Here is a 144,179-nt window from a genome sequence, read left to right as displayed (position 1 = left end):
CAGAAGAACTGCAGATGCTGTAAATCAGGAGCAAAAATGGAAGCCGCTGGAGAAGCTCAGCACATCTGGCAGCATCTGTGAAGGAAAAAAATCAGAGTTAATGTTTCGGGTCTGGTGACCCTTCCTCAGAACCCATGCCTTTGGGAAATGTAGGGTTTTGTGGTGGGATACTCTTCAGAGGGTTGGTGGGGACTAAATGGGCTGAATAACTCGCTTCCATGCTGTAGGGATTCTATGATTGAAGACTTCAATATCTTGTACCCACACTTTCTCCATAACTCTTCGCCATGGTTATCGAAAATCTATCAAACTCTACTTTAAATACACTTAAAGGCCGAGCTTCCACAGTCCTCTGGGATGGATAATTCCAGAGGTTGACCACTCTCTGTGTCAAATCATTTTCCTCATCTCAGTTCCATATGTCATCTCCTTTATTCTCCCCAACCAGGGAAGAATCTGAGACAAAAGCAGAAATCACAAGAGAAATTCAGCAGGCCAGAACTTTCAAGGCACTCCCTCAATGGCAATATATCTTTCCTGAGACTTTTTTTTAAATTTTGAAAATATATTTTATACATAAAAATATCTTTATATACATACATAGTCACGAAAGTAGCTTGGTTCTTTACAGCAGCAGATGAGGGAACAAGCAAACTTTGGTGTTTGACTCTGAAGTTGTTGACTTGCTCACCGATCTGGCTTGTTTATCAGTGGAGCCTCCAACGAAGGCCATCAGTTTAACTGGGACAAGGTAACCAAAGTAGCCGAAGCCAAACATAGACACACACGGGAATTCCTAGAGGCATGGTTCTCTGCCTGTAATGCAATCATCAAACACATAGAATTGGACCCAATATACAAAGCCATACAGATCAAAACAGGAAATGACACTACTCAGTATAATGGACCAGACAGTATAAATTCCAAGTGGAGTAGAATACCATTACTTCATTAAGGGAAACAACCTCACCCACGACCCAAGCTATGGATGTTTACCAAAGCTTTAAACACCTACAGTCTGATTCTACCCAACAAACAAACCCAAAGCATTTCTTCCCTGTACAAGATTATATTTACATATGTTTGAGGTATCAGGAGGGTCTGATAACTGAACAGACTACCATTTAACTTTGGCAGAAAGACCTCAGACAGCGGTCTTTCCCCACTACAACTTGTTGGCAGCTGCTGCAAGCTTTAGCGCGTCTCTCAGCAGGTAGTCTTGGACCTTGGAATGTGCCTATCTGTCATACCAAGTCAAGATCAACTCCTTATTCGGTAAGACCAGCAAGTTTTAGGCAAACCAAAGATGACCCTTCATCAAGTTGATGGTTCTCCAGGCACAGTCGATGTTTGTCTCAGTGTGCATCTGGGGAACAGATTGTAGAGCACAGAGTCCAACTGTACACGGTATTCGGGCATGGACTAACCAAACTCCTGTACAATTGAAATAAGACTTTACCACTCTGGTACTCAAAATCTCTGTGATAAAGGCTAACATTCCATTAGCCTTTCTAATCGCTTGCTGCTCCTGCATGCTAGCCTTCAGTGAATGTTTGACAAGGTTAGGTCCCATTGCCCATCGACATTTTCCAACCTCTCACCACTTAAGCGATACTATATACACATCTGAACAGGGTGATTAAAAATAACTATGCTGGGGAAAAGGATTTTCTGAAATCTGCCTTGCATATTTTATATCTACAAGTGCAGTGAGAGCTGGAACTGAGAAGTGACACCACAGAGGCCTTTAAAGTTGCAAAGATGTTGCCAAAGATGGACAAAATGGGTCTATTTGTGGAAGCAAAACCAGAGATCACTAATTTATCCAAAACAAAATTCGCAAGCAACTTGTTTACCTAGGATGTGGAATGTGAGATGACAAGGAATTCTTGGGGTGATTACCGTGTGGCCCTCAAAAGGATATTAGACAACTATTTGAAGAGAAAACCATTAGTGGCTACAAGTTAAAGGCAAAGGAGTGAGACTGGTTGAATAGGTCTTACAGGACACTGGCACAACTATGACAAACTGAATGACTTTCTCTGCCATGACTATCATTCCATCAGATGCATTTAACGGGAAGATAGACAAACACTGGAGAGGGGAAGGAGGAGAAGGCATGTTAAAGGGTTCAGATGAAGTGGGGGAAACAAGAACACTGAATAGCCTGTGTATGTTTTGTAAATGATATATAAAAATAGCTACAACTCCAGAGCTCTTGATAGGAGAGGGATGGAATTATGAAAATTCTTGTCCCCTTCATTGGGTTAGAAGCTCCAACAAAAGTGCAACACATTGGACCCACTTCAGCTCCAACAGTTACTCTAATCCCGAATACCTGCCCTTTCTATTCACGTTCTTTCTTTCCAACTGATTATTTATTCCTCTTTTAAATATTCCTCTCGCTGCTTCACATTTGGCATGTAGGAAAATGTTCTTATAATCGTCTGTCAAAGAAGTCTGAAGTTCCTCTTTGCTCATGTTTAGCATCAGAGGGAAGGTTTCTCCTGAGTGTTCTGTGTAGCAAAATGTGTGTTGGTTGCTCCAGGTACAGTGTGAACCAATCTGATCCTGTGTGTAGAATGTGAGGCTGGATGAACACAGCAGGCCAAGCAGCATCTCAGGAGCACAAAAGCTGACGTTTCGGGCCTAGACCCTTCATCAGAGAGGGGGATGGGGGGAGGGAACGGGAATAAATAGGGAGAGAGGGGGAGGCGGACCGAAGATGGAGAGTAAAGAAGATAGGTGGAGAGAGTGTAGGTGGGGAGGTAGGGAGGGGATAGGTCAGTCCAGGGAAGACGGACAGGTCAAGGAGGTGGGATGAGGTTAGTAGGTAGCTGGGGGTGCGGCTTGGGGTGGGAGGAAGGGATGGGTGAGAGGAAGAACCGGTTAGGGAGGCAGAGACAGGTTGGACTGGTTTTGGGATGCAGTGGGTGGGGGGGAAGAGCTGGGCTGGTTGTGTGGTGCAGTGGGGGGAGGGGACGAACTGGGCTGGTTTAGGGATGCAGTAGGGGAAGGGGAGATTTTGAAACTGGTGAAGTCCACATTGATACCATATGGCTGCAGGGTTCCCAGGCGGAATATGAGTTGCTGTTCCTGCAACCTTCGGGTGGCATCATTGTGGCAGTGCAGGAGGCCCATGATGGACATGTCATCTAGAGAATGGGAGGGGGAGTGGAAATGGTTTGCGACTGGGAGGTGCAGTTGTTTGTTGCGAACTGAGCGGAGGTGTTCTGCAAAGCGGTCCCCAAGCCTCCGCTTGGTTTCCCCAATGTAGAGGAAGCCGCACCGGGTACAGTGGATGCAGTATACCACATTGGCAGATGTGCAGGTGAACCTCTGCTTGATGTGGAATGTCATCTTGGGGCCTGGGATGGGGGTGAGGGAGGAGGTGTGGGGACAAGTGTAGCATTTCCTGCGGTTGCAGGGGAAGGTGCCGGGTGTGGTGGGGTTGGAGGGCAGTGTGGAGCGAACAAGGGAGTCACGGAGAGAGTGGTCTCTCCGGAAAGCAGACAGGGGAGGGGATGGAAAAATGTCTTGGGTGGTGGGGTCGGATTGTAAATGGCGGAAGTGTCGGAGGATAATGCGTTGTATCCGGAGGTTGGTAGGGTGGTGTGTGAGAACGAGGGGGATCCTCTTGGGGCGGTTGTGGCGGGGGCGGGGTGTGAGGGATGTGTCGCGGGAAATGCGGGAGACGCGGTCAAGGGCGTTCTCGATCACCGTGGGGGGAAAGTTGCGGTCCTTAAAGAACTTGGACATCTGGGATGTGCGGGAGTGGAATGTCTTATCGTGGGAGCAGATGCAGATGTCTGCTCTACATTGGGGAAACCAAGCGGAGGCTTGGGGACCGCTTTGCAGAACACCTCCGCTCAGTTCGCAACAAACAACTGCACCTCCCAGTCGCAAACCATTTCCACTCCCCCTCCCATTCTCTTGATGACATGTCCATCATGGGCCTCCTGCACTGCCACAATGATGCCACCCGAAGGTTGCAGGAACAGCAACTCATATTCCGCCTGGGAACCCTGCAGCCATATGGTATCAATGTGGACTTCACCAGTTTCAAAATCTCCCCTTCCCCTACTGCATCCCTAAACCAGCCCAGTTCATCCCCTCCCCCCACTGCACCACACAACCAGCCCAGCTCTTCCCCCCCACCCACTGCATCCCAAAACCAGTCCAACCTGTCTCTGCCTCCCTAACCGGTTCTTCCTCTCACCCATCCCTTCCTCCCACCCCAAGCCGCACCCCCAGCTACCTACTAACCTCATCCCACCTCCTTGACCTGTCCGTCTTCCCTGGACTGACCTATCCCCTCCCTACCTCCCCACCTACACTCTCTCCACCTATCTTCTTTACTCTCCATCTTCGGTCCGCCTCCCCCTCTCTCCCTATTTATTCCAGTTCCCTCCCCCCATCCCCCTCTCTGATGAAGGGTCTAGGCCCGAAACGTCAGCTTTTGTGCTCCTGAGATGCTGCTTGGCCTGCTGTGTTCATCCAGCCTCACATTTTATTATCTTGGAATCTCCAGCATCTGCAGTTCCCATTATCTCTGATCCTGTGTGTATACTGTTACAAGTGAGATATACAAGGCAAGCTGTAATTTTAAAATTCAGATCGGCTGACTCACCCTCCACGTAAGATAATCTTTCTAGCTCTGTCTTAATCATGTCAACCACAATAAACCAAGAGAATCATAGAACCACTATAGCCTGGAAGCAGGACATTCACCTTACCAAGTCCACATCAATACTCTGAAGAGCATCCTGTCCAGACCCACCACCCTATTATACATTTCCCATAGCTAATCCACCTAGCTGCACATCCGTGAACACTCTGGGTAATTTAGCATGGCCAATCCACCTGTCCTGCATGTTTTTGGACTCTGGGAGGAAACCAGAGCACTGGGAGGAAACTCACACAGATATGTTGAGAATGTGGAAACCCACACAGACACATGGAGAATGTACAAACTCCACATAGACTCAAGGGTGGAATCGAACCCAGTGCCTGGTTGTTGTGAGGCAGCAATGCTAACCACTGAGCCACCGTGCTGCCCATTATGTTCATAATGAGGCTGAGTCATCAGCAGCATAGGTTTTGAAATTCTTAGACTCTTACTGCATGGAAAAAGACCTTTCAGCTTACAATGCTTGTGCCAGCTCTTAAAAAAAAAACTGTCCAGTTTAGTTCCACTCTACTGGAAATTCATCTTTTTAGAGTATAGGCTCAGAAACCTATGGGTGGGTGGACACGTTTCTTAGATTTTATGATTTGATGACACTGGGATGCCGCTGAATCTGTTAATAAGTTTCTAAGTCAAGACATATGAGAGAGAAAGAGTGATTTTACCTCGAACTGAAGGTCTTCAGTAGATTCAATTAAGAGGAAGTCTTGCTTTCCCCTTGCTACTCTTGTTCAATGAATGATTTATTTGAACATCAATTTTTATGAGGTAATGCTTTGTGTTGGAGGAGAAGCAACATTTTGAGCTTCTTCAACATCTTTGTTTTCTTCAGCTTGTTTTCATTTCCAATTGTTTTTCTTCTACTTGAAAGCTTAATGAAACCTCTTGAAATGAGTTCACATTCCTTCACAGCACCTCAACTGCAAATGTGATTGTTACTTAGATGCTGTAAACAGTTGGTTGTTACACTGTTCAGTTACAACTGACTCACAAAGTGACAAGAAAGTGTGGGATGGGGTTGGAATTGTCAAGAATGTTGGCACAAGGATATTCCGTAGAATTAGCAACCATCCAAAGATGGAATTCGATCCAGGTTTAATATTTTCTGCGTCAGAGCCAAGACAACAATCCTATGTTTAGCTTCTAGAAGTTTGACTTCGAACCAGAATGGCTCTGTGTTGCCAGAGATCATGGGAACTGCAGATGCTGGAGAAACCGAGATAAAGTGTGTAGCTGGATGAACACAGCAGGCCAAGCAGCATCTTAGGAGCACAAAAACTGACGTTTCGAGCCGAGACCCTTCATCAGAAAAGGGGGAGGAGGAGAAGATTCGGAAATAAATAGGGAGAGAGGGGGAGGCGGATCGAAGATGGATCAAGAGAGTTGCAGTGGGAGTTTGTCCGGAAGGAGGAGGGTAACTTCTTTAGGTTAGGCATCCTTAGAAGAGGCTTCGCAGTGAGGTTAAAATTGTATCAGAGATAATAGGAACTGCAGATGCTGGAGAATCTGAGATAACAAAGTGTAGAGCTGGCCTGCTGCGTTCATCCAGCTCTAAGTGGAAAGTTTGTGGGAGATATGCGTGGAAAGTTCTTTACACAGAGGGTGGTGGATGCATGGAACATGTTGCCAGTGGAGGTGGTAGACAGAGACACGATAGTGTCTTTTAAGATGTATCTGGACAGGTACATGGATGGGCAGGGAGCAAAGGGATACCGATCCTTAGAAAATAGGAGACAGGTTTAGACAGAGGATCTCGATCGGCGCAGGCTTAGAGGGCCGAAGGGCCTGTTCCTGCACTGTAATTTTCCTTGTTCTTTGTTCTACACTTTGTTGGCTCTATATTGCCAGTTTGTTCATCCAGTTACTAACAGTGTATAACCATGTATTTTAATGACGATGAAACTGGTGAGCTATCTTTCATTTTGTCAAAGTGAAGGTCAATTTAAGAAGGTAGTGTGCCTCAAATCACGATTGTAATGCCAACTATCAGCTGTTTACAGCTATAACCTGTGTACCGATTTGTATCGGTTTATCACTTGACAAACATGTACTATTGAGGTTGCAATTGTTATTTCTTCACGTATCAAAGACAATATAGGAAAAATGAGATGGAACTTTGCAATGAATGTATTTTTCAACATATACACAGAAGCTCCACTGTAAGATCCATCTTGTGTTTAGTTGATTACTATAAACACAGTTGTGCTATTGGAGTTATTTTGCAAACTCAAACCCTTTGAACAGAAAAGCATCTTGTATTTATTTCCAACTATGTCTTATTCTTCTTTGGTTTAAATGAGGAATTAATCATGAGTAGAATGTCACCCACACTAACACGGCAAATATTTCACATAAAATGTGGAGTGCAGCTTGTAATGGAATGGGGATTTTGGCATCAGCTATACTTTTAGCATTGACTCACATTTTCCATAGTTAACTGATCAGAGTGCCTTTAGCTAACCAGTGCCTGAAATGTCAATCCAGAGGCAGATGGTCAAAAATGAACTGAATTGCAACTTTTTGTAGATTTCTTTTAATGCGAAACACTTGTGCCACAAAAAGAGTGAAGTAGCTCTTACTGCCGCTTCCACACGTGGAGTCCTTTGTGAACTGCAACTTTTCAGTGGAGGGTTTGTTGGTAGCAGCTTTTTAGAAATGCAGCAGATAGAAAGTGAAGCCAAAGACTGAGCCATTGTGAGTGAACCTAACCAGTAAAGACCCAATCTTTTCAGGTATTAGTTGAACAGCATTGTCTATGCTGCTCCCAATTCAGCTATTTGTACCAAAATTACCTGCAACCTTTCCTTCCCATTATATCTTCCTTAGTTGCGATGCTCTTTCAATTCCTAAAGTACAATGAAGCTGGTGTCCCAAAGCCAACCATTTTCTATTGCGCCCAGATCTATCACAATAGGCTTACGAGACTTTTTTCTAATCTTTAGCAGCGGCACGTGATTATTTGAGAAATCTAGATGGTTTCCCAAGTTTTCTGAGGGTTTTTTAATATTATGGCATTCACATACACACACCAAGTACTTCCGCTCTGTGTAGTATTGTTGAATTTGAGATACTTTGTAAGATACAGTTGCCCAACCTTTTGGCATGAAGACCTCATTTCAAGTTTCTCTCAACTTGATCAGGCTAAGAGCAAACTTCAGAAAGGTGCGGTTCCCAAAAGAATAATCATGAATTTCAGGGAAGAAGAACAATTTCGAATCAATAATGTGATAACTTCATCAATTATAAACAAAAATGTCCATTAGAAATTGCCAAGTAGCAAAACAGAGGGGAGTTGAATTTGTTCTGGTAATGTCACTGGAGTTACTCACTCACTCACCCAACTGCTCACTCATCCATTCATTCACCCAACAACTCACTCACTCACTCACCCAACTGCTCACTCATCCATTCATTCACCCAACAACTCACTCACTCACTCACTCACCCAACTGCTCACTCATCCATTCATTCACCCAACAACTCACTCACTCACTCACTCACTCACCCAACTGCTCACTCATCCATTCATTCACCCAACAACTCACTCACTCACTCACTTAACTCACTCACCCACCCACTCTGACTCACTCACACTCTCAGTCACTCACCCATTCACTCACTCACCCACTCACTCACTTACCCACTCACTCACTTACCCACTCTGACTCACTCACACTCTGACTCACTCACCCACCCACTCACTCACCCACCCACTCTGACTCACTCACCCACTCACTCACTCACCCAATAACACACTCAACCACTCTGACTCACTCACACTCTCACTCATTCACCCACTCACTAACTCACTCACCCACTCACCCACTCACTCACTGACCCACCCACTATGATTCACTCACACTCTCACCCACTCAACTCACTCACCCACCCACTCTGACTCACTCACACTCTCACTCACTCACTCACCCACCCACTCTGACTCACTCACATTCACAATCTCTGTTCCAAGCTGTGCTGTTGCTGTAATTGCTGCTCCTATGACTTTCTGGTCCACTGCTGCTCATCAAAAGGCTAGCTTTCCCACTCTCCAGACCCATCTTTGAATTAAAAAAATTTTCTATGCTGTTACAATTGGCTGATCTTCCCCAGTGGAAGATCGATAAGCCAATGGCATGGAGAAGTTACCCTTATTGGGCCCTTAGAATGTCTGAATTGACTTTCTTGCACTGGGAAGCATGACTGAATTCCTTCAATCAGTATTACAAAATTCTGCCCATCACTCAATGCCTTGCTTATGGATGGGATTGGACACACAAGTATCCCTGAAGCATCTGCTGATGTTGCTTTGCTAAAGAACAGGGATAACTTTTATTCCAAATACCTTTCCTCCATCCTGGTGGCCTAGCCCCTGTTGCCTTATTCCACAAGCCACTGTCCCCCAGTCCCCATCCCACAGAGTGAACCCCACCGCTTCAGGTCTTAGGCTCCACTTGCATTGTTGTTAGACAAGCCTGTCGTATGAGATCAATGCCTGATCACATATTAACCATTCAGGATCCGTTCAAGCCTTACTCAAGATGTTTCTGAGAGATGGTGGAATACAGGGATGATCTCTTGGTGTGGCAATGGGTCGTGGTTAATGTCCTTTAAACAGATCACTATCCTGCAGAAACAGATTCACACTGCCACATGCTGAATGAAAAATTTTGGTCTGCCCAGTGTATTTTGTAAAAAAAAGATTGTGTGATGTGGTGGTCACATTAACTGCCTAATCCTTCTTGAAATGAGGTCCTTTCAGAAGGCAGTGAAGAATCAACAACACTGAATCTCCAGATCTGAAGTCACACATGAACCAGATCAGGTTCCTTCCAATTTGCGAACCAGATAGTATTTTACACAAATCAGTAATTAGTTTTGTGATCTGAAGATCAGCTTTCAATTCCAAACATTTGCTTAATTTGAATTTTAACTCCACCAGCTGCAATAGGATTTGAACCCAGTGACCTGGGCATCAGACTAGGCCCCTGCATTACCAGGTCAGTGACTATAACCAGCTCCTCACAGATTTCCATTACATGGCCAACTGCAATATTTCTCAAGGATAGAAAGGTTGGGTCCTGTTTTGTAATGTTTGGTTCAGTTCTACTCATAGTATTACAGTGCAGAAATGTATGATTTCAAGAGTTCAGTGTTTAGTTGGTATGTTCAAAAGAATTACAGAAGTTGTGTTTCTGTGAGTGATTTAACTTTTTGCGATGTCACAAAAAGTGGTTTAGAATAATTATAGTGGCTCCTTGTGTTTGTTAAAATACCTCTAACAACAGCAGACTGAACGATAATTGCAGCCTACTCCTTCATGTATTATTTTAAGTTAAAATGTGACATAGTCAGTACTACATTATAAATCAATGCTCTACCCCAGTCTGTATAACCATTATACTTAACCATTATAAAATGAAATATATGTAGATGTTGTTACAAGGGGAGGTGATGGCCAATTGGTACTCTTGCTAGACTGTTGATTCAGAAACACAACTCATGTTCTGGGGACCCGAGTTCAAATCCTGCCATCGCAGTTGGCGGCACTTAAATTCAATAAAATGTATCTGGAATTAAAGACTGATGACCATAAAATCATTGCTACTTGTCAGGAAAAATCCAAATGAATCACTAATGCCCTTCAGGGAAGGAAATCTGCCATCAACGTCCACCGCCAGGAGTGTCTCAGCAGCAGCATTACTGATCGAGCTGGTCGGGTCCGAAAGGACATAGCTGCTAGACTGGGTCTGCAGCAGGTGGTGAGGGAACCAACAAGAGGGAAAAACATACTTGACCTCATCCTTCCCAATCTGCCTGCTGTGGATGCATCTGTCCATGATAGTATCAGAGTGATCGCCACACAGTCCTTGTGAAGTCCCACCTTCACAATGAGAACATCCTCCATAGTGTTGTTTCGTATTATCACCGTGCTAAATGGGACAGACTTCAAACAGATCATGCAACTCAAGACTGGGTGTCCATGAGATGTTGTGAACCACCAACAGCAGCAGAATTGTACTCCAGAACAAACTGTAACCGCATGGCCCAACATATCCCCCACTCAACTAGTACTATCAAGCAAGGGGATCAACCTTGGTTCAATGGAGAGTGTAGGAGGTCATGACAGGAGCAGCACTGGGCAAGCCAGCAGACTGCTTGTGTGCCAAACAACATAAACAATGATAGAGCAAAGTGATCCACCAATGAATCAGATCTAAGCTCTGCAGCCCTGCCACATCCAGTCATGAAAGGTGGTGGTCAACTAAACAACTCACTGGAGAAGGAGTCTCCATAAATATCCCCATCCTCAGTGATGGAAGAGCCCAAGAGCCCAACACATAACTGCAGAAGACAAGGCTGAAGTATTTGAGCAATCTTCAGCCAGAAATGCCAAGTAGACGATCCACTTCAGATTCCTCTAGTGATCCCCAGCATCACAGACACCAGTCTTAAGCCAATTTGATTCACTCCATGCGCTACCAAGAAATGTTTAGAGGCACTAGATACTCCAATGTCTATGGGACTGACAACATTCTGACAATAGTAATGAAGACTCACTGTCCAGAACTTGCCACTCCCCCAGTTAAGCTGTTCCAGTGCAGTGTAACACAGGCATCTACCCAAAATGTGGAAAATTTCCCAGGTATGTCCTGTGCACAAAAAGCAGGACAAATCCAACCCAACTAATTATTTCCCCATCAATCTACTCTCAATCATCAGTAAAGTGATAGAAAGTGTCATCAACAGTGCTATCATACAGCGCCTGCTCAGCAATAATCTGCTCAGCAATTACCAGCGGAACAATGCTCAGTGTGGGCTCTGCCAGAGTCTTCCAGCTTCTGACCTCATGACAGCCTTGGTTCGAACGTGGACAAAAAGGCTGAATTACAGCTGAGAGCAACAGCCCTTGACATCAAGGCCATATTCAACCCAGTCTGACATTCAAGGAGTCCGAGTAAAACTGGAATCAGTAGAATCAATGGAACTCTTTGCTGGTTGGAGTCATGCCTAGTCCACTGGAAGATGGTTGTGGCTTTTGGAAGTCAATCATCTCAGCTCCAGGACATCTCTGCAGGAGTTTTTTCAGTGGAGTGTCCTGGGCCCAACCATCTTCAGCTGCTTCATTAATGACCTCCCCTCCATCATAAGATCAGAGGCAGGAATGTTCACTGATGATTGTGCAATGTTCAGCACCATTTACAAATTCTCAGAGACTGAAGCAGTCCATGTCCAGATGCAACAACATCTGGACAATGCCCAGGCTTGGGCTGACAAGTGGCAAGTAACATACACCGCACAGAAATGCCAGTCAGTGGCCATCTCCAATAAGAGACAACCTAACCACCGCCCCTTGACACCCAATTGTGTTATCATCACTGAAGCCCCCACTATCAATATCCATGGGTTTGCCATTTAACCAGAAACTCAACTGGACATGTGTCATAAACACAATGGCTACAAGATTTGCTCAGAGTCAAAGAATACTGCAGTGAGGAACTCTCCTGCTGATTCCCCAAAGTCCATCCACCATCTACAAGGCACAAGTCAGAAATGTGATTGAGTGCTCCCCACTCACATGGAAGAGTGCAGCCTCAATCAAGAAGCTTGACACCATCCAACACAAAGGAACCTGCTTGATTGGCATCACATCCACAAACATCCATTCCTGTCACTAAGTGACAACGGTATGTACCATCTACAAGATGCACCATAGAAATTCACCAAAGATCCCCTGACAGTACCTTCCAAACCCATGACCACTTCCACCTTGATGGACAAGGGCAGCAAATACATGGGAACACCACCACCTGCAAGTTCCGCTCCAAGTCACTCATCATCCTGATTTGGAAATAGATCATCGTTCCTTCACTGCCGCTGGGTCAAAATCCTGGAATTCCCTCGCTATCGGCATGGTGGGCCAATCTACAGCAGGTGGACTGCAACGGTTCAAAAAGGCAACTTACCTTCTCAAGGGCACTGAGGATGGACAATAAGCACTGGTCAGCCAATGGCACTCCAGCCCCATTCGTGAAGAGAAACAAAGGAAATATTATAGCATTTTTTTGCCTTCGGGGTCTAAGTAGCAATGCAAACTGATAGTGTAAGTGTCATCTAGAACGAGCGCTCCAATGCTTTCTGCTGCTTGGTTTTGGGAACTCATTCAGGTCAGTAAGTCACCAGCAGAGGGTAGTACTGAGTAGAGGCAGTGCCTCCATCAGACAGAGGGAATTATAAATGCGTGCTCTAGTTTGATACATGTAGTTGCTCTAACATAATGATCATTCCATCCTCTTGAAATGAATAATTTAGGACAATCAATAATCTCCTTTGTCAGGAATGAATTTTTATTGACAACTGGCAGTCAAAATGCCACCTTTTCTTTTACAAAGCAATGGTATCTTTTACATGGCAAAGTCATCCTGCACAGTTTTCTAAGATAATAAAATGTGAGGCTGGACGAACACAGCAGGCCAAGCAGCATCTCAGGAGCACAAAAGCTGACGTTTCGGGCCTAGACCCTTCATCAGAGAGGGGGATGGGGGGAGGGAACTGGAATAAATAGGGAGAGAGGGGGAGGCGGACCGAAGATGGAGAGTAAAGAAGATAGGTGGAGAGAGTGTAGGTGGGGAGGTAGGGAGGGGATAGGTCAGTCCAGGGAAGACGGACAGGTCAAGGAGGTGGGATGAGGTTAGTAGGTAGCGGGGGGTGCGGCTTGGGGTGGGAGGAAGGGATGGGTGAGAGGAAGAACCGGTTAGGGAGGCAGAGGCAGGTTGGACCGGTTTTGGGATGCAGTGGGTGGGGGGGAAGAGCTGGGCTGGTTGTGTGGTGCAGTGGGGGGAGGGGACGAACTGGGCTGGTTGAGGGATGCAGTAGGGGAAGGGGAGATTTTGAAACTGGTGAAGTCCACATTGATACCATATGGCTGCAGGGTTCCCAGGCGGAATATGAGTTGCTGTTCCTGCAACCTTCGGGTGGCATCATTGTGGCAGTGCAGGAGGCCCATGATGGACATGTCATCAAGAGAATGGGAGGGGGAGTGGAAATGGTTTGCGACTGGGAGGTGCAGTTGTTTTTTGCGAACTGAGCGGAGGTGTTCTGCAAAGCGGTCCCCAAGCCTCCGCTTGGTTTCCCCAATGTAGAGGAAGCCGCACCGGGTACAGTGGATGCAGTATACCACATTGGCAGATGTGCAGGTGAACCTCTGCTTGATGTGGAATGTCATCTTGGGGCCTGGGATGGGGGTGAGGGAGGAGGTGTGGGGACAAGTTGTCCGCTCCACACTGCCCTCCAACCCCACCACACCCGGCACCTTCCCCTGCAACCGCAGGAAATGCTACACTTGTCCCCACACCTCCTCCCTCACCCCCATCCCAGGCCCCAAGATGACATTCCACATCAAGCAGAGGTTCACCTGCACATCTGCCAATGTGGTATACTGCATCCACTGTACCTGGTGCGGCTTCCTCTACATTGGGGAAACCAAGCGGAGGCTTGGGGACCGCTTTGCAGAACACCTCCGCTCAGTTCGCAAAAAACAACTGCACCTCCCAGTCGCAAACCATTTCCACTCCCCCTCCCATTCTCTTGATGACATGTCCATCATGGGCCTCCTGCACTGCCACAATGTTGCCACCCGAAGGTTGCAGGAACAGCAACTCATATTCCGCCTGGGAACCCTGCAGCCATATGGTATCAATGTGGACTTCACCAGTTTCAAAATCTCCCCTCCCCCCACTGCACCACACAACCAGCCCAGCTCTTCCCCCCCACCCACTGCATCCCAAAACCAGTCCAACCTGTCTCTGCCTCCCTAACCGGTTCTTCCTCTCACCCATCCCTTCCTCCCACCCCAAGCCGCACCCCCCGCTACCTACTAACCTCATCCCACCTCCTTGACCTGTCCGTCTTCCCTGGACTGACCTATCCCCTCCCTACCTCCCCACCTACACTCTCTCCACCTATCTTCTTTACTCTCCATCTTCGGTCCGCCTCCCCCTCTCTCCCTATTTATTCCAGTTCCCTCCCCCAATCCCCCTCTCTGATGAAGGGTCTAGGCCCGAAACGTCAGCTTTTGTGCTCCTGAGATGCTGCTTGGCCTGCTGTGTTCATCCAGCCTCACATTTTATTATCTTGGAATCTCCAGCATCTGCAGTTCCCATTATCTCTGCATAGTTTTCTCTCAGAGTTGGTCATCTAAAACATTTAGTCTCTGAAGGAGGAATCTATGGCTATAGAACTATTGCTAGGATGTTAAGGGTGACAAAAGGGCAATTGCTTGGTTAAGTGCTGCAGCTGTAAAACAATCTTTAATGTTTTTAAACACAATTTAAAAAATATTCATGCATTGCAAAAAGTCATGAAGTAGGTAATGACCTCTATAGCTTTTCAAGAATGTTTACTGTTTCTTCTATTTTAACATTGAGGAAGACATGACATCAGCACAGCTCTGAAGGGATCCAATACAGTTGGTTTCAAATTATTCATTTTATGGCGTTAGCGCTTTTGAAATTTAATATCAATTTAATTTCAATATCATTTTAAAATGCACTTTAAACCAAATATGACCCTGGTATACTTCTATAGCTTTTTAGATAGCTATCTTTCCAATGTTATAAAACATTTAATCAATTAATGCATGTTGATAAACATTAAATATTTTAAAATATTTGGGAGATAATTTAAAGAGGCCCTAGATATAAAGGAAATTGAAATGTACCATTAAGTTACACATAAAAAGACACAAAGAATGTAAACTACTTGATGGGATAATGGCGGCAAGGCTTAACAGTTGAATTCATTGGTATTTTATAGATTAATTGGATGTACTGAAAGATAGTGTACACCACAGACAACTGTCCTGCAGTCTATTTTTTTTCGGTTCTTGTAAATCATTTGGATGAAGGAATAACAGCAGTACCAGATTCCATCCCAGTTATTCTATCCTTATTCACACAAGCCCAAGAGATACAAATTTGTGTGTGTTTGATATGCAACTGACTTAGCTACTGATTATTATCTGACTTGACCACGTCATGCTTTATTTGGCCTCCTGTTTCTCTATGAAATTGCCCCGATACTTTCCGGTCATTTGTAACAGCCAGCTCGAGAGGGGTGAATTCATTTCTTTTTAACTTCCTTTGTTGGTCACAACAAGTATTTTTACATTATTTTTAGCACACAGCAATATTATACTTCAATTTAAACATTGTAGTTATCACAATTAAGGAGCCAATAATAATATTTATTTGAGTGCAGGAAAGAGAATTTTCTTTTTACTTACTAACCCAATATATAATAAAATGTACCATCAGACATGCACAAACACAGGTATTAAGTTTAAAAAGGGAATTGTGCCTAGTAGAATAAGACATTAAAAAATATGCAGTTTAAAATATTCTTAGAGTCTTTGATTTGTTGTGGTTGAAGTTGAGACCACAGTTCTTTACTTGATAATATTGTTTTATCACTGGTGTTGGCTTTTGAAATGACGGTGAGGGGCAGGGAGAAAGACACGTTTCCAGTCCCGTAAAAATCCACTTTACTTTTTTTCTCCACTGCTCTGACAAGTACTCACTGGAATATGGCTCATTTGAATATTCTGACTGTGCTTGCAAATTCTTGAGTGTGCTGGAAAATTATAGACAATCCTTTCATGTCCAAAATGTATTGTTTCTCATTTAAAAAAAGTAAATTAAAACAGCAGATTCAGGCTGAGTTGACTGGTTTGCATACCTTTAGAACACATGGTCATTTGGGTTTGGATGATTGGATTTTTTTTCACATTGGTTTCCTAAACTTGCCTCAGTCTGTGGTTATGTGATCATTGCAACAGCTTTAAAGTCAATGTTTGTTTGGTTTTTAAATCATTTTTCTCTATGAAGACTTTCTACACTAAAATCAGATAATGGAAGTTGAAAATCAATAGTCCATAATTTCCTCACTTTTGTGACAAATTCTCAAAGGCAAAGACAAATTCAAGGTTCATTTCTTGTACTACTAATCACCTCCTCCCATGTCCCCTATACACTCACTGTAACAATAAGTACCAGAAGGTCATGAATATTTTTTCTCCTATGAAACCATCTGTTCAACTGTCTCTGCTATTTAAGTCCCTTCACTTTTCTTACTAACGCAAACATCCTTCAGTCTCTATTTCCATCCAATTGTGACTGAACAACAATATCTTCAGGTGACCATCAGGAAGACCAAACCCATTGGTCAAGATATTCTGAGATAACAAGGTGTACAGCTGGATGAGCACAGCAGGCCAAGCAGCATCAGAGGAGCAGGAAGGCTGACGTTTCAGGACTAGACCCTTCTTCAGGATATTCTGCTCAGTTTTGGATATCCTATTTCCAACACTGAATGGGCTACAAATGATCAATTACCTTTGATAACTTCTGCACTGGAGTTCCTTGAACAGAGGCGTCTTGTGACAAACCTGTTCAAGGATCTCAAATCCAGCAGTAAAGAAGATGATTGTAGAAGCCATGTCCCCTTTCGCAACACCAAGTGCAACACTGACAAACAGATATATTGAAATCTGTTAGGAAAGTGTAAATATGTAAGGTGAGTGAAACGTAGGTGGGTGAGGGGGTGTGAAGTGCCAAATCTGGAAAATAGAGAGGGTGCCAGGTGAGTATAGTGCCAGGTGGGGAGGTGACAAAGTGGAGAAGATGGGTAAGGTACTAGCCTTAGGTAGGTAGGGTGTCAGGTGGGTGGAGTGCCAGGAATTCCAGGTGAGTGAATGTACTTAGGTTAGATTAGGGTATTGGGTTGGGTGTGGCGATGTTGGATCAAATTGGGAGAGGGAATGGATGGGGGTGTTCGGTTGGGGCGAATGGTTGTGTGTTGGATGCAATGGGGAAAGCTTGCATCAGGCTGGGGCGGGTATGTTGGGTGTCAAATATTCCATGTGTATGTATGGCTCTGCACATGTGTGTGTGAGTATATGTGCGTGTGTGTGTTTGTGTGTATGTGTGAGAGAGAGAGAGAGACAGATCAGTTTAGCCTATTGGGTTGTGGTGGGTGGGTGTTATCAGATCTCATGAGCTGCTGTTGGATTGGGGCCGGGGAGGGTTATCACGTAGGAGTGAGTTTGTCAGGCTGGAAGATTAAGGGTGTCAGGTTGGTTTGGGTCAGTGTTGTTGGGATGTTCTGTGGTGACTCAGGTATTAAATTTAATAGATGTCCAGATGACAGAGTTTGTTTTTAATCCTCTAATTTCTCCTGCGCAACTATTAAGCGTAAGTGTGTCAGATTCCTCTGAAGTATCTGACTTTAAATGGCTGTTTTGGAGGGCTTCAGATGAATTTTCAGTTGGAGGCTTCAATTTCCTGGGCATTTCCCTCAGAGTTTGGAGCATTGGGAATTCCATGTGGCCCTGCAATTCTAGTCAACCAGCTCTAACAAACCCAGAACCAGTGGTCAAAGGGGTCACTGTCTAAAGCTATAGGATAGGCCACTTAGGACTGAGATGAGGAGAATTTTCTTCATTCAGAGATTGCTGAGCCTTTGGAATTCTCAATCACAGTAAGCGGCAGAGGCAAGATCATTGAATGTTTTCGAGAAGGAGTTAGATATAGTTCTTAAAATCCTGAAAGGATCAAAAAGTACGGGGGATGAGAACAGGAACATGGTACTTTAAGGATGATCAGCCATGATCATATTGAATGGTGAAGCAGGCTTGAAGGGTCCTATTTTCTATGTTGCTAAGATTTTTACGACTATCTAGCAATGGGAATATCTGGGTCATTGTCTTCAATTTCAGCCACACACTTTAAATCCTTGCCAGTATCTTTATTTTTCTCCCTAGCCACTAGCTCAGGCCAGACCAGACTATTTGTAAATTTGAAGTCCTTTCATATCTCAGTTGAACATCTAACTTTGTATTCTCTTAATCCCAGAGACACTCCTGATTTTACCTCTGCAGAAAAAAATACACCCTGTACCTATGGCTGTATCTTAACATACTAATTTGAATAAACAAATCATTCTGTTCGATATTTTGAATGCATAATTGTATCTTTGCCAATGAATAATAGAATTATAAAATAATACAGCATGAATGGAAGCTATTCAGCCCATTGTGCCTGTACTAACGCTTTGAAAGAGCTTTGCAACTAATTTTCCATTGCATTTTCCCCTAGTCTTGCAAATAGCCCGTTTCAAATGTTTCACCAATTCCCTTGGATTTGAGGGGAATTTGTAGATGGTCCTGTTCCCCAGGCCTTTGTCCTTCCAGATGGTACTGGTTGTGGTTTTGGAAGGCGTTCTCTAAGGAGCCTTGGTGAATTTCAGCAGTGCATCTTGTAGAAGGTGCACAGAACTGCTACTAAGCATCAGTGTCGGAGCAAGCGAATGTTTGTGAGTGTAGTGCCAATAAAGAGGACTGCTTTGTCCTGATGGTGTGAAGCTTCTTGCGTATTGTTCGAGGCTCACTTATCCAGCCAACTGGGGAACGTTCTATCTTACACCTGACTTCTATCTTGCAGATGGTAGACAGGCTTTGGAGAGCCAAAAGGTGAGTTACTCACTGTAAGATTCTTAGGGTCCTTCCTGCTCTTATAGCCATAGTATTAATGTGGCTAATGTAGTTCAGTTTCTGGTCATTAGTAACCCCCAGGATGTCAATAATGGGGGATTCGGTGTTGGTAATGTCCTTGACATCAAGGTAAGTCACTCTCATGCCGCCTCTGGAATTCAGCTCTTTAGTCCTCTTTTGAATCAAGTCTGCTGAGCTGAGTGACCCTGACAAATCCAAACTGGACGTCACAGAGCAGTTTCTGGCTAAAAAGGTATTGCTTGATAGCACTGTGATGACATCTTCCAGCAGTATGCTAATGAGCAAGAGTAGACTGATGAGTCGGTAATGGGTCAGGTTGAATTTGTCCTGCTTTTTCTGTTCAGTGCATACCTGGGTAATTGACCACATTGCCGGGCAGATGCCAGTGTTGTAGCTGTACTGAACACTTTGGCCAAGGCTGTGGCAAGTTCTGGAGCACAAGTCTTCAGTGCTATTGCTAGAATGTGTGCGGGTCCATGGCCTTTGTGGTATCCAGTGCCTCCAGCCATTCCTTCATATCACGTGGAATGTGAGGAATTGGCTGAATATTGCCATCTGTGATACTGGGGACCTCTGGAAGAGGCTAAGATGGATCATCCACTTCTGATTGAATAATGTTGCAAATGCTTCAGTTTTACCTTTTGCACTGATGCACTGGGCTCCCTTATTATTGATATTGGGGGTATTTGTGGAACCTCCTCCTCCAGTGAGTGTTGAATTGCCTGACATAATTTATGGTTAGATGTGGTAGTACTGCAGAACATAGATCTGATCCATTGGTCGTGGAAACATTTAGCTCTGTCTATTACTTGCTGCTTATATTGTTTGAGTCACATTTCTCTCTTGCTGAGGATAGTTAACTAAAAATGATAAGGGTTCACTTATGCATCTCTTTTGCATAGATTTTAATACAGGGAATAAAACTTCCATTAACTAGGATCGAACTTTGCTTGACAGTGAATGGCAAATTCTGGTGTAAAGCATTTGTTTTCAAAGCCTGTGTTCTGTAGTTTTAAAAGCAGCATAATTTATTAAAAGTTGAATAATTTCCAACGGTACAATTAAATCCCATTTGATTCCTATGATATGAAAACTTTGCACGATCCTATTACCATATATCTATTTACTATAACAGCTATTGTTTTATGTATTCAATGTCAATAATACTTGACATTTGATTGTTGTGATGCAGGAAAGAGAAAAATTGCAAATTTTAATATTTGGCGTCAGCCTTGCTTATTTCCAAATAAGTTATGGTCACAACACTATTTAATATGCTGGATCTGGAACAATACTGTGCACAGGAACCCTAAAATCTAAACATGTAAGGAATTACAACGTAGGGAAATACAATACCAAGTAAGGATGGACTTCACTCATGACTCACATAGTTGTTCAGCTATAGCTCGCCCAAGGGCAGCTTGAATTGTTATGATTACAACATGTGTTTACCCAACTTAATGAAACTAAAAAACTACTATTACCAACACACTTCCAAAATGACCGCACACAAAGAGTATATAACCCTCTGGCATTTCTACCAATGCATTTTCCAACCTCTTCTTTTTATTCATTAATGGTATGAGGGCATCACTGGCTAGGCGGCATTTATTGCCCATCCCTAATTGCCCAGAGGGCAGTTCAGCGTGAACGATATTACTGTCGGTCTGGACTCACATATAGGCCAGAGCAGGTGAGAATGGCGGTTTCCTTCCCTAAAGGGCAGTAGTGAACCTAGTGGGTTTTTCTTGACAATGAGGTCACGGTCATCATCAGATTCTCAACTCCAGATATTTTATTGAATTCAAATTCCACCACCTGCTGTTGCAGGACTCGAACCCGGGCCACTGGAAAGTTATCCAGGTCTCTGGATGAAGAGTCCAATGATAATAGCACTAGGACATTGCTTCCCCTTCCACCGCCGTCAGAACTCCAAAGGGACTAGGCCCGAAATGTCAGCTTTTGTGCTCCTGAGATGCTGCTTGGCCTGCTGTGTTCATCCAGCCTCACACTTAGTTATCTTGGATTCTCCAGCATCTGCAGTTCCCATTATCTCTCTCCAAAGGGATCATTCTGCTGTGACATTCCTGAAAGTGCCTGTCTTTCCATGCAAGCACAGGAATTTCAACACCAGCCCTTTTAATTCCTCCCTTTTCACTGGCCAGGGTCCAAACCAGCCTTTCTGAGGAAAGGAGTGATTTACTTGTACTTCCTTCAATTTAATACATTTTATTTGCTATTTATGGTGTAGTGTCCATTACATCAGGGAGACCAAACACAGATTGAGTGACCACTTTGCAGAATACTTCTACTCAGCCTGCAAACATGACCAAAAGAGATAGTAAGGACTGCAGATGCTGGAAGTCAGAGTCAATAAAATGTGGAGTGGAGAAGTACAGCAGGTGCCCAACACCATCAGAGGGGCAGTAAGATCAACGTTTTGGATCTGGACCCTTCATCAGGACTGGGGAGGGGGAAGGGAGCTAGAAACAAGTAGAAGGAGGGGTGGGGCGGGGGGAAAGGTAATATGTGGGATGGTGATAGGTGGATGCAGGTATGGGTTTGTACAGAGTGGTCAGTGGGAAGGGTGAAGCAGCTAGGTGAGAAGGAAGCTGGACAGGTTGCGTCAGGTAAAGGAGGCGGGAATGAGAGGGAGAGCTGGACATGGCATGGGGCCAGGGTTGGGGAGATTCCGAAGCTGGCAAACTTTATGTTGAGGCCATTGGGCTGTAAGATCCCGAGGTGGAATATTAGGTTACGGTTCCTCCAGTTTACATGTGGCCTCATTTTGATAGTAGGGGAGGCTCAGGATGGACATGTCGCCAACGAGGTGAGAAGGGGAGTTGAAATGGCTGCCAACCGGAAGGTGGTGTTGGTTAGAGCGTACAGAGCACAGATACTCAGCAAATCAGTCACCAAGCCTGTGGTTGGTCTCTCCGATATAGAGGAGACCACATCACATTGGGAGCAATGGATGCAATAGGCCAGGTTAGAAGACGTACAGATGAATCTCTGCCGGATTTGGAATGATTGTTTGGGGCCTTGGATGGAGGTGAGGGGGCAGGTGTAGCACTTCCTGCAGTTGCAGGGAAAGGTGTCGGAGGTGCTGGAAAGATTGGTCGGCAGTGGGGAACTCCTTAGGGAGTTGCAGAGTAAGCGGCCCCCAGAAAGCAGGTAGGGGTTGGGGAAGGAAATGTCTGTTGGTTGAGTCCAATTGCAGGTGGTGAAAATGGCAGAGGATGAAGAATTGGATGGGAGATTGATGGGGTGGTATGTGAGGACCAGGGTTTCTCTATCCTTATTGCTGTTTTGGAGAGTGAGTTTGAGGACAGAAGTGCGGGAAACGCAGGAGATGTGGTTGAGGGCATTATGATTCATAGGAGAGGGGAAATTATTGTCTTTGAAGAAGGAGGACATCTGGGATGTCCAGGAGTGGAATATTTCATCCTGGGAGTCAATGCAGTGGAGTCAGAGGAATTGGGAGCAGAAGATCATAAGGCTTAAGAGCAGAAATTAGGCCATTTGGCCCATTGAGTGTTCTCCGCCCTTCAATCATGGCTGATAAGTTCTCCTGCTTTCTCCCCGTAACCCTTGATCCCCTTGATAATCAAGAACCTATCTATCTGAGTCTTAAAGATACTCAATGACCTGGCCTCGACTGCCTTCTGTGGCAGTGAATTCCACAGATTCACCACTCTCTGGCTGAAAAGGTTTCTCCTTATCTCCATTCTAAAAGGTCTTCCCTTTACTCTAAGGCTGTGCCCTTGAGTCCTAGACTCTCCTATAAATTGAAGCATCTTCCCAACATCCACTTCGTTATACTCCATCTGCCACTTCTTTGCCCACTCTCCTAAGTTGTCCAAATCCTTCTGCAGCCTTGTCACCTCCTTAATACTACTTTGTCCCTCCATCTATCTTTGTATCGTCTGAAAACTTAGTCAGAATACCCTCAGTTCCTTCATCTAGATCATTAATGTACAAAGTGAATAGTTGTGGTCGCATCACTGACCCCTGTGGAACATCACTTGTCACAGGCTGCCATCCTGAGAAAGACCCTTTTATCTCCACTCTCTGCTTTCTGCCAGACAGCCAATTTTCTATCCATGCTAGCACCTTGCCTCGAACACCAGAGGCCCTTATCTTACTCAGCAGCCTCCTGTGTGGCACCTTATCAAAGGCCTTCTTGAAGTCCAGTTAGATAACGCTCATTGGCTCTCCTTGGTCTGCCCTGCTCCTTACTTCCTCAAAGAATTATAGCAGATTTGTCAGGCATGACCTCCCCTTGATGAAACCATGCTGAATTTGTCTTATTTTACTATATGCTTCCAAATATGTAGAAACCTTATCCTTTACAATGGACTCCAAAATCTTGCCCACAACCGAGGTTCGGCTAATCAGCCTGTAATTTTCCCTCTTTGTCCACCTTCAGGCTAATCAGTTTTACTAGCCCCTTCTCCTCGGTGATGCCACCATACTCAGCTCTGCCACCTGACTCACTTGAATTTTTTGGATATTACTTGCATCTTCCACCATGAAGACTGACATGAACTAATTATTTAGTTCCTCAGCCATTTCCTTGTTCCCCACTACTGTTGCTCCACCATCATTTTCCAGTGGCCCAATAGCCACTAAAGAAATTCTTACAATCTTCCTTTATATTGCTGGCTAGCTTAGCCTCATACTTAATCTTCTCCCTCCTTATTTCTTTTTCTGGTTGCCCTCTGTTGGTCTTTGTAATCTTCCCAGTCCCCTGGTTTCCCAATGCCCTTCATTACATTATATGCTTTCTCTTTTGCTTTTATGCTATCTCTGACTTCCTTAGTCAGCCATGGTTGTCTCATCCTCCCTATACCATGCTTCTTTTTCCCAGGGATAAATTTTGCTGTGTCTCCTGAATTACTCCCAGAAACTCCTGCCATTGCTGTTGCACTGTCTTTCCTGCTAGGCTCCTCTCTCACTCAATTCTGCCCAGCTCCCCCTTCATACCTCTATAGTCGCCGTTATTCAGCTGTATTACCGTTACCTCTGATTCTATCTTCTCCCTCTCAAACTGCAGAGTAAATTCTATCATCTTATGATCACTGCCTCCTAAGGGTTCCTTTACCTTAAGTTCCCTTATCAAGTCTGCCTCATTGCACAACGCTAAATTCAGTATTGCCTGTTCTCCTGTGGGCTCCACCAATGAGCTCCTCCAAAAAGACATCTCATAGATATTCCACAAACTCCTTTTCTTGGAATCCACCACCAGCCTGATTTTCCCAGCCCACCTGCATATTGAAATCCCCCATGATCACTGTAACCTTGCCTTTCTTACATGCTTTTTCTATCACCTGGTGTACCTTACACCCCAGCTCCTGACTACTGTTTGGAGGCCTGTACACAACCCCAACAATGGTTTTTTTCACCTTTGCGGTTCCTCAATTCTACTCACACAGATTCTACACCATCTGACCTTACTTTGTTTCTTACTATTGATTTCATTTCATTTCTCACTAATAAGGCGCCCACCCCACTCAAGCCACCTGCCTATCTTTTTGATAGGATGCATATCCTTGGACATTCAGTTCCCAAACCTGATCCCCTTGCAGCCATGCCTCCGTGATGCCCACCACGTCGTACCTGCCAGTTGCGATCTGTGCCACAAGCTCATTTACCTTATTCCTTATACTGCGTGCATTCAGATACAACATCTTCAGTCCTGTATTAACCCTCCCTCTTCTCATTGTCACTCATTTATCCAGTGTTTGCCTGCTAGCCTTTTCCAAACACTCTGTCCTGTCTGTCTGTGCTGGAGACTTTAATAAGCTCTCCTGAATTTTCCTTCCCTGTCATTCCTGCCGTATTTTTCCACTCGGTTGAATCCACCACTACAGATGTTAACTTGCTGTTTTATTTCCCACCAGGGCAAGTTGTACCATTCCCTTCCCCACCACTTTCTAGTTTAAAGCCCTGCTGCTCAGCCTGTATACTCGTTTCGCTAGAACATCAGTCCCAGCTCGGTTCAGGTGGACATCGCCCCAGCAGTACAGATCCCTCCTGTTCCAATACTGATGCCAGTGCCCCATGAAAAGGAACCCCTCTTTCCCACACCACACTTTTAGCCTCGTGTTTACTTCCTTTATTCTCATGTCTCTATGCCAATTAGCACATGGCTCGGGCAGTAATCCAGGGATTATAACCCTTGAGGACCTGTTCTTTAATTTGGTTCCTAGATCCTGATAATCCCAGAATAAGTCCTCTTTCCTAGTCTTCCCTATGTTGTTTGTTCCAACATGGACCACAACAACTGGATCCTCCCCCTCCCGCTCCAATATCCTTTCAAGACGGTCAGAGATGTCCCTCACCCTGGCACTGGGCGGGCAACACACCATGCGGGACTCTTGATCCTGCTTACAAAGGATACTATCTATTCCCCTAATTATAGAATCCCCTACAACCACTACCTGTCCTTTTGCTCCCCCCTCTTGAATGGCATCCCCTTCCACAGTGCAGTGGTCAGCTGGCTCATCCTCCCTGCAGCCCTTTTCCTCATCCACACAGGGAGCAAGTACCTCATACCTGTTGTACAAGGCCAAGAGCTGAGGCTCCTCTGTTTTTGACGGCAGGATCCCTCTACCTGCCTCGCTTACAGTCACACCCTGCTGTCCCTGGTCACTGACCAAATTTGAATTACTTAATCTATCAGGTGTGACTGCGTCCCGAAACAAATTGTCCAGGTATTTCTCCCACTCCCAGATGGGCCACAGTGTTTGAAGCTCCGAATCCAGACCATCAATTCTGAGCCAAAGTTCCTCGAGCAACCAACACTTGATGCTGATGTGGTCACTGCAGTTCGCAATGGGATCAGCCAGCTCCCACATCATACAGCTACAACACATCGGCTATCCAGCTATTTCTACTTAGTTAATGACTTTATTAATGAATATAATTCATTATAATGAGTTAATCAAATTTGTTAATATTTTCCTTCCTCTGACAGCTTCCCTCTACTGTAGATTGCCAAAAGAATAAAAAAAGCCTTACTTTACTGACTCTCCACACAGTCATTTTTTTTGGATCGAGGAGGAGGATGGGTGGGAGATACTACATGTCTAGTGCTTTGGGTTTGGAAAATGGCTGAATATAATATTTTACTTATTTCATTTCCCATTTCAATTACCCCCTCCGCCACTCCTCAGATGACATGTCCATCCTGGCCTCCTGCATTGCCACAATGATGCAACCCGAAAGATGCAGGAACAGCATCTCATATTTCGCTGGGGAACTCTGCAGTCCAAAGGTATCAATGTGGATTTCACAAGCTTCACAATCTCCCCTCCCTCGACCACATGTCAAAACCAGCCCAGCTTGTCCCCGCCTCCCTAACCATTCCTGCCACCTCAAGCCTCACCCCCATCCCCTACCCACTAACTTCATCCTGCACCCACCCCCCCGACCTGTCCGTCCTCCCTGGACTGACCTATCCCCCCCAATTCCCCAACCACATTCACCTTCACTGGCTCTAATCCTGCCTCTTTGGCCTGTCTGTCTCCTCTCAACCTATCTTCTCCTTTATCCATCTTTTATCTGCCTCCCCCGTCTCTGTATTTATCTCAGACTCCCCTACCCCTCCCACGTTTCTGAAGAAGGGTCCCGCCCTGAAACGTCAAGCTTTCCTGCTCCTCTCATGCTGCTTGGCCTGCTGTGTTCATTCAGCTTCACACCGTGTTATCTCAGATTCTCCAGCATCGGCAGTTCCTACTATCTCTGGCCGGATATAATAGTTCACTTTCTGGCTTGTGCTCTCAGCCCTCCCGCCGCTCAAATCAATTATGGGATCGCATTTTTGCAGGAGAGTGTTTGAAAGGGGGTGTAATTGAGGTAGCTGTGGGGATCAGTGGGTTTGAAATGAATGTCGATGCTACGTCAGTTGCCCGAGGTGGAGACGGAGAGGTCTAGTTAGGGAGGTGTCAGAGATGGTCCAGGTGAATTTGAGGTCAGGGTGAAAGGTGTTGGTGAAGTGGATGGACTGTTTGAGCTCCTCATGGAAGGAGTGAGGACTGGTTCCACCAAGTGAATAAGAGTGTCAGTGGAGGGGAACTTGGGTCCCCCATGTGGATGGCCTAAAAGCCCTCTGTTTCTTCCTCTCCCACAGGCCCAACCAGTCCCCCTCCACTGACACTCCACTGGAACTTGTCCTCACACTCAACAATTTTTCCTTTGGCTCCTTCCACTTCCTACAAACCAAAGGGGTGGCTATGGGCATCTGCATGGTCCCAAGCTATGCCTGCCTCTTCGCAGGACTTGTGGAACAGTCCCTCTTCCACAGCTACACTGGCACGATCCGTGGCACCTCTTCCTCTGCTACATCCATGACTGTTTCAATGCTGTCTCGTGCTCCCAGAAGATCTCAAAGAGCTCATCCACTTCACCAACAACTTTCACCCTGACCTCAAATTCACCTGGACTATGTCTGACACTTCCCTCCCCTTCCTACACCTGCCCATCTCCATCTCTGACAAACCACTTCACACCAACATCCATTTCAAACCCATTGACTCCCACTGCTACCTCAACTACTCCTCCTCTCACCCTCCCTCCTGTAAAAATGTGATCCCATACTCCCAATTCCTCTACATCCGCCACAGCTGTTCCCAGGATGAATCATTCCACTCCTGGGCAACCCAGATGTCCTCCTACTTCAAGGACTGTAATTTCCCCTCTCCTGTGAATCAAAATGCCCTCAACCGCATTTCCTGCATTTCCCGCACTCTCGCCCTCAAACACACTCTTCGAAACAACAATATGGAAAATGTCCCCCTGGTTCCCATGTACCATCCCATCAATCTCCAAACCCAATGCTTCATCGTCTGCCATTTTCCCCACCTGCAATCGGACCCCACCAACCAAAAAGATATTTCCTTCCCCACCCCCGTATCTGCTTTCTGTAGGGACCGCTTACTCTGCAACTCCCTTGGCAGTTCCACACCGCCCACCAATCTTTCCAACACCCCCGACACCTTCCCTACAACCACAGGAAATGCTACACCTCCCCCTATACCTCCCCTCTCTCCTCTATCCAAGGCCCCAAACAATCATTCCAAATCCGGCAGAGATTCATCTGTACGTCTTCTAACCTGGCCTATTGCATCCATTGCTCCCAATGTGATGTGGTCTCCTCTACATCGGAGAGGCCGGCTGCAGGCTCGGTGACTGATTTGCTGAGTATCTGTGCTCTGTACGCTCCAACTAACACCACCTGCTGGTTGCCAGCCTTTATTCAACTCCCCCTCCCACCCCGTTGGTGACATGTCCATCCCAGGCCTCCCCCACTGTCAAAATGAGGCCACATGTAAACTGGAGGAACTGCAACTTTATATTCCACCTCGGGGTCTTACAGCTTCAACATCGAGTTCACCAGCTTCAAAATCTCCCCTCCCCCAGCCTCATCCCATGTCCTGCCCTTCCTCTCATCCCCGCCTTCTTGACCCTACACAACCTGTCCATCTTCCTTCTCAGCTATCCACTCCACCCTGGCCACTGACCAATCTCCACAACCCCTCCTACTTGAATCACCAATCACCATCCCACCTAACTTTCTCTCAGCCCCAACACCCTCCTCTATTTATTTCTAGCTCCCTTCCCTCTCCCCATTCCTGACGAGGGGTCTGGGCCCAAAATGTTGACTTGCCCGCTGTCCCGATGCTGTCTGACCTGCGGTGTTCCCCAGCTGCTCATTTTATCAAAAAATGACCCTAAGATTCCTTTCACTTTGACATACCAATTCTCTGCCCTACTCCCACTCTGAACTTCCTGTCATTGGCCTGCCAAAATATTCCAATAAAGCTCAATTCAAGTTTGTCAAACAGTGCCTCATCCTTTGAATTGGTGTTCTACAGCCTTCTGGGCTGAACATTCAGAAAATACAATTTTAGATTGCAACTTGTCCATATTTTGCTTTGTTTTTCTTTCTGATGCTTTTTTCTTTATTCTACATTCCTTTGGAATTGTTGTAGAAAGCAATGAGCTGTTGAAGTCTTTTGTCTCGAAATCATCAGGATGGTCACAAGAATGGCATATTTCAAAGGGAGCGACAATTTATACTGTATGAGAAAAAGATACTGATTGATTCACAACTCACCTACATGTTTGGTGGCATCGGAAATTGTATTGCGGAAACACTTTTGATTAAGTGATGTCACAGAGTGGCTGCTTTTCAATTAGGTTCTCCTTATGGTGTGTTCCTCTATTGAGGCAATGTAACGGAACAAATGGATTAGGACATAAAGGAAATAAACTGTGCACCTCAGACCTTTTGTAATGTAGGACACAGTGTAGATTATCAGCTAATCTCACAATGTGGCTCACCTGTGATTGCTGGAAGCTATACATATTCATATGAAGGCCCTCTTCCAGAAGACAGAACTTGTCCCAGTATTGCATTTTTTGTTTTGAATTAAAAGCATGTGGTGTTATATTTCCCTGAGGCATTTCCAATTGCAAGGCTTCAACCAGAGTTACTTACATATCTTTTTCTTATTCAATATAAATTGTTGCCCCCAGTGAAATTTGACATTCTTGCATCTGTGCTGATGAATCCAAGGCAAAAACTTTGATCAGGATGTCTCTTTTCTCAATAACATTCAGGTTCTGTACTACCAAGTGCGCTTTTATTCCTTACTTTGTGTACAGGCAGCTGATTGAGCCACAGCTTTTGTTTCTTTACACATTACCACTCACTTTGGCTTTTGCATCATGAAATTGTTTGTCGTTTAATTGCTCCAGCCCTCTACCCCATTCCCATGTTCTCAGCACCACCGCTCCCACTTCTCACTTTGCTCCAAACCTGTTAAATTTCTATCTTTCCTCAATTCTACTGAAGGGTCAACTTGAGATGTTAACTCTGTTTTTCCCCTGAGATGTAGCCAGTATTTGTATCACGTTGAATACTAAATTAAAACTGAAAGAACTGCGGATGCTGTAAATCAGGAACAAAAACAAAAGTTGCTGGAAAGGCTCAGCAGGTCTGGCAGCATCTGTGAAGGAAAAAATCAGAGTTAACATTTCAGGTCTGGTTCGGAGGAAGGGTCACAGGACCCGAAACGTTGCGTGCTGCAAGACCAAAGGGGGTCCATTTTGGTGGTGGGGTATAAACTCAGTCCTCAGCCGAGAACTTCGATCTCACCTGGTCGAAGGGTGTTGACGATGGGTTTTCCCTGTGGGCAATACTGTTTTCGACTGTGGTACCGGGTTGCGGGGAGGTGGGGGGGCTTGGTTATTGCTTTTGGTAATGCCAAGTTTCTCCAGCTTCTGGCTCTTGGTGTGTATCTAGGTGGTGCAGTTCCGTTACCTCATCTGTTTGGCAGTGTCTTGTAATGGTACTGCTGTATCTTGAGCACAAGTTGAGTATATGGACTCTGTCGCGATTCAAGCTTACGGTGCTTGCTATAGAGTTGTTGTACGAGATGATTGAGGAGTTTGCGAGAGGTACGATGGCAAAGTCTCTCAGCGTAATCATTGTAGGTCGACTTGAGTGGGTTTGTGATCTGTAACCATTTCAGGATGTTTTGTGCTTCCTTGCAATTCTGTAGAAACTTGATGTCTGTGTCAATATGTGCAATCCTTTTGGAGATCCTCTCCACTTTGAGCCAGCAGTTGGAGGAGTCAATGGTGTGTGTGTCTCTCTCTCACACTTGCGCACACACACACACACACACACACACACACACACACACACACACACACACACACACACACACGTGAATCTATGGGGTGAATTTGTATTTGTATTCGCTAATACATTCTATTTTGTTCAAAAAGCACACAATTTATAGATTAGTCAAAATAGCATCTTATAAATTCCTACATTAGAGATACAACAGAGTGACTCCAAACCAAAACACAAACAGATTCTGAACAAGGCCTCACCCCTAATATGATAACACAGTGAAGAAGGGTCCTGACCCGAAAGGTCAGCTTTCCTGCTCCTCTGATACTGCCTGGCCTTCTGTGTTCCTCCAGCTCCACACCATGTTATCTCTGACTCCAGCATGCATTGTTTGACATAAAATGTCACCTCTTCTTTACACTGATAAAGTTCTCTCAGGACAGTGAATTCAAATGAATTTGGGGATTTATATATACATATTAATCAATTCAATACCTTCTAACTGATTAAAGATTTAACAGCATCTTAGGTTTGTTTAATACATCCTCATCAGTAGTGTGACCCTTTGATCTATTACTTATAAATTCTGTGTCTGATACTATCTCTCTCACAAACACCTGAAGATGAAGCAAGACAAAAAGGTTGTGGTTTGAAATGGACTATAACCTGTTGTCGTGTGATATCTGACCCTGCAAAGAAGGTGCACAAAGACCGAGATGAAGATTAAATTTACATTTGAGAGGTCCATTCAGAAGTCTATTGATAGCAGGTAAGGAGCTGTCCTTGAATTTATTGGCATGGGTGTTTAAGCTTTTGTATCTTCTGCCCAAAGGAAGATGTTGGAAGAGATTACGAGTATATTGAATGTTGCCAGAACTGTCTGCTTGAGATTTCTAGCATCAGCAGTATTTTCTATTGGTATTGAAGTCATTTAGCTCAATTTAAAGTCCAGAGACTTTTAAGCGACTTTTGGACAGGTACATGGAGGACAGTAGAATGTAAGGTATGCAGGCAGAATTGATCTTAGTTAGATAATTGGTCGGCACAACATCACGGGCTGTTCTGTGATAACAAGGTGTAGAATTGGATGAACACAGCAGGCCAAGCAGCATCAAAGCAGCAGGAAAGCTGACATTTCGACCCGAGACCCTTCTTCAGAAATGGGGGGAGGGTTTAGGCTCAAAACGTCGGCTTTCCTGCCCCTCTGATGCTGCTTGGCCAGCTGTGTTCATCCAGTTCTACACCTTGTTATCTCAGATTCTCCAGCATCATCAGTTCCTACTATCTCTGTGCTGTTCTATGTTCTTCTATGTTCTACACACTTGTCCAATGTGAAATACAATGTTTTATACAAATATTGTTGACACTTAGGCAGACCAGCTGTAACAGTCACTATACAGGGTCCCCCAAGATTTGTTTAAAACTTCTTAAATTTCACCTCAAACTGTAATTTTCCCAAGTAACTATAACTTGTGCAACTAATAAGCAGGTGTTTAAATCACATTGCCACTACTTGTGGTGAAACACCAAATCCTGACTCCTTAATAATATGCTAAGATTCCTCACCAGGAATCCTGTATTTTAATTACAATGAAAAAGATGGAGAATACAATCTTATTCAGTCCTGAAGTAATCATCCTTAAGTAAACACATTATTTTACTGAACTTAATGATTTCAGTCTGTCTCTTTAAGAAAAGTCCAAATATTTCTACTTATGACCCTGTATATTAAAAATATTCAACAACATAAAGCCGGCATAAAATACACTGAGATAACAAAGTGTAGAGTTGGATGAACGCAGCAGGCCAAAGAGCATCTTAGGAGCACATACGTTGACGTTTCCGCCGAGACCCTTCAGCAGAAATGGGGGAGGGGGAGCGGGTTCTGAAATAAATAGGCAGAGAGGGGGAGGTGGATCAAAGATGGATAGAGGAGAAGATAGGTGGAGAGGAGACAGACAAGGTAAAGGGGTGGGGACGGAGCCAGTTGAGGTGAGTGTAGGTGAGGAGGTAGGGAGGGGATAGGTCAGTCCAGGGAGGACGGACAGGTCAAGGGGGCGGGATGAGGTTAGTGGGAAGGATATAGGGGTGCGGCTTGAGGTGGGAGGAGGGGATAGGTGAGAGGAAGAACAGGTTAGGAAGGCGGGAACGAGCTGGGCTGGCTTTGGGATGCAGTGGGGGGAGGGGAGATTTTGAAACTTGTGAAATCCACATTGATACCGTTGGGCCGCAGGGTTCCCAAGCAGAATATGAGTTGCTGTTCCTGCAACCTTCGGGTGGCATCATTGTGGCACTGCAGGAGTCCCAGGATGGGCATGTTGTCTAAGGAATGGGAGGGGGAGTTGAAATGGTTCACGACTGGGAGGTGCAGTTGTTTATTGCAAACCAAGTGCAGGTGTTCTGTAAAGCGGCCCCCAAGCCTCTGCTTGGCTTCAATGTAGAGGAGGTCACAACGGATACAGCGGATGCAGTATACCACATTGGCAGATGTGCAGGTGAACATCTGCTTGATGTGGAAAGTCTTCTTGAGGCCTGCAGTGGGGGTGAGGGAGGAGGTGTGGGGGCAGGTGAAGCACTTCCTGTGGTTGCAGGGGAAAGTGCTGGGCGTGGTGGGGTTGGAGGGGAGTGTGGAGCAGACAAGGGAGTCACAGAGAGCGTGGTCCCTCCAGAAAGCAGGCAAGGGTTGGGGGGTGGGGGGAAATGTCTTTGGTGGTGGGGTTGGATTGCAGATGGCGGAAAATTCCAAGGATGATGTGTTGGATCCAGAGGTTGGTGGGGTGGTATGTGAGGACGAGGGGGATTCTCTTTTGGTTGTTGTTGCAGGGACGGGGTGTGACGGATGAGTTGTAGGAAATGTGGGAGACACGTTTGAGGGCATTCTCGACCACTGCTAGGGGGAAGTTGCGGTCCTTGAAAAATGAGGACATCTGAGATGTATGGGAGTGGAATGCCTCATCCAGGGAGCAGATGTGGCAGAGGCAAGGGAATTGGGAATAGGGGATGGCATTTTTGCAGGAAGGTGGGTGGGAGGAGGTGTACTCTAGGTAGCTGTGGGAGTTTGTTGGCTTGAAATGGACATCAGTTTCTGGGTGGTTGCCTGAGACGGAGACAGAAAGGTCCAGGAATGTAAGGGATGTGTTAGAGATAGTCCAGGTGAACTTGAGGTTGGGATGGAAGGTGTTGGTGAAGTGGATGAACTGTTCGAGCTCCTTGTGGAAGCATGAAGCAGCGAGCATCAATGTAATGGAGGAAGAGGTGGGGTTTAGGGCCAGTGGAGGTACAGAAGAGGGAGTGTTCCACGTAACCTACAAAGAGGCAGGCATAGCTTGGGCCCATGCGGGTACCCATGGCCACCCCCTTTGCCTGTAGGAAGTGGGAGGAATCGAAAGAGAAGTTGTTGAGGGTGAGGACGAGTTCGGCTAGGCGGATGAGGGTATCAGTGGAGGGGGACTTGTCAGGCCTGTGGGACAGGAAGAAGCGGAGGGCCTTGAGGCCATCTGCATGAGGAATACAGGTGTATAGGAACTGGACGTCCATGGTGAAAATGAGGTGTTGGGGACCGGGGAATTGGAAGTTCTGGAGGAGGTGGAGGGCATGTGTAGTGTCGCAGATGTAGGTAGGGAGTTCCTGGACCAAGGGGGAGAAAATGAAGTCGAGATAGGTGGAGATGAATTTGGTGGGGCAGGAGCAGGTGGAGACAATGGGTCAACCAGGGCAGGTGGGGTTGTGGATTTGGGTAGGAGATAGAAACGGGCAGTGTGGGGCTGGGGAACAATGAGGTTGGAGGCCGTGGGTGGGAGGTCACCTGAGATGATGAGGTTCCCATTATCTCTTATCTATGATGAGATTGTGGATGGTTTGGGAGATGAAGGTTTGGTGCTCTGGGGTGGGGTCCTGATCCAGGGGGCGTTTGTAGGAGGTGTCGGAGAGTTGGTGTCTGGCCTCAGTGATGTAGATGTCAGAGCGCCATACTACGACTGCGCCTCCCTTGTCCGCGGGTTTTATGGTGATGTTGGGTTTGGTGGGGCGGAGTGGAGGGCTGCACGTTCTGCGGAGGAGAGGTTGGAGTGGGTGAGAGGGGTGGAGAAGTTGAGGCAATTGATGTCTCAATGGCAGTTGGAGATGAAGAGGTCAAGGGAGGGTAGGAGGCCTTGGGGTGGTGTCCAGGAGGAGGACTTGTGTTGGACGCAGGAGAAGGGGTCAGTAGAGGGACGGTTGGGGTCACGGTTAGAGAAGTAAGCGTGGAGGCGAAGGTGTTGGAAAAACTGCTCAATGTCCAAACGTTGCTGGTACTTGTTGCTGTGTGGGTGGAGGGAGTAAAATACATGGATGCTGCTCAAGTTTGCGAATAGGCACCTCTGTACGTGAATAATATGTATTCGTAACCACCTGCAAGTCCTACCACTTTTAACAACCAATGTGTTTTTTTCTCAGCCGTTTTAACCGAGAAAAAAGAACTTGGGAAATTTTGTGTTGTTGCTGTTGGGAAATGTTGGTTTGGTGCTAAATATAGTTGACTCGTGAGAGGTTTCTGCTTGTGGCTGCAGAGTGCGAATGCAGTTATGCAGCATCGAGGGTTCCTTGTCCTTTTAAGATCCCTCCCGCTGAGTCCAAGCCTGGAATGCGGGCGGCTCTGTTCGCAGCGCTCGGCTCCACTCACGTTCCTTCGGCAGCGCTCGGGCTCCGTATACTTTCCTTCGGCAGCGCTCGGCTCCACCCACGTTCCTTCGGCAGCGCTCGGCTCCACCCACATTCCTTCGGCAGCGCTCGGCTCCGTACACGTTCCTTCGGCAGCGCTCGGCTCCACCCACGTTCCTTCGGCAGCGCTCGGCTCCACCCACGTCCCTTCGGCAGCGCTCGGCTCCGTACACTTTCCTTCGGCAGCGCTCGGCTCCACCCACGTTCCTTCGGCAGCGCTCGGCTCCACCCACGTCCCTTCGGCAGTGCTCGGCTCCGTACACTTTCCATCGGCAGCGCTCGACTCCTCTCGGCTCCCTTTCCTTCGGCAGCACTCGGCTCCACCGCCTTCCGTTTGGCTCGATGGCCGCCGACAGGAGACTTAGAGGAGGAGGAAGTGCCGGTTTGACAGCTCCCTCTTTCCCTCTCGTATAATGAATGAAACGAGGTTTGAGCCGCCGGCCATGCACTGAACGAGCGGCGCCACAATTCCCGCATAGTCCCCGAACATGTCATTTTTTAGGCGAAAAGGTAAGGAGGGTTTGGTGAGAGGGAGGCGGAGACACCAGGCCCTGCTACTGGGGACAGGCCTCCCGCAACCGGCTCCTGCTTTATCGGCAACACCCTCTCTCCTTCCCATACAGTCTCTAGCCTGAGCAGGCTTCATTCTCTTTTGGTCTGCTTCTTATTAATGTTCTGTACATTCGAGTGCAAAAAGACACCAACGAATGCCCTTGCTCTAATTTTAACGCAGTGAATTCAACAGTTCAAGCAGAAGAATCTTAAATTCAACCCGAGAGTATGGAGAGAAACCACAAACTTTCACGTCTCTACTGTATTTTGAAACGGGGGAGTGTTATGCAATTTAGGCGACTGCGTTCAATCACAGCTGCATAGCGTGGTGGTCTTGTGTCACCTTGGCGTTGTGTTGCGTTTAAAAAGAACTAATGGCGATTTGGGGTGGGGAAGATTACTAAGTGAGTGCAGCGGGATTGACGATATAGAGGTTTCGAACTCTTGTGAAGTCAACTCAGTCACAGGATGGAAGTGACACAAGGTCATTCGATACTTCGTCTCTGTGCTATCCCTTCAAAGGAGAAATTTGTCTTGTGCCACTTCACTCTTTTTCTCTTCGTGGCCTTGCACGCTCTTATTTTTTGGATAATTATTCAATTTCCTCTTAAATGGGTCAATTGAATCTGCCTCCGTCACACCCTATTGTAGTGCATTCCAGACACCTTTGGGTGAAAATGTTTTTACCTCATGATTACAAGTTTTACCAAATGCCTTAAAACTGTGTCTAACTCTGTCACTTTAACCTTTGGGAACAATTTTTTCCCTACCTATTGTCAAGACCCCTTGTGATCTGAGCACCTGTATCAACTCTTTTTTTCAAAGAATACAGTCTCAACTTCCCCAATTTGCCTACATCACCAAAGTTCTGCATCACTGAAGTCATTCTTGTGAATCTTTTACGAACTCTGTAGGCCTTTCACATCCAACTGTAATGTTCAATTGTATAAATATAAATTGAAATTTTTAATGCAGGTTACTTGTTTCAGTAACTACCTGAATTTTATAGGATAAAAATGAGATATATGATTTGTGGCTTCTTTGTTTTTTGAATGTTTACAGTAAAGAACAAGTTATGATGTGGAAGTCAATTAGCTGTAAATTTCAGTTAATGATGTATTTGTTTCCTCTTCCTGGCATTGCTTGTTAGAATTTGATCAAACTAATGGAGAGGATAACTATTTCATTCAATATTAGACCTTTAAAATAAATTACAACATTGTTCCTAGAAAAACATTAAATGTTGAAACATGCTATCATGAGTAGTTACTTAGGAAGGCAATAGATGCTCAAGACACCCTGATTGTAGTTGTGTCCTCTCTGTCAATTCCAGTAGCACTCTTGTCTGTTGCCAATCTTCCATTCAGATTAGTCTGCAAACATGACAATTGATGTGCTTTAGAATTGAGAATGAGAGGCGCTTTGGACTATTTATAAAAGGGTGTGTGAATTTGGCATTTATCATATCTTGTGTATATTCCTCCTAACTTGGCTTGCTGGTAACATTCTCACTTGCGTGTCAATAGGCCATGGTTCAAGCCACTCCAGTCTTCAATCTAAGCTAACCAATCAGTGTAATTGTAAACAGATACTCCACTGCTAGAGGTGCCATCTTTTGTATAAGATAGTTAATTAAAATCCTTAAAATTAAATTAGGCATTTCCAAAAGATCCTATACACTACTTGAAAAACAGGAAATTTCTTCCAGTTTCTTGTTAGCAGTTATCATTTAAACTGATTCCATTCAAAGTGCATCTAGTCATTTATCTGATTCCAGTTATGAGACCTTACTACACACAGCAAGTTTCCAAATTCAGCACACCAGAAGTACTTCAAGCTAGGAACGATAAATTGGTATTGGTTTCTTGTTCATAGTTTTGGCATTGTACTTAACACTGAAATTCTGATCACACATCCATTCCTTCAGCTCTGCTGCATGCTTCCTTTTTTAATATTGCCCATTTCTGTGCCTTATCTATGCCTTTCTTGTTGAAGACTTGTATGTTCCACCATTCTCCTTGCCAGCTTCCATCCCTGAAAATTTGAGCTCATCCTAAGCTTTACTAACAGTATCCTGTCTTATGCTAAGTCCCATTCACTCAGCACCATTGTGCCATGTTGCCTTCTGATAGGGCAGTATCTCCGTATAAAAGTGTTGTCCATGTTTTCAAATCCCTCTATTGTCTTGCCTCTCCATATCGCTTTAAGCTGCAGGTGCACAATTCTCTGCTATCTTTGCACTTCTCCACTTTTGGCTCTTGTGCATTCCTGGTTTTAACCGCTCCTGTATTGATGTTTGTTTCTTCAGCTGCCTAGTTCATAGGCTCTGGAACACATGTATACAGACACACAAACTTTTCTCTTTGCTTCATTAAGATCCTCCTGATATCCTAGCTGTTTGACCAAGCATTGAATCATCTGTTTCCAGATTTTCTTAGTGGCCCACAGACCTATTTGCTAACAGCCCTGTGAAGATTTTCTACTACATGTATTGCAGTATAAATGCAAGTAGTCCTTGCCTGTCATCTAAGCTTTCTCATAAGGTCTTTCCAAACTGGGACCTAATCCTTCAGATACAAATGTATTGTCAACTGCAATCATCTTCATTGAATATACACACTTGTCCGTAAAGATTTATGTAACTATATATAGTTTTAATCTATAAGATAACTTAGCACTGAACCTTTACAAGTTCTTAAAAATGTGCAGACCCTATGTACTCTGTAAAGCATCAGTTGCTTTTTACAACTCTAGTATTGGAATATTAGTGGACACTTCACTGTCTATGGAAAAGCTCAGTAGGTCTCTCAGCATCAGTGAAGAAGAATCAGAGTTAATGTTCAGGTCTGGTGACCCTTCCGCAGAACTGTTCTGAGGAAGGGTCACTGGACCCGAAACATTAACTCTGATTTTTGTTTCTTCACAGATGTTGTCAGATCTGCTGAGCTCTTCCAGCAACTTCTGTTTTTGTTCCTGATTTATAGCATCCACAGTTCTTTTGATTTTTACTTCAGTGTCTATGCTCATTTAATAATTTTGAAGGCCTCTTTCAGCAAGCAACTTGGTATTGCCAGAAGTAAAGGTTTGTGAATGTTTGAATTGCTATAGACGACAGGTTAGCTTCACAGTAACATCAGCATTGTTAATATATGTGAAAATAGTAAGCCTCTCACCCCACACAAGTCGCACCTCCTGTCAGCTAAATGCTAAGGGTTGTTGAAATCTGTTGCTTATTCATCCACCCTCGCAGCTGCAAATGTGCTTTACAGGTTTCCAGAAAAGTACTAACTTCTGTACAGTTGATTAAATTATAACAAGTTTTTATGGTGTGTGGTGGAGGAGAACAAAGTGTTCATTTGTGACCACTAGTAATATCCTCGTCATCAAACATTGCTTTACTAAACCTAGAGATTGATTTTTTTTTAAAAAATTACTTTTGTGGCAAAATATATTTCTGATGAGAGAGTATTGTTCATAAAATTCTGAGGTTGTTTCACATTTAATGTGAATGTTTGTGTATCTTTTAGTTTTACTTTAGTTTCTACTATATTTGACACAAGGAAAGCAGTGTCAATCCTTTAAAATAACCACAAATGTACTAATTAAGCTGCCGTCAACATGGAAGCAGAGACAACTAATAATAAAAGATAAAGCAGTAGTGCAAGGATTGCAAAGCAACAGTGAGAAATTTGGAAGAAGCCTCAGAATTACTGAAATACTTGAGAATTGAAGTTGTTGAGGTGGAAGTGTTCTTCCAGCACAGTATTCATCCAGGGTTCTTCATTGGGCAATTCACATTATTTATTTTAAAGTTTCTGTAGATAACAGAAAGGAAACAAACCAAACTAGTGAACAGTTTGTGATATGTTCTAAATGGTTTCACTAGTTGCATTTCCTAACCATTCAGAATTCCAAAATGGTCAGCAAAAGTGAAGATGAAGAGTGGTAGTCTTTAGGAAGTGTTATATCACGATTCAAGTTCAAAAGGTAGTTCTGGTGATATCTATAGTGTCATAAATATTTGAGCAGAATCTTTCATTAACACCAACTATTTTTGAAATAATACATTCTGTAGACATTTTTGACCTGCAGTATAAAAGTCATAAATGGTGAAGAGCTGAAATCTCATTACTGATCAATCTATGAATACTTCTGTATGGTGATACAAGTGAACAAAATTGTGGACTAGCAATGTGTAAGGAACATGCTATTTCTTCAGAAACTAGTCAGGGGAAAAGACACTTCGTTATTACTTGCAGGTCTTTTTTACAATTTTCTGTGCAAATAGAGGTAACATGCTTCCTTATCAGTAATTGTCAAAATGTAAATAATCAGTACACACAGTTTTTGCTTTCATTCCCAGTTTGATTCTTGGGCTGAGGGGATTGTCCGTTGTAGAGATTGAGGAATATCCTAAGGGTTACTGTGAAATAGTGCTTGTACAGCAATAACCTAATCTGCTGGAATAATCTTAGAAGAGAGCATTCCTGCTGGAGAAGGTTTTTTTTTCATTGAAAACTTTAACAAACAAATCTGTAGATAACTTTAATCAAACTATTCTTACATATTATGGTATGCCTCTGGAGCAGGAGTCAAATGCAACATTTTAATTTCGAGGTAGGGGCACTGCCATGTGCCGTAAGACTCTTATGTTGCCAGAGTTTAATCAACCTGATCAGACGTGGTACGTCACATATCTGGGGCAGATAGAACTTGAATCTGGGCCTTTTGGCCCAAAGGTAGGAATGCTATCACTGTGCCACAAGAACCCATATTCTGTTGGTCGGCTAAAGGCCCATGTTGTGTAGTGATGGTAGATACTTGTAATCATCCTATTCAGATGTGCTTATGGACACGCCTTTGAAACAGGTAAGCACTCAGGTAGGGATGCAACCACTATGTCACAAGAGCCTAATAGGATTCTGTAGATTGTAGTTTTTATTTTGAGAGGCTTGGAAATGCTTTGATTAGATTCCCCATGAAAGACTGTAAATGTAATACAGTGCTACAAAAGGCCAGGGCAAGAGTGAGAAAATAAAAATAGTTTGTTTTAAAATAGAATTGGAAAATGAATACTTGTGGAATCAAATTGGGTGAAATGGAGAATCCCAAAGATGGTTTTAGTTTTGAGGAAAGACTAGAGAAACTTTTCCCTTACGATTTGTTAAATCATGATCTGATAGAGCTGGTTTGCTCAGTTAAATTGGCCTATTTCTGTTGGTCAAAGAGTTAGTAACTTAAAGGGCATATAATTAATCTCTTTGAAGGTTTCAGGAGTTGCAGTGCTCTGCCAGAAATAGTGGTGAAAGTAGGATTCTTGGAAGCATTGAAAATAGTCGATGAATATTTTAACTGTGTACCAGTCAGAGGAGTGAAGAATGGGATTAAACGCATTGCAGTACAGCAGGTACATTAAATAGATTTCTTTTTATAGACAATAGGTGCAGGAGTAGGCCATTCGGCCCTTCGAGCCAGGACCACCATTCATTATGATCATGGCTGATCATCCACAATCAGTATCCTGTTCCTGCCTTATCCCCATAACCCTTGATTCCACTATCTTTAAGAGCTCTATCTATCTCTTTCTTGAAAGCATCCAGAGAGTTGGCCTCCACTGCCTTCTGTGGCAGAGCATTCCATATGTCCACCACTCTCTGGATGAAGAAGTTTCTCCTCAACTCTGTTCTAAATGGCCTACCTCTTATTTTTAAACTGTGTCCTCTGGTTCTGGACTCCCCCATGAACGGAAATATACTTCCTGCTTCCAGATTGTCCAATCCCTTAATAATCTTATACGTATCAATCAGATCCCCTCTCATCCTCCTAAACTCAAGTGTATGCAAGCCCAGTCGCTCCAATATTTCAACATATGATAGTCCTGCCATTCTGGGAATTGACCTCGTGAACCCTCGCTGCACTGCCTCAATAGCCTGAATGTCCTTCCTCAAATTGGGAGACCAGAACTGCAACAATACTCCAGGTGCGTTCTCACCAGGCCCCTGTACAGCTGCAGGAGGACCTTTTTGCTCCTGTACTCAATTCCTCTTGTTATGAAGGCCAGCATGCTATTAGCTTTCTTCACTGCCTGCTGTACCTGCATGCTTGCTTTCATTGACTGATGTACAAGAACACCCAGATCTCGTTGAACTTCCCCTTTACCTAATTGACTCCATTCAGATAGTAATCTGCCTTCCTGTTCTTGCCACCAAAGTGGATAACCACACATTTACCCACGTTAAACTGCATCTGTCATGCATCCGTCCACTCACCTAGCCTGTCCAAGTCACCCTGTATTCTCATAACATCTTCCTCACATTTCACCCAACCACCATGCTGTGAACATTTGTAGAGCTCAATTATATCGAACATTTATGGAGAGGAGAGAGACCAAATGGTCTGTTCCATTCAGTTATGGTACAGCCTCCTTCTGCAATCCACCCACCCCTGTTAATAGAACTTCTTGGGAGAAATTTTTGAAAAATTCAGCCAGTTTAGGAACATACTTCTGGGAAATCCATTGCTGCAGAAGGCCTTTTTGTGTCCTTGACTTTTCCTTATGCTTCTAGAACCCAGTAAATTGATTATATTGTGTCACACTACAGAATGTGTTTGTACACCTGATGCATGGTGAAAGTATAAAGCTGTACTGCTCAAGGCATTTGCTTCACACTGTCATACTGAATGACTTTGGAGCAAAGTCTGTAACCTGTGTACTTATGTTAAGTGATCCTGGATTTTGGAGGGGTTAATTTATTGAGCTATTTTCTGTTTTCTCATTTCCAATTTTCTCCTTTACAGTATACGAGAGAGGTTCATGTATCCCCCACACTTGTCTCCTCAAGTGAGTTGTCAACCACCTTGCTGAGGTTTTTGGAATGTGCCTTGTCATGGCATACGGTCTTTTTATTTGCTTTTTCTTCCTTTCATCTCCTCCACTTCATGATTTAGGGCAATGTGATTGATCTCTTTATATCTGAAGACATAAATGGAATTTGCTTTGTGTGCAGTAATGGGCACAAAGCTGTATTCCTGTATTGTCATAATACACTGGGTTTGATGTATTGCAACACTGCGTGGGGATTAGATTGTTTACATGGAAAATCTGATTGACCTAGTTAGAGTTCTGCTGCTTGGAGGGAAAAGTTGTTTTCTAGGGGAGCTGTGATGAGTGGTGAAGAGCTAAACAACACCTACTCAGATTAGCATAAACAATAAAAAGCTATTGTGCTCCTGAGATGCTGCTTGGCCTGCTGTGTTCATCCAGCTCCACACTTTGTTATCTCGGATTCTCCAGCATCTGCAGTTCCTATTATCTCTAGACTAAAAGTTCCTAATGTTATGATAGGTTGCAATGAAAATTAACAGAAAACCTTTGTTTGTAACATTAAATATCATGTTCTTGAGTACAATCACATGACTATTTATAAATATTTTTACATCCACTATTGTTGACACAAAAGGACAAATCAATTAAATTTGAGATAGTGGGAACTGCAGATGCTGGAGAATCTGACATAACAAGGTGTAGAGCTGGATGAACACAGCAGGCCAAGCAGCATCAGAGGAGCAGGAAAGCTGATGTTTTGGGCCAAGACCCATCTTTCTGAAGATGTGTGTTCATCCAGCTCTACACCTTGTTATCTCAAGTGAATTTAAGTTTGGTTTGTTATTGATCTCTCTTTGGACCCATGTAGCTCAGTCTTCCAAAGGAACTCAAGATTTCCCTCACTTCCTCCATTTCTCCATCCAATCATATTGCAATCCCATGAGTAAGTCCATAACTTCTTCCAGTTTATCAAATAGCCATTCCAGCTTTTTTCACTCTTCGTCCTAACATAACCTTGATCGTCCTTGGGCCTTCTTGTGGTGCAGTGGTATTGTCCCTGTCCCTGGACCAGGAGGTCAGGTTCAAGACCCACCTGCTCCAGAGAGATGTGTAATAACATCTCTGAACAGATGATTAGAAAAATAGGTTAAATTTTTTTAAAAACCCTGATTGTCCTGCTTACCAGTTTATGCCTCTCTTCTTTTGTCCTGTTGTCATTATTTAATTATTATAGTAGTGCTCTCAAGTAACTTTTCCTCTGCCAATTATTAATTCATTCCCTTAATAAGGGTCCCTTGTAATCTCATCGGAATGCCAGAGAGTCCAGGCTCTAGACTTGTGCTGAAGTTTGATAAGTGAAGTTGATGGCCTAATAAAACAAGGTTGCTGTACAGTTGTAAGTTAGACCTTTCATGGGAAACCAAGATTGTGTATTGCAGCATTTGCAACTGAAATTTCAAACTACTGTACAGTACAACTGGAATTAGATGGATATATCCAGTTGCATTTTGCTGCTGCAGATTGTTATTATATTGTATTGTTCCTGAAAAGCATTCGAAGCTTATTCATTGTATTTCATTCAATGTACTCCCTGATGATTGAGCAGTTAAATAACGTGGATGACATAAATTGTTAACTGTTGTGTGTGGATGCTTGAAGGAAAGCAGCCGTAATGTGGATGAGAATAAAAGTAAGGAAATAGCGAATGTATGGATAAACTGGATAATACCCAGAGGAGCTTTATGTGGTGTTCTTTAATCAATGTTAATATACAAAAAAAAGGAAAAGACGAGCTGCCTCATAAACTTGTCTCTGACTTCTGATCCTGGCGGATCATAATTAAACATTTCCTGCTCTACCTTTCACCTCCCCTCCTTTCTCCATAGCCATGTAATCGCCTGAAAGTACAAGAAACCAGAGAAATGGAAGAAAAACTCTGGAAAATTTATTTCTGATCTCCCTTAGCAATCAAAACTTGTCAGGGAGATTTAACAATAAATAAACCTGAAGGACGCATACAGGTCACCTCAAATTATGCAGATTACTATGATGGGGGGGACGAATGCAATAATTCATGCCAGAAGGCAATTACATTTATGGCTTGAATTTACACCAAAAACACAAAGCATCAACTTGAAGCTGAGGACAGTCGAGAGACTACTTTCTCAAACAAATGTTCCCAGGAAAATGTAGTTGGAGAGATCAGCATCTGAAAGAACTCTGGAAATACTTAATCTCAAACAGGAAATTAAATGCTCATGGAAACAAGTTGTGAAAGGCAGGATAAACTGCATTTGAAGGATGGGGGATGAGTTGTTGGTGGGTGAGGATCATCATCGTCAAATCGTCATCGAATCCCTACTGTGCGGAAACAGGCCATTTGTCCCAACAAGTCTACACTGCCCCTCTGAAGAGCATCCCACCAAGATGCACCCCCTACCCTCTCCCTGTAATTCCTGTGGCTGATCCACTTAATTTACACACTCCTGGACACTATGGGCAATTTTAGCATGGCCAGTCCACCTAACCTGCACATCTTTGGACTGTGGGAGGAAACTGGAGCACCTGGGGGAAACCCACTCAGACGTGGGGTGAATGTGCAAATTTCATGCATGGTCACCCAAGCATGAAATCGAACCCAGAGCTACCCCGAGAATACTTGAAGCTGGCATGTGGCAGCCCAAATTTTTAATTTTTGCAAGTTATAAGAAACTAGAGACTTAGCCACACAAGGTACACATATACTGGCTACCAAAGCCAGTCAGAGACTGAGGATTCTGCAGCAAGAAACTCAATCCTGATTCCTGATAAATTCTCTGACCATACAAGGTACAAGTCAGGCATTGATGGAAAGCTGTCCACTTAGCTGAATGACTGCAGCTTCAACAAAACCCCCAAAACTTAACATCATCCTTAATGCAGCAGATCACTGAGATGACAACACCCCGCCCCTCCCACCAAAACCACAAACACCACCTCAAATGTTTGTTTCCTCCACCACGACAAACCTAAAATGTGTACCATCTACAAGGTACATTTCAGCAACTGAAAACAAAAAATGCTGGAAATCAGTAGGTCAGGTAGCATGGAGGAAGAGACAGCAAGCTAACGTTTTGAATCTGGCTGACTGTTCTTCAGAGCTAATGTGATGTGTTGGAGGGGCAGTAATTCTTCAATACGTTGTTAATGCCACCTCTGCAACTCTTACTACCCAAAAGGACAAGGGCAGAAGGTGCATAAAAGTGCAGCTGTGAATAAGTTCCCTTCCAAGTTGCCCATCGTTCTGACTTGGAAATAAATTGCTGTTTTGCATCGTTGCATGGAACCAAAAACCTGTAACTATGGGTAGGTTGGAGAAGCTGGGGGCTGTTCTCTTTTGAGAGGTGGTGATCGGAAAAGAAGTGATGCAAGTATTTTTATGTATCAACAGTTTGAATTTGCCAGCATCACGTTCCAGATCCTATCAAGGCCTTCAGAAGAGAATTGAATAATTATCTGAAGAGGATATGTTTGCAGGTGCTTCATGAGGTGTTCCTGCAGAGACCCAAATTGATACAATGGGCCAAGTAGTCAATGGCTGTGCGTAATGCCATGAATTCTTTACCTGACAGCATTAGGGTAACTTCACAGGCTGCGGCGGTTGAATAAGGTGATATTGCATCATCTTTTTCAAGTACAATTAGAGTTGAACAATAAGTGAATTAAAAATGAGTTATGTATGACATGTTTAAGAGTACGATATAAAGTTTCCTTAAAAACAAAATTACTTCAAATTTATTGTGGTGACCTTTTTTCAATTTTTTTTTCAGTCCGGTCAAGTTTAAAAACAAAACAATATTTGCATATAAAAGGCTGTGGTAATCCCTTGTTGAATCATTGTGTGTAGTTCTGGTCGCCCCATTACAGGAAGGATGTGGAAGCATTGGAAAAGGTGCAGAGAAGATTTACTAGGATGTTGCCTGGTCTGGAGCGCAGGCCCTATGGAGAAAGGCTGAGGGATTTGGGTCTGTTCTCATTGGAGAGAAGGAGGCTAAGAGGGGATTTAATAGAGACATACAAGATGATCAGAGGATTAGATAGGGTGGACAGTGAGAGTCTTTTTCCGAGGATGATGACTTCAGCTTGTAAAAGGGGGCATAGCTACAAATTGAGGGGTGATTTATTTAAGACAGATGTCAGAGGCAGGTTCTTTACTCGGAGAGTGGTAAAGGCGTGGAATGCCCTGCCTGCCAATGTAGTTAACTCAGCCACATTAGGGGCATTGGATAAGCATATGGATAATGATGGGATAGTGTAGGGGGAGGAGCTTAGATTAGTTCACAGGTCGGCGCAACATCGAGGGCTGAAGGGCCTGTTCTGCGCTGTATTGTTTTATGTTCTATGTTCTATGTTCTAATCAGTACACCAGTTTGTGAGGTGATGTTTACAAGCAAATAGAAATACCACAGATGAGTATCTTAGATTTACGCCTACATAGTTCGCTGAATTATGATTTTGATGTGTTTAAGTTAGTGCATGTTCAAATGATTGTGAATATACATGTTGTAAACTTCATGCACAATTGAGTGCAATTATTGTAAGATTGTAGAATTTATATTGGTAATCTGGATAGATAATGTGCAAATGTAGCTATTGCAAACCTATTGCAAGTTCTTTTTAGAAAGAAAGCAAGACAATAGCAGGAAGTCAAAAGAAAATTTAGCCGTGGAAAGTGCTACTGAGTTAGAATGGTGGGTATATTGTACCAAGAGTATTGAGGATTTGCTTTGCCTTATGATTTTCTCATCTAATTAGTTTGCAGTTTTAACAGGACTATCTAGGGTGACACATCAAGGAATGGCAAGGCAATTCATGGAAAAAGTACAGTCTTAATACGGTGTAGATTTTGAGGTTCTGGACCACTGGATAAGTCACAGTTTCACAATAACACTGTGGAACAGGAACATGTAAAGGTGACTGTGTCTCCTCATGGCCTTTCAGGATCCTAAATGCTTTAATCTAGTCACCCCTTACACTTCAAACTTCAATGCAAATGAGTCCAATCTGTTCAACATACCGTAAGACAGCAATTAAAGTATCAATCGAATACACTTCCTCTGAATGACTGCCAAGGCACTTTTATTTTAAAAAGGAAATAAGTTTTTTTTAAACAAAATTGTACATGGGAAGTGGACATTGCTGACTAGGGCAATGTTTATTGCCCTATCTAGTTTCATTTGAGAAGGTGACAGTGAGCTTCTGCCTTGAACCTATGCAGGCCATTTGTATAGGCTGTCTGCTACCACCTTCTCAAGAGTAACCTTTTCAATGAGCAATAAATGCTGGCTTAGCCAGCATCATCCAGATCTAATGAATCAATTAAAATAAAACACACTTCATTATTTAATGAAGTTAAAACTGCGCAAAAATAGTTGTGGTGTTATCTTATCAATGCCCTGTATAACTTGACCTAACAGCCTAACTTTTATGATCAGATCTTTCCATAATAAAGGATAACATAGAAACATATAACCATAAAATGTAGGATCGGGGTAGGCCATTGTTTGTTTTTGAACCTGTTCTGCTGTTCAATGTGATCTTGTTGGTCATCCAACTCAATACCCTATTCCCACAGTCACCCCATACCATTTTGATGCTGTGGTTTAACCAGTAGTGTCTGTCAATCTGGCTCGAAAGATAAATTTGTTACTTTTATGTACCTTTTTATAAAATCTTTAACTTTTGTGACGACTTTGGAAATAGTGGGATAAATTTCTAGTGCGCTATCACAATTTGTTTTCTACCAGCTAGCCAATCTCCTATCCGTGTTAAAATACTAGTCTCGGCACTGAGTTTCTATTTAATATTCTTTAAAGTGGCACCTTGTCAAATAGCTTCTGAAAATTCAAATATCCTGCACGTGCAGGATCCCCTCTAACCATAATCCATTTTTTTTCCTATGAAGAACTCCAATAAATTGTTAGAACATGACTTCCCTTTCTCAAAACCCTGCTGACTAATTCTGATTACCTTGAGTTTTTCTAAGTTCCAGATATAACCTCCTTGGTGATCAACTTGAACTCTTCCCCTTACAGCAGATGTCAAGTTAATTGGCTTGCCTTGTTTTCTGCATCCCTATCTTCTTGACTAGAGGAGTTACATTTGCTACTTTTCCAGCCTAATGGAGCCTTTCCAAATTTAAAACCATTTTGAAAATTAACACCAGAGCATATAATACTTCATTAGGTACTTAGTCCATCAGGGACCATGGACTTGCCTGCCTATAGCTCTGTCATTATGCTCTGTACCAATTCTCAAGTGATTGTAATTTCACCAAGTTCCCCGCTCCACCTCCTGATTTATGGCATTACTGAAATGATTTTTGAATCCTCCATAGCGAAGACAGCAGTATATTTTCATTTCACCCACTATTCCCTACTTATCTACTATTGACTCCCATTCTCAATTCAGTAGAGGCCAGCAATATTTCTTGTTCCAGGAACATTGCCAACCAGGACCTATTCGTGTGGTGACATTATACTACTTAAAACAAAAATTGGAAAGGTTTTTCTTTTAAGCTGTGTAACAATGGATGTTGATATGGAGTTAATTGTTTCCAGCTATGCTCCTAGTATAAGTGGATAGATGTTTTCAACTTTTAAGGAGTGCATTGACAACAGGTGCATAGTATCTTTGCCATTTAGTTTCTGTTGATGATGTATGATCATAAATCTTTTGGCTTCAGATTGGTATGACAGGTCGGCACAACATCGAGGGCTGAAGGGCCTGAACTGTGCTGTTATGTTCTATGGAATTGCAGCCCAGATATTTGTTTATCTGATGTTTTTCCCCCGGTTGGCTGGTTGATTAATGAATCAGAGGAGGGAGGTACTGAACCAATTATGTACAACTGCTTGATTGTGTCATACCTTTTGGGATTAATGCTTTTGACTTGGATAAAACTGGAAGCCATTTCTTTAAGGCGTTTTTGATTGAAATACATTTGTTGTACTGCCACCAAAATCGGGGGGGCCATTTGTATTAGACAGTGAGTAAATTGAGTTTTAATAAGCGTGCTGGTTTCTCATACACTGACAATTTGAGAAAAGCAGTATTCACAGCCGCTGAGGTATCTTGCTCCCCTGTCAATTTCCGGATAACACATTGAGGAACCAAAACAAAAAGCATGATGTTTCTCAGTTGTTAATATGCCTGTGATTAACAGGGTTAAGTTAAAGGTGTTTTGCATTAGACACTGAAATCTTTTGCACCCAATTGCATGTTTTCTGCAGCATAGAGAAGCTGTTTGGTCCAACTGGTCTGTGCTGATTTTTATACTCCACTTAAGATTCTTTCCTTTCTTGTGTATCTAACTTTGTCAACAATCCTTCTGGTCCTTTCTTAGAATCATAGAGTCATGCATACAGAAGATGCCCTTTGACCCATCAAATCTGCAGCAACAAAATGTTACTCTAAATCTACACGAGTCCTACTTTCCAGTCGTGAATGTTGTGATTTTTCGATGCTCATTCAAAGGTTTGTGAGGTTACTGATCTCAGCTACCCTCCCAGGCAGTGCATTTCAGTTTCTTGACATCTGGGTTCAAACCTTTCCTCAGATCTCCTCTAAATCTCCTGCCTTTTAACCTTAGAATCCTGCTGTCTTGTTACTGACCCTTCAACTGAGGGAAAAACCTGCTTTCTATCCAGCTTGTTCACTGAAGGAAAGGGTATGGTAGAGGTACTAAATGAGTACTTTGCATCTGTAGTTACCAAATTAGAAAATGGTGACAACGGCCCATTTGAAAATGTGGGCATTGCGCCACCAAGCAGTATAGTGATAGATAAAGAAGAGGTGCTAAAAAGACTGGCAGGGAGCCAAAATTGCCAGCCCTCGATGGGCTTTACCATAGGTGATGAGAGAGGTAAGGGACAAAATTGCAGAGCCAGTGATAGAAATTTTCCAGACTCTTCTGAATGCAAAATTAGTTACGGGGACTGGAGGATTGATATTTTGACACCATTTTTAAGAAATGGTCAAAGGATAACCCAGGAAACTACTGACCCATCAGCTGGCCATTGATATTAGGAAAGCTGATGGAGGCCATAATACAGAATAAGATAAATACATACTTAAAATAAATTATTCAGTTCTTTAAATTAAGTTCTTCGACAAGGTGGCACAGGCAGTGGATAAGGGTGGTGCTATGGATGTCATGTTTAAACTTTCAGAAAACCTTTGATACATTTGCCATGTGGCAGGTTGATTAGCAAATTAGAAGTGTTTGAAATTGTTGTGTTCTTGGATTAGAAGTTGGCTAAAAGGTAGGAGACAGGGTAGGTATAGATGAACATTTCTCAGAATGGAAATGAATTGATTGAAAGTAGTGCTCCCCAGCAATCAGTATTGGGATCCTTGCTTTTTCTGATTTTGCATAACACAACTTGGAGACGGATGTCAAGGGAAAAATCTCTGAACATGCAAATGATGCTATGCTAGGGAGAATAGGTGGTGGATTGTGAGGATGAAGTTGAGCAACTTCAGAGGGACATTGACAAGTTGGCCAAATAGACAGACACCTGGCAGATGAATCTCAATGCTGAGGAATATGAGGTGATGCATTTTGGTAGAAGAAACATGAATAGATAATACAGGCCCGGTGCTAAAACTCAGAGGGGGGTACAGGAACAGAGGGACTTCCGGGACTGACGTGCATAATTCTTTGAAGATGATCAGACAAACTGAAACGGTTGTTAAGAAGGCTTGGAGGTTTCTTGGGTTTATAATTAGAGGTATAGAGTAAAAGCAAGGAAGTGATGCCACACCTGCACAGATCACAAGTCAGACTACATTTGGAGTATTGTGTTCAGTCTAGGCACCTTCTTGAGGGATGTTACAGCTCTGGAAATAGTGCAAAGTAGAGGCCATTCAGCCTTGATTTATTACCTATAAATTCAACATGTCTAAACTACTGCCTCGGTTCCTTTACCAAAGCATGCTGTGTCATATCATACCAACATGTTGTCCCATCCCCCTGCTGAACTTGTTCAAATTCCTCCCAACAGCACTAGCAAACCCACCCTGCGAAGTTGCTGTCCCAGTCTGGTTCACGTGCAGTCTGCCCTGATTGTGCATGTTTCATCTTCTCCAGAAACAGGCCCTGTGATCCAGGAATCGATGACACCAACACCACCACCACCATCCCTGCCCCCAACTCTTCAGGCATGCATTCATCTACCATATTTTCCTATTTCTGTACTCGGTAGCACGTGGCACTGGGAGTAATCCAGAGACTACAGCCTTTGAAGTCCTGCACTTTAGTCTATTGTTTAGCTTCTTAAATTCTTAATGCCAGACCTCATACCTCATTCCTCATTCTCCCTATGTCATTGGTAAGTATGTGCCATGGCCTCTGTCCTATCCTCCCTGTTCAGGATGCCCTACAGGCACCAAGGGATATTTCTGGTATGAGGTAACATACCATCTTGGAGTCACATCTGCAGCTGCAAAAATGCCTATCTGTTCACCTAACCAACAAGTCCCCTGTCACTATTGTCCTTCTCCTCTCCCCCCCCCCCCCCCCCCCCCCCCCCCCCCCCCCCCCCCCCGTGCAGTTGGGCTGCTTTAGGTGTGGAAAACTTGGGTCTGTTTTCACTCCCTTGAAGAATCAACATCTCATCAGTTTCAAGAAGTGGAAAACAAACTTGTGAGCGGGGGCCCAGGGAACTTCTGTACCAACTGCTGATTCTCTTTGCCTGGTGGTCACCCATTGCCTCTCTTCCTCTGGACCTTTCAGCTGCAGTGTGACCACCTCTCTAAATGAGCTCTCCGTGTAACTCCAAGTTCCCTGGGACCCCGCTGACAAATTTGTTTTCCACTTCTGGAAACTGATGAGATGCTGATTCTTCAAGGAAGTGAAAACAGACCCAAGTTTCTTCAGCGGCTTGAACTCTGAAATGTGGAGCTCAAGTTTCGACAGTTGGGAGCATTTCCTCCACGCATTCTCATCTAGGACATTGGTAGGGTCTGTGACTTCCCACATATGACAGTCATACATTCCACTCCCCTCCCCATGCCTATCATGATTCAAACTTTAGCTTGATTAGTCTTACCTGCTAACTTTTCTAATTACTTAACCTTTAAGACCCTTCCTTTACTTTAACTTTAGTTACCTTCTTTTATTCTCTGATTTTTACTTATCCCTGGTGCTTCTCTGTTAATCCCTTGATATTCTCCCAGCTCTTGGTCCTTGGTTTGCTCCTTACCACACTGACCTATGAAAGTAGTTAGGAAAACAGCAGCAGAAAAAAGAAAAATGTCCTTTCCATATTTCACCTAGTCCCACATTTATTAAACTGGCACACTTCACTCGCTGCTGGTTGCACCCCTTCTTCATGCTCACCTAGTTTTCCCTTAAATGTTTGTCTCAACTTCTTTTGGTGGTGAATCTTAAATTCTTGGGAAAGAAATTTCTCCTGAATTCCATAATGGATTTGTTGTTGCTAGCGTATGTTCGTGTCCAAAAACGCAACACTGAGGGTACTGGAAATCCAAAATAAAAACAGAAATGCTGAAAACATGGCGGCGGGTTTGGCAGCACCTGTGGAGAGAGAAACAAGTCTGTGAACTGTCACCAGAACTCTTAAAAAGTTCAGAATATTTCAGAGATAGTAGGAGCTGCAGATGCTGGAGAATCTGAGATAACAAGCTGTAGAGCTGGATGAACACAACAGGCCAAGCAGCATTGTAGGATTAAAAAGTCAGCAGAACTAAAGTTTAGAAACATAATGGTTGCATAAGTGAAAGGGGGTGGGTTGTAGAGAAAGGGTGGAGACTACAGATAAAGTGCAGGCCAAGAGACAGTAAATGATTAGAGGTTTCATGGTACAATGATTAAAAAGGAGTAGTAATACAACAAGCAAAGACACAAATGTCATGCCAAAAAATTTGCTTTTTTGCCCCTTAACCAATGTAGTTTAGATCCATGAAATCTCTTGTAATTTAGGCCCAAAATGTCAGCTTTCCTGCTCCTCTGATGCTGCTTGGCCTATTGTGTTCTTTCAGCTCAACACCTTGTTATCTGTAAAGTTCAAAATGTGATAGGTTTGAGCAAATGAAAGGTGGGAAAACCAAAAGGGAAGGTCTGTGATAGAGGGAGGGCAGGAGAGATTAAATTACAAGAGATTTCATGGATCTAAACTACACTGGATAAGGGACAAAAAAGCAAATTTTTGGCATGACATTTGTGTCTTTGCTCATTGTATTACTACTCCGTTTTACCAATTTACCATGAATCCTCTGATCATTTATCCTCTTTTGGCCTGCACTTTATCTGTAGTTCCCTTCTGTAGTTCCCACCCTTTCTCTACAACCCCACCTCCTTTCACTTATGCGACTAATATGTTTCTAAACTTTAGTTCTACTGACTTTTTCCACATATGCTGCCTGTCCTCTTGCGCACTTATTTTCTTCTTCAGTTTTAGTTTTGTACTGTTGGTCCTAGAGTTTAAGAAAACAAAGTAAGCATCTTTTCAATGTCTATCCTGTCAAACTCTTCCATAATCTTGGGAGTGCTGTGTTACAAAAAAGTGCTTTGAATATTAAGCACTATTATACTTGAAATGCTGGTTAAAGAGAGTTATGTCCTTGAAGCCTTTGGGTTCTTGAATTTCTTTTATTCCTGTGGTGATATTGCACTTTGACCATGGGTGATGAATTGTGAGGAGGACATCAATGAGCCCTGGAGCTAAAAGTTGTTTTACCAGAAAGTAAATCCCTTGATTTTCATTTTGGACAATAATGTACTATTAGCATTTTGTTTTGTCGGCCTGAGGAGTGGAATGTTTTTGTTCTAGTGTGAAAGGAAGGGAATGTTGGCGAAAGAAATGTTCATGCCTTGTCCAAAACAACTGTGGCACCTTTTAAGTTTTATGTTGACTTGAAAGACTAGGTACACGTTATGTTGCTGACATCTTGTACAATCCACAAAATGACCACTAAATTTGCCTGAGCTGTGGAACTGGGCTGACAGCTCATGGTTTTAAACTCTAGAGGTATTCCCAGCCCCACTATACTGTTTTTTTTGTTTTGACATTTACCACAAGGTATAACACATCATTACAAATATATTATGTTTGTTACAAATGTGGAATTATGTAATTACCACCAGTGCTAGATGAGATGATCATGTACAGAATATGGCAATTATGTTAAAACCATGATTTTTACAGGGTAATTGTTTCCTTCATTTCTCACATTGGCAGAGTTTGAACTTGTGTGCAGCTAGATATAGAGTATTAAAGTTTACAAGTGCTTCAGCTCAGCTTTTAAATGCAGTGGTCTCGTAAAATAAACTTCTTTGAAACAAAATGAAAGCATGATATTGCGGAAACTGGAAGTGTGAAATAAAAACACCTTGCAGGGAGTGCTTGTGCCTTGCAAAATCTGGTGAGAGAGAAATTGAGTTACCATTTCAAATCAAATTGATATGTCTGAAGAGTCAAGATATTAATTCTGTTTCTGTCTCCACAGTTGGTAGCAGACTTCCTGCATAGTTACGGTATTTTCCATTTTTGTTTTTTCTAAATTAAGCATTGTTGTAGTTCTGTGAGCAAGTATTGTAAGCAATACTATGGTGTATCACATTAGGTAAACCAATATTGTTGGCGCAGGTCTGGTGGTACTGTTGGCATTCGTTTAGGATTGTGCCATTGAGGAAGCTTGTGAATTTCTGTAAAGGAGTGAAAAAATGAATTATGTGGTTGTCATGCGCAACTTAATCCTGTATTTTGGTCATAGGAAACTGCTTAATATTTTACACTTTAGTGATGACTGGATACATTGCTTATAATCTTTGCAGAAAAGTCTTTGCCAGTAAGAATGTATCTCATTGAAACATTTGAGGCATGATGCACATTAAAGAATCACACCTAGCGATCATCTTCAAACACTCCACTGTCCTGTTTGTCGTTTCAGTTTGCAAACTGCTGTTGTGTAGAGTTGCTATTCTTCAATCTCCTGAAATGCGTACTCTACGTGCATGTAGATTGGTTTGTTGAGTAATTAATACAAATCTATTGTTAATGTGTAGCCAAAACGCAAAGCCTCATGGCTGAGATCAAAAAGTTAGCATAATGCATTCCTGCTGTTGCTCAGCTATAGAACAATTGCTCGCTTTCATCCGTTAAGTTGATGAAGTACCTTTTCCAATTATGATCTATTGAAAATGGATACTGTCGTTCTCAACAACTGACAGTTTATCCACTTTTCTGCCTGCATTATGCTTAAATCAATTTAAGATTTTTTTTCCCTGTTACCATTCCTTTAACTTTATTTACCTTGTATTCAGTCCCTTGAAATCATTCTGTAATGTCAGCCTTCCAGAACTTAGAGAATTTTAGAAAGGTTACAGCCCAACAGAAGGTAATTCAAACCATTTTACAATTTTATGCCCGGCTGTGACATCATATAAAGAGAATCGAAAGCAAAAGAAAATTTATTCACAGATGTCAGAAACACACTGCAAGGAAGTCTTGGATTGGATGTTCCAAGCAATTTGTTTTTAATGTCAATAACTTTTGTCTATACCATTGGGCCATTTTCAGTCACATTGGCAAATTTGAGTAAGTGTTTCGCCATTTGCATTTGTACGGCATGGCGGAGGGAGTGAAGAGGTGGAGATGGCGTCAGTCAGATTGGAAAGTATTGATTTTTTTTCTTACGCTGTCTTAAGACAACAGCTAACTTTTGTGCCCTGTATAAATAAATTAATTTTGGATTGAGTTATCAAATTTTAGATCTCTTCCATCATTGTAGATTCTCGTAAAATTCTTAGCCATTGTGCTATGTATGTAAGTATCTGAGGAAAAGAAGCTACATCCCCTGTTGTGAAAGTTATTGAGGAACGTATGCATGTATAAAGATGAAGTTGGATGACAATGACTATAGAGGCACTATATCTGCCAGCTGGAGTATTGAATTAATGTGTATGTTTGTGTTTTGTGCAGGTAAAGCCAAAGGGGAAAAAGAAAAACTCCCAGAGTCACAAATCAACAAAGGTAAATTTTTAAAAAAAATCTGTAGAGTGGGCTGTGTGTCTGCGCGCGCACACTTTTGGTATGACCTGGAGCAGTACTAAGTTTACCAGTAATGAGGCTATTACAATAACTTAGCATCACAAAAGTTGCTTGAATTTCATTGTAAATGTCTGCTATAATTGGAGGAAAACATTGAGGTTTCATCGGGGTATTAATGTTTGATAATACTGAAATTTTTCATCTGTTAGTTTCTTGATCACCTTGTCTTCTACCATGTCATGTCTTGCTTCACATTCTGCATGTACAAATCCACGGTGTTGAATGATAACTCTCGTGTCTTAATTAGAATTTAACATTATTGAATGTAAAGATATGTGACACACTAGTTTAAAAAAAACACTTGAAATATATATTCAGTGTTCATTCTACTTCTGCATATAAAAGCAAAACAGATGATTTCTGCCAAATATTCCTCAATCTAAGATTGTAATGACACATTGTAGTAATCCGATTATCGTGACAAATCTTTTCATTACATTCTGAGGGTAGGTAGTGAATTTTTTTAACTTGGCTTTTGCTTCGAAGACCATCAAGTGTGCTGAAGTACTAATTGGCATATCCAAATGTCAGCCAGAGTCTGATTTTTGCTGATAGAAGTTTAAATTCTACAGCTCTGATTTGTACTTATTTTGAATATATTCTAGAAGTAAATGTACTAGAGGTTTTATTGAGGTGATTAGAAGTCTATAATTGCTATGAGGGACATATGCATCTTCAGGTGAAGAAATAGCTTCCGTACACTTTCGGGAAAAACTATAATTTTAATAAAAAGTACTTTTCTACTCAAAGTAGAGGATTTTTTTCATTTTTCATTTATGCTTATATTCTAATTCTCTTTAACTTTGTGCTGGCAATATGCATTAGTAAGTTCAGATACAGTAGTACTGGAAAGGAGAGAAGATCTCAATATGGAGACTTATTTGCAATAATGAAACTATAATAGCATTTATATTACGTTAAATTGGAACAGGAGTAGACAAAGACCAATTGAACCTACTCCACCAGTAAGATAATGGCAAACCTTCCACATCAGCCCCATGGTCTGAACTATCCTTCTATCTCCTGATTGCCTCAGTTTCCAGAAATCAGTTCATCTCAAACTTCACTATAATTATTGATTTACCATCTACAGCTCTCTGGAGTAGAGAATCTCCAAGATTTACAACCCATTAAGTGACAAAATCCATCCTCATAGCAGCTATATCTTATTCTGAGACTATAGGGCTTAGTTCTAGACTTTCCAGCAAGAGGAGGTAGCCTGTTGACATTTATCCTGCCTGGTCAAGCCCACTAGTAATTCAGAATATTTCAATGAGACCATATCTCATTTTTCTCAGGTCTCCTGGGTTAGCCAATGCATTCCAGAAACCAATCCAGTGAATCTTCGCACCTTTTTAAGACAGTACTTAAAGTTACGTCCAGGAGTAGGGCATTTAGCCCCTTGAACCTCCTTTGCCATTTGATAAGATTTTATCTAATTCTACTTTTAAAACATAAACGTCATGCCCTTTCCTCCATCACTATCTGGGAAAGAGACTTCCACAGGCTCAGAGCCTTCCAAGATTGGGGGAGAAAAATCTTCATTTCAGTCTCAAATGGGAGACCCAATTTAAAAAAAAAAATTCCACGCCCTGGTTCTAATCTGTTTTATGATCTCATTGAAATTCTTAAGTGTCTTGACAGGGTAAATGCTAAGAGGATTGTTTCCCCTCATGCAAGAGTGCAGGACCAGAGGGCAAAATCTCATAATAAAGGGGTGCCAATTTAAGACTGAGATGTTTCAGCACCTACCCTATGAAGTCCACTCTATCTCCACAATGCTGCTAAACGTGCTGAGTTTCTCTAGATTTAACGCCAGATATGGTCTTAGCTGTGTTCTGTACAACTGAGCAAAAGAACCTTATTTTCGTATTCGGATCCCTTTCTAATATGTAACAACATTCCATTTGCCTTCCTAATTACTTGCTGTGTTTGCATTCTAAAGTTTTGTGATATTAGTAGATCTGACATTCCTCATCTCCACTTTCCTGAATTTTCTCAGTGACCTTTAATTCCCCAGTTGGTCAAGAACCTGTCTCAGCCTTAAATATACACAAGGACTCTGCCCCCACTGCTCTCTCTGGCAAGGAGTTCCAAAGACTTGCAATCCTCTGAGAAAAGAAATGCCACCTCATTCTCATTCTGAGACTATGGCCTCTGGTCCTACACTCTTGCATGAGGAGAAACAATCCTCTCAGCATTTACCCTGTCAAGCCACCTAGAATTTCAATGAGATCATCTCTCATTCTTTTAAATAATCATGAGTAGAGTCCCAACCTGTGCTTATAGGACAATCCCTCCATACCATGCATCATCCTCATGAACCTTCTCTGATCTGCCTCCAATGAAATAGTATATTTCCTTAAGGAGACTAAAACTCTTCACATACTTCAAAAGTCATCTCACCAGCACCTTGTACAGTTGCAGTAGGCTTTCTTACTTTTGTATTCCTACTCCCTTGAAATAAGACCCAGCATATCCAATGGTCTTCCTGATTACCAGTTGTTGCGAGTGATGCATAAATTTGTTCCTCTGAGACAGGTAAGAAGGGGTAAGATTAAGGAGCCTTCGATGATGGGAACAGAGGTGATTCTCGTCAAAAAGAAAAAGGCAGCGTACGTAAGGTGGAGGAAGCAAGGTCTAGCATAGCTTTAGAGGATTACAGGCTTGCTCGGAAGGAGCTCAAAAGTGGACTGAGGAGGGCCAGAAGGGGGCACGAGAAAGGCTTGGCAGGAAGGATTGGGGAGAACCCGAAGGCATTTTACTCATACGTGAGGAATAAGAGAATGATCAGGGAGAAGGTAGGGCCGATCAGGAATAGCGTAGGGAACTTGTGCGTGGAGTCTGAACAGATAGGGGAAGCCCTAAATGAGTTGATTGCTTCGGCTTTCACTAAGGAAAGGGACCTTGTTGTAAATGAGAACTTTGAGGAGCAGGGAAACAGGCTTGAACAGATTGAGACTGAGGAAGTTGATGTGCTGGAAATTTTGGCAAACATTAAGATTGATAAGTCCCCAGGGCCAGACCAGATTTATCCTAGGTTGCTCCGGGAAGTGAGAAAGGAAGTTGCTAAGCCACTGGCGAAGATCTTTGCTTCCTCACTCTCCACGGGAGTCTTGCCAGAAGATTGGAGGGAGGCAAATGTTGTTCCTCTTTTCAAGAAAGGGAATGGGGAAATCCCTGGAAATTAGAGACCAGTCAGTCTTACGTCTGTGGTCAGCAAGGTTTTGGAAATAATTCTGAGGGATAGGATTTATGACTATTTGGAAAAGCATAGCGTGATTAAAGGGAGTCAACATGGCTTTGTGAGGTGCAGGTCATGCCTCAAATCTTGTTGAGTTCTTTGAGGAGGTCATGAGACAGGCTGACGAGGTTCGAGCAGTGGATGTGGTGTACGTGGACTTCAGCAAGGCATTTGATAAGGTTCCCCACGGCAGGCTCGTTCATAAAGTCAGGAGGTATGGGATACAGGGAGATTTGGCTGTCTGGATTCAGAATTGGTTGGCTGACAGGAGTCAGAGTGTGGTTGTAGATGGTAAGTATTCTGCCTGGAGGTCAGTGCTGAGTGGTGTCCCGCAGGGCTCTGTTCTTGGGCCTCTGCTCTTTGTAGTTTTTATAAATGACTTGGATGAGGAGATTGAGGGGTGGGTTAGTATGTTTGCTGATGACACAAAGGTTGGAGGTGCCGTTGGTAGTATCGAGGGCTATTGCAGGCTTCAGCGAGACATTGACAGGATGCAGAGCTGGGCTGAGAAATGGCAGATAGAGTTCAACCTGGATAAATGCGAAGTGATGCATTTTGGAAGGTCAAACTTAAATGCTGAATATAGGATTAAAGGCAGGATTCTCGGCATTGTGGAGGAACAGCAGGATCTTGGTCTTCAAGTGCGTAGCTCCCTCAAAGTTGCCACCCAAGTGGATAAGGTTTTGAGAAAGCATATGGTGTTTTGGCTTTCATTAACAGGGGGATTGAGTTTAAGAGCGGTGAGGTTTTGCTGCAGCTCTACAAAACCCTGGTGAGACCACACTTGGAATATTGTGTCCAGTTCTGGTCGCCCTATTATAGGAAAGATGTGGAGGCTTTGGAGAGGGTGCAAAGGAGGTTTACCAGGATGCTGCCTGGACTGGAGGGCTTGTCTTAGGAGGAGAGGTTGACTGAGCTCGGACTTTTCTCACTGAAGAGAAGGAGGAAGAGAGGTGACCTGATCGAGGTGTACAAGGCATGGATAGAGTCGATAGCCAGAAACTTTCCCCCAGGGCAGGATTGAGTGCCACGGGGGGGTCATAGTTTTAAGGTGTTAGGAGGAAGCTATAGAGTTGATGTCAGAGGGAGGTTCTTCACCCAGAGAGTTGTGAGCGCATGGAATACTTTGCCAGTGGTAGTCATGGAAGCAGAGTCTTTAGTGACATTTAAGCGACTGATGGACATGCACATGGACAGCAGTGAATTGAGGGGAATGTAGGTTAGGTTATTTTATTTTTGAATTAGGATTAATCCACGGCACAACATCGTGGGCCGAAGGGCCAAAGTACTGTGCTGTACTTTTCTATGTTCTACTTGCTGCCTCAGTGTGCTAGCTCCATGTGTTTTGTGTACAAGTACCCCCCACATACCCAAGCTTTCTGCAGTTTTTCTCTATTTAAATAATATTCTGTTCTTTTGTTTTCCCTTCCAAAATGATGAACTGTACATTTTCCCATTTGCCACATTTTTGCCCACTTAACCTATCAATATCTCTCTGGAGATAGCTGAAACTGCAGCTGCTGGAGAATCTGAGATAACAAGGTGTAGAGCTGGATGAACACAGCAGGCCAAGCAGCATCAGAGGAGCAGGAAGGCTGATGTTTCGGGCCTAGGGTCTGCACCTTGTTATCTCAATATCTCTCTGGAAACTGTTTATATCTCCCTCTCAACCTGCCTTTCCATCTATTTTAGTGTTGTCTGCAAACTTGACTACAGAACATTCACTTGTTTACTCGTTAATAGATATCATAAACAGTTGTGGCCCCAACACTGATCCCTTTGGAGCTCCACTGGTCATGAGTCATCAACCTGAAAAGGAATGCCCTAACCCCTGTTGCTATATTGGAACTGCAGGTAGCTGAGAATATAAGCCAGTGTTATTTTCAACTTTCAAGTAGTTTCATTATAGTCCATCTGTTGAGGATAGAAATAATTCAGTCTTGGGAATTCATTAATGTAAGTTGTCCACTAATATTGCTTTAAATTCTGTAGTTTAAAATTTTGCTGTGACACCTTCTGCTTTGTGGGGATGCAGTGAACCAAGGTGGCTGTTCAATTCTTTGAACCTTTTCTGTTCTCAGCAATGCTTGCTCTCAGCCATTTGGATTGCTGAGCCTTGGCCTGCTTGTCATGAACCCTGGGCCCATTGGATGTTAGTTCTGTCTAATGTCAAGAAAAATGGATTTTTTGTATTGGTAGGGTTAATTGGTATGGGGGTTGGAGGACTGGAAGGAAGCAGAAGAGACATTCAACGACAACCTTGCAAATTTGAGCAGTTTTAAATGAAAATGATAGTTTTGCCTACTAAATGTTGCTTTTTATTTAAAAAGACTGTCTGCCATTTACATTAATTGATTGCTCAACATGGGCTACAAAAGAGATCAACTAATTTACTGCTTGTGGTTCTGAAGGACTTGATAAAACATAATTAGCCCAGGTGTATGTTCTCTAATATTATTTGAATTGTAATTTAGGATTGTCAAACCTAGATATGTTAGATTGTTCAAGGCTTGTTTAAGGTCAAACCAATAACAAAGAAAAAATTAATCTTCTAACTTCTCAAGTTCCTGAAATATCTGAGCATTACAATTCAATATTTTAGGTTATTTTTATATTGGCATAAAGCAAGTCAAGAATGTTTATGACAGCAATTTTGTTTAAATGACACAAAAAGTATCAACTTGTCAAAAACCTTGTCTGATTCCAAGATTTTTAAAGTGGTGTAATCTAATGAGTATTCTATGATTTACTTGGCCTTTTCAGTTTCTAAATTTCAGCTATTCTTGTATCTTTTAATAACACATTTTTGATACCTTTGTTTGAACAAGAGATGTGATCATGGGCTTCAGATAGGTATGACAGGTCGGCACAACGTCGAGGGCTGAAGGGCCTGTACTGTGCTGTTATGTTCTATGTTCTGTGTTCTAACTGTTCTACCATTTTCTTTGAATTAAAGTCATAAATGTCTTTTTCTGTTTAACTAGTTAGGCCATCCTTCTTGAACTTGACCTTGAAAGCAATTGGTCATTTGTATCACACTGGAAAATGCCTCAAATCCACCTTTACAGTGCTGCTTTTTATCCCAGTTCCAACTGTATCTGTTCTAATAACACATCCATGTATTCTTCATGCAAGCAGAACAATCTCCACAGTGTCCTTCGTCCATCCTCTTCTCCTCACCCTTTTCACTATGGTGACAGTTTCTAGAAGCATGGGATCAGGAGCCGTATTCATGCTTGTCTTTATCTTCTCAACAATAACTGATTCAAAGTCAGATGCTTATCTAAACTACCATATATGTACAAAATTTTTCCCAGCTCAATATTGGGAAGACAAAAACTGTAGTCATTAACTTAGTTCCTACAAACTTCTAAGCATTAGCCTCCTCAACTGCCGTTTCTGAATCCTTTTGATAGTATAATATCTCTGCATCTTACTTAATTTTGAGCTGACTTTATTCCTGCACATCTCTTCCCATCTCTGAGATTCTTCTCATTTATCATTGCAATACTAACCTTTTTCAGACATTGCTGTCCTGCAGATTCCATTTCAATTTTTTGTAATAGGTTTATTTTTAACAATATTTTTCTAACTGGCTTCACTAGAACATGGAACAACATAGTGCAGAACTGGCCCTTTGGTCCTCGATGTTGCGCCGACCTGTGAACTAATCTAAGCCCAACCCCCTACACTATTCCATGATCATCTGTATTCTTATCCAAGGATAATAACTTTTAGCTGCCAGGATCACTACTTTTAGCCTTCATTTGATCTAAGCCATTTGGAGTAGCATTGCTTGCCTACCCTGTCCCTGCACTTTCATTAACATGGTCCAGGCTAGCCTCCACTAGTTCCCTGTACCTCCATAAATCTGTCCAATTTATCCCTCATGCACTCCCATATGACCTCGCTTCAACCTATATCGATGACCTCGTTCAGCTTTGTTTCTGGACGCAGTTCTGAAATTTATATTCACTTGTTTTGGTCTTGAAACTGAGACTAATGTTTGAAAAGCTATAGCCTTCAGTCAACAAATAAACACCTATTTGCAGTGCAAGTCACTAGTGTTTGCTTGTGTTCTCCTAGTATTAGGCTACTTGCAGTATATTGCAATGATTTCTCCAACCAACTCTTTTCAGTGTTTTGTAGGTAGGTCTTGTTAGTCAATTTTGCTCTGGTTATTAAAGTGTAAATATTTAATGCTTACTACACTACAAAAAGAGAAGCCATCAGCCTAGTGGTATTATCACTGGACTGTTAATCCAGAGACTGAGGAAATGTTCTGGGACCTGATTTCAGGATGGTGGAATTTGAATTCAATAAAAATCTGGAATGACCATGAATCTATTGTCGATTGTTGGAAAAATCCATCAGGTTCACCATTTTCCATTAGGAAAGGAAGCTTGCATCCTATCCTGGTCTGTCCCACATGTGATTCCAGACCCTCAGCAATGTGGTTGTCTCTTAACTACTCTCTGGGTAATTGGGGATAAGCAATAAATGCCAGTCTAACCAATTATGCCCTCATCCTGTGAATGAATAAATTAAAAAAAAGACTGGTTTAAAATCTTGACAAAAAATTACCTGTGTGCCTTCCACTTGAAATCGAGTCATTATAAATGTTCATTTTGTTTCTTGTCCATTCTAGTGTTTGACAGATCATTCAGTGTCTTCAAAATTTTCAATCCAGCTGAACGAAAACTATTGAAAAGGAGATTATGGTACTTCTACTGATTCATTCTGTATTTAGAACATAGAACATAGAACAGTACAGCACAGAACAGGCCCTTCAGCCCACAATGTTGTGCCGACCATTGATCCTCATGTATGCACCCTCAAATTTCTGTGACCATATGCATGTCCAACAGTCTCTTAAGTGACCCCAATGACCTTGCTTCCACAACTGCTGCTGGCAACGCGTTCCATGCTCTCAACTCTCTGTGTAAAGAACCCGCCTCTGACATCCCCTCTATACTTTCCTCCAACCAGCTTAAAACTATGACCCCTCGTGTTAGCCATTTCTGCCCTGGGAAATAGTCTCTGGCTATCAACTGTATCTATGCCTCTCATTATCTTGTATACCTCAATTAGGTCTCCTTTTCTCCAATGAAAAAGGTCCGAGCTCAGTCAACCTCTCTTCATAAGATAAGCCCTCCAGTCCAGGCCACATCCTGGTAAACCTCCTCTGAACCCTCTCCAAAGCATCCACATCTTTCCTATAATAGGGCGACCAGAACTGGATGCAGTATTCCAAGTGCGGTCTAACCAAAGTTTTATAGAGCTGCAACAAGATCTCACGACTCTTAAACTCAATCCCCCTGTTATTGAAAGCCAAAACACCATATGCTTTCTTAACAACCCTGTCCACTTGGGTGGCCATTTTAAGGGATCTATGTATCTGCACACCAAGATCCCTCTGTTCCTCCACACTGCCAAGAATCCTATCCTTAATCCTGTACTCAGCTTTCAAATTCAACCTTCCAAAATGCATCCCCTCGCATTTATCCAGGTTGAACTCCATCTGCCACCTCTCAGCCCATCTCTGCATCCTGTCAATGTCCCGCTGCAGCCTACAACAGCCCTCTATACTGTCAACGACACCTCCAACCTTTGTGTCGTCTGCAAACTTGCTGACCCATCCTTCAATCCCCTCATCCAAGTCATTGATAAAAATTACAAACAGTAGAGGCCCAAGGACAGAGCCCTGTGGAACACCACTCACCACTGACTTCCAGGCAGAATATTTTCCTTCTACTACCACTCGCTGTCTTCTGTTGGCCAGCCAATTCAGTATCCAGGCAGCTAAGTTCCCCTGTATCCCATTCCTCCTGACCTTCTGAATGAGCCTACCATGGGGAACTTTATCAAATGCCTTACTGAAGTCCATATATACCACATGCACAGCTCGACCCTCATCAACTTTTCTAGTCACATCCTCAAAGAACTCTAAGAACTCTTGTGAGGCATGACCTGCCCCCCTCAAAGCCATGTTGACTGCATTTGATCAAGCCATGCTCTTCCAAATGGTCATAAATCCTATCCCTCAGAATCCTTTCTAACACCTTGCAGACGACAGACGTGAGACTTACTGGTCTGTAATTGCCGGGGATTTCCCTATTTCCTTTCTTGAAGAGAGGAATTACATTTGCCTCTCTCCAGTCCTTAGGTACGACTCCAGTGGAGAGCGAGGATGCAAAGATCCTCGCAAGTGGCGAAGCAATTGCATTTCTCGCTTCCCAAAGCAGCCGAGGACAAATCTGGTCCGGGCCTGGCAACTTGTCAATCTTAATGTTTGACAAAAGTTTCAGCACATCAGCTTCCTCTATCTCTATCCGTTCCAGCATGCACACCTTCAAAGGTTTCATTCACTACAAAGTTCGTTTCTTTCGTAAAGACAGAAGCAAAAAACTCATTTAGGGCTTCCCCTACATCCTCAGACTCCACACACAAATTCCCTATGCTATCCCTGATCGGCCCTACTCTTTCTTTGACCATTCTCTTATTCCTCACATAAGTGTAAAATGCCTTTGTGTTTTCCCTAATTCGTTCTGCCAAGCCTTTCTTGTGCCCCCACCTGGCTCTCCTCAGACCATTTTTGAGCTCCTTCCTTGCCCGCGTGTAATCCTCTCTAGCTGAACTTGACCCTAGCTTCCTCCACCTTACGTAAGCTGCCTTCTTCCTTTTCACAAGAAGCTCCACCACTCTCGTCATCCAAGGTTCCTTTTATCTTACCCCTTGCCTGTCTCAGAGGGACATATTTATTCATCACTCACAACAACTGTTCCTTAAACAGTCTCCACATGTCTATAGTGCCCTTACCATGGAACAATTGCTCCCAGTCCATGCTGCCTAACTTATGTCTAATCGCGTCATAGTTTCCTCGTCTCCAATTAAATATCCTCCCATTTTGCCTAATCCTCTCCTTCTCCATAGCTATGTAGAATGTGAGGCAGTTATGGTCAATATCACCAAAATGCTCTCCCACCACAAGATCTGATACCTGCCCCGGCTCATTTCCAAGCACCAAGTCTAGAATGGCCTCTCCCCTCGTCAGCCTGTCAACGTACTGTGTTAGGAAACCCTCCTGAACACACCTTACAAAAACAGCTCCATTCAAATCTTCTGCTCGAAGGAGGTTCCAATCCATATTAGGAAAGTTAAAGTCACCCATTACAACAACCCTACTACGTCCACAGTTTTCCAAAATCTGTCGACCTATGCTTTCTTCAATCTCCCTGCTGCTATTGGGGGGGCCTGTAGTAAACCCCTAACGAGGTGACTACTCCCTTGCTGTTCCTAACTGGTGTTACTTATTTTTCTCTTCAGAACTGATGACTCACTGACAGCAAAGATTTTATTTTAACAAAGTTTTTTTTTTAAATAGTGACTTGAAAATAGGTCAATAACATTTTCGCTCACATTAGAGATCTTAAAATAGAAGACAGACTGTTTGTACTAGATTCTTGCGAGCTGCCTGATAAATTTGTTCAAGTTCTACTGCGGTATGAATGTCAGTCACTGAGCGATATTATTCCTCCCCAATTATCACTATAATTTCAGTGAAATGCAGGACAATGTGCCTTTTTTAATGCAGTTGCGTGGTAGCCTTTCCCTTCCAGGGATTCAGTTAGTTGGACAGTTGGTTTGTGATGCAGAGTGATGCATACAACACTAGTTCAATTTTCGTACAGGCTGAGGTTACCATGACTCGGCCTTCTCAGCTTCACCCCTTTCCTGATGTATAGTGACCCTTGGGTTAAACTTGCAGCCAGTCAGGTCTCTTTAATGAGAGAGGAGCCTGTAGTGCTCTGGGATTATAGTGACACTCACTTTCACTTCATTTCCTTTCAATGTGCTAAGGGTATGCAGAACTATCAGACTTGCCTACTTGAACAATGAGAGTCAATTGGATTCCATACAAAATGTAAAACTTTGTCTGACAGAGCTTGAGTTATACCTGGAGATTATATTTTGAGTTCTGTAATATGGGAGTGATGTGTTAGTGAATATGATTCTATCACTGGTGATAATGATGAAGAGTTTGAGGTGATAAATTAGGTTTGAAGAAAGATCTTTCATTTCTAGACCATCTATCATGTTTTCAGGACATTTTTAACCACTCACAGTGAATACACTAGTTTTTAAGAGAATTCACTGCTGAAGGCAAACAATTTGCACTGAGGAAAATCATGCAGCAAATGAGAATATTGAAAACAAAATGCTAGGAGATCAACTAATCAGGCAACATCTGTGAACAGGGAAACCGAGTTAATGACTGAGGTCAATGATGTTTTCTCAAAATGCCTTTCAGTCTACAATCTCTGTTCTCTAGTTTACAACCTTCTGACCCAAGCAAAAACAACACTTCAGTTAACACTCATGTGAATTTGCACCAGTTCCATTGCATTAACAATCCAATAGAATTCTCATTTGATTGCAACATTTAAACAGGATCAAATTTTGATGAACATGTTCACACAGCAGCAAAGTGGTACATAACAGCCTGGTCGTTGTCATCAGAACAGATGGGCCTATATTTACCTTAATTTAAAGATAGCATTTCTCCAGTATTAAAACAAATCCTGAGCATTTGAGGGCTTCTGTCTCTACCATCCTTTCAGACGGTGAGTTCTAGACCCCTATAATCTTTAGGATTGAAAAGATGCTCCTCAACTCCCCTCTTATCCTTCCAAAGGTTACCTTAAATCAATGTCCCCTAATTATTAATGTTTCTGCTAATGGAAATGTGTCTCTTTCGTCCACTCAGTTTTATAGAGCTTCATTATTCTACAGCCAGCCTAAATTGTAGTGCAATGTATTGCAGTACAAAGTTGTAATGATCAGACAAGCTTTAGGGGTTGACTGTCTTGCCTTGCTTTCAAGTGTTTTGGTAATGCAGCGCCATTTGTATTGATGTGAAATTTAAACTGTTGATTACGTTGTGAGATGAAGAAGTAATGTTCAAGATGCCAGGAGAGCTTGAAAAGCTGCTGTGTTTAGTTGTGAGGACTTCATAGCCGTATTATATGTTACTTACAATTGAGCGTCAATTTTAAGAAAAAGGTCGCAAAGTATTTTAGATGAAGAAAATGCATTTCCATGCTTATTTTTTGTCTGAAGCCAGAATGATGACTACCATTTCTTTTGTGTCAGCCTGATTCAGCATAGCACTCCTGTTTCTCAGTCAAAAAATTGTGGGGTTAGAGTCCTGCTCCAAAAATGTGAATGTGTAATTTAATCTAGCACTTCAGTGCAGTTCTGTGGAGATGCTACATGTTCAAGATACGACACCGTCCTTTAGATGGGATGTTAAAAAGATGATCTGTCTTCTGAGATCAATGTAAAATATCCTGCCACACCATTCAGAGTAGAATATGTCCTGATCCACAATTATCGCTGGAGCAATAAGTACATAGGGTAAATTATCGGATTACTTTATTTAATAGCTGTTCATGAAACCTTGCCGCGTGTAAATTGGTTTTCATATTTACAGAATTATAACCGACTACATTTTAAAGATATTTCGGCTGAAATGTGCTTTGGGGCACCTTGATGCTGCAATAGATTTTTAAAAAATCAGCCATAATTCTGACTTTCGACAGGCTGGAATTGGTACATTATGAAAATAAATTGTTCTAGAGTGTATATGCAAACTTTTCAGCTTAATGTTTCAAATGAAGTGGGTTTACAGCTCAAGTGATTTAAAAGCTTAGATGCTAATGCAGTTAAGATTAGTCATGTTGGTAAGTAAAATAACTTGAAGGAAAATAATGGTGATTCACTGCAATTGGGCAAGAAAGAATTGACAAAATTGTCAATTTTAGGATTTCTGCCCATTTTGAGAATTATAATGTAATAATTTTGTGATCTTTACAATTTGTTATTATTGAAACCTGTGGCATTGGAGTGGCTTGAGTTGAACTTTGAAACTGTGACAATGATTGCATTTTGTTTTTTTGAGAAGACAGTTTTATCCACTTTGTGCAAATTGGTAAAATGGCACTTTTTTCCCAAACCCTTGATTTGAACACATTTAAAGCATTACCTCTGTAAAATTCAGGAATATGTCTTTTTTTCCATGTAACTTTTCAGTTTGTTTTTATCGATACATTAAAACCATTCAACATGATGCGGTACTAGGCCCATTCATTTCTACTAACCTGGCTGTGTGGGATAAATTTGTACCTGTCAACTGCAGTCAAACATTATCCATGTTTCCTGTTAGCATTTGCAGGTGTGATCCGTAAGTACTGTGTTCATTGTGAAATATCTGCTGTCTTTAATTAAGTAATTGCAATGGCTGTTTAAACAGCAGGCATCTCTCTAAATTACAGCCTTTCCAACTGTGTTGAATTAAAACTAGAGTTAAACGTTTTACCTGGAACAATGGCTAAATATGCTGGTAACAGTGTTTTTATAATGTAGTTAAATGGATCCTCATTTGTAAGGTAGTTGAAGGGACTGTAGCTATTTGTTGCTGTTGGGGGTTTGAAACACTTTTGAATATATTACCAAGGATCAACAGTCATGAGCCTTTACTTGATTGTGTTACTATAGTACCGAAGCAGTTTTCCTGGTCATTTCTTTGTGAAATAAAGCTAATTCCCTGTTGTTCCTGTTACCCTGTATGTACTTTTTGTTAAATTTGCAGTGTGCTAGGTTCTGAACATGATTTTGAGAGTTCTCTAGGATTCTACTGAATAAAGGTGATTGTTCTAGATTTGAGGAGAGGGATGAAAATTTACCTGTACCACTCAAATTTTCTCAGTAGGTCCAAAACGTCATTAATTGTGACCTGTGCCCCACCTTCCCCGTGCCCACCGCACCCCCCCGACCCTCCCAGAGGTAACAAGGTGAAATTAAGATCACAGACCTGAAATGTTAAGTTTGTTTCTGTCTCCACGCATACTGCCTGTCTTGCTCACTGTATTTCCAGCATTTTGTTTTTAGTTCAAATTCAAGCATATTTGGTATTTTGCTTTTGGAATGAATTTGGTTCTTTCACTTCCTCCTTTCACCATGAAACAAAATAAACTTGTCGTGACGGTGCATGAGCTAAAATAGAAGATGTGATGCTTTCAACTGGTATGCTTAATAAATGGTGAATGTACCCATCCCAGTTGGAGTTATAGTCAGAGTCATACACCATGGAAACAGAGCCTTTGGTCCAACTCATGGTGATCAGGTGTCCTAAACTGAACTAGTTCCATATCCCTCAACTTTTTGGTGCATGTTACTTTAAACCTTTCCTATTCATGTACCTGCCAAATGTTTTTTTTAAATGTTGTAATTTACGTGCAGAATGAGAGCATTTCTCATCCCAATTATTCACAGACAATTGCATCAATGTGATACTTCCATTTTGAGCATTAGATTCTTAATTGAGGTTCCTCATTTTAAAGACAGAGATTTTGAGCTGTGATTCAACAACTGATACAGCAACAAGTTACATTTCTACATTACACCAAACCCATAGTAAAACAGCCTAGAGTATTTTTTCAGGAAAAAAAAAGAAAAATTTGCTGGGCTATGGGGAAAAGGTAGGTGAATGGCACCAAATGAACTGGTCTTCAGGCGCTAACATTGACATTACCAATTACAAAGAAAAATTCACTATTGTACAAGTGGAGCATAGGGCTGTTATTTTATTACAGAGAAATGATTGGTGATTTAACTTGAGTGTCGTCATGCCTCAAATGAGGGGAGAGGCTGAGAATTAGTGTGCTTTGTGGCAACCTCAGCCTATGTGGGAATTGAACCCAGATTGGCATCACTTTGCTTTGCGATCCAGTTATGTGGCCAACTGAGCTAATCAACTCCCAATGAACATACATGTGTGCCAGTACACTTGAATAAGAAGCAAATGACCTCCTTCAGTGTTGTAATATGACATAGGAAGGATAAAAGGTGAGAGAGACAGATTTTATGTAGGGAATTTTGGGGATAAGAGAACTGGCTGTTGAAGATACACTGGTGATGGTGAAGTTGTGAACAATAGGATTGCTGAAGGCTAGATATAAAGGAGCATAGATATTTCCAAGTTGAGATGACAAATACAGGACATGCAAGGCTGGTGGAGAGATTTGAAAACAGTGGGTGAATTTTAAAATTGACACGTTGTTAAACTGGGAGTGACTGACTTTTTTTAGCAAAATCTGAGATGATGAGAAAGTGGGACTTGATGTGAGTTAAGGTATTGCCTGCGGACATTAGTTGAACTTTTAGTTTTATGGACCAGAGAGCTTGGTAGGCTGGCCAGCAGTGCAATGGAATCACCATTTATATGTAGCAATGATATGGATGAGGGTTTCATAGGGGGATGAGATGGAGTGAGGTCAAGCCAGTATGCAGGTGGAAGTAGGCCATTTTGATTATGGCACAGATATGTGATTGGAAACTCAATCCTGGATCTCGTATGTCATGGTGTAGTGAATGGTGAGGGTGCAGAATAGTAGTGATGGCAGGGAAACAGACAGAAACCAGGTGAGAGATAATGGGAACTGCAGATGCTGGAGAATTCCAAGATAACAAAATGTGAGGCTGGATGAACACAGCAGGCCAAGCAGCATCTCAGGAGCACAAAAGCTGACGTTTCGGGCCTAGACCCTTCATCAGAGAGGGGGATGGGGAGAGGGAACTGGAATAAATAGGGAGAGAGGGGGAGGCGGACCGAAGATGGAGAGTAAAGAAGATAGGTGGAGAGAGTATAGGTGGGGAGGTAGGGAGGGGATAGGTCAGTCCAGGGAAGACGGACAGGTCAAGGAGGTGGGATGAGGTTAGTAGGTAGCGGGGGGTGCGGCTTGGGGTGGGAGGAAGGGATGGGTGAGAGGAAGAACCGGTTAGGGAGGCAGAGACAGGTTGGACTGGTTTTGGGATGCAGTGGGTGGGGGGGAAGAGCTGGGCTGGTTGTGTGGTGCAGTGGGGGGAGGGGTCGAACTGGGCTGGTTTAGGGATGCAGTAGGGGAAGGGGAGATTTTGAAACTGGTGAAGTCCACATTGATACCATATGGCTGCAGGGTTCCCAGGTGGAATATGAGTTGCTGTTCGTGCAACCTTCGGGTGGCATCGTTGTGGCAGATTTCCATTTCCACTCCCCCTCCCATTCTCTAGATGACATGCCCATCATGGGCCTCCTGCACTGCCACAATGATGCCACCCGAAGGTTGCAGGAACAGCAACTCATATTCCGCCTGGGAACCCTGCAGCCATATGGTATCAATGTGGACTTCACCAGTTTCAAAATCTCCCCTTCCCCTACTGCATCCCTAAACCAGCCCAGTTCGTCCCCTCCCCCCACTGCACCACACAACCAGCCCAGCTCTTTCTCCCCCCCCCCCCCCCCCCCCCCCCCACCCACTGCATCCCAAAACCAGTCCAACCTGTCTCTGCCTCCCTAACCGGTTCTTCCTCTCACCCATCCCTTCCTCCCACCCCAAGCCGCACCCCCAGCTACCTACTAACCTCATCCCACCTCCTTGACCTGTCCGTCTTCCCTGGACTGACCTATCCCCTCCCTACCTCCCCACCTATACTCTCTCCACCTATCTTCTTTACTCTCCATCTTCGGTCCGCCTCCCCCTCTCTCCCTATTTATTCCAGTTCCCTCTCCCCATCCCCCTCTCTGAAGGGTCTAGGCCCGAAACGTCAGCTTTTGTGCTCCTGAGATGCTGCTTGGCCTGCTGTGTTCATCCAGCCTCACATTTTGTTATCTTAGAAACCAGGTGAGGGCAGCATGGTGGCTCAGTAGTTAGCACTGCTGTCTCTGTGTCAAGGACCCGGGTTTGATTCCACCCTCGGGCGACTGTCTGGTGTTCGCATGTTCTCCCGTGGCTCCTTCCAGGAGCTCCGGCTTCCTCCCACAGTCCAAAGATGTGTAGGTTAGGTGAATTGGCCATGCTAAATTGCCCGTAGAGTTCAGGGGTGTGTAAGTTAGATGGATTGGACATGGGCAATGCCATGTTATAGGGGAAAGGGTAGGGTAGGGATTCTGTTATTCTATCATCATTTTTCACTAACAAGTTAAAGCACCAAAAATTAACAAAACACTTAAAATTGGTACACGTGGCAAAGAATTTTATTGTTTTACTCCATTGGTTTTCAGTCTGTATCCCATCACATTTATACAGTGCATTTGACATAATAATACATCCTTGGGTGCTCCACAATACCACATTAAGTGAAATTCTGGAGCAACTTCCCAAAAGCTTGGCCAAAGTGATATGCATTAAGGAGCATCTTAAACAAGGAGAGAGGCACTACGGTTTAGAAATGGAATTCCCAAAATTGGAATCTTGACCTCAAAAGGCATGGCTAACAATGATGTAGCAAATAAAGTCAGATGTGTGGTAATTTGGAGAGAACAAAATATAAGGATTGAAAGGCTGGGAGAAGTTGGAGATGGGAAGAAAGGAGACTGTCAGGGACTTAAAATCTGTGTCTCCCCACTTCAGGCTAGTTCTGGCAACTGATGTGGAGCTTCTCAATCCTGCTGGTAAGTAAGAGTTGAGTGTCTTTAGATGTTTTACTGCATTTAAGCTACTATATAAGTACAAACTTATTATTGTTTGTACTTAACTATTTTTACATTCATCCTTTTTAAATTTTGTGGGCTTGGGTATTTGGATAATTAGATATTGTTGGATAAGTCTATATCAGAACAGCAAGAATTTCAGCTGCATGACTCCACATTTCAAATTTGTTCTAAATCCCTTTGTCTCATTCCTTCCCTCTGAAGGCTTTTTAGAATTTCATCTGATAATTCTGTACCAAAGTATTGCTTGTTCTTCCAGTTAGCTTCAATATTTATTTCCTTGTATATCCCTGAAGAGTATTGAAATACATTTCTACACTAATAGGGAGGCTTTCCCACATCTGGTGACTTGAGGTAGTAAAAAGCAAGTGTTTTTGTCTGATTCTGTGGCGGGTTTTCCCCTGATGTGAGAATGAGTGGTCCCACTGTACATCGAGCATGTGGCCAATCAGGAATTTCTTTGAAAGATTGACAGGTTGAAAACTGGCCTGTCTGAATAAATTATGATTGTGCCTTCTGTGGCTATCATACCTTGAAATAGGACTCCCAAACTCATGGCTTCTGTATCAGAGGCTGGGACACTACCCACTGAGCCACAGGACCACTCCTTTCTACACTAAAAGCATATAAAAAGGATGTTAATAAAACTGACAGGGTAGAATCAGAATTGTTGCAACATAAAGGGCCATTTGATCCATCATGTCTACGCCAGACCTTCAAAGAAATTCATGAACTGCCACTCACCCTTTTTCTCCGACATTATCTCAAGTGATTTGAAAAAATCACAATAGACCTTGGGGAGCTAGAGATAGCAGGGGCTTGCAGTGAGGATCCGTTAAAGCCAGCTGTGCTCTTGTAAATGTGACTTTTTTAGGCTTAAGTGGGATCTGTTATCAGTGTTCACACTTGGAGCCTTAGGAAGGTTTCAAAAATGGTCATATTGAAGTCTGAGTTTGCTGCAGGAGTCAGGTGCATGAAACCTTTACTACTGCACTCCATTTCACTACTTCTGCATTGTATATTTGTACCACACAAATCTTAAATATCTCTTATATTGGCTGTCTTTTTTTGAATAAAAAGAACTTGAAAAGCACATCCTTAGTGATTTAAATAATACAATATTAGTACGTCTTTCTTTCAACTATTAGTCTGAGGTGGCAGATCCACAATTATATAAATAGCATCAATACTACTTAAATGGAATAAATGTACCTTGTTTTAGCAATTTGTTTTGTTGTGGGGTTATAACGGTAATAGCGAACATTGTAAAAGTGAAGGCATTGTTCACTGGAACACTGATAACATTAAAAAAGACGTGAAGCACTTGTTCTACTGAATGACACAGATCTTGGCATGTAGCTAGGCTTCACATGTGGATGTTGGCAATGACCAGTCCCTGCATACTAAAGATGAAGACTGAACTTTACAGGGCTAATGGTAAGATTCTTAGCAGTATAGATGAGCAGAGAGATCTCTGTGTCCATGTACACAGATCCTTGAAAGTTGCCACCCAGGTTGACAGGGCTGTTAAGAAGGCATACAGTGTTTCACCTTTTATTAATAGAGGGATCGAGTTCCGGAACCAAGAGGTTATGGTGAAGCTGTACAAAACTCTGGTGCTGGTCACCGCATTATAAGAAGGATGTGGAAGCTTTGGAAAGGGTGCAGAGGAGATTTACTGGGATGTTGCCTGGTATGGAGGGAAGGTCTTACGAGGAAAGGCTGAGGGACTTGAGGCTGTTTTCATTAGAGAGAAGAAGGTTGAGAGGTGACTTAATTGAAAGATATAAAATAATCAGAGGGTTAGATAGGGTGGATAGGGAGATCCTTTTTCTTAGGATGGTGACGGTGAGCACGAGGGGTGAAAGATATAGGACAGATGTCAGAGGTAGTTTCTTTACTCAGTAGTAAGGGAATGGAACGCTTTGCCTGCAAAGGTAGTAGATTCGCCGACCTTAGGTACACTTAAGTCGTCGTTGGACAAGCATATGGACGTACATGGAATAGTGTAGGTTAGATGGGCTTGAGTTAGGTATGACAGATCGGCACAACATCGAGGGCTGAAGGGCCTGTACTGTGCTGTTATGTTCTATGAACTGTATTGTGACCATGGCTGCTTCCTACTTCTAAATGCTTGCATTAGTCACGTTTTGTCCAGTTATCCCAAAGCATCCTCATTTATTTTTAGTTTGCTCATATTTCAACTGTTGTAATTTTTGTGATTTATAATTTGTAGTTATGATTTCCATTTAATTCAGTAGCAGAATTATTTTGAGGTGGATGACCTAGAAATCAATAGGGTTCATCACTGTTTGCTAGGTACAATATTTTCAGCAACTTAATAGTGAAAGTAAGCCTTAAGGTTGCAAAATACAGCATTTATAAGCGCAAAGTTTTTATAATGCCAGATAAAATTAACTTTCCCAATTTGTTTATTTTCCCTTTTAAGTGCTGTGAATTGCAGTTAAGGGCCCAAGACCGCCACTATTGGCCATGAGAAGTGCCCAGTCCACTACTTCACTCCGGAAGGGTATTTCAAAGGTTTAAACTGAGATGTGAAGCTAACCTGTTTCACGCTGCTACATTGGAGCAGCCAGATTTGTGGTATTTTCCACTAATAGGATGCAGCTGTCAATCCAAAAGTATGTTCTTCCTATCTCAAATCAGTAATGTGGTATACAAATTTCACTGCTAGTTTGATGCCATACATGGTGGGTCTTATTAAACCACGTTTCCCTTTGTTTGTACCAGGCTGACTACTGACCGTACTGAGTGACTTGTGCTTTTTTTTTAAAAAAGTCATAATGCCATCATTATTTTGTGATTCCAAGATTGGGAAGCACTTGCTGAGCAGTCCTAAGTTCAAAGTAGTACATTGTTAACCAACTAAAGTTTATTTGCTAGATGGTGCTTATATTCATATGCAGGTAAAGAAATTTGTCCAGCCATCATCTTTTGAATTAACTAAAGAACACTAACACTCTGGTCAAGGAGTTGCCAAGTAGATTGTACCAATGGGAGTCCACTTGCAGTCAGTCTGTGCTGTTTTTTCAAGGTGTAAAATTTTCTCCCTTTGGAATTTGGCATTGTTGCATTTGCCCTGATAAATGTGAGGTGGAACCTTGTGCTTTTTTCAAAACATTCAAGTTTTTGGACTAAAACTAAGTAAATATACATTAAATAATGATTTTGGATAGCTCTCTGAAGTGTGCAATGGGAATTTCATTAATATTGCTTATAGGCTTCTGTCATTTTAAAATCAATTATAAGGTTTCAGAATAATTAAGTGTTGGTGAACTTATAATCTCTTTGGCTGAACTACACTGAATTGTTGTCTCCTGTTGGGAAAACACATTTTGCTGACTTAAGTTTGGATGTCTCTCACATATAGTTGGGGACTAATTATGTAATTACGCAATTAAATTAGAATAAATGTTACAGAAAGCCTCATGTGGTGTTTTGCTGAGTGCTTTTTTCCTCGTAGAAGTATGACATAATCTAATACCTTTTTAATTTGTTAGTGCCCCTCCCCTACACTGTCTCTGTCCCACCCCCCCACCCTCTCCTCTCAGCTCTTCTGGAAAATTTCAAGACCTGGTAATGTGCTGTCACTTCACTTCATCATGAGTTGTCTTTTAAATTTGTCTGAAAGTCATTTTGGCCAGAAACGAACTGCAGTTGTCATTCATGTTTGAATTGGCTGTTTATTCTCTGAATGTTTTTACTTTGCAGTCCCAGCCACCAGTCCTGTTGCAACCCCATCACCAAGCAGGAGCAATGCACTTCTGGAAGCTGCAGGACCAAGCTATGTGGCAATCAATGCCATCTCTGCCAACATGGACTCTTTTGCACGTGGCAGAACAGCAGTTCTCAATCAACAACCAATTCATATGGAAGCTGCCCATTTTGGAGACTTAGGTAAAGTTGTAATTTACTACTTTAGCTCATGATATTTAGTAAAATAATTATGGACACTCTTGGATAAGTCTAGAGAGGCAGTGTGTGACCTTTTGATGATTTTGTTTTATTATTGTACATTGGGTGTTATAATTGGTATCAACATTATACTAGTCTTCAATTATTTCAGAAAGCAGTTTGGCAATTTGTAGTTTGTAGTTGAAAAATGGATAATTTAGTGGCTCAGAGGCAAATTTTCAATTGTAATTTTTATATTTGCAAAACTAGGCATGCTTTTCAGTGCATAATCGAGATTAAATGTTGAAGAGCCAGTGTAGAGTGAGGAAAATACCTTCAGCCTTTGAAAGCATTTGGAACCCTTTTCGGAAGTCATTGTTAATGTAATTTTTAACTTCATGGCTCTGCATCTGAGTGGAGTGATTGCGTCACTAACTATCCAATTGTAATGTTAGTAAATACATTCACAAGTTGCCAGTTTGACTTTATCAATGTGAAAACTCTGGTGTGTACTTGTCTGCAAATCTAATAGAATTTCTATTATATCAATTATATTCTGACTGCTGAATGCTTACAGTAAATGTCTGTTTCATGTTCACATCCAGTTTGGCGCACATGGCAGTATGAATGTATGCAGCTAATGCTACCTTTTACCCCTGCTTTGATGAAATCTTGAACACTTCTGCTTTTGCAGTGGTCATTGGATTAATTTGCATTGCTACCTTCTCTGTTATGTGCAAAGCAAGTTATATCTGGCTGCTGAGCCTAGAGCTACCTACGGCCAAAATTCTGAATTTTTAAAATGTAATCTTGCGCTCTTGCTCTCGTCACCTCCTAAGATAATCCTGCTGTCTTTGCCAGCCAAGCTTCTGGTCGACTCTTCCAATTCTATTTCATGGTCTAATATCAATTTTTATTTATTTTTTTTTAGTTGAAAATGTTTTTGTGAAGCACGATAGCAAATTTTAAAGGTGCTATATAAATACAATTTGTTATTATTCGCAGGCGTTAAGTCACAATCTCCATATTCTTTGTATTCCCCAAATCATCACCTGTCCCTCTCCCTTAATAAAGTCATTGTTAACCCGTACACTGCAGTCTTGTACTTTCTTTTCCGTAAACAGAATGATATAGCAACGACAGAAAGTGCTACACTCAACCCCACACCACCTCCCTCACCCACATCCCAGGCCCCAAGATGACTTTCCACATCAAGCAGATGTTCACCTGCACATCTGCCAATGTGGTATACTGCATCCGCTGTACCCGGTGTGGCTCCTCTACATTGGGGAAACCAAGAGGAGGCTTGGGGACTGCTTTGCAGAACACTTACGCTCAGTTCACAATAAACAACTGCACCTCCCAGTCTCAAAACTTTCAACTCCCCCTCGCATTACTTAGACAACATATCCTTCCTGGGCCTCCTGCAGTGCCACAATGATGCCACTCGAAGGTTGCAAGAACAGCAACTTGTATTTTGCTTGGGAACCCTGCAGCCCAAAGGCATCAATGTGGATTTCACAAGCTTCAAAATCTCCCCTTCCTCCACTGCATCCCAAAATCAGCCCAGCTCATTCCCGCCTCCCTAACCTGTTCTTCCTCTCACCTACCCCCCCCCCCCCACCTCAAGCCACACCTCCATTTCCTATCTACTAACCTCATCCTGCCCCCCTGACGTGTATGCCCTCCCCGGACTGACCTATCCCCTCCCTACCTCCCCACCTATACTGTCCTCTCCACCTATCTTCTCCTCTATCCATCTTCCATCCGCCTCCCGCTCTCTCCCTATTTATTTCAGAACCCTCTCCCCATCCCCCTTTTCTGATGAAGGGTCTAGGCCTGAAACGTCAGCTTTTGTGCTCCTGAGATGCTGCTTGGCCTGCTGTGTTCATCCAGCTCCGCACTTTGTTATCTCGGATTCTCCAGCAGCTCCCATTATCTCTATCAGCATTTTCCTGCTCCTCCGATGCTGCCTGACCTGTGTTTCCCCAGCTCCAACTGTGTTGTCTCTGACTCCAGCATCTGCAGTTCTTGGTATCTCTGAATGATCTCAGTATTACAACTTTAACGACATAATAGCTTTGTCCTTTTTAGCAATTTTCATTAATTAGTTCTTCATACATAGTAACTTGCAGTTCAGAACTATATTTTTTCTTGCATCATTCTAACTCTGGCTTGGCCAAACATTTTTCCTCCAAGGTGCTACACTTTTTTTTATTCTCACTAATGGGGTCAATGAGCAAATTTTTAAAATAAGTTTTGACATAACATTAAACAGACACTAACCAACCAAGAAAAATCACTGTGAAAGCAATGAAGTGATTGTTTGTTTGTAAACTGAGTAATTAATAAATTTACAAGTACCAAGCGGCAGAAATAAGGAAAAAATGGAAAAAAAATGTTATTAGTTAAGAAGCAGAATTGCAGAGTGACAGATTAGGCCCCTGAGGACGGAGCTGAGATAAAGCGAAGGATTAGAATTTAACTGCTGACCTTGCATTTGCCTTTGGAGCACATTTTTGATCTGACCTCAGTAGAATTCATACAAAAGTGGGTTTTGGAGGCAGGTTGCTTTTCGGCCTGGGTGTGTTCTCTCTCCTTTGACATGTGAGGAGGTGGCTGCATGTTTTTCCACACCAAATAACCACTGTCTGGGTGAATGTCTGGCTCACTTCCTGTCTCTAGGTATCACTCACCTTATACCTGCTGAGAAAAAAGGTACGTGTGAGAATCTGCAAGAAGGCAGGAATGACAAATTTCTCTCTAACTGGGACATTTCAAGATAAATATACAAATGTCTGAGTTTGGAGAAGGAACTGGCCATTTGACCCTTCAAGCCTGATTTAATAAATTCATGACTAATTTGATTGTAACCCCAACTGTGTGCTCTTGCCTACCCCCAATAACCTTGCATTCCTCACTTAGCAAGAATCTATTCGCCTCTGCCTTAAGGATATTCAAGGATTCTTCTTCCAACATCTTTTAATGAAGAAATTTCAAAGGCTCATGATCTTCTGTGAGGGGGAGAAAAAACCTCATCTGTCTTAAATGTATGATTCCATATTTTTATATATTTTTATGGAATCTTAGTTCCAGATTCTCCCATAGGAGTAACCGTCCTCTCCATATCCATAAACCCTCTGAGGATCTTACCTTTCAATCAGGTCACCCCTTACACTTCTGAACTCCAGTGAATGCATGCCTAGCCTGTCCTCTTTAGATAACCTGCCTATTCCAGGTATTAATCTTGTAACCCTTCTCTGAGGTACTTGAAATACGTTGGATAGGGTTAAAGATGTGGGTCTGGATGGGATGCTGTTTGGAGGATTGGTGTGGATATGACGGGCGGAATAGCCTGCTTCCACACTGTAGGGATTCTGAGATTCTAAGTGAGAAATATTAATTCTAGATTAAACATTGAGAAAATGCCATTTGTGACTGTAAATCCAGAAGCCTAATGTGCAGCAGCACATATGATAGAAATGCTCTGGTGATGAGCAGTATGTTATTGGATAGTGGAGCAGAAGAGGAAGCAATCGCTGTTTATGTAGCATTTTTTTCTTTTTCATTGGTTACACCCCATACCAGGCTAAGCTTAGAAAGTGAATGAAGCCCAATCCAAAGTAACTAATGAGTTACTTATAAAGAAGCTAACTCTCAACAAACTTCAAAATATGGATTTCTTGATGGCTAAATTTAATAATGTCTAGAAAGCATGATCTCAAATATTTTTATGACTATCCTCTGTATATTTTGAATGATACAACAGATGGTGATAGGCCCAACTTTATGGGGATCGTGGAAATGATAATGAGAGGCCACCCTGAATAATGGATATTGTAATGTTATATTTATATCCTGAACTTTTTTTTTATTGCCCTTGGGAATTCCTGAATAATTTTAGATATTTTTGTTGTGTATGTCTGACTTCATGAGGAGATGCAACAATTTGGTATAAATTCATGGCATTTCAAGTTTTGCATATTTATTTGGAAGGAATTTCATGATAAGCCAAAGAATTGCTATATCATAATGTTAGATAAGAACATATAAAGGTATAATTTCATATGCTCAATACCTTGGAAGTGTACAGTAAATCGAGATTTAACTTTGTAATCTCTCTAGCCATTTGTGTTATGTTCTCTGAATTTTTGAAAAACTCACTTCATGCCTCATTGCAACCAGCTGTTTGTATAACTGTTGTATGTGTACCTTTTACAATGAGAGATGAAAGTATCCAGCTGTCTGCAGTGAAGTATGCAGAGAGGTCCTTAGAAGGTCAGACATTGAAGAATTACCGGATGCAAGTTGTGGGCTGGATCTATAGTAAAAAATGGCAACATGAATTTGTCACATTTGTTGCACTGGGCAGTGTGCCACCTCCACTTTGGCATTTTTCCCAAGGGTTGGGTTTGGTAATCTACAGTGTGAATGGTGTGCAGCATTTCTCATCTTACCAGTTCATCATGCATTATCTCAAAGGTAAGAGGAGCTTCCAACAATTGCTCCATTTCACAGGCAAAAGTAGGCCTTGTACTTTAAGAAATGTTTTTAAAATCCTGGATAATGGTGGCTGTACTGTACCCACCAATAATTGATGGGAATCATTTCACAGTTACACAGGATTGTTATTTTTCAACAGGGAGTGGGCTATGTTACAATATTGAATATTCATTGGATTGTAACCAACATATGGTATTGAAGAAATATTCTTGCCTCCTGTGGTCTACCCTGGTTTGCTACAGAATCTTTCAGTTCAGATATACCTTCTTACTAAATAAAGAGTCCATGCTACTCTCTCTTCGTGTTTTTGTTTTTAAATAGGTCATTCTTGCTTGAATTATAAAGCTGAAGAGACTAACTCCAGACTCTCAAAGACTCTTGAACAAGTCCTGCAGGACAGCACTGCTCTCCCGTATATCATCCAGTTCATGGAGATGCAAGGAGTTGAACATTTGGTTAAATTCTGGTTGGAAGCAGAAAGTTTCCGTTCCACAAGCTGGTCTCGCATCAGAGCCCACAGCCTGAACACAGTAAAGCATAGCTCTTTAGCAGAACCTGCATCCCCTGCAAATAGACGGTGCGATGTTGATGTACCGGCATCACTTGACTCCTCTGTGTCTCCTGAGCTGGAGGCAAAGGGTAATCCAGTTTCTAGTGGTGATAAACTTAATGTTTCAGACTCCACAAGCCTGGGCTGCATTGGACAAAACAAAAACTCTCCAAATCACTCATTAAATCAGGGTGACAGTGATTTGAATCCATTGCATGTTGGAGCATCAAGAGCAATGACCATTCAAACAGGGCTGGCAAGTCAAGAATCCCAAAAACCTGCATCGAAAGGACATGCTCTTCAAACAGGATTGAAAAGCCTATCAGACAAATTGATGAAAAGTAAGCCTGCTTCTATTACTTTCTTCCAAAAATGATCACTTGGTTCAGTTTTCTCTTCTGGGTAATGTTATTTGTGATATTGAAGAATAAATCAATGCCAACAATGAAACTTTGAGAGCCTCCCTAAATCATTGCTGACTGATTATAATTAACTAGAATGGCCAAGCAGTAATTAACTTTCAAAATATAATGTGCTCCCAAAATGGTTAGTGGGTTGATAGATAAGTAGCTAAGCAAAACAAAAACAGGATGCCCTAGTTTCCATCCCTGATCTGTGCTTAATTCATCACGAGGAAGGAAATTCTGTCTTTTAAGGATAGTCCTTTTTTGGTAATGCAGCAAGGGCAGGATATGTATTTTGGATATGAAAGGCACTACCGATTTAGTGTCAGTGGTATACATCTTAGCATGTTGCCTGTGTTTTTTTTAAAGTAAAATGCAAAATTTGATATTGCCTACCATTTTGTAGCAAAGTAAGTTGTAAGTCTGTGAACTTTGAATGCGCAGCTTTTAAAACAAGTTCCAGTTTGAGGCCTCCATGGTTTGACCTTCCTTTTGGAGAACTCTTTTACAAATAGGAAGTGGTAAATGTAACAGTCTTGTGTAATGGCATGGTTCAGTTCAAACCAGCTAGATTACTTTATAAAGAACGATGTGTAATTCTGGTTTATTGCTGCATGAACAAGTTGGGAGCATTTATCATTACAGTACTGTAGTGGGAAAGTGCTGCACTGCTGCTAATACTGCACTTTGAATAAGATTTTAAACCATCGTCCAACATGCCTGTTTATTTAAGCCAAAGACACAATTTGAAAAAAAGCAGAAAAGTCACTTGAGTATCTTGCCAGTGTTCCTCACTCTATGAAGACTATCAGAAGAACTACAAGTTTTTGTTCCTTTCTCTTTGAGAGTCAAATGTACAAGTGCTGAAACTTCACCCACCTCCCCACATTCCTGGTCCTCAAAATGAGAATTTGGTAAGGTGACAATTAAATGTTAATATGGACCAGACCAAACCCCCTCCAAATATATTAAGAAGATAGTCTAGACACTAGCTTTGCCTTATTGTAAAGGCAAGTACCAGGTGTTGCATTCCAGATGCAATTCAAGCTGCTAGATTTGAAGCAAAACATACTTTATTCATACACTATAATTAAAATACCACAAAAGAAAGAAAAATATTGGAATAATTAACTCTGTTGGAAAAATTAACCAAATAATATTTTAATTACTAAAGAGCAACTGTTCCAATGTAGTAATATACACACCCTTGGCCAAAGGCAAAATTTAATAAAATAGATTGTCTTAGTCAATTCTCCAGTCCAGGAGGAAGAAAGTGGCAGGAGAGAGAGAGAGAGCACGAGGGAGAGGGGACAAGAGATGTACTTCCAAACCCAACTTCAAGTCACAGCAGCAGCTACTACTGAAAAACTGACACTTAAAACTCCTGGCTCTGGGGGAGCATCATTCCATTCATACCCCATCCATTCAGACCGCTTCTATTATCCCAACCTTTTGCAAAAAAAAGCCCAAGGCCCCTCAAGCTTTTTACTTAATTGGATTGGAATAGACAGTGCACACCTCTGAATTCAAACTTTTTTAAAAAAAATGGACAAAATGCACCTCTTAAAGCCATTTTTGTCACTATTCTACAAGACAAAATTTCATTCAGAAAGCTATAAGTCATGTGCCATAAAACTTTGCATTCTATTCTTCAACTTATTGAATAAATTGATTCCATTGTACAAGTTTTTACATTCTGGCAACCAGCCAGTTGTTTACTTGAATTCAGTGTCTGCATCTGTAGGAAGCATGGTAAAGGTCCAAGAAGCAACATTAACAACAAAGCCATTCAGAGTGCACAGAATTTGATAAGTTGAATACTGAGTCTATCTTAATCTGTTTCTGCGCTTGGTAAATAAAGGGTCTATTATTCTTCTAAATGTTTCATTATTGTAAATATAATTATTTTTAACTTTAATCCTTCATTTAAGCTCCTGATTTAAATGGATGCTGAGATTTTTGTATACAGAATTTGATGTAATTTTTAAAAATAAGCAAAATTAATTCATATTTATACTTTCTGCAAGTTTAATGAAAGGCCACAGATCTTGTTATTTCCTATTTCAGGATTTTAAATTCTTAGAGTTATGCAAACTGTGGGATGATTCATACACAACTATCTCCTTTACACCCTTCTTCAAACCCAGATCCCCAGCCACGTCTTTTGGAAAAAAAAATTCATATCAAAGACTGTGTACAATGTAGCTTTAATTTGAAGTTGGGAATCCATGTGACAGACTGATTTACAGAGGTATTTCAAGGCAGACATCAGTAATGAAGCATATTATTTCAGACTAATTTTACTGTTTGAAAATTCTTCAAACACCAAAATAGGATCAGAAAAGAAGTCTTCCATTTCCTTCACAGATTTTGATACCGTCTGCCATTAACTTGTCAGAGACAGATTTGCAGGTGGCGGGTCGGGGTAGGGAATGCTTTATACCCTGACACATGAAGCATTGTAAATCGTCTCTATTTGTGAGGTATGCTATGTGCATTCATTTGCAAACCTCCATCTCTCGTAACACAGTTTTCAATCTCTAATTCCTACAATGAATACATTACCTTCATTCCTAGTTCGGAGTTTGCTGGTTTACAGTAACTTACAGGAAAAGGCCATTTTAATCCCATTGAGTTGAGGAACTTTCAGGGATTTTTAAACATGGCACGCCACAGGAATGTAAGATGCAATAGTAATTTTACAAAAGACAGCCAAATTAAAGTAATCCAAAATTATTTTGACAGTTAGAGAAAAATAACTCCAAAAGAGAAAATCCCATACTTGGCAATAAATTTCAGTGATCGATTTAGTGCTAATTGCTTTGGTGCAGCAGGTCATTGTGGGAGGTACCTCTAAAAGTCAGGCAGCAATTTCCTTTGTGCCTGGTGAAGTACATTGCTGTTTCTGCTGTGATTTCATAGCCTTGCTAATGAGATTCAGTTCACAAAAGATGATGTGCTCCTGTAACCCACCGTGCAAAATTAATTTGTTGTAGTGTGGCATATTTGAAACTTGCTGATCAGGTAGGTTTTCTGTTTCCTGTGTTCTTCAATTTACAATAAAATTTCAATCACCATAACTAACAGGCTTGTGGAAAACACATTGTAATGCATTTGTTAGTGCACCCTAGGGTTTTACTTTGAACAGTTAAGTTCATAGTTGTTTTCCTTTCTGCAGGTATAGAGCGTGATGCAGTTAATATATTTACTAAATACATTTCACCAGATGCTTCTAGACCAATTCCAATTATAGAAGCAATGAGAAATGATATAGTCGGTAAGTAACTCTCAGAATTGCTCTTTTAAGTGGGAGATGGTGTGGGACTAGCTGGCCTTCAAATACAAAGGGCATTCAATTTATTTTGCAAGTTAAATAACGCAGTCTGGCAAACTCTTCCCCCCCCCCCCCCCCCCCCCACTCCTTCCATTAGTCTTCCTCCTGTTACCATTTTTTAAACGGCACTCAAGATTGTTGCTGGGCTGCTTTTCCGTGTGTGTTGACAGTCTTTCAGTATCTTGCTATTGTCACCATGACTTGCATAACTATTCAATGTTGGGTGTTCCATCTGTGGACACCTTTACAAATGAAGTGAATTTTATCCAGATGTACTTCCTGGAGATGTGCCAGATAGAATTGGACCGCTGTCACTGAACTGCTGAGTGTCATTTTGGTAGCAGCCTGTCTTTGAAGGCCAAGTATAGTCCAACTGCTCTGTCACCTTTTTAAAAAAAAACAAATACAGGGCCAGAATCATTCAGTTTTCCCATCTTGCATGTTGTTTGTTATGGAACTTCACTGTTATTGGTATGTTAGTGAGAATAAACACTTTGTGTGATATCACAAAGTTTATTGACATCACAACTGGGAAAAACACCTTCAGTCAGTTTCCAGTCACAATGCCCTCAAAGAGGATGTTTTTCATGATCCATTAGGATGAGTCCACTGAAAATGCTTATCTTCAAGCAACTTGTAACTACTATCTCTGAATTGGAGTTGTGTAGGGTGACTGGGAATCCCACTATCGCATTTTTTTAGGTTTCTGACAGATGTTGGAGTTCTACGGAAAGGCTGGAATGGCTGGGACTTCTTTCACTGGAGCATAGGATGTTGAGAAGGCAACATAATAGAAGTTTATAAAGTAATGAGATGTATTGATAGGGTTAATGGTAGTTGTCTTCTCCCTAGAATGGGGGATTTTGAGACTAGAGGGTACATTTTTTAAGGTGAGAAGAGTGAGATTAAAGACATGAGGCAAATTTTTTACACAGGACGGTCCACATGTGGATGAACGTCTGAGGAAGTGGTGGATGTGTGTACAATTACAAGGTTTAAAAGTCATATGGATAGATACATCAATGGGAAAAGTTTGAAGGGATATGGGCCAGAAGCAGGCAGGTGGGACTAGTTTAGTTTGGGATTATGTTTGGCATGGACTCATTGAACCAAAGGGTCTGTTTCCATGCTGTGAGACTCTGTGGTTTGAAGACAAGTTTTTAGGAGGTTTATGAAAACAGTTTTTGGTAGGGCTTGGGTGAGTGACAAAGCAGCCAACAGCTAGGAGAAAATATCAAAGAAAAAAAGCCTATGACCAAGATCAGCAATGTGAAGTGGAGAATAGGAGTAAATAATGACAGAGATTGAGTGTCTATGCCTCTCCCTTTATTGATGACCTCCTGTTGAGTATTTGTCTGATGCAAAGGTAGAACATTCCCTTTTGTTACAACTGCATTTTGAACTTGCCTACCTGTTGATTGAGCTGTTTGATGATTTAGAGAGGTGGTGTTTTGCTTTTGAGATGTCCGTCCAAATTTTCATACATTGGTTTTCAAGAAATCCTGGGTGGTTGGGTATTAACTGAAGACTGTGTACAAAAGTCTTGGAAGCTAACGGTGACAAAAACAGCATGCCTGTTTTACTTTTCGTTTCACTTTCACACAATGCTGTCTTGTAGTTCGTGTTTGGTTTTACGCCCCAAAAAAATCTTAAAAAGAAAACTACTATTTCACTAGCTTCAGAATTAAGAAAATGTATCCTGGTTGTGTATCATTCTGCAGTACTGAAATCCCTTCTTTGGTATAAACAAATGTGCTTCTCTCTTAACAGCTAAGATATGTGGAGAAGATGGACAAGCAGATCCCAACTGTTTTGTCTCTGCACAAGCTGTAGTATATGTTATGATGGAAAACGAGTGAGTAAATATGATGGAAATGATTATCTCAAAATACTAATAGCTTATCCTGTTGGAGACATGTCAAACATTGGAGAAGAGGAAGTGTTAGGCCTAACAAGAAGTTTTGTACAGTTTGAGACATAGATATGCAACCAGAATGGGTGGATTTTTCTCAACCAGATACCCAGTAAGTGGGTACAACAGTAGTGTTACTATAGGGAAACCTGTAAAACTACTATTTTTGGTAACCTATGGAGGCAATGTTACATGTTTAGTAATGGTGCATGTATTGCAGCATTCTAGTCTAATAAAAACGAACCTGAACTGAAGATTTCTGCAGGCTCAGTGGTACCCAAGCACATTGCGGTATAGTATGAATAGTACAGAACGTACGAGTTTAACTGAGATTGTTAGGCAAATGTCATTTCTCAGTCATTTGTAAACTGCCTGTTGACTTGGGCAGCTCAGATATCAGTCATTTACCTAAAACACCTGACTGGGATGCAAGAGTTATCATAAAGTCACTGTGAAGAGAGAGAACTGCTGTTATGGCCATCTTTATTCCTGTTGTTGAAGCTTAAACTTAACTTTGAAACTGAAGCAAGTACATATCTCAAATTGCCATGGCTTTTCAATTTTAAACATAAGCACACTTTTTAAAACTTGTGATGCAATGCATTCTCAAATCCAGGTTCTTCTGTTCCCTTTATTCCCATTATGCTGTGAAGCCTAGTTTATTATTAGAAGTGATTGACAGACTGTCATGTATGACAGCAAGTCATTCTTTCACCAAATGTTGAGACTGGGGCGAGAAGGAAGAGGAATTTTCACTGCAGTTTTGCAGTAAAGCCTGTAATCCCAATTACCTCACCCGCCCACCAACAATATTATGGCACTACTTCTAATAATAACTTCATTGTTATGGATGGATGAAACTTCAAATTTAAGCATGTGAAAGACAATCCCTGCCACCCCTCTTCCCTGATGTACCAGGAGCTGCTTGGAGTACTATGACAATCCAGTACTATCATAGTAATTTTCTGATGCCCTGTTCTTCTTTTAACATAGTACCAAGGGATCTTTTGTGTCTCCTGAAAGCTCAGATCAAGTAGGGCAGGTGTGGGGAATTCTTGGTTTAGCATGTTATTCATAAAATGGCATGTCAGCAGACCATGCAACACTCCCTCAGTACTGTGTGATGTATCAGTCTATGTTTCATGCATAAGTCTCTGGAATGGCCCACTGGCTTAAACTAGTACTATATTGTGCCACACTGGTGAAATGCACTGGAAATCCTGCCATTCCTCATGTCATCAGATAAGTTAAGGATTTTATAAAAATATGCATAATTCCCCAGTTTACCTGCCTTTTAGACCCTGTTGACAGACAGAACCAACCAGATTATTGGCAGGCAAAAGGCCTTTGTCATTGTTCTGTGGAATGGTGACCAATTGTCAATCAGCTCCTTGTTGCCTGCCAAATCTCACTAGTATACACTGATTCCAGCTCATCTGCAGCTCAGCGTTCCCCACTTTGAACAACACAATGTGAAGTTATTTTCACAATCCTTGAGTTTTTAAAACAGTTCCTTTCTCATTCTGATCCACAATCAAAAATACAAAAAATTAAATGATAGTTTTTATAGCTTTCAATGTCATCAGATGACAGTGAAGTTAAAGTAAAATATGTTGTACCAATATTTCATAATTCCTCACTAGTGAGTTTCCTGGTTGCATTTGTTCTATAACCAACACTGCAGATTATTGTGGATTGGATCATAAATATAAGTGCAAGACAAAGATACACAATACTACCTTTGTCTTGATATGAGGGAATCTCAGTTGGGATGCCATCAGGAGCATAGGCTTTGTTGCTTCTTGTCCATTTGCTTCACTATCGCCATTTTTCTACAATGATGGTTCCTGGCTTCTCCCTCAATACTCAAAGTCTGGAGAATATCAGCTGCCACTGTGAATTTTCAGTCAAGGTGTTGTTCAAAACGTTCTTTTCAGTGTTAACAATGGCCTTATCATTTTAAAAGAAACATGTTCCTGAGAATTTAGAGCATTTTATCCACTCCATCTTGGTCTGTAGATGGCCCTGAAACTCCATAAATGCTCTTAACTGACTTCTTAAACATTCAATGGACTGAGCATTGCATCTGGATGGCTGAAAATGTCTTTCCTGTCAGCCCTGTTTTCTCAGCTGTCACATTGCCAATGTTCGCAGGCAAGACAAAGAAAATGGATCGAAGACCATTTGAAACTCTCCATGGAGCATGAAAATGTTGACATTAGTGATTGAAAGACCATGTTACCAATCATTCAGAACATCCACAACCGGTCCATCGAGCTACATAATACTTTGAGTCTGTGTCTTAATGCTATAAGTCAGGGGAGTGGCAGGAAAAGGAAGGGAGAAAATTCTGCACTTTAGATAAAACAAGCTAGTAGGATGTTACATCCCAGCTGGGGATGTTACATCCCACCTGCCCAAACATATATTGGTCAAGTGGTAACCTTTTCAGTTACTTGAGGACCCATCGCAGAAATCTGTGACTCTGACTGACCACTGTCACATCAGTAGATAACTGCTGACACTAGCTTAGAAACTAAGAAATTGCAACTGTCAGTGCGACTTTATTAGTGTTGATGCAAAGGATGTATAGCTTGCATAATGGAAATCTGAATCTCAGGCCAAGCTGAGTGTAAAAGAAATTCCTGTGGCGAATAACTTAATGTAATTCTGCTGCAGTGTCTTGTAGAGTTTGCATATTAAATAAATTCAATTCAATGTAAAGTCAAAACACTTTGTCAATGCACCTTATTGAGCTTGTCACTAACCTGCATGCTGTCATATGTTCGGAAGAATGAGAATGTATTTCCTGAAATACAAGGGCATTAGGGAAGGCAATTATTTTCAAAACTCTTTTCTTTTATATTCTTGCTCAAGCCAAAATAGTTGATTCTTTTCAGTCTGCCTTTGCTACCATGAACAGTGCGCTACCCCAAGCGTGTGGGGCATATTTTTACCTGTGATATTGCCTGCAAATAGAATTGCTGACTGTGCGTGTCACTAAGACGACAGTGTGATTTCAGCTGGAGTGTTGCATTCTGTTGACTCTTTAGGGGACAGATATAAACTGAAAAGAATATCTTGATGAAATTGTGACTGATGATTTATTGCCATCTTGTGGTTAAACATAAAAGGAAAATTTGGGCTCTGAAGTTATGCATGCTGACTGCTGCTGAGCCATAACTAAAATCTATTCTTTAAGCTATTCCAAAATTTCAGGGCAAAATAAGTTCCATTCATAATAGTGCATCATTTTTGTTAAAGATTGCATAACATTAGCAAAAAAATTACCATGTGCTGTTGCAGGGTCAAAATAAATAAAATTGGGTTGCTGTTTCAACAACTCTTTGCACACTTGTTATTTTCTATGTCTACTTTGCTTTCCCCCTCATGCTCTATCAGAAAGCAGCAGATTCAATAGCACGTTACCTTTTCTTTCATAGTTTATTTTTCAGAAGTGCAACAATCACTCTGTTGTACACATTAGCACCACAATTGCTGAGAAATTCTGAAAAATCCGTCCATTGTATGTGCTAGTGTATCCATTATATCTCAATTTTGTATTGTTCCTCATAAGGTCATCTGATCCAGTTCACATTCAGTTATCATAATGTTTTTCTATTTAATGCTTCAAAACGTTAAATGGGTGAGAATGCATGCAGAAATTCTGCATTTAGATAATTGTGAAATTCAGAAGATGATCTAAACACCTGAAATAGCAATATTCGCTTATCTGTTTCAAATACAAGGATGATTATGTTTTGTATTGTCTCCTTCAATTACTGAAGAAAATCCTATAATTTGCTACCAATTCTCTCCTACAATTCACCTGTGGCTTGGGTCCCATGGTGGCTGGGGGCCTAAGTCTGATGTTGCTGAAATGCGTGTGGCAAGTTTAACATGCAGAAACTAAGGCAAAAACAGATGTTTTGTTAACGTAGACTGTCTATTTCAGCCACTTTTCAATCAGAGAACAGCAGCCAGGAGAGAGGCATGCTTGTTACCAAGTTAGGTATCAACTAATGCTGGGGAAAGAGATAGTAGGAACTGCAGATGCTGGAGAATCTGAGATAAATCTGGCAAAGCAAAGTAAAAGATTATCAGGGTGGCCTTTACAACAGGAAATCAGTCTGGAAATTATTAGACTGAGGGAGAGAATTGTTAGTCAGTGAAATGAGACGAAACAAACTCATTAGAAACTAGGATAACACTGAGTTAAGCTGGATTAACATAGTAGGCCAAGCAGCATCAGAGGAGCAGGAAAGCTTGATGCTTTGGGTCAGGACTCTTCTTCAGAAATTTATCTCAGATTCTCCAGCAGCATCAGCAGTTCCTGCTATCTCGTTAGAATCTATGATTGACTTTAAACTCATCCTGAAAAGACTGTGAATCAGTGGAAAATGTGCTCTGAAGTACATTATATTGTGGGCTCATCAGAAGGCATTTCTGTAATTTAGGGTGTTAGTTGCTTAATAACCAGTGTTCTCTTTAAGTTGTTACAGTAAAAGTCTTAACTTGAAATCTTGCGCAGTTTCTTTAAATTTATCACTGGGAATTCAAATATCCTGTTGCAAGTTATTGTTCTCTACAAGCATTGTAAGAGCTAGTATAGGATTTAGAATGTGCGAACCATTTTAATGATTTGAAATGTCACTTGAACTTCCACGTCCTTAACTCTGTCTACAATGGGAGTGAGCAATTTGGCCATTTCATTGCCATTTGTGAGTTCAGTTTATATGAAATTTCTTGGGTTTGCAAATTGCATAACCTAATTAAATGTGCTTTCTGCATTTTCTTATCGTGAAAATTCAGCATCCCTTTATTTTCAGCACTTTCAATTTTTTATTCTTCTAGCCCAGTATTTGCTAATGTTGGAAGTGTAGTGCCCATTGTAGCTTTTCCAACGGAAGCAGTGTTCAGGTTGGAGCAATAGCTACCTAATGACATTCATTCTAACATTAAATCATTGAAACTTAACTCATCGTCAGTAATAGAGATGGCCTGTACTGATACATTTCATTATTGTAACTGCTGTGCCAACTTTTGGCTGTTTTATAATGCAAGATATTTTGTAGGGTCCAACACTGCCAATAGATTTATGATAAGGTCATGATGGGAACATTGTAGACAATAATGGGCCATCTATTGTTAGGCCCTAGCAATTTATTTTATATAGTCATTGTACCTTTCAGTCTCCAAGGAAATTGCATTATCAAAGGGATAATTTTGCAAGATAAGCTACTGTTAGTGAGCTGAAGATGATAAAATTAAAAATCTGTCTGACTCTTGACTTTATGACGATAACATGAATATCTTTTAATATTTTAGATAGCAGCATTTTAAAACTGTCGTTTTCCTTTATTAGGGGCAGAATGCAATTTTCAAGGATTATGGAATCAGTCAAGAAAGGGATGAAAGCCACAATCAGATCAGCCAATGAACTGATTGAATGTTGGAGCAGGTTACTGGGCTGAATGGCTTTTTCCTGCTCCTGTTTCTAATTGTAGTATGATTTTATACACAGAAGGGTTTTTTAAGGACCAGCTGCTATTTGATGCCCAGTATATAAAATGAAAGCAGACCTTTCTCATTTTTTTCATTCCTTTGCAGGCACTTTACAGAATTTTTACGGAGTCATCATTTTTGTAAATACCAAATTGAAGTGTTGACTAGTGGTGTTGTTTACCTGGCTGATATTCTTTTCAATGAGTCAGCACTCTTCTATTTCTCAGAGGTAAGATGCAGCTCAAATGTGCAAAGTTTTTAACATGTTGGTAAGTACCCCGGCTGGTCATGCGAGCCTACAGAATTTGTTTGTGGCAAATTGAACTATCATTCTTTCGGGATTTGTAATGACCGTGCTTCAGTTATTTAGAATGCCACTGTTGGAGTTTGGATCTGGGTGGGATGCTCCTGAGAGGATTGGTGTGGACTCAATAGGTCGAATGGCCTGCTTCCACACTATAGAAATTATATGGTTCTATGGTAAGCAGACTTTTGTATTGAAAACTTGAAATTGCTTTAGATTGACATGAACACTTGTAAAACTTAGCCTGTTGTCTGTCCTTAAAAGTGATTCTATAACAATTTAGAGCCAGGAGAATAATAAAACAAAATATGCCAATCCACATACAGAGGCATAGCCCAACAGTAACTTTGGCAAAGGAGGCAGGTTTTAAGAATGCCTTAAGGAAGAAAAGCGAGGTGGAAGGACTGAAGTGTGTAGGAAGTGAATTACAGAGCTTCTGACCTGAGCAACTGAAGGCACCGTGACCAGTGATTAAAATCAAGATACCAGCACAGATATGAGGGTTGTGGGCCTGGACAAGATTACAGGGATCGCCAGGAGTGAGACAAGGGTGGGATGGAGATTTGAACATAAAAATTAAAAACTTTATAACTTTATACAAGATCAGGAGCTCATTTAGATCAGCAAGCACAAAGGTGACAAGGGAAGGGGGTGTGGTTGCAGGGCCTGGTGTGAGTAAGGACCAAGGAGGAAACCAAGTGGAGGCTTGGGGACCGCTTTGCAGAACAACTACGCTCGGTTCGCAGTAAACAACTGCACCTCCCAGTCGCGAACCAGTTCAACTCCCCCTCGCATTCCTCAGACGACATGTCCATCCTGGGTCTCCTGCAGTGCCACAATGATGCCACCTGAAAGTTGCAGGAACAGCAACTCATATTCCACTTGGGAACCGTGCAGCCCAATAGTATCAATGTGGACTTCACAAGCTTCAAAATCTGCACCACCGCCCCCCCCCCCCCCCCCCCCCCCCCCACCCACTGCATCTCAAAACCAGCCCAACTCATCCCCGCTTCCCTAACCTGTTCTTCCTCTCACCTACCCCCTCCTCCCACCTCAAGCTGTACCTCCATTTCCTACCTACTAACCTCATCCTGCCCCCTTGACCTGTCCCACGACCCCGGACTGACCTATCCCCTCCCCACCTCCCCACCTATACTCACCTCTACAGGCTCCATTCCTGCCCTTTAACTTGTCTGTCTCCTCTCCACCTATCTTCTCTATCCATCTTTGATCCACCTCCCCCTCTCCCTATTTATTTCAGAACCCTCTCTCGTCCCCTTTTTCTGATGAAGGGTCTAGGCCCGAAACATCAACTTTTGTGCCCCTAAGATGCTGCTTGCCCTGTTGTGTTCATCCAGCTCCACACTTTGTTATCTTGTTTTGAATGGCCTGAGGTTTTCTGTGAATAGAATATGTGAAAATGATGCAGGGTGTATTGGCATAGTCAAATTTAAAGTTAGAAGAAACTTAAATAGATGGATGAGGTGAAGCACTGGTGAAGTCTGGTGCCATTACAGAGGTAAAAATAGGCAGCCTTAGTAACTGGAGACGTGCAAATTGAATGCAAAACCAAGGTTATGAATGGATTGGTTTAGTTTCAGTTGCTCGGGAGAGGATCTAGGAAATTCAGTCTTGAGCAAGGTTTCTAAATAATAGCTTCAGATTTTCCATTTCGAAGAAAATTTCCTTGCTAGACATTGGTTTAGAAAACTACGGTGATTCAATCCTTCATTGGTATGGGACTGAACTGCTTGATGCTTTTGCATAATGCAAATTCTTCTTAAGTGTTCAGATTTATTTGAGAAAGTGTACAATCTATTTGCCACCATTCTTTCTCATTCATTTTGACTTCCATAAAATTTTATTTCGAACTGTTTTTATAATTCTGCCTTTTTTAGAGTTTTTTAAAAGTACATTCTTTATTGTGCATCTTCCATATTGTGGAAGTAGTGGCTACCTAAATGTGGATTTTATTTGTTCCCAGGTGTAGGAATGCCAAGTCTGAGCATATTTCTGGGAATTTCAATTGTTCAACCTGCCCCAACTACTGTGCTTGGTCAGATAACATTTACCTTCCTTTGCCTCAACCATTTGCACTTCTAAAATGACTAATCAACAAAAGCGATCAAAGAAAATGAAAAAAAGTACATACATTTTTGCCACATACTTTTCTCCTGATTTGTCTGCAGCAGTGTCCTGGAAATTAATCTCAATTTCTGGAGGTTCCAGGCCAATACGAAGGGTCAGCAGCCGCCTTCTGGTGTTATCTTGGTGTGATGTAGGTCACAACTTAACATTTGAGTCGACTTCAACAATTTACGTAATGAATAATTTTCTTAAATCAATAATTCATGAATTGTTGTAGATCCTTAGTTGTTAAAAACATGAGATTCATGCTCCTATTAAGATTGTTGAATGTTTGTTTATTGATCGTAAGGGGCCATAAAGAAAATGGCTTTGGTATTTCATAACCAGATTGTTTGTAAACAATCACAATTTCAAAGAGAGCATTGAAACTCTTGATTGGCCTCTCATTTCCAGACTGAAAACCCATATAAAGTTGTGGAATTCTTTTAGTAACAGCTTGAAAGAGGACAAGCAAGCAGCTTGGCTACAGACTTGATCAGTCCTGCGGCAGTTTCAAATGGTGTTCTCAATTGTCTGCCTCCTCAAAACGAAAGAACAAACTAACTTTTGACTGTTATGAAAGGAAATTGTGCAGATGCTGATAGGAAGGGTCATGGGCTTTGGGTGATGGTGGAGGGAGTGGATTGTTAGTTAAATTGATTTAGGTTGGATATTAGGAGTAGCTGAACATCGGGTCTGAGGAAGTGTTACTGTTTGAAGAATGGGGACAAGATCTGAGATGTGACAGTTGTGAATTCACACCGCTAAGTGTTCCAAGAGGAGTTTGTCAATGCCTTTTTTTTAAAGGAAGACAGGATATAACTCTATTCATCATGATTACTCTTGAAATGTATCATGATAGTGAATTTATTTGGACCAAATGTAGTGATATCTCGGGGATAATGGGAACTGCAGATACTGGAGAATTCCAAGATAATAAAATGTGGGGCTGGATGAACACAGCAGGCCAAGCAGCATCTCAGGAGCACAAAAGCTGACGTTTCGGGCCTAGCCCGAAACGTCAGCTTTTGTGCTCCTGAGATGCTGCTTGGCCTGCTGTGTTCATCCAGCCTCACATTTTATTATCTTGTAGTGATATCTCGATTGGTTTCATAATTTTGAACAAAGTACTACCTGAATGGTGTACTTCCAACAGAGTTTTGTGTCACTTTCTCTACCGTACAATGTCAAATTTATAGACAAGTCCAATAGGATTTGCTGCATACATTAAATTGGTACATTTAAACAGTAATTTGTGTGTACTTCCTGTGGCATGTGGAGGGTAGGCTGCTGTAGTTTTACAATTTTCTGTTGATTTCCCCCAACAATCTCATATCTACCATGACTGTTTCTAGTCAAGGAGGTCAAGCTGAACCAGTCAACATTGCCCTTACTCTGTGTGAAGCCTTGAAAATAAGTTGAACCTTTTTTGTGCCAGTTTGTTTGTGTTGTCTTAGCATTCTCACAAGTTCAAAGACTGTAGGTACAAGCAAAATATTAGAGGGGAAGTTGTTTCCCGTCATGGATGAGTCTAGGATCAGCAGGAATAATCCTCTGAATTGGGGCCACCCATTTAAGACAGACATGAGGATGATTTATTTCGGTCAGAGGGTAGTGGATCTGTGGAATTCATTTACTGCAGGAGACTGGAGAGGCTGGATCATTAAGTATATTTAAAGTTGAAAGATTTTTAATCAGTAAGGGAATCAGTTTATGGGGGAAAAGGTGGGAAAGTGGAGTTGAGGCTTATCAGATAAACCATGATCTCATTGAATCAGAGCAGACTTGATGGGTCAAATGGCCTATTTTGGCTACCACATCTTATGGTTTTTGGACTCTGTGCAGGAGGTGAGATCACATCTAGGAAAATACTGTTGTAGTAACCAAGCAGTGCTGCATTGTTGAAGTAACCACCTATGGAAAGGATAATAAAAGATCCCGTAGTGCAATTTAAAATGAAGACGGTTTCAACATTTTCCTACTAACTTCACATCTTCAGTCAACACCAATGAAAGCACATTATGGTTATTCATTTGCTATTGTGGTTTTGACAGAAGTGGTTGCTTTCCTTCACTCAGTAAGACTAACACATACTATCATTTGGTTGTGAGGTTGGTTTAACTCTTTATCCTTCCTTTCTTTCTAGTACATGGAGAAAGAAGAAGCTGTAAATATACTGCAGTTTTGGTTGGCTGCAGACAACTTCCAAGCTCAACTGGCTGCTAAAAGTGGGCAATATGATGGTCAAGAAGCACAGAATGATGCCATGATCTTATATGATAAGTAAGTGTGAAAGAACAAATAACCATATTTAGTGTGGAAACCATGACAGGTTGAGAATTGTATTTTATAGTTCAGCTTTGTAGAAGAAGCCTAAAGTAAAACAAAACATCAAAGATAATGTTAAGAGAGGATGAGGTATGCGGGAAATGTGACGTCTAATTTAGTTGAAGCGGGGGCACTGAGTTAATGCCGTTAGATTATACTGTCAGGAAAAAAAAGTCACCGAATAGCAGTTTCAAAATCTCCCCTTCCCCCACTGCATCCCTAAACCAGCCCAGTTCATCCCCTCCCCCCACTGCACCACACAACCAGCCCAGCTCTTCCCCCCCACCCACTGCATCCCAAAACCAGTCCAACCTGTCTCTGCCTCCCTAACCTGTTCTTCCTCTCACCCATCCCTTCCTCCCACCCCAAGCCGCACCCCCAGCTACCTACTAACCTCATCCCACCTCCTTGACCTGTCCGTCTTCCCTGGACTGACCTATCCCCTCCCTACCTCCCCACCTACACCCTCTCCACCTATCTTCTTTACTCTCCATCTTCGGTCCGCCTCCCCCTCTCTCCCTATTTATTCCAGTTCCCTCCCCCCATCCCCCTCTCTGATGAAGGGTCTAGGCCCGAAACGTCAGCTTTTGTGCTCCTGAGATGCTGCTTGGCCTGCTGTGTTCATCCAGCCTCACATTTTATTATCTTGGAATCTCCAGCATCTGCAGTTCCCATTATCTCTGAGCATAATCTAATTTACAGGTTTGTATATCCCTTTTTGTCTTCAAGCTTCATTTCAATACATGGTGAGTGTGTAGGACACCAGTTTTCTTCTTCCCCTCCTGCTCTTGAGTGAACCATGTAATTGGTAGCTAAACTTGCCATTTTACAGTCAATGCAACCTCACCAGAATGATTGCTTCATGGTACCCTGATCCTGTAGTCTTTTTGTAACATTTATGTTTTTGTATTTTACATGGGCCAGCTTATCAATTTACATCATGTAGAATTGCAAGACAAACCTGTAATACCACTTATTTAATTGGTGTGTTTTTGTTTACAGGTACTTTTCTTTGCAAGCTACACACCCATTAGGATTTGATGATACAGTCCGCTTAGAAATAGAATCAAATATCTGCAGAGAAGGAGGACCACTCCCTGACTGTTTCACCACTCCATTAAGGCAAGCGTGGACAACAATGGAAAAAGTGAGATTGGACAGTCCTTAACTGTTTACTTATGTAAACCATGTTTTAAATTGAATGATAATCTGGTTTATTCCTGTTATTTAATGTGCACAGTGGACTTAGTTTGGAAAACTTCTGGAAATATTTTCTGAGGAAGACTGCAGACATAAACTTTGTGCTTGTTGCATACTTCTGTTTTCTTTATTCAATGTCTAATTTTGCTTTTATAGTATAAATGGAGCTTCTGAATTGGGTTGATAATGAGTTTTTGCACATTGGCTACTGTAGTGTAGTGGTTATGTTGCTGCACTACGGCAGCTGAGGATTATGAGTCTGGCAAACAAGGTTGTTTCTACTAGAGGTGACTGTAAACCTTCCGGACACTTACGAAAAGCATCTGATTCACCAGTGACTTCTGGCCAAAAAAAAACGTCTTTGTCCTTGTAAGTCTGGCCTGGACTGACGCCAGACTCGGCAGTGTGGTTGTCTGTGAAATGCCCTGTCAAGCTATTCCGTTGTTACGTAGGTAATTTGCTGCCATCTTCTCAAGGACAATTAGTGATGGACAATCAACAATGTATGAATCAACAATGTATGAATGTGTTATTAAAGAAGGTATAATTGACTTATGAGCTATTAAGTGCATTAGACTTTGTCTTCAGTTTGGTACCTGAAAATTCATAAGTACAACGCAAATGAATTATGACGAGAGAAATTTAGTGGTGGAACAGAATGGGGTGAAGCACAAATATGATTAGCCAATTTGGCTGACTTTTAGAACAAGGACAATCTGTAAATGTTGACTGCAGTGCTTGATGGTAAATACTGATTGTTTTCTTCATCTTCATTTATAAATAACCTGTTCTTTTCTGCCTTTCAGGTTTACTTACCTGGTTTCTTGACTAGTAACTTGTATTACAAGTACTTGAATGATCTCATCCATTCAGTACGGAATGATGAATTTACTGGAGCCTACACTCCCTTTCTTGGCCAAGGACCAAATAGCCCTCATGAACACGAGCCCAGCACAGGCTTATCTGATGGTTGTGCAGCACAGGTATGGAAGGCCTTTGTTTTCAGAATATTTTAACATACATCTGATTTTGTAGTTCATATTCTTAGCCTATATTTTAGAATGTACTGGAGTGTTAGATCCACCTTATTTTGTCACTTGCATACTTTTTTTTAAAAAAGGCCACCTTGTTATCATAGAATTGAAGGAAAACACGCTTTAATTCACATGGTTTTTCATGCCTTCAGAATATTGCAAAATAATTGGTCCCCATCAAATTTACTCTTGAAATTTACTGATGTTATGAAGTCAAGCTCAAGTACAGCAGCCAATTTGTATACAGCAGGTTGCACAAACAGCAAATAACACACAAGATTATTCAGTCTGTTTTTATGGAATTGATTGAAGGAAGAGCAGTGCTCCAGAATTCACTAAAAATGAATGTTAATAAGTCATATCCCCTTGAAGAGATAAAATAATAGCTCTGAGAATGGAACTGTAATTCTGAGACAATGTTTTGTCTGAGACAGATTTAACACCTGGATGACCTGTCAAAATTCTGGACTGTCTTATCCTATGATTCCTGGCAGAATTACATACTATTTACTGAACAGAAACAGGCAATTCACTATTAACAGGTCCATGCTGGGAATTTTGTTCCCTAAGAGCCAAATATGAATGGATGGGTGTGTAGCCAAAAGCATTAATTGCTGTTTTTTAACTGGATTTGGTCAAACAGGATTTATATTCTCCCATGCAACTTCAGGCATTTATTATCGATTGTAACGTTTAATTTCGGATGACAAAAGTTAGATGTAAACTGTGGGAATGGAAGAGTTAAATTTGAAGAGGACATCTATCATCTGGTGGAATGGGTAGATTTGTGACATGAATTTTAATGCAGAGAAGTTTGTGGTGATGCATATTAATGGAAGACCAAGAAGATCTAATATAAACTAAAAGCTACCATTCGAAAGGAAGTATAGGAACAGAGAGGCCTGAGGTATTTGTGCACAAATTATTGAAAAAGGTTGAGAAAATTTTTTAAAAAAGAACACAGGATTGTGGTCTTTATAAATACAAAAGCAAAGAAATGATGGTGAACCTTTCATGAAACGCTGGCTCAGCAACAGTAGAGTGGCACAGTGGCTCAGTTCTTGGCTTTGCTGCCTGACAGCACCAGGATTCTGGGTTCAATTCCACCCCCAGGTGACTGAATTTTATACATTCTCCCTCTGTGTGGGTTTCTTCCAGGAGCTCTGGTTTCTTTCCACAGTCCAAAGAGACTGTGGAGTGTTGTCTAATTCTGGTATGATGATATTAAGGAAGGTGGGAAGAAGAATGGAGAATGGTTCCAAGGATGAAGGACTTCAAATGCTTGGATTGGAATTGCTGTCTGTCATCTTAGAGAAGCAAAGGTTGAAAGTGGTCCTTCAAATGATGACCGTTCATACATATAGATGAAGACAAACTGTTCCCATTAGTGGAAGGGTTGAATACTGTTGGCCACTAAGTTACAGTGAATGACAATAGAAGCAGATGTTGCGGATGATATCTAAAATTTGGTGCCTGAAAAGCTTTTGAAGGAAAATTGCATTGTGGCTTTCAAAACAGAATTAAATAATTACCAGCAGGTATTGAAAGGGCTGCAGTCGAAGGGCAGTGGCATGGAACTAGTTAAATTGTTCTTGCAGAGTGCTGCCTCAAACTGTGTTTCTTTGATACTTCATGCGCACTCACCACTGCCCGCAGCTTGACCAGGATAAATATAAGCAGTATAACTTTGTTTTTGTATCAACATTGATATTAACCTCTTTTAAATAGCACGGCACCAGAAAGGCCACAGTAAAAATCCTGAAAAACTTTGATGAAGCAATAGTCGTTGATGCTGCAAGTCTAGAACCAGAATCTTTGTATCACAGGACTTTTGCAGGGTGAGTTACACCAATTTTGGAAATACTTCAGTTGGGAAGCTCATGTTCTCTGTTAGTTTTGTCACTGAATACTTGCTAAATTCACATCAGCGTGCAAATGAAAAAATTGTTAGCTGCACTATTAGGTACATTAAGCTGCTTCATTCAGAGGAAGTTATATTTCCCTAATTGTCTTGTTTTTGTTTTCTGTACCTCCCAGGAAATTGCAAGTTACTTGGTGGATTGGGGGAATATATGTATTGCTATGCTCAAGGCGTCACATTAATGTGGAATAGGCTGAATGAGCCAGCTGGTCTTTTCTTGTCTGCAAAACAGCTGTTTTGTAATACATGTCCAGAGAGGATTTGAGACAAAAAGCACAAACTTCCAGATCATTTTTAAAAAAAACTAAAACATTTACATTATGATACCAAGACTAACTGAAATTGTGCTTTTTAAAAATATGTAGCACTTAATTTGACAAAAATGCCAATTGCTTTCACTCTTTTAGTGCGGAATGTCGTAAACTGCAAAACCATTCCACTCTAATCATTTACAGTTGCTTGTGATTCAACTCGAAAGTTCTCCTTTAAAAGTTCTTGTTACTGGGCGTTGTAAACGGTAATATCCTTAGGCTCATTCAGACATAACTGAGTTCTGTATTATTAAACATTTAACAAAAGCTTGGAACCCGCTACAGTTAGAGGCACTTATTAAAAAAAAAGAGCAATTTCATCTATTTTATCTATTCCTCTTATAGCTCAGTACATTTATTAACTTAGATTACATTTAGCGTTCCCTACCAGCCATACCATAGATCATGTTTCTTAAGTCTATTCAATTTGGTTTGCACTTAGACTAACTTGTTACCTTACAGGGACATCCATTTCTAATAGAGAGGTGTGTCAGTCCAGACTATGGCACATAACACACAATGTGAGGGAGCACTAAATTGTTTTAATTTTGTCAATTGTGTCAAAATTATTCTTGATTTATTTGTTAGGAAAATGACATTTGGGAAGATAAATGAACTTGGCCAGTTTATAAGAGAGTCTGAACCGGAGCCTGATGTAAAAAAGTCAAAAGGTAAGTGTTCACCCACATTGTTTATATTTGAGAGATGTTCGAGCTGTTTTTCAGTCATTGACTCGGTGTCCGTTTTTGTCTGAATTACACTCCAGTGACATGCCTTGGGACGTATCACTACATTAAAGGCACCATATAAATGTAAGTTCTTATGGAATTCTTCAGATCTGATATAAGGAAACCTTGTGAATATTTTACAGTCTAGCAACATGGTTTGTGTAGTACTTCACAAACACTGGCTGACAAATAACTTGTTCAATATATTATGCAAGGTGACTTCAGAAGGGAAGGAATGGAGACATGGAAACAAAAAAAATGTAGAAAGTGAATGTTGTTAACGAGTACTGGCCCTGAACCAGCCACGATTTGCTTTTTGCTCACTTCTTGTCCTCCTCCTCCCTCCTCCTCCCTCCTCCTCCCTCCTCCTCCCTCCTCCTCCCTCCTCCTCCCTCCTCCTCCCTCCTCCTCCCTCCTCCTCCCTCCTCCTCCCTCCTCCTCCCTCCTCCTCCCTCCTCCTCCCTCCTCCTCCCTCCTCCTCCTCCTCCCATGAATTGTTACTTACCCCTGACAGAACTGGTGGAGATTAAAGGCTCACCCAGTGGATCATTCCAATTAACAATCTGTAATCGTCACTGACATCAGCAACTGTGCTAAATGGAGCATAAAAAACAACAGCATTACTATATTAAACTCTCGACCATCGTCTTACCACCTTATAAACAGGCTTGTTATCTTCCTGGAAGCTATAACCAGGAGGGATTCTACACACTCCTAGTCAAAATTACTTTTTTTAAAACCTATTTTTATATTATATCAAACAGGTTCCATGTTTTCACAGGCCATGAAAAAATGGGTACAAGGGAGCACAGATGAGGTAAATATTTTATTTTGACTGAAAGTTTTTAAAATTAGGTCATCCTTTACTCTGAAACATCAGTAATTTATAACTTGCAAAGCAATTCTCGGTTTGGTTGGAATGTTTAAGGTGATGTTGGTAAAGTGTCACAAGAATGTCACCTTCTACAGTGTTGGTAGACTCTTCCACATCCCTTGCATCATCGTACACTGTTCCAGTAGAAGTCAACAGTTCATCCTCGCATCAGAAAATGTGACAAGCACAATAATTTTCATTGACAGTAACGTAATTATAACATGTCTAAAAAGAAACAAGCTTTTAGTCTTGCATTTAACAGGACTGGGATGTAGGAAACAAAACTTTAGAAGAGAACACCAATTCACACATGAGAATAGGGCGCTGATTGGTTGGATCATGGTTGACATGCAGATGTGGCAGGATCTGTGAACTGTTGATTTTAGTAAGCTGATTAATTTCAAACCAGGCAGGTTGACTCCGGTTAGCTAAATATCTCAATACTACTCTCCACTAATGGGCTACTGCTATCACACCAAAAATTTTCTGACTACGAGACAAATGTGTAATGTAGTATGTAGGTCTCACTGTCAAATACATGTGCCTTTAACTGTCCAAAATGGGCAGCGTGCTCACAACCATTCTCTCAAAACTCTGAACATAATGTCTGGCACTAGATGTGATTCTACTGTTGAACAGCATTTACTAAATAATTCTAATTGTGCTAAGAATTACAATGGAAACAATTTAAGATAATCATTTCGGCTTTGTGTGTGACAGAAGTGGTACATGGTTACACACAATACTCTGCTCCAAATAGGCAGGAGTTTGAGCAAACGTACCTTTCTCATTGATGGAGTGTATCAGACTTCCAGTCGATGTTTTATTCCCTATGTCAGAGTCCAGCTGCAGGTCTATGCCAACCACGGTCCAACCAGTCAAACCCTCTCCTCAAGCTGTATACATTGGCGTTCCTTTTCAATGTTCAGTTTCTTGCCTTCCAGTCTTGATGGACTTTGTGTTTCCTTTTAGCAATGTTTAAGTTCAATGCTCCCAAACAATTATGGATGTAGTCTTACTGCTACACTGACATGAACATGACCTTTGCACTTTCCTCTGATTACCTTGTCCATTAAAAATATAAAAAGTCTCCTAATTCTGAGAGTTCAAAATTGGAAATCAAAAATAATTTGTATTACATAGAACATAGAGAAGTACAGTACAGGCCCTTCGGCCCACAATGTTGTGCAGTGGAATAATCCTAATCCAAAAATGAAATAACCTAACCTACATTCCCCTCAATTCACTGCAATGAACAGACACCTTGTTTGGCCACGCAGTGCTGCAGGAAAGAGCTCATCTACTTTAACAGCACAGTCAGAAAAGCCAACCCATTCATCTGCCAGATATGGCCAGAAAACTAGTGTGACTATATAGACGAAATGATCTTTCCCACTCCTGCAACTTCTAATGTTTTTGAAGAGGTCACTAGGGATCAGTACACGTTGATTTTGTTATTCATTTATACCACATATGTTGCATGAATTTAATTAATTCCAGTCTCTAGCTACAGAAAATTCAGATTGTTTTCAAACATGATTGGTATTTCCTGTATTTTTATGATCCATATCAGAATTAACTAGTACCACATTTATTTATAGCCGTGATTAACACACAACAGCCTATGGGCATTGGTCTCCATTTAACGTTCACATTTAATATCAGCCTATTGTCATTTCCACCTTTTCATAAAATCCTCATCTCCATTCTGTGTTTTGAACTTGCATCCAACCCGTCAATATTTCTCTTTCGGCGTAACCTTCTATCCTTATCCCTGAGGTGCTTTGTAACATTATGTATGAATCTGCCACTTGTGTTAATTTTGTGTTGGATTCTGATTCTCTTTTTGTAAATTATGCCTCTGTCTTTTATTTTTCTCCTCTTCTCAATAGTGAACTAGTCAAAAATATTTTCTGTAAATACCCAAATTTGATTTGATCATATTTGATTGTAACTGTTGAATATTATGGTAGAATTGAATTAATCAACATTTAACCCTTCTCCACAACCACTCAATTAAACTTGGGAAGGTAACTGTACCCTGCACAATGGGTGCGCATACGGAGGGTATCAGGCCGGTGGGTGATGCTTCTGTAGAAATCTTAGTGGGTAACTTTCTTTAGATAGAATGAATGTTGTTTCCTCAGTGATGAAAAGTGGGAATTAGCACTTGTAGTATTTCCCAAAGCCATTTGCATTCAATGAATTGCGTTGTGCAGATGCTGTTTATTATTGGGTAAACACAATGGCCATAATGTGCACAGTAAAATCCACAAGCAACAATTAGGTGAATGATTATGAAATCTGTTTTTATGATGTTGGCTGAGGGCAGCCCTTCCACATCAGATATTGCTGAGGGATCTTTATCTAAATCACTTGAACTGGTATTGTATTGAAGTTTAAATTTAGTGTGTGTCTGGAGCCCCTAAACTTCTGACTCGGTTGAGTGCTACCAGCTAAACCATAGGTGCCAGTTAATAAGAAGTTTGCACATTTTCAGGGTTCAATTTATCTTTCCCTTAAGAATTTTGAATACTTGGTCAATATTTATTTATCACCTTTCTGATCTCATATCTTGTTGGTCAGATTCTAATATTTAAAAGTATCACAGTTGTGTGCACAACTTGTATCATTGGCTTTCACCTCCTAGATATATGATCCATAATTTAGATTGTGTACCTCAAGTTCCAGTTAGATTCCGAAGCTGCTATATGTGCAATAGTAATGGCTAACCTCCCTTCCCTCCAACTTGAATGCTGTTGGAAAACTGCATCGAATTCCCCTCAATTGTGCGATGTTTCACATCGAGATGGGTGTGATGGCTATGTTACAGAATCCAGGAACTCCCTCCCGAGTAGTGTTGTAGATGTAGATGTATTTACACCAAATGGACTATAGCGGTTCAAGAAGATAGCTGACCAGTTCCTTCTCAAGGGGAACAAGGGAAGGGCAATAAACATTGGCCCAGCTGGAGAAGCCCATATCCAATGAATATATATATTTTTTAAAAATTCACAAAAGGGAGGGTAAAACGACAGTGATGAAACTAGAGAAACTCTGACATTTTACTTCACAGATGCTACCACAGAGCTTTTCCAGCAACTTTTGTTTTTGAAACTAAGGAATTAATTGGATAAAACTCTATTTTAATCCATTCACCAGTCATGTAACAGTATAAGATTGTGAAGTTGTTTCTGTTTTAGGCACAGGAAGAGATGGCATGGCGGATTGCCAAGATGATAGTCAATGACGTTGTACAACAAGCACAAAGTGAGCCACCTGTCGCAAAGTCCACAAAGGTAATGAATTAGTGCTGCTGAAACACTACATCTTTAACAATATTACTGTTAAGAACTGCTGAAATAACATGTTGTGTTGTTCACAGTGGACCAGAATGTAAAGAAAACATTTGTATGTCTCAGGTAAGTGCTAATTTTTCACATCCCAGGTATGAGTGTTGAAAATGGTAACCAATAATCAACATTCAATGGTTTGTGAATTTTAGGCAGTTGGTGCAACTAAAATTACAGAGGGGTCTTGATCAGATGGGGAAGTGGGCTGAGGATTGGTAAATGTAATTCAATACAGATGTGAGGTGCTGCACTTTGGAAAGTCAAACCAACATCAGACATATACAGTAAACTTATTTTCACGCAGAGAGTGGCACTTATATGGAGTGGGCTGTCAGAGGAAGTGGTTGAGGCAGGTACAATAGCAACATTTAAAAATCATTTGGATAGGTACATGGATAGGAAGGGTTTGGAGGGATATGGACCAAATGCGGGCAATTGGAATGAGCTGAGTGGGGACCATGGCCAGTTGGGGCCAAAGGGCCTGTTTCGATGCTGTATTACACTATGACTCTATAAAGCTACATTGGTAGACATTTTTTTAAACAAAACACTATATTCATCGTTGGCAGGAACCTTTTATTGTACCTTTTCTTTCTGTCTCTCTATCATCTATTTTCCTTTTTCCTGCCTTCATACACACTCTCAGCCTTGTGGGTACACGCACATTTAATAGTTTTACGCCATGTAGAAAAAGATTGTTTTATGTTTCCTGCCAAAATAAAATTTGTCACATTTTCTTCCATTATGTTCTAACTTCTTGCCCAAAAACTAGACTATATGTTTTAAAAATATTTTGCATAGTTCTGAACACTAACTTGCCTATCTAGTTTCATGTCGTCTCCAGTTAGACATGTTCCACACAATCCCTCCATCTTAATCATTGTAAGCTGATGTCCCAATTAAATGCTTGCGTGACTGCACTAATAACAGCTGACAAATTTTTAAAATGTCAGAAGTTCCACGATACCAGGTTATAATCCAACAGGTTTATTTGAAATCACAAGCTTTTGGAGCGCTACTCTGTTGTCAGGAGGAGCCACCTCACCTGATGAAGGAGCAGCACTCTGAAAGCTTGTGATTTCAAATAAACATTTTGGATTGTGATCTGGTGTCATGTGACTTCTGACCTTATCTGGCTCATGTCCTCACCAGCCCTCTGAAGAGCATCTGACCCAGACCCACCTCATTAATTTAAAAATGGCCCATTTATTCTTATTGTTTGTTCGTTTATCAATCATCTGCCCATACTAATACCTCAAAACCCAGGAGCCCTTATCCTTCCTGTGGCAGTTAATACCTTTTTAATAATCCAAATATGTTATTTCCACTGGTTTCCCTTTATCCATCTTGTTAGGTATATCCTTTTCAAAAAAAAGAGCTCTGATAAGTTTGTCACTGATCATTGCCCTTTTCTGAAACTGCTGACATTGTCTAATCATGATTTTCTAAGTACTTGTTAATTCTACTTACTAATGGATTCCAACATTTTTCCTACAACTGATGTGGTTCTGTTTTCTGTCTCCCCACCTTTCTGGCGTTGCAATGTTGTGTTGCTTTATTGCAATCCACTGGAATAATTGCAGATCCTAAGAAATTTTTAAAAATCACAACCAAGTGCATACACTATCTCTGCAGCCACATCTTTTAGAAATCTAGTTCTACGCCATTAGGTGCAGGAGACTTTTCGACTTATAGACCAATAACTTCTCCAGTACTCATTAAATTAGTATTTTTTGCTTGGCCCAAGTTTTCCAATCTGGGTCAATACTAGGATTTTAGATGAAAGTTACTCAGTTTTTTTTTTAATCTGCAATTTCTTTGTGCTGACTCCTATTAGTGGATTCTGCAGAATTTGCCCACCACAAGAATCTTCACAATGAAGGTGGCAAACATGTGCAAAAGCCATTTCCTCCTCTTATGACACTACCAGCTACATTCCCAAGGAAATTAACAGTTTAAATATCCAAAACCTTTTTGAGATGCCAAGGAGAGAAGTTAAGCAGGTAGGGTAGCAGGTGGGTGAATGAGTATAAGAGATACGGGCAGGGTAGTTGGTGGAGGATCAAAGAGGAGTCGGGGTGGAGAGTTGAGGTTCCCTGAGGGAGATTTTAGTTGGTGAGTTCCATATAAGTTATTCATGGTTTTAAACTGTCTGTCTCTTCCTGGGGATCTATCTGTGTAAATGAGATGGAATCTTGTAAAATCTCTGAATCTGAGTTGAAATACAACACCAAGTGCTATAAAAGGTTGGAGATTTTTCCAAAGGTCTACTAGTGTGGGTTAAGTGCTTACTGGAAGTTTTTAAACTTAACAGATAATTGCGTCAATCGGTGTTTCAGAACTTGCAACGGGTCCTGATATGTATCTTTTGGGAGTACATTTGCAAGATGTTTGAGTTTGAAGCCTTTGAATTCCTCCTATTAGATCATTGGCTTCCCACTCTTTGTCTCTTCTACCGTGTAAGATACAACATATTTGTTGAACATCTTTGACATATTCTTATTCCCCATTATAATTTCTTCTATCTCAACTTTCAAAGGTTCTACGTTTACTTTCACTATTGTTTTGCTATTTGTACAAGATCTCAATCTCTTATGTTTCCCTTTTTGTTTACTATTGTCTATTTCTTCCTCACTCATTTTTCAGTCACCCTTTACTGGTTTCTAAAAATCTCCCAAACTTCAAACTTAGAATCAGTGTGAAAGCATGCCATTTAGCTCAAGTCCTCGCCAGCCCTCTGAAGAGCATCTGACCCAGATGCACCCCCCCCCCCCCGCCCCAATCCTATCATTGTAACACCACATTTCCTGTGACTAATCCACCCAGCCTGCATAACTCTAGATACTATGGGCAATTTAGCCTGGCCAGTTGTCTAATTTGCATATCTTTAAACTGTGGGAGGTAACTGGAGCAGCTGACGGAAACCCATGCAGACACAAGAAGATCGTGCAAACTCCACACAGTCAGTCGCCCGAGCCTGGAATCAAACCTAGGACCCTGGCGCTGTAAAGCAGCAATGCTAACGACTGAGCACCACGCTGCCCCTTGGCAACTCCTCGGCAGCACTGCTTTTCCAACCTTCCTGCTTGCAGTGAGGAGGAGTGCAAGAAGGGCAGCATGGGAGGGTTGGGAAGGGAGACGGTGAATGGGAGGCAAGTGTTTGTTTTTTATAAAAAGACATAAGTGTGTTCCATAACTGTGCTAAGTGTAGACCAAAGCTATTTGGAGAACGTTCCCTAATCTGAAACTGCACTCGATTGAAGCCGCGATGTTGAAGCATGCATTAAACAGGGAAGGCCTATTCTGAAAATGGGTTGAGGGAGGGAATTAGGACTAAATACAATTTCCATTTTGTCTATATTGTGTAAGGAGATGTGCAGATTAAGAAAAGCATTTTGTAGCAGTTCAGTCAGCCAAATCAAGTTGCTGAAATGAATCTAAATGCATTTATTGCAAGAGAATTTTGTTTCTCACAAACTACTGATGGAACTATTGGTTAGCATTACATCGTAGAGAAATGAATTATTAATATGAAAGATCAATGATCTCACTGTCTCAAAGCAGGCTGAGATATTTGCTCCAAGTTTATGACTAGTTGAATATGTATAAAATATCTCAATGGAACATTTTACCCCACTCAATCTTTGGCAACATTTAATGGATTAATCAGTTTGTTCCTAGGAATTGACTGTCAATGTCAGACTGACGCTGTTGCTGTAGGAAATTGACTGACTTTCCTCTGCTTTATTAACAAAGTTTCTTCATCAGAGAAGTTGAAAATGTAATTTGTTGTTTTAAACTTGGTTTTAAATATCTATCCTTTTTTTTGTGTCCAGTCAGTCTATATTGGATGAACTCACAACCAACAATTTTGTACTTGTTAATTTTGCATGTGAGATACAAAGTACATCCGAACAATTCATCACTGATACTGCATTTTTTTCCTAAATGTATTTGGAAAGTAATATTACAACAGAATTGTATCATACAGTCTGTACTTCTGTTTTAAAAATGAAGAAGCAGACGAACAAAGGATGTATTGTCTGTTTAGAGCTTCATTTCATACATTGTGTGAAATAAGAGAAGCAGAAAACAATCGGAATAGATCCTGCCAGACAATTTTTAATCTTGTTTTCAGTGGCTGCTGATCATGGCAAATTGAGATTCTTCATGCAGCTGTGGTTTTAATACCATGCTTCAGCTATTAAATGCAACACCTGCTTTCACAACAGCTATGCAAACAAGAATAGCATGAGTTCAGCACCTGCAGTGGATCTCAAGGATTTCACATGACTTCTTAAACTGCAAAAGTGAATCTTGAGCAGTCATAAGAGTTCCCTAGGGTGCAGTGAACAGAAGCAGCCCAAAAATCTGGTGCAAGTGTAATTTTTTTTTCTGTTGTATAACGGTGCTGTTATCTACAGCAAGATTTAAGACAGATGTCAGAGGCAGGTTCTTTACTCAGAGTGGTAAGGGCGTGGAACGCCCTGTCTGCCAATGTAGTTAACTCAGACACATTTGTAGGGGTGTTTAAACAGTCCTTGGATAAGCAAATGGATGATGATGGGATAGTGTAGGGGGATGGGCTTAGATTAGTTCACAGGTCGGCGCAAAATCGAGGGCCAAAGGGCCTGTTCTGCGCTGTATTGTTCTATGTTCTGTAACTAACTCAAAACTGCTGAGATTGTGTGGTATATCTTGTGACTGAATCATTGGGCACAACAGAAGGACCACGAATAGACTCATAGTCATACAGCAGTACAGCACGGAAACAGACCCTTCGGTCCAACTCATCCATGCTGACCAAATATCCTAACTTAATCCAGTCTGATTTGCCAGCACTTGGCCCATATCCCTCTAAATCTTTCCTATTTTTGCAACTATCTAGATGCCTTTTAATTGTTGTAATTGTACCAGCCTCTCCTCTCTCTCTCTTCTTCCCCCCCACCCCCCCCCCCCCCCCCCCACCCACGCACTGCCCTCTGTGTGAAAGCATTGACCCTTGGGTTCCTTTTAAATCTTTTCCCTCTCACCTTAAACCTATCCCCTCTATCTTTGGACTCTCCTACCCTGGGAAAAAGACCTGGGTTATTCACCAATGCCCCTCATGATTTTATAAACCTCTACAAGATCACCCCTCAACCTCTGACACTCCAGGGTAAATAGCCCCAGCCTATTCAGCCTCTCCCTGAAGCTCAAACCCTCCAGTCCTGGCAACATCCTTGTAAATCTTTTCTGCAGCCTTTCAAGATTAACAATACCTTTCTGATAGCAGGGAGGCCAGAATTGAAAGCAGTTTTCTAAAAGTGGCCTCACCAATGTCCTGTGCAGCTGCAACATGACATCCCAGCTCCTATAATCTATGCACTGACTAATAAAGGCAAGTGTACCAAACACTGCCTTCACTAACCTGTCAACTGGGGCTTCACTTTCAAGGAACTACGACCCTGCAACCCAAGGTGTCTCTGTTCAGCAGCTCTCTCGAGGACCCTATCATTAAGTCATAAGCCCTGCCCTGATTTACCCTATCAAAATGCAACACCTTACAGATTAAACTCCAAATGCCATTCTTCGGTCTAACGGTCCATCTGATCGCACAAATATTACATGCTGGCAAGGCCTGGAGATACAAGAAGGGCTGAAAGTAGAGGAAGGGTTTTTGCAGTAATATTACTGTTCGGAGCAGCAGTTGGGTGAAACTCGGATGGTGGACAAAGAACAGGAGGGGGAAAAAAGCAGTAATGGCTTTAGAAAGTTGTAAGAATTTTTTTATTCTAGTTGTATGCTTTGAGAATATTTGAAGTGACTATTAAACAAGGGCATTGCAAGTTCAAAGGGCACTTTTTGGTTTTGTTGCAGTCACTTCAGTTGACTTCCTCGACTGTATGCAGGGTAATGGACTATGACCAATGGACTAAATGTAGTGTGTTATGAAAGTACATGCAGCATTGAATAGCTGTTCCTACATATTGTATATGATAGATTACAGTTGCAATGAAAATTATTAAATATCTTTGTTTTGTTTCCTGAAGGCAACGCATGCATTTTGTAAGCTACAAGTTGATTGTTTTCTTTGACCTAATTACAGCTATGACTAAAAGAAGAATTGGTTCCTGTACTCCCCTCATCAAACAGCTTCACTTCACGTCCAGCTGAAGCCATCTCCTTTCTGTTAACACAGTCATGAAATGACACCGTACACAGTCTGATACTACTCCGTTGTTTGTATGAAGAAAACTATGCATTCCAGGATCGCCAGCCTCTAGTTCCCCACACGTTTCAACAACTTTAATACCAGTCAGGGTACTACGAAGGGTTTTCTTATGAAGTTGCTGCAATGAGTTGCAAATCAAAGGATTACAAAGCGCTATTTTCTTTTCTGGGTTCTGGGTGTATAGTTTTGAGACAATTTGAAGTGACTATTATAATAGAGCTTTGCTGTGTTCTAAATGGCACTCCATTGGTTTGTTGCAGTCTGTTTTATTGTCAAGCCCTTAGATACCTTCAGGATTTTCGTTCAAAAAATCGGCAGAGTAGAAAAAGCAAACTCCGATTTTTGTATTGTAAAGATTTTTGAAATCCTCTCATGTTTCTAGCTGATATCTGATAAATGGAGATATTTACTCAGATGCTACCTAATTGTATTGAGATTGAGTATTATCACAGAAACAGGCAAACAAAGGCTGTGTGTAGGTTTTTGGTACTATGTACCATTTCTATGTTTTTGGATGCATAAGTATTCATGTACTTAATCTAAAATCATACCTATTTAATTGTGTTTGATTTAAAATACATATATTGTTGAGAACGGCTTGAAGTGTATTTTCTGATTTTTGAGTACATGGGAGGGAAGAAATCCTAACCATTGTGGTCGCTACACTTTCACTTGAATTGTTGATCGGTTGGTGAACCTCTTGTGTAGCATTCTCTCTGACTTGTAATAGTTTCTAGGAGTACAGTGAAATACCAGATCATCTTATTTGTATCAATAATTATAATAAGCCCATTGGCCATTGCTAATGTTTTTCATTTCTTTTATACCTTTTCAATTGTACTTGATTACTTTAAACAAGTCCACCTCCATGTCATGCTCACTCCGTTTACACATTTAGTCAGTCTCTTTGGTCCTCCCATAGTCTTAAATTAAATGATATTGTTGTAATCTGCCTTTGTCATCTTGAATAAGTTACAGTATAGGTCAGTAGCAGCAAAATTCCAATGGATTAATCAGTTCATAAACTCAATATCTCGTCAGATCTTGAACTGAGCTTCAAACCCCATGTTTCATTGTTCTAGACTTATTTTGACGACAGCACCATCCAGCTTTGCACTCGTTTCGCTTTTCTGTTGAAATTATCATTTGTGCAATTACTGTCAGATTTGACCCCTCAATATTTTCCTGCCAAACCTACTCGAGCTTGCACTTCCCTAGCTAAAGGAAGAAAATCAAGATTACCTCTCCAGTGCAAATATCAACAAATATCAGTGCCAGCACCTACAGTCTATTGTCAAACTCCTCCATCTTTCTAAAACTTTCCCTTGGTTTTAAAACTCCAGAAGTGCTGCTTTTACAATTCCTTCAGTTAATTTTACAGGGCGATAGAAATAGGAGCAGGAGCAGGAGTAGGCTTGCCATTCAATAAAATCATGGCTGATTTGATTTTGGCCTTAACTTTCTTGCCTGACCCACCCACCCACTCTTGACTCCCTTGACAATCTAAAATCTGGCTGACTCAACCTTGACTTGCAAGCTATGAACCAACCTCCACTGCTTGTTGAGAAAGAAAATCACTCATTAGCCCTCTGTGGTACCTTTAGCAGTGTAAACAACACACGCACTATATAGGTCATTGTATTTCATCACTGTGGAAAGATCTTGAAGTCTTTCCCATTAACCATAGCACCTGTTCTCGATAGAATCACTGACAAATGCATAAGTTTTACAGCCTTTTTAGTTCTGCTCATGTAAATTGGGTTTAACTTTGTAGAAGATTGATTAACAATTAATCAATACCAATTACATTCCATTAAGGCAAGTGTGGCCTTGAAAAAGGATCTTAGATACTTTTTGTAATCTGTTTAATTTATATATATGAATCAGGTCTAACTGAAATTTTTAAAAACTGACTACCAATCAAATATTGAATAAAATATTCAACCACTTTAAACCAAAAATTTAATGAGGCTGCAGCATTTTTGCTTTGCTGTTTCCTTTCTCCCATGCTGGAAGGGGGAGTGAAATGCAGAGGAAATTACTCATCTAAACTTAGAAATCAAAATCTCATTGACTCCCAACATTGTAAATCTTGGACTCTTGGTGCTTTTCGTAAGAACCTAATAAACAATTATGCATACGAAGCAGGAGTAATACTACAGAGTGAAGCAACTGTGGAAAAAGTCAGCATATGAAAGCAAAGACAGAGACGTACAGATCTAGAGAGTGGGAGGATCAGAAAGTTACAGAAGAGGCACACAACGCTTTTGTCTCCAGTGTTGTGGGAATTCAGTATTTGTTCTTGTTCCTTCACAAACCATTCTTTCTAGCTACATTAATGACCTTTTGTTCACCCCCCCAGCCAATGAACAGTTTCCAGTTGTTGCTAAAGTCCTATTGGAAACACGTTCTGAATGATCTTATACTAGTTTCGCTATTAAATGAGCACTACTCTACTCTTCTGTGTTGTATACATTCCAATAATGCTTTGAGTAAGTTCATCCTACCAATGATGTTGGCATATATATGTTGATCTCTGCTTGTCTGTGTATTTTCCCTGAAAGCCAAGATAACAGTCCCCAGAGTTTTCGGCAAGTTTCCTAATGCCCTCTGTGTCTCTGCAGAAACTGGATTGGCTACACTCCCTTTGGATTGTGGGAAATAAATAAATAAATAAATAGCCGTGTGCTCTGAAGAGGGATATCACTGTGGGAAACCTACTCATGGGGCATGTGTGTGCTCAGAAAAAAATGCATGGAAACATTTGAGAATTATGAAACAATGAACATCTGCTGATGGCAACATTCTTGATTTTAAAAAAAAATTGAAGTGAGACAAAATAATTGTCCATGTTTGGGATGCTGTGGTAGTAAGTTAACTTGATTTTGTCTCCAAAAGGGAATGAAGATTTTATCGCAAATAGAAGGTAAGAATCTGCCCATCTTTTATCACGCAAATGCATAATCTTCAAGGTAACAGAGTGCTGTGGGATCCATAAATAACACAAGAGTAGCCACAGCTGTTGTGGCTAAAAGATGAATCATTCGAGCCTGCTTTATAGATTAAAAAGCAGCATTGCAAAGTGATGCACCACTACAAGCAGACAACTTCATAATGTACTATATTTAATGTGGGAAAAACAATCCAAGCAGCTGAGATCAGAAATAAGCACATTGGTCTCCCTTCCTTTGATACCTCAAACAGAATTTTTAACAAAAGCAGCAATAAAAAATGATTGATGAATGTTGATACAAATTGCCTTAGTGTCATTGTTCAACACTCATGAGCCTATTCTAGATAGACATTCAAATGTTGTTATGAGGCGGTGCTGTCTTGTTAGAAGTACTCACTTTCAGATATTGAGATGTTAGAGTTGTTATCAAGGTTCTTGCTTTAGAATCCCATAAGTTTTACTGTGCAGAAGGGGCCATTCAGCCCATCATATCTGCACCGTTCTTCAAATGAGCATCATCACCGTAAGTGCTTTGTTTTTCCCCATTACCCTCGAACAATGTTTTTATCCAATGCCCTCTTGAATCCCTCAGCTGAACCTGCCTCTACCACACTCAAGGCAGCGCATTCCACACCCAAACTACTTGCTGTGTGGAAATAGTTTCTTTTCTCACAATCATCCTTGATTCTTTTGTACATCGCTTTAAATATTCTTGATCCTTTCACAAGTCATGATATGGAGGTGCCTGTATTGGACTGGGATGGACAAAATCAGAAGTCACATGATACCAGGTCATTGTCCAATGGGTTTATTTGAAATCACATGCTTTTGGAGCAGAGTCTGTTTGTCAGCTGAAGTGAGCCTCTGAATGCTTGTCATTTTAAATATCCTGTTGAACTATAACCTATCTACTCTATCAAGCCCACTCATGATTTTGAAAACATCTATCATGTCTCCTCTTAAATGTTTTTTTTCCCAAGGAGAACTGTGCCAGCTTAGTCAATGCGTTCTCACAACTGATATTTCTCATCGCTGCAGCCTTTCTTGGGAAGTTGAATGCTAAAGATTCCATGGTGCTACCCGAAGACGTGCGTTGGAGTTCTTTCACAACTTTAGACAAAATGTATGCCTTAACCAATCCAGCTAACAGTGCCGTAACAACTAGAGTAATCATCCACCTATATCATTAGAATCAGTACTGTAATGTGTTTGCCCAACTAATTGTTGCTGTACACAAAAGGTAATTTGCTGCAAAAACAAAACATGTAGAATTGTAAAGTGTTATGAAAGCAATATTTTATATCAGTCAGGAATGCTGATGGATAATTAAACAACTCACTGGAGGTGGCACAAATGATTCCATCTTTACAGATGGGCAAGCATAGGGGCATTGGTGCAAAAGGTAAGGCTGAAGCATTTGCAACAATTTTCATTTACACAGCACTTCTAGCTGATCTACCTCGGGCTCCTCCATCACAGATACCAGGCTTTAGCCAATTCAGTTCACTCCGTGTGCTGCCACAGAACAGCTTGAAAAGACTGGTTGTTGCAAATGTTACAGACACTGACAACATTCCAGCAAAAATACTGAAGAACTTGTGCCCTTAGACACAAGCTGCTCCTGTAGAGCTGCAACAGTGGTATCTACCCAGCAGCATTGGAAATTGGCCAAGTATGTGCTGTGTACAAAATGCAAGTCAAATCTCACCCCATTAATTATCACCCGTCAGAATGCTCTCGATCATCAATAAAATGATGGAAGGTGTTATCAACAGTGCTATCAAGCAACACCTGCTTAGTAATAACCTGCTCACTGATGCCCAGTTTGGGTTCTGCCAGGGACACTCAGCTCCTGACCTCGTTACAGCCCATGTCCAACCATGGACAAAACAGCACAATTCCAGAGGTGAGGTGAGAGTGACAGCCCTTAACATGAAAGCCCACATTTGTCCAAGCATGGCAACAAGGAGTTCTAGCAATACAAATCTTAATAGGAGTCAGGAGGAAATCTCTGCTGGTTGTAGACATCCTGGCAAAAATGGTTGTGGTTGTCAGTCTTCTGAGTCCAGGACATGACTGAATACGTTCCTCAGAGTAGTGTGCTTGGCCCAACCATCTTCAGTTGCTTCATCCTCCAGATCAGAAGTGGGGATGTTCACTGCTGATTGTGCAATGTTCAGCACCGTTCGTGACTCCTCGGATACGGAAGCAGTCCATGTCCAAATGCAACAAGAACTGAACAATATCTAGACTTGCGATATAAAAGTGCCAGGCAATGACCATCTCTGACAACAGGATCTAACCATTTCCCCTTGGTATTAAACGGTATTACCATTGCTGAATCTGTCACTATCAACTTCCTGGGGTTACCATTGACCAGAAACTGAACTGGATTGGCCATATAAGTGCACCAGCTGCAAGAAAATTTAGAGGCTAGGAGCTGCTCAGTGAGCAATTCATATCTTTACTCCCAAAGCCTGTCCACATTTACAAGGCTCAAAAGTCAAGAGTGTGAGGGAATACTCCCCACTTGCCTGGGTAAGTGTAGCCCCTAACAACATTCAAGAAGATTGGCATTTAGGACAAAGTAGGTTTGCCAATTTGCTTTGCACCATTTCCCACAAATAATCACTCCCTTCTCCACCAATGCTCAGTAGCAGCTGTGTGTGCTATCTGTGAAGTAGAACAGAGAACATTACAGTGCAGTACAGGCTCTTTAACCCTCGATGTTGTGCCGACCTGTGAAACCAATCTGAAGCCCATCTAACCTACACTATTCCATTACTATCCATCTGTTTATCCAATGACCATTTAAATGCCCTTAAACTTAGCGAATCTACTACTGTGGCAGGCAGGCCATTCCACGTCCTTACTACTCTCTGAGTAAAGAACTTACCTCTGACATCTGTCCTATCACCCCTCAATTTAAAGCTATGTCCCCTCATGCTATCCATCACCATCTGAGGAAAAAGGCCCTCGCTGTCCACCCTATCTAATCCTCTGATCATCTTGTATGTCTCTATTAACCTTCTGCTCTCTAACGAAAACAGCCTCAAGTCCCTCAGCTTTTTCTCATAAGACCTTCCCTCCTTACCAGGCAACATCCCGGTAAATCTCCTCTGCACCCTTTCCAATGCTTCCACATCCCTCCTCTAATGCGGCGACCAGAACTGCATGCAATACTCCAACTGTGACCGCACCAGAGGTTTGTACAGCTGCAACATGACCTCATGCCTCTGAAATTCAATCCATCTACCATTACTCAATTCCTCTAACACACCATACACCCTCTTAACAACCCTATCAACCCGAGTGGCAACTTTCAGGGATCAATGCAGATGGGCACCAAGATCTCTCTGCTCATCCACGCTACCAAGAATCTTACCATTAGCCCAGTACTCTGTATTCCTGTTACACCTTCCAAAGTGAATCATCTCACATTTTTACACATTAAACTCCATTTGCCACCTCTCAGCCCAGCTCTGCACCTTATCTATGTCCCTCTGTAACTTGCAACATCCTTCCGCACAATGCACAACTCCACCGACTTTAGTGCCATCTGCAAATTTACTAAACCATCCTTCTACACCCTTATCCAGATCATTTATAAAAATGACAAACAGCAGTGACCCCAAAACAGATCCTTGCGGTACACCACCAGTAACTGAACTCCAGGATGAACATTTCCCATCAACCACCACCCTCTGTCTTCTTACAGTTAGCCAATTTCTGATCCAAACCATTAAATCACTCTCAATCCCACACCTCCATATTTTCTGCAATAGCCTACCATGTGGAACCTTATCAAACGCTTTACTGAAATTCACATACACCACATCAACTGTTTTACCCTCATCCGCCTGTCTGGTCACCTTCTCAAAGAACTCAATAAGGTTTGTGAGGCACAACCTACCTTTCACAAAACCATGTTGACAATCCATAATCAAATTATTCCTTTCTAAATGATTATAAATCCTATCTCTTATAATCATCTCAATCACTTTTAGCCACAACCGAAGTAAGGCTCACTGGTCTATAATTACCAGGGCTATCTCTACTCCCCTTCTTGAACAAGAGGACAACGTTTGCTATCCTCCAGTCTTCTGGCACTATTCCTGTAGACAATAACGACATAAAAATCAAAGCCAAAGGCTCTGCAATCTCCTCCCTAGCTTCCCAGAGAATCCTAGGATAAATCCCATCTGGCCCAGGGGACTTATTTATTTTTACACCTTCCAGAATTGCTGACACCTCCTCCTTATGAACTTCAATCCTGTCTAGTCTAATAGCCTGTATCTCCGTATTCTACTCGGCGACATTATCTTTTTCCTGTGTGAATACTGATGAAAAATATTCATTTAACGCCTCTCCTATCTCTTTGGACTCCATGCACAACTGCCCACTACTGTCCTTGATTGGCCCTAATCTTACTCTAGTCATTCTTTTGTTCCTAACATACCCATAGAAAGCTTTAGGGTTTTCCTTGATCCTACCTGCCAAAGACTTCTCATGTCTCCTCTTGGCTCTTCTTAGCTCTCTCTTTAGGTCCTTCCTGGCTAACTTGTAATTCTCAAGCGCCCTAACTGAGCCTTCATGCCTCATTTTTACATAAGCCTCCTTCTTCCTCTTGACAAGAGATACAACTTCTTTAGTAAACCATGGTTCCCTCACTTAACCACTTCCTCCCTGCCTGACAGGTACATACTTATCAAAGACATGTAGTAGCTGTTCCTTGAACAATCTCCACATTTCAATTGTGCTCAGCCCCTGCAATTTCTTTCCTCATCCTATGCATCCATATTTTGCCTAATTGTCTCACAATTGCATTTCCCCCAATCTTGCCCTGCGGTAAATACCTATCCCTTTCCATTGCTAAAGTAAATGTAACCAAATTGTGGTCACTATCACCAAAGTGTTCACCTACCTCCAAGTCTAACACCTGGCCTGGTTCATTATCCAGAATCAAATCCAATGTGGCCTCGCCTCTTGTTGGCCTGTCTTCGTACTGTGTCAGGAAATCCTCCTGCACACAGTGGACAAAAGCTGACCCATCTAACGTACTCAACCTATAGCATTTCCAGTCAATATTTAGAAAGTTAAAGTCCCCCATAACAAGTACCCTGTTACTTTCTCTCCTATCCAGAATAATCTTTTCAATCCTTTCCTCTACATCTCTGGAACTTTTCAGAGGCCTACAGAAAACTCCCAATAGGGTGACCTCTCCCTTCCTGTTTCTAACCTCAGCCCATACTACCACAGTACACAAGTCCTCATCAAACGTCCTTTCTGCCACCGTAACACTGTCCTTGACCATCAATGCCACTCCTCCCACTCTTTTATCACCTTCCCTGTTCTTACTGAAACATCTAAACCCCGTAGACTGCAACAACCATTCCTGTCCCTGCTCTATCCATGTCTCCGAAATGGCCACAACATCAAAGTCCCAGGTACCAATCCATGCTGCAAGTTCACCCAGCTTATTCCAGGTGCTCCTGGTGTTGAAGTAGACACGCTTCAAACCACCTTCCTGCCTGCCAGTACACTCCTGCGACCTTGAAACCTTATTCATGTCCTCACTCCTCTCAACCTCCTGTACGCTGGAGCTACAATTCAGGTTCCCATCCTCCTGATGAATTAGTTTAAACCCTCCCGAGGAACATGAGCAAATCTCCCCCCCAGGATATTGGTACCCTCTCTGGTTCAGGTGTAGACCATCCTGTTTGTAGATGTCCCACCTATCCCAGAATGAGCCCCAATTATCCAGTCCCCAATGACTAATGCTCTCCTCCTCTCCCCTCTTCTCTTCTGAGCAACAGGGACAGACTCTGTGCCAGAGACCTGTACCCCATGGCTTACGCCTGGTAAGTCGACACCCCAACAGTATCCAAAATGACATACTTGTTATTGAGGGGAACGGTCACAGGGGATACCTTGCACTGTCTGCCTGTTCCCTTTCCCCTTCCTGACAATCTCCCAGGTACCTTTCTCCTGTACCTCGGGTGTTACCACCTCCTTATAGCTCCTCTCTGTCACCCCTTCAGCCTCCCGAATCATCCCGAATCATCCAGCTCCAGCTCCAGTTCCGTAACGAGGTTTCTGAGGAGCTGGAGTTGGGTGCACTTCCTGCAGATGAAGTCAGTGGGGATACTAGTGGTGACCCTGACCTCACACATTCTACAAGAGGAGCATGCAACTGCCCTGACACCCATTCCCACTGTTCTGAATTCCCCAACAGACTACTGAAAGAAAAAAAAACTAGTAACCTCGCCAAATTGGCGCTCAGAACACTTTTTTTTGGTTAGAGGAGGAGGATGGGTGGGAGACACTACCTAAGTAATGTTTCGGGTAAGGCAACCGCACAAGTATATAAACTGGAGGGAAAAAAAGCAACCCTACCTTCCTCGTACTGCTGCTGTGGAAAAACAATTAAAAAATCAGAGTTAACGAGGTAAGTAAGCACTGAAAAATCTCACCAAGACTCCTCAGACCACATTTTCCAAACCCATAATAGAACAAATACAGGGAAGACTATCACCTGCAAGTTCCCCTCAAAGCTACTCACTACCCTGACCTGGAAATCTATCATTGTTCCTCCAGTATCACCCAATCAAAATCCTGGAATTCCCATCCTCATGGCAGCGTAGGCCTAAACTATGTGAAATGGACTGAAGCAATTAAAGAAAGCAGTTCTGAGGAACGGACACTGCACCTGAAACGTTAACTCTGATTTTTTTCTTCACAGATGCTGCCAGACCTGCTGAGCTTTTCCAGCAACTTCTGTTTTTGATTCTCATTCACAGCGTCTGCAGTTCTTTCGGTTTTTATTAAGGCAGTTCATCACCATTGTTTCAAGAGCAATTCAAGAGAATGGGCAGAAAAATGCCGAAACAGCCAGCAACACCTACACTCCACGAATGATTTTTTAAAAAAATTATAGTTGGAAATAAAAATACTGAAAAGGGTTGAAATACACAACAGAACAGCATGATCTCAACGTGTGTAGGCAAATCAATGGCAGATGCAGTATAATTTGGTTATTCACTTCGGAAGCAAAAACAAGAAGGCAGATTACTACCTGAATGGCTGTAAATTGGGAGAGGGGAGTGTGGAGTGGGACCTGGGTGTCCTTGTGCACCAGTTGCTGAAGGTAAGCATGCAGGTGCAGCAGGTGGGAAAGAAGGCAAATGGTACATTGGCCTTCATTGCGAGAGGTTTTGAGCACAGGAGCAGGGATGTGCTGTTGCAGTTATACAGGGCCTTGGTGAGACCACACCTGGAATATTGTGTGCAGTTTTGGACTCCTTTTCTTGCTCTCAAGGGTGTACAGCAAAGGTTTACCAGGCTGATTCCAGGGAGGATGGGTCTGACATTTGAAGACAGATTGACTGTGTTAGGGTTGTGATCAGAGATAATGGGAACTGCAGATGCTGGAGAATCCAAGATAACAAAGTGTGGAGCCGGATGAACACAGCAGGCCAAGCAGCATCTTAGGAGCACAAAAGCTGACGTTTCAGGCCTGGACCCTTCATCAGAGAGCTGATGAAGGGTCTAGGCCTGAAACGTCAGCTTTTGTCCTCCTAAGATGCTACTTGGCCTGCTGTATTCATCCAGCTTCACACTTTCTTATCTTGACTATGTTAGGATTGTTTTTGCTGGAATTCAGATGAATGAGGGGGGATTTCGTACAGCCTTATAAAGTTTTAACAGGACTGGAGAGGGTAGATGTAGGGAGGATGTTCCTGATGGTGGGTGTGTCCAGAACCAGGGGTCACAGTCTGAGGATTCTGGATAGACCATTTAGGACGGAGAAGAGGAGGCATTTCTTCACCCAAAGAGTGTTGAGCCTGTGGAATTCATTATCGCAGGAAGTGGTTGATACAAAAACATTGAATGTATTCAAGAAGCGATTAGATATAGCACTTGGGGTGAATGGGACAAAGGTTATGTGGAGAAAGCAGGATTAAGCTGATGAGTCGGATGATAAACCAGGATCACGAAGAATGGTGGAGCAGGCTAGAAGGGCTGAATGGCCTCCTCCTGCTCCTATCTTCTGTGTTTCTAATCAAAAGACATGGACAGAATACACCATCAAATTTTCTCATTTGTATTCTTCAGAACAGTACCTGAAGAAGCAGATGTACAGTGATTGGGGAAAGGAACACAGAAGGGAAAATATTTTGAAAAAAATGTCGAGGACCAATAAAATGATTCCAGGGTGATAAGACTTATTGTCTCAATCAAGGAAGTGAAATCATTCATCAATACAGTAGGCAGCATATGGGAAGTGGGAATATTTTAAAAACATATATAACTCGTAAATTGGGTTTAATACTTTAAATAAACAGAATTGGCAAAATAAAATGCAAGCACCAGCAATATGTTAGAATCCCTCCAGTGCAGAAGCAGAACATTTGGCCCATCAAGCCCTCACTGGCAAGCATCCAACCCAGACATCTTATCCCTGTAACCCTGCATTTCCCATGGCTAATCCACCTAACCCACACATCATTGGGCTGTGGGAGGAAAGCCCACAGAGACAATGTGTAAACTCTACACCGTCTCCCAAGACTGGAATTGAACCTGAATCCCTAGGGCTGAGAGACAGCAGTGCTCACCACTGAACCACTGTGCAGCCCAACATGATCATAGCTGAATTCAATTAATGCAGACCTACGTTTTACTATTTCAAAACATGATTGCTGGATCCATTGGATCTACTGTCCCTTTTGTACGTTCTGCATTTTATTTCATTCTGATCATTACATTGCAATCTCTCTGTTTAGCCACAGGAGGTGATGGTTTGAAGATGGACCAAAGATTTGATTAAATTGGAGAGTACTAGTGAGTTCTGGAAGGAATGCGATTTGGAGAGACAGGACAGTTTAGAAGAATTCCACATTATAGGGACAGATTGCCTAAACACACAACAGCTCAGAGTTTTGGGGATTAAGGTCACATGTAGGGAAGACAAGAATAACAGTAATTGGGACATGATACACAATAAGATATGGGCTCCAGGGGTTGGATGACTTGATGCTTTTGAAGGCTAAAGGGTGAAAGGACAGTCAAGAGAACATTGGAATAAAACTAGCCTTTCCTATTAAAAAGTGTTGGTAGGTTGTTATAAACATTCAGCCTAACACCTTATCAAGCAGGAAACATGCTGTACTCATGTGCTGTAGCCCATGTGATTTGGCCATGCACCAATGGGCCCTGCAAATGGCCTAGCAAGACATTCAGTTGATGAATGTATTAAACAGTGATGAAAGAAGAAAATAAGCAGCAGTGTGTGAGCAATCTCTTTTATGCTCTACTTAACCCTTATTGCCCACGGAGATGTGGGGCCATTCGCCAGTACCTCTCTCACACATTGAGAATTGAGCGCTTAGACATGATTGCGAAAGGCTTCATTGCTTGTGGAATATACCCAAGTACGTGTCTGCCATTGTAGACAAAATTGGAGGGTTGGAAGGCGGGTAAACAAATCACAGCACCAAACATTACTCCGATTACAACAGATACGATACACTAAATAAAACCAGTCGGTGAGCTTTACACATAGTTCATTCGTTGAAAACACACACTGTGCTATGAGTGCCCTCAAGTGGCCATGTTCTGTTAGCCAACAGAAATGTCAATCAAAGTTCCAAATTGTTGCTTAGCACAAATGGAATTCTTAATAATACAACCGAGTTAGATATCAAATTCTTCTTCATTATCAACACACAGTAGTGCCGCTTTACAAATACCACATTTGTCAAATATAATTATTCTACGAATTAGGTACTGAATGACAAGGAGGGTGAATTGAGAGTGAGTCCAAAGCACTTTCTGCTTGTTGCTTGAACAGTAACACTTTTATTGAATTACTGATTTAAATTCACTGTTTCAATCTACAATGGATAGCAAATTATTCTGCCATTCATAATCTGCAATAGAATGGCAATGCCGAATGAAAATTAAATTCCTTGAGTCTTACATTACTAATATGAGAAATATATGATATTTAAACATCAATTAGTTCTCATCAATCAGCAAGGATTTTTTAAAAGACGAAATGTGGTTTATACATTATTTAAAATAAAAACACAGGTAGATATATCCAACAAGAGAACTGAAAGCAGAACTGATAGGTCAGACCATTAAATGGTTCAAAGAAAGCTAAGACTTGGTTAGGAGAAAGATTTGGTGTGTGCAAATCCTTTCACAACATCAAGATGTTCCAAATCACTCTGCAGCCAATGAAACACATTTAAAGCATAGTCATAGTTGGAATACAGTGCACGAATGGCTCTTGTGGTAATGATCAGACAATCTGGTTTGATAATATGGATGGGAAGACAAGTATTGCTGGGACATCAAAAATAACCCACATTTTCTTTGAAGTTGGTCAAAAATCACTCAACACTAGGTTATAGTCCAACAGGTTTATTTGAAAACACATTTTTGGAATCTCGCTCATTCTTCAGGTGTCTTTGATGTAGCGAGCGAGCAGAGGAGGCTTCAGTTTAACATCTCCACCACAAGGTGGCACCTCGAACAGAAACCTAACCTCCATCACTGCACTGGAGTGTCAGCCAGGAGCTTGGAGCTGAAGCCTCTGGAGGGCATCGGCTATGAGACCATTTACTTGCCGAGATGCTTGCTGTACCTGCATGTCATATTGAAAATTTTTTTTTGCGTTTACTTTAGGCAAAAGGAGACAATGGCAATGCATCTTACTGCCATATGTTAAAGGAGAGCTGAACAGCATTATTCACATGTTGACGGATCATGAAAGGAAAACTTCAATTTATATAAAACTATTTCAATAAAATGTTTCATGGAGAATCATCGAGTGGAGCAGCTCAGAATGTGGTCAATCGGCCATCATGTCATTTTTTTAGGTCTATCGAATCAGTCTCCCTTGTTCTTTCCCCGTAGCTCTGAAAAATCCCCCTCCCCATCTTTGGTTATTTATTCCCATAGTGAAAGTTGTTTTTGAACCTGTTACAAAAAACCTTTTCAAGCCGTGCATTCCAGATCACAACCAACTTGCTGCATTCCTAAATATAAAAACCCTATTAGAGAACAACTTCTGGGTCTTTTGTCAATAACTTTACATCTGTGTCTGGTTTCTGGCCCTTCTTCCACTGGAAACAATTTCTACTTTTTCATAGAATCATTTCTTCATAAAATCCCTACAGTGTGGAAAGAGGCCCTTCAGCCCAACAAGTCCACACCAACCCTCAGAGCATCCCACATAGACCCATTCCCCTATAATCCACCTATGTTACACAACCCTGAACACTACAGGCTATTTAGCACGGCCAATCCCCCTAGCCTGCACATCTTTGGACTGTGGGAGGAAACTGGAGCACCCTCAGGAAACTCACACAGACACGGGGAGAATGTGCAAACTCGACACAGACAGTCACCCAGGGGTGGAATAGAGACACAAACCTGTCATGACCGAAAATAGCCTCTATGAAAACTCCTTTTAAGTTTGCCTGCTCTAAGGGGAACAAACCAAATTTCTCAATACTGTCCACCGAACCGAACCCCAGCACCGCTCCACTTATCTTTCCTTGCACCCTCTCTATGGTATTGCCATTCTCCTTAAATCATGGATATCCACAATACTTCAGCTCTGGCCTAAAACCATAAAGTTTTAGCACACCTATGTTATTTTTGTGCTCTATGTCTCTATTTATAAAACCATGGATCTTTATAAAAGCCTTCCCAACTGGTACTCTGCACTTTCAAAGGCTTGTACACACATACATGTCCTAGGGCTGATATACCCCTTAATACTTCACCATTTATGTAATAGATTCCCACTGATCTTCCATGAATGCAGACAAACAGTGTTTCCACTCTATGGGAACAACAACCCACGATCAGCATGTAAAATCAGTAATGGTTTTTCTTGTATCAGAGGTAATGGGAACTGCAGATGCTGGATAATCCAAGATAATAAAGTGTGGGGCTGGATGAACACAGCAGGCCAAGCAGCATCTTTATCAGAAAAGGGGGAGGGGGAGAGGGTTCTGAAATAAATAGGGGGAGAGGGGGAGGTGAATCGAAGATGGATAGAGGAGAAGATAGGTGGAGAGGAGACAGACAGGTTAAAGAGGCGGGGATGGAGCCAGTAAAGGAAGTATAGGTGGGGAGGTAGGGAGGGGATAGGTCAGTCCGGGGAGGATGGACAAGTCAAGGGGGGGGCGGGATGAGGTTAGCAGGTAGGAGATGGGGGTGCGGGTTGAGGTAGGAGGAGGGGATAGATGAGAGGAAGAACAGGTTAGGGTTGCGGGGACGAGCTGGGCTGGTTTTGAGATGCAGTGGCGGGGGGGGGGTGCGCGGAGGGGAGATTTTGAAGCTTGTGAAATCCACATTGATATCATTGGGTGCAGGGTTCCCAAGCGGAATATGAGTTGCTGCTCCTGCAACCTTCGGGTGGCATCCTTGTGGCACTGCAGGAGGCCCAGGATGGACATGTCGTCTGAGGAATGGGAGGGGGAGTTGAAATGGTTCGCGACTGGGACGTGCAGTTGTTTATTGTGAACCGAGCGTAGGTGTTTCTTCTTGGTCCTGGCTGGAGACAGGTTCATCTCACAGCACCATAATTTCCTCCATCAGGAGGTCAGGTCCCAAATCTGCCTCACCCAGACCAGGGATCGAACCTCATGCAGTCAACCACAATTGAATTGACACTGGCCATCGAGGTCCCGGCCCCTGTTATGAGGGCTCTGGATTGTTGTGACAACATACACTTATCATACATGTTGTAGCCTGCAGGTTTCGACGGTGATAGACAAGCCTTTCCATCACAAGCCTAACCAGGAAGCTTTCCCACTCTTAATGCTTACCATTTGGGGCGGCACGATGGCTCAGTGGTTAGCACTGCAGCCTCACCGCACCAGGGACCCGGGTTTGATTCCAGCCTCGGGCAACTGTCTGTGTGGAGTTTGCACATTCTCCCCATGTCTGCGTGGGTTTCTTCCGGGTGCTCTGGTTTCCTCCCACAGTCCAAAGATGTGCAGGTTAGGTGGATTGGCCATGCTAAATTGCCTGTAGTGTTCAGGGTTGTAGGCGAATGGGTCTGGATGGGATGCTTCAAGGGGCGGTGTGGACTTGTTGGGCCGAAGGGCCTGTTTCCACACTGTGGGTAATCTAATCAATTTGTGTTTGTTAGAAGGATTTAATTTGGCCACATCATGTGATGGGACATTGGCAACAGTGAGACCTGATAAACATTTGCACTTTTGAGCAAGGGTCTGAGGAAGGGTCACTGCACCTGAAACATTATCTATGATTTCTGTCTACAAATGCTGCCAGACCTGCTGAGCTTTTCCACCAATCTCTGTTATAGTGCCACTCTTGACAGGACTATAACTCACGCTCAATCGCTTCACTCATGAGTTATTGTTACCCTCGCTGGTAAATTTGTTGTATCTTGACTTTGCCCATTTCAGAATCTCTATGCAACTCATTACTCTGGCTTACTTACCGTAAGCTAAGCATTCATCAGCTAAATGCAATGACTGCGATCTGCACATTACATACTCATCGGAAGGATAAAAATATTGTGTTAACATTGGAGATAGCAAGAACTGCAAACGTTGGAGTCAGAGTCAATACAGAGTGGCGCTGGAAGAACGCATCAGGTCAGGCAGCATCAGAGGAGCAGGAAACTCACATTTCCGAGTTATACCCTTCATCAGCACTCTGCAACGTTGATTTTCCTGCTGATGCTGCCTGACCTATTATGTCAATGGTATTTGAAATACAGCAGGAGTACCAATGAAGTAAAGGGCCATTGAGAGACAGCTAAGGAGGGTAGCAGAACCATTAAGAACTTAGATGCCCATGATGGAGGTTGACATTGAGTGGGTTCAATGATGCCCTTCAACAATACCTTCCTCAGAGTATTTTAAAACATCAAACTTGAGGAGTTACTGCTACAGCTATACTTGCAATTTTTCAGTTGGGCACTGCTAGGACTGAATTGTTGAATGGTCACCAGGTGTAATATTATGTTTTATATTATGTTTACGAGCTTCCGTTGTATTTTTAAGTGTTGTTATTATTGCTTTAATGGCTCAGACATATTAATGACCTTTCTGTGTGGAGTTTGCACATTCTCCCCGTGTCCGCGTGGGTTTCCTCCAGGTGCCCCGGTTTCCTCCCACAGTCCAAAGATGTGCAGGTTAGGTGGATCGGCCATGCTAAATTGCCTGTAGAGTTCAGGGATTTGTGGGTTACAGGGGGATGGATCTGGGTGGGATGCTTCAAGGGGTGGTTAACTGATAAAAAAATTAGATAGTTATAGCCTGTTCACAATCAAGATTCCGCAGGTAGATGCCAGCAGACAGGTCACAGTTCTTCAGCTGGCTCCATGCACTCTAGACTTTTTTTTAATTAGTTTTATTTGTACTGAATGTCAAAAAAAAAACTATTGACATAGTCTGGTCTTGCTACAGACTTTTGATCCTGTGAAGCTCATTGTCACCTTCATCCACAGAAAAATGCAGATACTTGACACCAAACCAGGAGATGAAGAAGTCTCTAATGTTGCACCTAATTCCCAAATACAAAGAAAGCACCTACATATTCCTCTACTCCTCAAGTCATTGACTGGTTTAACCATCCAAGCATAAAATTACAGTTTTCAAATTACAGAGCACTTCGAACATCATCATTTGATTTGATTTATTATTGCCACATGTACCAAGATATAGTGAAAGGTATTGTTTTGCATGCTAACTAGACAAATCACACAGAACATAAGTATACATCAGATAATAAAACAGAATGCAGAAAATAGGGTTACAGCTACAGAGAATGTGCGGATAACAATCAACTCTCACATATAAGAGGTCCATTCTTAAGTCTGATAACAGCAGGGGATGAAACTGTTTTTGAATCTGTTGGTGATGTGATGAAGTGTCCAGGCCTGAAACATCGGCTTTTGTGCTCCTGAGATGCTGCTTGGCCTGCTGTGTTCATCCAGCTTCACACTTTATTACTTTGAATCTGTTGGTACCTGTTTTCAGAAATTTGCATCTTCTTCCTAATGGAGGAGGGTAGAAAAGAGTGTAACCGGGGTGGGAGAAGGAAAGTAAATAGCAGAGTCAACACAAACTTATGAAAGGGAAATCATAGCTTGCAAACACATTAGAATTTTTTGAGATCATAACCAGCAGGGTGAGCATGGGTAAACCAACAGATATAGTATATTTGGATTTTCAAAAAAAATTGAAAAGTTATCACAGAAGAGTTATTACACAATAGGGCTCCTGGGAATAGGGGAAAAGTGTTCTTTTGTATTGAGATTTTGTTAACAGCCAAATAAATGGGGAGCAGGAATAAATGAGAAACAACAAGGTGTGGAGCTGGATGAACACAGCAGGCCGAGCAGCATCAGAGGAGCAGGAAGGCTGACATTTCAGGCCTAAAAACGTCAGCTTTCCTAGTCCTCTGATGCTGCTTGGCTGGCTGTGTTCATCCAGCTCTATATCTTGCTATCTCGGATTCTCCAGCATCTGCAGTTCCTACTATCTCAGCGGGAATAAATGCTTATTTTTGGAGCTGCAAGTCTAAATGTAATGGGCTAAAATAGTGGTCTGCCCTCAAGTCCTCAGTCACTTATAATCTATATCAATGACCTAGTTGTAGAGACTGAGTATGCCAGATCCAAATTTGCTGATGACACAAAATTCATTCAGAAAGTAAGCTGTGAACAGTACACAGAGAGAATCTCTCTCAGTTGAGGTAAAAAAGAACCCGCATCAGAAATACTGGTATGGATAGTTGGATCATCAGAACAGATGAGATGCAGAAACTGGAAGAGTGGAGTTCTTACACAAAGCAGTGTGAAAGCAACGTAGTCAGGGTAATTGTGTGAGTCAGTGGGTTTATCATAAATACATGTTGATAACCTATCCCCAGAAATGGAGACAGAAAATCAATGGACGAAGGTAGAGTCATAGAGTCATACAGCACAGAAACAGACCTTTTGGTCCAACACATTTGTGACCGGGTTTCCTAAATTAAATGATTCCCATTTGCCTGCTTTGGCCCATATCCCTCTAAACCTTTCCTGTTCATGTACCCATCCAAATGTCTTTTATATGTTGTAACTGTACCTGTATCCACCAGTTCCTCTGGTCAGCCTGCAATAGGAAGGATATTATTAAATTGGAGAGTGTGCAGAGATGATTTACAAGGCTATTACCAGGACTGGAGGATCTGAGCTATAAGGAGAGGTTGGATAGGTTGGAGCATGGGAGGTTCAAGGGTGACCTTATGAGAGGTTTATAAAGTCATGAGGGGCATAGCTAAGGTGAATAGCAAAGGTCTTTCCCCTAGTGCAGGGAGTTCAAAGCCAGAGGGCATAGATTTAAGGTGAAAAGGGAAAGATTTAAAAGGGGCCTGCGAGGCAACATCTTCACACAGAGGGTGGCTCGTGTGGGAAATGGACTGCCAAAGATAGAGATGAATCATATGAAAGTGAGACAAGGTGTGAACTGGCAGCAACATCGATGAAATTTTTCCTGTTCAGGGTGAAAGCACCAATACAGCATACAGGATAAAGGGATTAAGGAGGAGTCCAAGTTGAGTGGAACGAGAAGCCAGCAGGTACAGCTACAATATGTTCTGAAGAACTGTTCTGAGGAAGGGACACTGGACCTGAAACATTAACTCTGACTTTTTCTTCAAAGATGCTGCCAGACCTGCTGAGCTTTTCCAGCATCTTTGTTTTTGTTCCTGATTTACAGCATCCACAGTTCTCTTGGTTTTTACTTTAAAGAGTGAGTTGTGTTAAAATAGAAGTTGTTCAATGTGCGTACGAGTTCAGCCCAGCCAGACTGCAACGGGTGGAGACTCGTTGGGTTGGGTCTCCAGAGACACAAGCCATGGAAGGAGTACAGCAAATGTTCATTGGACTGACTCCTGGGCTGAGGGCATCATCCTGTGAGGACAGTTGAGTCAATTGGGAGTATATTCCTTGAAATTTGCAAGATTGAAAGATGATGCCCTGGAAACACATACATTTTTAAAGAGATTCATAGAGGGATGTTGAGAGCGTGGTTTTCCCCGACTGGGAACCTAAACTTAAAAAGTTTTGTGGCAGAATAAATATTTATGACTGAGATGAAAGACATTTGTCCACTCAAATACCCTTGGATCCTGTATACCAGAGGGATATGAATGCTCAGGCACTGAATTTGAGACAGGGATCAATAGATTTTTGAATACAAAGAATTTCAAGGGCTGTGAAGAAAATGCTGGACTTTGGGATTGACGTAAATGATCAGCTATGATGTTATGGAAAGGCATAGCAAGCTTGAATGGCCCGTTATGGCTCTTATAGTTGTTCTACATATACATAGACACCAAAAAGAATGATTACTACATTGGCACTGATAGACAGTGTCCTGATGTGTGTAAACATATCTCAGCACCTGGATAATGAGAGATTTAGAACAAGTCCACTGTTTGTGGAGCATACTTCTGCAAGGAAGATATTTGATGATATTTATAAGGCACTTTAAATGGCTTCGGAACATTCCGAAACACCTTCCAACCAATTAGTTACCTTTTTGAAGTGCAGTCACTTGTACAATAGTTTCCACACATCAAAGCCTCACACAGCAATCAGACAACTGGCTGGTTCATCTGTTCTGGTCGCATTGGTTGAGAAAATGGAACTCGTACCACATAGAATGCAACAATTATAATTACAATCAAAAGCACAGAGCACAACAAGTTGCACCTTAAAGATAATCCAATGCTATGCCTCTCTCCTTCTCCAAGCGATGTGATTAGCTCCCTGAAATGAATGCACTTTATTTTCCCATTAGCAAAGACACTAAACCAGGAACTACTTTCTAGGAAGGGGCTTTCAGGTTCTTGTGATACAATGGTAGTGCGCCCATCTCTGGGCTCCAAGACGTGGGCTCAAATCCTACCTGCTCCATCACACATGTGAATAGCCTCATTACAAATATCTAGACTGATGACTTGAGCTAATTAAAACAGGAGGTGACTGCTCTTCTGTGCCTCAGCCATAGTTAATTTGATACTGTGCTTGTTTCTGACATCGACCTTGTGGGCTCAAATCTCACTTCAGAGACATGAACGCAACAGTCTGGCAACACGGTGGCTCAGCAGTTAGCACTGTTGCCTCACAGTGCCAGGGGCCTGGGTTTGATTCCAGCCTTGGGTGACTTATGGACTTTGCACATTCTCCCCATGTCTGCGTGGTTTCCACTAAGTGCTTGGGTTTCCTCCCACAGTCCAAAGATGTGTAGTTTCGAGTAGATTGGCAATGCTAAATTACCCATCGTTTCCAGGGGTTTGTAGGCTAAGTGGATTAGCCTTGAGAAATGTCGGGTTACAGGGAGAGGGTAGGGGGATGGGTCTGGGTGGGATGCTTCTTGGAGGGGCAGTTTGGGCTTGTTGGGCTGAATGGCCTGTTTCTACACTGTAGGATTCTGTGATAATATTCCCATCTCAGAACTGAGGGGTCTTGCAGTGGTGCCATTCTTCAGGTGAGGTTTTAAGGTTAGGTATCATCTGTTCACAGGTGGACAGAAAAATTCTCATGATATTTTGGAAAGCAGCGGAATTATCTGAGATATCCTAATCAATTTGCATCCTTCAATCAACATCACTATAAGACATCACGTGTTCTCTGCATGACAATATTAACCACAGGACAAATTTACCTCGTTGAAACTATCTTCCTTTGAAAAATGATAAAAATTGTGAAATACAATAGAAAAAGGCAAGTTTTCTTTGGATGCCTCCTAATTAAGGTCCATTGAAGAAGACAATGGGTCACTGCTGAAATGACTGTCATTTCTGGATTGAACTTTGTCTGTCGTGGCTGTAGAAACCAATTTGTTGGAGCGAATCCCCTCAGCAGCGACCACTGATTGATAGCTAAATTGTGCAATACCTTTCCTTCTGATGGGCACTTATTTCTGCCAACTGGTAATTTCTTTTGCTCTCTGCTTTTTCCATGGCCTTCCTAAGCACTTGTCTGCAGATGCTACCATCAGCAGCAAAGGCTTTCTGCACACCAAACCCAATCCTTGTCACCCCAAGGTCTTGCCTACAACATCCTTGTGTGGTGGGAGTGGCTAACTTACTGGTCTCTTATTGGTGGCAAATTTGTCCTTGGGGATGCAGCCACATCTATTTGGCTTACATGTCCCAGTCCATGGAGTTGCTGTTGACTGTGGAAGTCAATCATGTTGGGAGTCGCTGCCCACCGATACCCTTCCATTTCCAACGCTCTGGCCTGGAAGAAATGCTGAATACTCATCTGAGGCAGAAGCGATGGTGAGAATTCGGCCACTTTTCTAATTTCAGTGGCAAACTCTTCAGGATCATCCCATAACGGAACCTGTTTGAAATCATATTGAATTCAGGTCAATAAATTATGTTCAAGAAAGAGATTGTTTGATGCTTAGATTTTAAAGCCTGCAAGGGGATTGGGGGAGAAAGTGGGAATACAACATTGGGAAAGAGGATCAGCCACGATCACAGCAAATGGTGAAGGAGGATTGAAGAACTTGAATGGTGTATTCCTGATACAAGTCTCCATGGTTCTAAATTCCAGCTGTTATGTTATAATTCACGGAAAGCCTTCTGGATACATGTTGTTCAAATGTGAAGGAAGAAATGGGAAGATCATGATTCAGATAATTTGACAATAGATGCCAAAGCATACAAGGCTATGGGCCAGGTGTTGAAAAATAGGACTAGAATAGCCAAAAGCCTGTTTTTGATGGCACAGGCTAGATGGATCAAAGGGCCTGTTTCTGTGCTGCAAACCTCTCTGACTATGACTGAGGTGTCAGAGTCAAAAGGAGAGGTTGTGGTTCTGTCCACCAGCGGGAGATTTAGTGCAAATTCCCCAAATAACAAGGTGGAGAAACTGGAGTCAATGGTACAATGTTTCATACCGTCTTACCATGCGTAAGGAGGTCTGTGTGGATAAGTGACATGGGATACGCCCTCCTCACTGACATTTTCCTGCTGATTAACTAATCATTGAATGCAGCTATATCCCCAAGAAGAGCAGTTGTCGTTGGTCTGCCATTTGATGTCGCCCAATCGAATTCACTTGCAGTCGAGGCATCATTAACTGGGCTGAGGCCTCTGCCTTGAAAAGGAGTGGGGCGTTGCTGGTAGAGCTATCGCCAGTTCGAGATGGGTCTCTTATTCCTATTGCTGCTGCTGCTTTGCACGCACCCTTTCAGGGTCAGGACGCTCGGTTCTCCCCGGGGGCGCCCGAGCCACGGCTCAGTGCGATACTTTGACTATCCTGAGGAGATTACTTGCGCGCCGTCTGGCGTTGTGGTGCGGATTCGCAATGACTCATTTCAAGGGATGTTCATTCGATTGTCAATTGTGGGTAAGTCATGAGGCTCTGGGGAATGCTTTGAAATAAGTGCCTCCCCTCTCAACTACTTTAAAACGCTTTCAGTTAGCGTTCCGCTAGACGTCTGCCTCTACCATCCTCTGAATAATACTAACTGTGCACTTCTCGGGGGGGCTTTGTTCTTCTCAGTTGAGGTGTTTGATTTCTGCCTGGTGTAATCAATAACAAATATCCTCAGATGCTTGTGATCTATTGCAAAACGCTCCCAAACTGTTACATACTGAGTTTAGTAGTTTCTCCTCTAAACAAAGCTTTCTCTAATTACCCCCATCGAAGATAATGGGAACTGCAGATGCTGGCGAATCCGAAATAACTTAAGTGTGGAGCTGGATGAACACAGCAGGCCAAGTCAGCTTTTGTGCTCGTAAGATGCTGCTTGGCCTGCCTTGTTAATCCACTCCACTTTATTATCTCTAACTACTACGGCCTTTCTCGCCCAATGTAATAGATGAAATCTTCAGTCACATAGTCCCCCGGGTTGAGGGACGAGTTACCAGTCTCCTCTTGATTGGATGTACGTCAAGGCTCACTTGTAAGGCTATTTTTAAAGTTTGTTTCTTTTATGGTGTAGCCTTAATTGACTTGCTTCAACAGCGTGAAGTGATGTCCCCAAACAATGAGTTGGGGTTTTACTGGCTGTAATTCTGACTCCTTCTCAGAAGGACTATCCAGAGCCAAACTACTTTGGCTCTCGGTAAACCTTTTTTTTTGAAGCATCTAACTTTTTTGAAACAGATGCCTAATACAAGAGTCTTCATAATCTTGTATGGCTTCTATTTGTAATTACTTCCACATTGTTTGAATGAAGGGCATTTTATGTAATGTTCCAGTTCTAGAACCTAGAACATTACAGGCCCTTTGGCCCTTGCTGTCATGCTGACCAGTCATACCAACCTCAAGCCCATCTAACCTACACTATTCCATATGCTTATCCAATGACTTAAATGTACCTAAAGTTAGTGAATCTACTACCGTTGCAGGCAAAGTGTTCCATTCCCTTACTACTGAGTAAAACTACCTCTGACACCTGTCCTATATTGTTCACCCCTCAACTTAAAGCTATGCTGCCTCATGATTTCCATCCTAGGAAAAAGGCTCTCCCTATCTAACCCTCTGATTTTATATGTTTCAATTAAGTCACCTCTTAACCTTCTCTCTAATGAAAACAGCCTCCAGTCCCTCAGCCTTTCCTCATAAGACCTTCCCACCATACCAGGCAACATCCTAGTAAATCTCCTCTGCACCCTTTCCAAAGCTTCCACATCGTCACTATAAATGCAGTGACCAGAACTGTACACAATACTCCAAGTGTGGCCATGCCAGAGTTTTGTACAGCTTCACCATAACCTCTTGGTTCTGGAATGCAATTCCTCTATTAATAAAAGCTAAAACACTGTCTGCCTTCTTAACAGCCTTGTCAACTTGGGTGGATTTGCTAGTTCTGTAGGCTTCCATCCTGCAATGAATAAGAGATATGCTTAGTAGCAATGATATTTGGGAAGACTATTTATTTGACTGCTCCATTAGGCATATATTCAAACCAATTCACTAAATGGTGAGGCTTTGGATCTCTTAGGTGTTAAAACACCATCTGGCATTCTAAACAGTGCCTTTAATGACAGGCAAGCAATTGTTTGCTCTTCATGCTTGTTGAATAAAGGCTGAGTTAATGCACCAATTAACTTGGGCCTGATCTTTTGCATACAAACAAGGCTAACTGATTTTCTTTCCCCCCTGCCTTTCTTCTGATCCATGGCTTGATGTTGGTTGCAGCCATCATTAAGAATGAAAATATCCCCTTCATTCACAGTTAAACTGTCATGCTTGCTGATTCAGCACCACAAGGTGCTGGCACTGAGCCTGGGAGCTCTTGTGCTCTGTCTTTCACTTCAAGAGTCTTGCTGGCTGCCTTAGCCCTGCACACAGAATTGTGGCCAAAGATGGCAACTGTCTGGTTTGGTCACTTTTGCCATTCTTCCTGTCCAAATTCAGACAAATGTTTGGCTCAAACTGCCTTTGCACCTGAATTAAAAGTTGTTGTTCTTTAAATAGATAACTATGGTATACCAAGAGACCTGCATTCACTGCCCAGCAGCTGTCCATATACAACTCTACCACAAGAAGATGGGTCCTTGCTTTTCAGTACTCCATACAAAGGATGTTATGTTCATCTAATGGTAAGTACAGACTTTAATTCTACTAATAGGTATTATGGATTGGAAGTAGAAGAAATATCATCTTGATGGCTATATCTTAATGCCACTGCTGTAACAAATTGCAGCACATCAGGAGAGATCAGACAACAAACTTGGTTTTCTTTCTCTTGCAGAAAGATGATGAGGCTGAGAGCATTCCTGAACTTGCAATTAAATTCACATTCTCCAATAGTGGAAATATTGTAATGGTGCTCCAGTCATGTGGTTGCATAGCCCTCTTCCCAGTTAAAAGGAATTCCTAGCAATTGGCCAGGACTGCATTGAACTAGTCGTTTCTAGATCTAGGGTAGATGAGATGGTTGAACTGAGTCCTCCCTGTGATAGGGGGCAGTGTGACTTGAAGTTCATGCTGGCAAATATGGGCATGAAGATTCTGGAACTGTTTTTACCATTCAGTGATCTTTCCCATTCTTGGGAATGGAGTGACAGAATCCACCCCTCCAATTGGAGGGGGCTCTAATCAAAGCTGTTAGATTGCTAACCAATACTTCCAGTGGCAGATTCTGATAGATTAATGTGTAATAGGCAATGGCAGTTGAGCTGCCTCCTTCCATTGGGTGTGGGAGGGGCAGCAGCCATTCCCTTGAATGGGAAGATGGGCATTACAAAAATTTCTATTCTGACTTGAATGGAAAACCAACTGCTGGCCAAGCTGGAGACTGGTTTGGCCATGTTAGTGCTGATCCTAAATACTTGGGTTTTGCTCTAATCTAATAGCAACTAAATGTTCTTCCCTCTAGAATAATACAGTGAGCCTGGAGCTGAGGATTGATGGAATTGATGAATCCAAGAGGATTATGGTCATAGAACGCATTCCACTAAGCTGTATCCTGCCATCACTGCCTTCTGTGACAACTAGTAGGTTTTGCACAGGCTTTGGCCACAAATGGAATTTCTTGTACTAGAAGCTAATGGCCCTTTCTAGAGGCCAGAATGCTTTGAAACACTTGCTCTTGTCCACTGCCCTGGTACAGTTGTATTGTGCCTAGTTGACAGCACCTGATTTTAAGTCACTTGTTGCTTCATCTTGCCTTTACACCCCAAGAGCACAGTGCTTAATCAAGTGATTTCACTGCCAGGGTTAGTCTTGGTTCTTAATAGTACTAACATTTTCAAAAACATTAGCTGTCTTGTGTCAAATTGACAACTCTTAAATATTGCTCTATCTAGGGCAAGGGTTTCTGGGACAAATGTCTGTGGTTCAGTCTTTAACATGGGTCATCTTTAGCCTGCCTGTTAAAATGGTAACTCTTTCCTGTCTTAAAAGCATTCAAACTTTAGGTCCTGCTGCCATACTATCTCAATTGGCTGTAGTTGGATTTGACATGTCTAAGGCCTGCAGTACTGGCTCTGCCATGGAGCATGGATAGATCTATAACACCTGCACACTTGTTGACTTGACTTTATAAATGGTCAGTAACTGAACTGACTCCCTCTAAATTGGCTATACCAGAATAAAAGCTCCCTCCTTCCATTCTTGTCTATAGTAGCTGCCTATCTCTTCTCTTTGCACTGCAAGGAGAATCCTTTCCTATGGAACCAGAATTTCTGAACATCCAGTAATAACCCTACATGTCAAATGTTATAACTACATTATCTCCTCTCTACCAATTAGATGGTCTGGTCTTATCCTAACTTTTTTCCCAACAGTGGGACCCACAAATGGAACCCTTCTGACCACCAAGGAGCCAGTGAATACCACAGCAATGACCACCCCACTGACCAAGGAGCCCATGGATATTACTGTGACCAAGGAGCCAGTGGATACTACTGCAGTGACCACTCCACTGACCAAGGAGCCCATGGATATTACTGTGACCAAGAAGCCAGTGGATACCACAGCAATGACCCTTCCCACCAAGGAGCCAGTGGATACCACAGCAGTGACCCTTCCCACCAAGGAGCCAGTGGATACCACAGCAATGACCCTTCCCACCAAGGAGCCAGTGGATACCACAGCAGTGACCACCCCACTGACCAAGGAGCCAGTGGATACCACAGCAGTGACCCTTCCCACCAAGGAGCCAGTGGATACCACAGCAATGACCCTTCCCACCAAGGAGCCAGTGGATACCACAGCAGTGACCACCCCACTGACCAAGGAGCCAGTGGATACCACAGCAGTGACCCTTCCCACCAAGGAGCCAGTGGATACCACAGCAGTGCCCCTTCCCACCAAGGAGCCAGTGGATGCCACAGCAGTGACCACCCCACTGACCAAGGAGCCCATGGATATTACTGTGACCAAGGAGCCAGTGGATACCACAGCAGTGCCCCTTCCCACCAAGGAGCCAGTGGATACCACAGCAGTGACCACCCCACTGACCAAGGAGCCAGTGGATACCACAGCAGTGACCACCCCACTGACCAAGGAGCCCATGGATATTACTGTGACCAAGGAGCCAGTGGATACCACAGCAGTGCCCCTTCCCACCAAGGAGCCAGTGGATACCACAGCAGTGACCACCCCACTGACCAAGGAGCCCATGGATATTACTGTGACCAAGGAGCCAGTGGATACCACAGCAGTGCCCCTTCCCACCAAGGAGCCAGTGGATACCACAGCAGTGCCCCTTCCCACCAAGGAGCCAGTGGATACCACAGCAGTGCCCCTTCCCACCAAGGAGCCAGTGGATACCACAGCAGTGACCACCCCACTGACCAAGGAGCCCATGGGTATTACTGTGACCAAGGAGCCAGTGGATACCACAGCAGTGACCCTTCCCACCAAGGAGCCAGTGGATACCTCAGTAACTGCCCTGGTAACCAAGGAGCCAGTGAATACTACAGTGCTCCTTTCCACCAAGGAGCTAGGTAGTGCTGCTACCACAATCCCACCTGTGGGACAGACAACTGGTTTCACAGCTACCTCAGTTGGCACGGACCTGAAACCAAATGGAGGTATGATAAGCAAACTAAGCCAGCACTAACTTGCTACCCCCAGATAAGATCCAAAGCACTGTTAAAATGATGGCTGCCCCCATGATAGCATTTGTGTCAAGTAACACTGCCTGAATAAGATAGGCAGGCACTTGAATGACCTGATCACCATGACACCATTCCTGTGTCAAGCATTCAATGAGCCTAGTTTGGTAGCCTTTACTCTAGTGCAACTAGAGAAGCCAACTTCTGAACTTGAACTCATCTGAGTTGTCTAACTTTCTTGGGTGTGAATTACATTGTTTTAGCATA

The 144,179-nt window shown here is 42.0% G+C and overlaps 2 protein-coding genes across 4 annotated transcripts in view; both read left to right on the top strand.

Moving 5' to 3' along the window:
- The first annotated feature begins 35,917 nt into the window (after window positions 1-35,917).
- On the top strand, window positions 35,918-117,872 carry akap10 (A kinase (PRKA) anchor protein 10). Of its 2 annotated transcripts, XM_048557235.2 has the most exons (16): window positions 35,918-36,108; window positions 56,962-57,012; window positions 78,597-78,782; window positions 83,604-84,173; window positions 87,415-87,513; window positions 89,341-89,425; window positions 95,093-95,216; window positions 99,565-99,701; window positions 100,749-100,893; window positions 101,753-101,929; window positions 103,709-103,818; window positions 104,801-104,883; window positions 105,705-105,757; window positions 109,018-109,113; window positions 109,200-109,236; window positions 115,256-117,872. In XM_048557235.2, the coding sequence occupies exons 1-15, from the start codon at window positions 36,087-36,089 to the stop codon at window positions 109,212-109,214; spliced, it is 1,953 nt and encodes a 650-aa protein (XP_048413192.1). In that variant the 5' UTR covers window positions 35,918-36,086; the 3' UTR covers window positions 109,215-109,236; window positions 115,256-117,872. The 2 variants fall into 2 exon arrangements, with proteins under 2 accessions (XP_048413192.1, XP_048413193.1); XM_048557236.2 differs by lacking the exon at window positions 109,200-109,236 and having other exon boundaries at window positions 115,256-117,871.
- A 20,540-nt stretch (window positions 117,873-138,412) lies between these two features.
- The window catches only part of LOC125464426 (mucin-17-like), an 11,195-nt gene continuing 5,428 nt past the window's right edge, over window positions 138,413-144,179 (top strand). For both annotated transcript variants that reach the window (XM_059655285.1, XM_059655284.1), the window contains exons 1-4: window positions 138,413-138,744; window positions 140,824-140,948; window positions 141,728-141,845; window positions 142,638-143,888. In XM_059655285.1, coding sequence (XP_059511268.1) covers window positions 138,540-138,744; window positions 140,824-140,948; window positions 141,728-141,845; window positions 142,638-143,888 — 1,699 coding nt within the window. In that variant the 5' untranslated portion in view covers window positions 138,413-138,539. The remainder of the gene's footprint in view (window positions 138,745-140,823; window positions 140,949-141,727; window positions 141,846-142,637; window positions 143,889-144,179) is intronic.

This window comes from Stegostoma tigrinum, chromosome 27 (genome assembly GCF_030684315.1).
Source record: "Stegostoma tigrinum isolate sSteTig4 chromosome 27, sSteTig4.hap1, whole genome shotgun sequence".
In the NCBI taxonomy this organism is placed as follows: Eukaryota; Metazoa; Chordata; class Chondrichthyes; order Orectolobiformes; family Stegostomatidae; genus Stegostoma; species Stegostoma tigrinum.
This window is presented reverse-complemented; position numbering and strand designations above follow the sequence as displayed.

Bases quoted from the DNA above. Each gene is read 5' to 3' on its own strand.
- akap10 (XM_048557235.2), top strand. From the start codon at position 36,087: ATGTCATTTTTTAGGCGAAAAG. The intron at 101,930-103,708 runs GTATGGAAGGCC...TCTTTTAAATAG, and splicing joins CTGATGGTTGTGCAGCACAG to CACGGCACCAGAAAGGCCAC. The intron at 105,758-109,017 runs GTAAATATTTTA...TTTCTGTTTTAG, and splicing joins TACAAGGGAGCACAGATGAG to GCACAGGAAGAGATGGCATG.